General features: G+C 39.2%; 8 protein-coding genes across 8 annotated transcripts; 5 read left to right on the top strand and 3 right to left on the bottom strand.

Moving 5' to 3' along the window:
- Positions 1 to 6,997: 6,997 nt before the first annotated feature.
- atp1b1b (ATPase Na+/K+ transporting subunit beta 1b) lies at positions 6,998 to 14,663 on the top strand. The gene is made up of 6 exons (XM_062414396.1): positions 6,998 to 7,136; positions 10,369 to 10,497; positions 11,500 to 11,655; positions 11,972 to 12,156; positions 12,875 to 12,958; positions 13,076 to 14,663. The coding sequence occupies exons 1-6, from the start codon at positions 7,046 to 7,048 to the stop codon at positions 13,334 to 13,336; spliced, it is 906 nt and encodes a 301-aa protein (XP_062270380.1). The 5' UTR covers positions 6,998 to 7,045; the 3' UTR covers positions 13,337 to 14,663.
- Positions 14,664 to 32,447: 17,784 nt separating this feature from the next.
- LOC133976246 (cyclic nucleotide-gated channel cone photoreceptor subunit alpha-like) lies at positions 32,448 to 50,559 on the top strand. Its single transcript, XM_062414399.1, has 8 exons — positions 32,448 to 32,509; positions 45,691 to 45,741; positions 45,924 to 46,004; positions 47,186 to 47,242; positions 48,140 to 48,271; positions 48,821 to 48,922; positions 49,018 to 49,124; positions 49,202 to 50,559. The coding sequence occupies exons 1-8, from the start codon at positions 32,448 to 32,450 to the stop codon at positions 50,557 to 50,559; spliced, it is 1,950 nt and encodes a 649-aa protein (XP_062270383.1).
- Positions 50,560 to 56,828: 6,269 nt separating this feature from the next.
- On the bottom strand, positions 56,829 to 70,912 carry LOC134006611 (ubiquitin-protein ligase E3A). The gene is made up of 11 exons (XM_062445542.1): positions 70,636 to 70,912; positions 69,910 to 69,954; positions 68,984 to 69,288; positions 67,595 to 68,847; positions 67,344 to 67,488; positions 64,224 to 64,429; positions 63,896 to 64,060; positions 63,144 to 63,299; positions 62,978 to 63,051; positions 60,671 to 60,814; positions 56,829 to 59,473 (listed from the first exon to the last, which is right to left on the bottom strand). The coding sequence occupies exons 1-11, from the start codon at positions 70,710 to 70,712 to the stop codon at positions 59,353 to 59,355; spliced, it is 2,691 nt and encodes an 896-aa protein (XP_062301526.1). The 5' UTR covers positions 70,713 to 70,912; the 3' UTR covers positions 56,829 to 59,352.
- A 3,573-nt stretch (positions 70,913 to 74,485) lies between these two features.
- ddx4 (DEAD (Asp-Glu-Ala-Asp) box polypeptide 4) lies at positions 74,486 to 81,615 on the top strand. The gene is made up of 22 exons (XM_062414800.1): positions 74,486 to 74,503; positions 74,621 to 74,666; positions 74,863 to 74,910; positions 74,996 to 75,049; positions 76,951 to 76,965; positions 77,055 to 77,114; positions 77,737 to 77,781; positions 77,894 to 77,920; positions 78,053 to 78,094; positions 78,271 to 78,306; positions 78,381 to 78,416; positions 78,507 to 78,545; positions 78,650 to 78,792; positions 78,971 to 79,123; positions 79,550 to 79,704; positions 79,851 to 79,980; positions 80,095 to 80,261; positions 80,338 to 80,483; positions 80,746 to 80,845; positions 80,916 to 81,186; positions 81,329 to 81,436; positions 81,541 to 81,615. Exons 1-22 carry the CDS (start codon positions 74,486 to 74,488, stop codon positions 81,613 to 81,615), a joined length of 1,914 nt encoding a protein of 637 aa, XP_062270784.1.
- A 7,529-nt stretch (positions 81,616 to 89,144) lies between these two features.
- On the top strand, positions 89,145 to 98,511 carry ccdc14 (coiled-coil domain containing 14). The gene is made up of 11 exons (XM_062414671.1): positions 89,145 to 89,225; positions 90,359 to 90,414; positions 90,509 to 90,584; positions 92,101 to 92,173; positions 92,575 to 92,679; positions 94,364 to 95,002; positions 95,917 to 96,061; positions 96,572 to 96,657; positions 96,743 to 96,886; positions 97,457 to 97,559; positions 97,646 to 98,511. The coding sequence occupies exons 1-11, from the start codon at positions 89,202 to 89,204 to the stop codon at positions 98,148 to 98,150; spliced, it is 1,956 nt and encodes a 651-aa protein (XP_062270655.1). The 5' UTR covers positions 89,145 to 89,201; the 3' UTR covers positions 98,151 to 98,511.
- Positions 98,512 to 100,074: 1,563 nt separating this feature from the next.
- ankrd10a (ankyrin repeat domain 10a) lies at positions 100,075 to 113,936 on the bottom strand. Its single transcript, XM_062414398.1, has 6 exons — positions 113,663 to 113,936; positions 111,326 to 111,478; positions 110,612 to 110,703; positions 102,880 to 103,118; positions 101,578 to 101,652; positions 100,075 to 101,383 (listed from the first exon to the last, which is right to left on the bottom strand). Exons 1-6 carry the CDS (start codon positions 113,858 to 113,860, stop codon positions 100,992 to 100,994), a joined length of 1,149 nt encoding a protein of 382 aa, XP_062270382.1. The 5' UTR covers positions 113,861 to 113,936; the 3' UTR covers positions 100,075 to 100,991.
- A 443-nt stretch (positions 113,937 to 114,379) lies between these two features.
- On the top strand, positions 114,380 to 123,594 carry hsf2bp (heat shock transcription factor 2 binding protein). The gene is made up of 9 exons (XM_062414397.1): positions 114,380 to 114,430; positions 115,160 to 115,295; positions 115,953 to 116,056; positions 117,818 to 117,967; positions 118,080 to 118,224; positions 119,640 to 119,757; positions 120,787 to 120,890; positions 123,100 to 123,299; positions 123,541 to 123,594. Exons 1-9 carry the CDS (start codon positions 114,380 to 114,382, stop codon positions 123,592 to 123,594), a joined length of 1,062 nt encoding a protein of 353 aa, XP_062270381.1.
- An 11,498-nt stretch (positions 123,595 to 135,092) lies between these two features.
- On the bottom strand, positions 135,093 to 136,581 carry cryaa (crystallin, alpha A). The gene is made up of 3 exons (XM_062414686.1): positions 136,384 to 136,581; positions 135,777 to 135,899; positions 135,093 to 135,302 (listed from the first exon to the last, which is right to left on the bottom strand). Exons 1-3 carry the CDS (start codon positions 136,579 to 136,581, stop codon positions 135,093 to 135,095), a joined length of 531 nt encoding a protein of 176 aa, XP_062270670.1.
- Between the last annotated feature and the right edge of the window lie 7,598 nt (positions 136,582 to 144,179).

The raw sequence follows: 144,179 nt of genomic DNA, 5'->3' as shown, positions 1-144,179 counted from the left end.
ATTCTATATATCTATTGGCACTATTGGCACATCTACTATCTCTGGTTTGTTTGTGGTTTGAATTATGTTTGGTTACAGTTCTCATACCAGCAACATTTCACATGGTTAAATTAAACCCAGACAAATATTGTTGGTTGCGGCCTGTTCATCAATCAATCAATCAATCAATCAATCAATCAATCAATCAATCAATCAATCAATCAATCAATCAATCAATTCAACTTTATTTGTAAAGCACTTTTCATATATCATAATGTAACACAAAGTGCTTTACATAGTCAAAACAAACAAAAAAAATCATTAAAAATGGGAACTAAGGAAACACTATCATAACTCTCAAGAATCTGCAATGAGGAAACACCAGTAGTAGGATAAAAATGTAAGATTAAATAGAAAGGTAATAAAAGATTAATAAAAAAATATATATTTAAAAAACATATATAAAAGGAAAGAATAAAATAGAGTCATTATAGAATAAAGTGGGTAAAATGGGAAATGTTAGGAGTAAAAGTAATGAAGTAAAACCAGAAATAAAAAGTTGGTAATAAAGAAGAAAACAATAAAATAGAATTAACAGTATAGTCCAAGTAGTAAAACAGGCTAAAATAGAAAATAAAAGACAGATTTTTAAATAAATAAAATATAACTGAAAGACAGATTAAAAAGGTTGGTCTAAATGGTGGTGTTGCTTAGTGAAATTACAGTTACCGGGCGGATAAAAGCAAACATTTTTGTATGATGTTTTTTAAGGGTCTATTTTGTCATTTTAGCCTAGGAGCCCTAATAAAATAACTTTGTAACATGTCCTGTATCTTCCAAGATGAGCACTGTATTAACCACATATTCTACTACTATATAATAGCCCTGAATCGCTCTACCTAAGCAAGAAATAATCTGTAGGAGACCCAGGGGTCTGCAAGGGACATCTCCAGGGTTCAGCATTGTCTTTCTGGCAAATGATACATAGAGCCATGTTCTAGCCTCACAAACTGAAGTCATGCAAGCATAATAGAACAAACTAATCAAGAAAATATGACCTACAAAAAAACCTGTACTGCATTTTAACTCTTGCCTAGTGTCAAACACAAATATAATTTAATATGATGATACAGCCTACAGCCTTTAAAACAGCCTAATGCAAAAAGTATGATCAAGTTATGAATCCAGTAGTTAGGTATTTGAACAACCTAAAGTTGAAGTCAAAAAACAAAAAGGAAGACAGAGATCTCTTGAAATTAATTAACTTTTTGGTCCTTTCTTATAATGCCACCTGTATTGTGCAGGACTTATTGAAGTTATTCCAGATACTTCCAGGAGGTCTTTGACCCCTATTTTACACGTATCATTTGGAAGACATACTGGCCTGAGCACAAATTAAAATCAAATTAAGCTGATTCAGTGGCTTTAAAAGAACATAACCATCAGAGTTCTTCTTAAGAAAAAAAAAATGGATGTGGATATTGATTTTTGTGCTCTGCACAGAGATTTTCAAGATCTCACTTGGGCTCCTAGGCTAAAATCATTCAGGAGTTCCTAAGGGAGCTTCATGTCAGATTGTACGCTTTTATCCGCTCGGTAACGGTAACTCCAAATAGGTACATTAAGCAACACCACTATAAGTTTGCACTGATAACTCACAACGCAAATGTGTATGAATTTCACCATCAGTCAAATGTTCAAGGGATAATTCCCTCCATATCTGTTATCCACTACTGTTTTTCATGTATGTATTCCGTGAGATGGTTTGGTGGTTAGCACTGTTGCCTCACAGCAAGAAGGTCTTGGGTTGGATACCCTGCTGGGGCAGGGCCATTCTGTGTGGAGTTTGTATTTTCTCCCTGTACTTGCATGGGTTTCCTCCAGGTGCTCCGGTTTCCTCCCAGTGTAAAAAAAATAAAAATAAAAATAAAAATGTGATGGTGGTTAATTCTCCTGTCAGTGCCCGTGACGAAGGCACTAACATAGATGTGGAGTTGGCGCTGTACAATGGCTCCTAGTACTTAGGATGGGTTAAATGCAGAAACTGAATTTCTCTTTACAAGTGTATGTGTGACAAATAAAGTCCCTTTACATCGCTGTATTCATTTACATTCATTTATGGTTGCCAATGTTTTATATGGTAAACTATGTGAGAATGTTTCTACTTGGAAGATAGTAAAATTGAATAACTTAATTAACTACCTGTATTCAGGAGAGGCATTGGATTAACCTGCAGAATGGTACAGCCCAGATTGACTCTGGTGGAAGGGTCTATTTAAGCAGTTGCTTTTTGGCAACTTTTTTAGCTATTTCGTTAATTAGATCAGTTTTGTTCAGTTAACTGTTTAATTTTTAATTTATTTTTTGGTGTCAGTTGTTTTTGTAAATAAACCACCTATTACGGAACAAGATTTTGTGTGTCTGCCTCCTACCAAATACCTAGCCACTCTGGTCAGGCTTTACCACAAACCACAATACAGTCAAACTGTCACAACTTGTTAGTCTTTTTCTAGAAATGAGTGAAAGAGCAGGTAATTTCACAAAAAATATGAAACATAATTGTGGAAGATTTTGGAAACAAGTTGATTTTTACTGAAAACATGCTGAAATAGTGTCATTGATTTGTTTTTTTCCCCATAATAGAGGGCACTTCACTGACTTCATGATGTCATCAACTTCAACTGACTCTAAATATGTTACAAACTGAGGGCCAGAGAGGGGGTCAGAGTGTGTAATGAAAGACCCTATTGAGTTGCATTATGGGAGGAGTGGGATCAAGTGTTCTCTGAAGTACCATTTTAGAAAAAAGATACAATGACTCAATGGAAGACTACATTACTGTTTAATGTAACAATGCAGTGTGCTTGTTTGCTGTCAGAAAAAGATTAATCACATGCACCCCTAACCCAAGTAAGTACATTACCAAACATGTCTTTTGAGGGTACCACATGAATTCTTAGATATGGGTTAAATCATTAAAAAACTGGTATGATTTTTAAAAGTCCTCTCTCACAGGCAATTTCAGACTTCAAGGAGGGAGACATAGAGTTCTGGCACTGAGGTATATATGAATAGTTGGTATACTTCACGCAGGATGTTTATGAGGGAACAGCTACAACCCATTTTCATCTGTGTTACACACCCACATCATGTGTACAACTAAAGACCAACGTAGGTGAAAATGGTGAGTTAGATGTAGTAATATGTAAATGGTGGCATGCAACCTGTGCAGGCCTCAAACATGAAGACTTACTTTCACCTTGAGTGTACCCTCCCCCACATACCCCTACACAGTACCTGTTTATTGTGTACACAAGCTGACAAAAGGTGACAGTTGTCTGGGCGTGGTCCACGCAAAATGAACTAAAACTTATTATATGAAAAATGGCAGGCTTCATCTCACTGGCTGTGTGATTCCAGTTTGATGGTTACCTGTGTAAGAGCTCCTACATATAAACAGAGGAAATGAGCATTGTTGTTGTGCAAATTATGTGCAGTTTAGAAAAGGACACGTGTACAATAACAGCAATCATTGGAACTTGTCTCATCATGTGTGGAGCAGAAGACAGGTGGATCTTACCATACTGGCTGGCAGAAAGTTACAGTCATGAGAAAGAACTTAATGTCAGTGTGGCTTTAAATAAAGTCTTTTTTATTTTATATGTCATTTTAAGTGTTACTATTATAGTAATCTCAACTAACATTCTATAATGAGCAGGTTAACTATGAAGTCTCAATTGATCATTAGCTACTGATTGACAAATATGTAAATACCTAAAACTATTTTACATTAGTAAAATATATTTTGAGACATGTGTTACCACATGGATTTAATTTATGAATACATATTTTTTAATTTATGCCTGTCATTTGCACTTAAAAATTCCTTCCTTCAATATCCATTCACAGAAATGTGGTTAAAAGACAAGTCTGGCAATCCTAACCTATCCAGCAAATAGTGTCTGAATTCTGGTTTGATTGGTTCGTACTAAAAATTAAAATCTTTAAAAACAGGTCAAAAATATATTCTTAAAAAAAAAAAAAACTAAAACAGCTGGTATTAGCAAATGATCCTCAAACTGGATGAAATAGTGTTGAGACTCATTTCACTGTGGATGAATCCACATTTGGTACACTGCGGATAATTTCTGGCAGCAGGAAAGTGTGTATGTGGGATTAGGTCAAAATAATACAGTGAACATGTCACCCAGAGCAGTGGTGTGGCTTTGAATAAACACATGATACATCTGTTTATATAATCAATTCATTGTTTGTTCTGCACGTGTGATTAATCCATGACAAGAAAAATATACGTTATTACCAGATTTACCCTTTATATCCAGGGTATGTTTGAAAAAAAATTAACCTTTAAAAGCCTACTGTCATAAAAAGGGGTGAGCAATGATAATAATTTAGATGTGCCAATTTTCCTCAAAAATAAGGACTTCTCTGAACACATATGAAAACTGATGGAAATAGTTGTTTGTGGAATTCCTGTTGTCTCACCTCTGCATAAAGTTGACTTGTCTCTTGGGTTTTAGGTTTCAAAAGGTTTACAAAATTTGGCAGATGAAGCCCTCCCACTTGTGTTAGATGATCCAGCAACCACTTAGTTTGATAAAATGATAAGAAGATAAGACTTGATTGTGACCAGGGGGCCTTGGCTTTCATGATAGAGTCACAAAGATGGGACATTTGACTCCTCTTGTCCTTGAGATGATATTCTAAGGTCAAAACCCCCATGTGCATAGTGATGTGCCTGACCAATCACACCTACGCACGCATGTTTACATTTAAACAAATGTACACAGCTCAAGAAACTTCGATGGCAGCACATTGCTGAGCGATTTCACACATGTATGCATGAGCACACAAATTACACACAGCTCACACAGCCAGATAATAATGTGAAGTTGAATGATCTATACATGTCTATGTAGTCAGTATGTGTGTGTGAAATTAAATTCAGTCATTTGTTGTGGCACGGTCCTGTACCTCAAGGTAATGCAATGTAAATTAAAAGCCTTTTATTTGGAGCTCATATAGAAAATTGGGTCATCATGTGGGCCCTGGCACTAGCATTAGAAATGGCCTTTAGAGAGGCTTAGAGGTTATAGAAGGTTATAGAAGACAGGATATATATACAGGTTTCAACTATGTGTATACTTAGTAATGCTGCGTAACTAGAGCTTATTATCACTGTGGTGTAGGGGGGTAGATGTGGGGAGAGGTTCACTGCATACAACAACACAGGACACCCACCAAGTTGTGCTGGAAACAGATACGATTATGAGTTAAATGAAGTCCATGCTGTTAGTGTAGGGGATGAAATGATTGCATTGTTTGTGTCAAAATGACTGTTTAGAGGAGCCAGCTTCATTCAGAATTGTAGGTTGGTGCACTATAATCTGCCATCCTGTGTGTGTATCTAGTTGTAATTGTTGGCATGCAGTGACTAAACCTGAACAGTCATGCTGAATTACAAGTCTTTAGCTACACATGAAGATCCATTCGAACTGGAAAAGAGAAACCTACCACCCAGTTTCTACCACTGTGACACTGAAGTTCAATGTTAGATATAATGTATACAGTAGTGTTATTATAAAGTTGAAACCTCCCTGCTTCATTTCAGGGAACTGTCCCGGAAAAAATTGACAGACATCAGAATATAATTTAGAATAGATCTTTATTGTCATTGCAAGTATACAACGAAACTCTGTTTGAGCAGTTCAATACAGCATAAAAAAATAAAATAAGATATAAGATCAGGTTCCACAGGAAATGTTTTACTGGCTTATTGCCCCCTTGTGCCCTGTGACTTTTAAAAACCCAAGAGATCAATCAATCTTTATTTATATAGTGCCAAATCACAACAAAAGTAATCTCAAGGCACTTTACACATGGAGCAGGTCTAGACCACACTGTTTAATTTAAAGAGACCCAACATTCCCACATGAGCAAGTACTTGGCGACAGTGACAAGAAAAAATCCCTTTTAACGGGAAGAAACCTCAAGCAGAACCAGGCTCAAAGTGGGCAGCCATCTGCCTTGACCGGTTGGGGTTGAGAGGAGGGGGGGTTGGGTGGGGGTGGGGGGGTAAAGAGGAGAGAGAGAACGGATAGGAGAGAGACACATTGAAAATCAGCAAGGATGTATGTCCTGGATGGTGTCATTGTACTTATCTGCACTCAGTATTCATGTCAAGAGGCTGATAGGTCACTGCAATACTCCTATACCCACAGGTGCTGTTGGGGGATCGGGGATGAGGGATGGAGGTGTGGTGGCTCAATGGGAGTGGGGGAGTAAATGATTCTGGAGGCTCTGGGCTGTATAAATATTTACTGTGTGAGAGGGTGTTGAGTATTTTTGTCAGGGGGCCACAATTTCTAACTCCTGACTGACACACCAGATCCTTTAGATGTTATCAAATTGACCTATATCAGGTTAGATCAAGGCTGGATTATGAACTGGGCAAAGAAAGCAATTGTTCCAGACACCCCTCCAGACACCCCTCGGATTCATTTGTACATTTGTGTTGCCAATGCAGTTAATATGGTCTTGGGATTGATAGGTAGGTGGGTATGTAGGTAGATAGATGTATGTACATACACTATGTATATATGGATTATACACAACATATTTTGAGACAATTTAGAATACTGTTGATTATTTTAAAACTCTGGAGGTCAAGGGAGGACAGAGGTCTGGGCTCTTCCACAGTACCTGAGGACAATTAATAACTTTCTACCTACACAGACATATCTGCAAAGCTCAGCCCAGATACAGTATAGTGTTTAATGTCTTGTCTCTATAGGCAGTCTGTCAATCTTCCTGACGTCAGAGCAATGCATGGCTTGTCCTCTCTGTAATTGGCCCGTACTGTTCCGCCCTCCTGCAAGGTAACTTGTGGAGAGTTTCGGGCGGAGTCGACGAGAAACGGTTTATATTGGGCAGCATTCCTGCAGACCGAGCTGGGCGACTCTGCGATTGCTCAGGGTTTAATTACCTCACAGAGGAGAGCGCTGAATCACGTCTAACGGAGCAGCTTTACCGGGACTAAATCAAAATGCCTGCAAATAAAGAGGATGGCGGATGGAAGAAGCTTTTGTGGGATTCGGAGAAAGGAGAGGTGCTCGGTCGCACTGGAGGCAGCTGGTGTGAGTATTGGTCGTTTTCGTAGTAAAATGGTGATATGGTCAGCGTGCGCTCACGGTCGTATGAGAGCGCGCCGGTTCCTCGTGTTTCTTACCACCTGTTTGATTTGACTGCTGCATCCAGGAGCAAGCCGGCACGACTCAATATTGCGTCATTTCAAATATTAAATTGACCAAGTTTGACTCAATTTCTGTGGCCCCAACGTGGAATCTGAATCAAAAAATGTACAGCTTTCCACGAGAGTTGGGTTTAGTTTAAAAAATACCTTTGGGACGGTAAAACAAGGTCAGGCTGTGTGTGTTTGTTGATTCCAGTGACGGAATGCTAAATTATTGTTGTGCATTTCAGAGAGCGCAGACGCAGCGGTGCAGTGCAGGCAGCGAAAAGTGAGCAAAAGATTGGTCCTTAGATTTGGCCACATTGGCAGATGTGTGGAAAACGTCAAGTTGTAGTTTTTTTTAGCAGTTTATGAATGGGTACTCAAAGGGTTAAAAATGCATCATAGTCCAAGGTGAGTCAAGGTGATATGGCCTGCTCGGAAATGGAGAGAGGACTATCGATCCGTGTCGGGTTCCTGTGATCAGATGTCACTGTAATCTAACGAACAATACAACTGATTAACTTGTTCGACCTTTCCTCTCTTGTTTCTCGAGCAGCGGCTGTGCGCATGTCCTTGTGCCTCCTCTCAATGTCACACAGCTCTACAGTCTTGTTTAGACTCCAACACCTGGGTCGAAATACTGTTGCAGTAACATGATGTCTGCTGAGCTTAGGTCAGTGCTAAGGACACTGACAGAGAGCCCGGCTGCTGCAGGAGCTCCAGCGGAGTGAGGCTGATGTGTGCAGCTCAGGGGCTCATACTTGTCCTTCTGAGGTCATCTGAAAATGCTGATGCATTTGGGAGGTGTGCCATGCGCAGTACTGTGTTGAAGGTTGTGATGAAAGGACATCTGGGCTAACGGGGAACACATAACAAATGAGTTAAAACCACAAGAAAATCAGTTTTTTCCTAATTTCTATAGTTTTACTTGCCAGAATACCATGAGTGGATTTAAATTGTCCTTATGCTGTGGCTCATCTCCAGCTGAGATAAACTGCTCAATATCTAGGAATGTGAAGTCTACAATCACCAGAGGACACAAGCGTTAATCGTATGTCTTTGCATCTAACAAGCTCATTTATTTATGGTTTCAGGCTGTTGTGACCTTTTGACATTGCTACATGCAGCAAAAAGGACAGACATGATGAATGTATAGCTTTTTAGCTGCAAGGTTGATGCTAGACACGCTTTATATATTGCTTTGGGGTTCAGGTAATGGATTTTTAATGCTTGGTTACCTTTTTAATTCTACAATGCCTTCATGCTAGAAATTGATTACAGTTACGACCATACCGTGCCACCATGAATAATTACTAATTTGCACTGGCTTGACAGTTGAATTCCTGTAAATCTGTAAAGACAATAGTTGCCACTGTTGTATTTCATATATGAATGCTGGCTTTGTAGTTTCTGATGTCCTGTTAGCATTTGTGTCTCAGACATCCATAGAGCTGGATTGGCTGCAGGAAAAGCTGTTGAACAGACTTGAGGTGACATGGATGTCTTTTGTACTCAATAACATATTTTGTTAAAATGTAATTTTTGGTATTTATACCAGTATCAAAGGTTTGATCCATTAAAAGGCTGATGAATTAAATGTCCTTGGAGTCCATTTTGTGACATTGAACATGGATGTAATTAGGCCTTTATGACTGTTCTGGTTAACAGAAAAAGACAAGGAAAAATGCATGACTACAAACAAGTCGTTTATAGCATAAACGATATATATTAGGTATAAACCCACCAAAATGTCATATTTAGTAAAGGCTTCATTTGCGGCTGTTCTAACCTTGAAGATAGGTCTGTCAGCTTTACACACTTGAACAATGCAATTTCCCTCATTTGTCACTCCAGCTCTGTCGTTGTACATGAGGTCATGAGTCAGTGAACAATGTTTTTTTTTTCTGTAACAAATTCTGGATCGGATTCAGATCTGGACTGACTTGTTATTCCGTGGAAGCGGTTCTTGTGAAGCTTTGGCGTCATGCTTGGGTTAATACTGCAGGAGTACTTATTTCCTCCCAGGATTCATCCATGCATTATTCTGCCTTCTTTTGTCCCCTCCACCTCACGGAGCAATATTCCCATAGCATGATGCTGCCACCAGCATGCATCGCCCTGTGGATGGTGTGTTTCCCCTGATATGTGATATTTAGCATAGATGGATCAAAGCTCTAGCCTAATGGACAAAATTTAATATTTATGTAATATTTAATAATTTTATGGCCTCATGAGAATATAAAATGTTCGGTTACTTTCTCATACTTTCCTTCTGGCAAAAACTACCCATAATGTTGTGAGGTTTTCCTCCTTAGCAGTTGCTTTCTGCTGTTGCCACATAGCTCTGATGGTGAAGCACATGTGGAAGAGTACTTGTCTTACCTATCAGCCATGGAGTCCTCAAGCTCCTGTAGAGTGTCCACAGTCCTCTTTGGTGACCTCCCTAGTGCTGTACTTGCACAGACACTGGACTAAATGCGTATTTACTGTAGAATCAGCTGTCACACCTTAATTACAAACAGGTAATCTGCAACATTTTATGTTATTTTTGATAATATTTGTTTTCATTTGACATAAAGGATTGTCAGCAGTGTAAAAAATCTTAATGGCATCTGCTGTGATTTAATGTTTTACAACACAAAAAAAAAAAGAAGATAAAAGTCCAATGTGCTGACTGCGTTTTTATAGACGCTGTGTCACGTAACAGTTTTATGCCTCAGTCTTGCCCAACAGTAATGTTGGTCTTGTGAAGTTGGCCTGTTACTGTATGAATGTCTCCATCTTTGTTCTGTTGCAGAATCATTTTGACAGCTCCTGACACTGAAAACAAATGATCTACGCAGTGTACACTGTAGAGATTATATTAATGATGTTATTGCTTATCTACTTTTTAGTAGAATTGTATTTCATGGTATAATGATCACGTTGTCTTTATTGTTCTAATTATATCAAGTAAGTGAGACCAAAAAAGAACAAAGTGTTTGTACAGAGGAGTTTTGTTTGTTGCTATTCTCAACAGTGGAATCCACTTCATAGCATTTAAATGTCAATTAATTTTTGCATTTCAGCCATATGGCCCAGACTTGACCTTCCATCTCTGTTCAGCTGTAATGACCCTTTCTTTCTTTCTGCAGTCAAAATTATAGGATTCTACATCATTTTCTATGGTTGCCTGGCTGGGATCTTCATCGGCACCATCCAAGCCCTGCTGCTTACCCTCAGCAACTACAAGCCCACCTGGCAGGACAGAGTCGCACCCCCTGGTAAGAACTTTCACCCACTCCTGTCAGAATGCTGCATGTACATCTTCCTCTGAGTCTAAAGGTCAACCGTAGACACTCTGAACACAACAAAGACACTGATGAGTAATAGTCAAATAAATTATACAAATGTAGAAGTAGTAGTAGTAATAATAATATACCTTGTAATATACCTTAGTGCTTATTCTGTGGGTCTGTAGGGTCTGTGGGTCTGTAGCTGCCTTATCAGTTGCCTTGTTGACATGAGTCAGATTGTTTTGCATCACAGGCTTAGGATGGAGACATGTTTAAACTACTGTGGTGAAGCGACTTTATTATTATGTATGATTACATGTGTGACGGTGAGTTCCAAACAAGGCCTGTGGTGGAATGTTATACCTGTCTTTGGAAACAAACATACAATGTCAAAAAGTCATATTATGGCATACGATAAAAACAATTCAGCCATTACTCTACTATTAGAAAATGCAGACAAAAACCACATATAACCCTGGTTTCTTTTTTTTTTTAGTACGTGGTTGCTCCACCAATGCACCTGTCAAGTGTGTTCAGTTCAGAGATGCTTTAGGTCCAGATCATTATCGGCCAGGCTGTATTTTAGACATATATAATAATTGATATTAAAGGAATCATCTGAATCTGCACCCATTTGCAAAAAAGGCGTATTTCCTGCATTGAACATAGTGTTCCTGAATGTGTCGTAACTTTGAGACTCAAATGTCCCATTTTCAGTCTTTGGAAGTGTGTAATTCCTCTTCTCCTATTCAAGTTGTATTTATGACCATTTAAACTATTTTCTTCTTTTATTTCTTTTGACTGTATGCAGTTTTCACATCATTAATGATGATGATGAAGATGATCAAAGGCACTAAAATGTAAAACATGAGACTTGACAGGTAGGCAGTTGACACAGCTGCTCAGCAGGTGTGCTGAACTGTAACTGGACAGAGACCATGAATAATGAAGCATCACTGTTGATAACAAGTGACTGAACTGTCACTGCAGGCCTTTCACACACCCCACGAGTAGAGAAAGGGGAAGTGTCCTTCAACCTCAACGACATTGAGACCTTCCTGCCTTACACCAGAGCCTTGAAAGATTTCCTGACCATGTATGATGATGAAAACCAGCGGGACCAGATGAAATATGAGGACTGTGGAGGTAGGTTTCACTCTGATATTCCATTGGCTCTTCCTTCCTTTTGAAAGTTAAAGAGCTGAACAGCTGCTTCCAAATGGCGACAAGACTTCAACACTTCGCTGAAGTTGTATGATGCTACACAGAGTAAAACAATTAGCATTGTCGTAATGTTGCAAACATTTTGGCTGAGCTTGAATCTAAACCTGATATTAAAAGAATGCAATATAATGGACATAAGAACACTGGCCTACTGGCAAACATCACTGGTAACAAAGCTTCTATATGTGGCAGGTTTCAGACCTGACCCGCATTAACACACACTTCCCTCCCTTTCCAGAGGAACCTGCTGAGTACAAGAACAGGGGTGACTTGGAGAGCGATGTGGGCATCAGGAAGGCCTGCCGTTTCTCCAGGAACCTGTTGGGATCTTGCTCTGGCCTCACTGACCGCGAATTTGGTTTCAAGGACGGCAAACCCTGCATAATTGTAAAGCTCAACAGGATTGTCAACTTCTATCCAAGGGTAATTTATCATTATAGCATATCATGTGTTTTCCTGTTGCTTTGGTTTCTTTTCACACAGAAAGAAAATTCAAGCAAACCAAAATGCATCACTACAAGCCATGTGCGAATGTTCCCTCCGTTCTTTGTTGGATGTGTCTGGAGTGGAGCAAGATCATAAACACAGGAAGAAGGTCCCCTTGCCAAATGCAATGTACTTAGTTGTACTAGTCCAAGTCGGATCTCGATTCATTCTCTACTAGTTTTTAGCAACTGTTAGTTTCACTCATACACATCCCAGCCTGAAAAGCACATCTGGGCATGGGAGCCATTTAGCTCAAAAATAGAGGGAAGGGTCTTTTTAAAGGGCTCGCGTGTATGATTTAGTGGCATCAAGCGGTGAGGTTGTATAGCCCTCCCCTCACCCTCCCCTTCCATGGCCCTCTCTTGAGCCAATATTTGGTTTGTCTGTTCTGACCTATTGTAGATGGCGTTACAACACGGTGGCCTCAATTGAAGGCGACCCATGTAGATATGAAGGGCTCTTTCTTGGCTAACAAAAAACAATGGTTCTTATTTTCGTGAGATTATACAAAAATTAAAACATTTTGAGTATTATATTCCATTTCTGCCCCAAGTCCGTTCCACTAGATGCCACTAAATTCTACACACTGCATGTTTAAGGATTTGTGTTTAAATAAAGAGCCCGGTCCACCTCTTAACTTATCTTCTTTGTTCAGCCTCCTACCTCTAATGAAAGTATCCCTGAAGAGGCTCAACCCAAGGTGCAGCCCAATGTGATCCCCATCTTCTGCAGTAGCAAGGTACACGTTCTTTCAGTTTGGCACTCATAACAAAAATATTCTGCGTATATCAAACAACTGCTCAGATTTAAAAGTGAGTTTCATACTTGATACATTTGTCTCTCTACATTTGTGTAGAAAGAGGAGGATGCTGGTAAGATTGGTGAGATTAAGTACTTCGGCCTCGGTGGCGGCTTCCCCCTGCAGTACTACCCATACTATGGCAAGCTGCTCCACCCTCAGTACTTGCAGCCGCTGGTGGCGCTGCAATTTACCAACCTGACCCTGAACACTGAACTGCGCATCGAATGCAAAGTGTTTGGCGACAACATCGACTACAGTGAGAAGGACCGCTACCAGGGACGCTTTGACCTCAAGATCCAGGTTAACAGTTTATGACCATCATCAGGACTGTAGCACTTTTCCTGACCGGCCCTCCCCCGCTCTGCCCTCTTTGTCCTTAACAAAAAAACCAATATAATGTAGGCGATAAGTGAGGGGGTAGGCTTTAGCGGTTAAGTCAATCACAACTAGTCTTGAATGAATGAATAAATTAAACAAAAAACCTGATAGAGGACAGATCTGTCTGCTTTCATCACTAGCTTCTACACTTCTGTCTAGCGTTAGAATGTAATTTAGAGGAAAAGTAGCAATGGGCTTAATAATAATATTTATTCTGCTGTAAATGAGACTTTTCCACAAGCCATGGGACATTGTTCATTGATGACTGTAAAGTGTAATTCCATTTCGTGTGCAAGCTCTGTTGTCCCCTCTGCATATCGCTGCCTTGTGTGGTTGCAGTATATATTTTTGGAGTGAGCAGTAGTTGAAAAACCTGGTCCTTCCAAACCATGCTGTTCCTCATTTTCCAAGCTTTAGCAGTTGTAGGTGCATGTGTGTTGAGCATAAACACACACTCAGACTCACTGATTTGAAATAGTTTGACATAGTTACACTCTTCTGATCGGTGTAATAAAAAGGCTGCACTCCAGGGAACTTCTTTCCTCTTTTTTTTTGTCTTTTACATCTGATCATGGGAGACTTTACTTTTCCAGTTTTCTTTTTGTGCTTTGTTAAATCACTTAAATGTGTGAAGGGGTTTTATTACTTGGTTTCATGCCTTTTACTTTTGATTTTGCCTTGAATGTAGAGCTGTGCGTCCGGCCTGTTAGACACTTTGACCTTGTGTAAGGGGAACGGTGCTAACTCTTAAGTTTTTGTTTTTGTTTTTTTTGTTGGATTCATCACAGCATTGTGGTGTAACTCTCTGAATGTTTTTGCCATTAAACATGGTGGAAGAATTTTATATTTATGCAGTTGTACGTTTTCTTTGCAGAATATTGTAATGTATAAATGCAATACCAAAGTGACAAGCTGAAGAGAGTCTTTATCAGAAGCAATGCAGTACTTGTTTTTAGGATCTTATCATGTTAAGTGCTAAAGTCAATGTCTTGCCTTGGCAACCTTTTAATGGTTAACTTGATTTGTGTTTTGGCCATGAACGTAGTTAGGTTTAGAGTTAACCGGTAACAGGCAGTTGAATTCCACAATGACTTGATCTTCATGCATTTAAAAAAAAAAAAGATGAGTTCTCAGAGAGCTCAGTGGCTTTAGATAATTAATGATGTTGGCAATATTCCTTAGGATTTCATGTTGATGTAAAACACTCAACTTGAACTTAAACATACGTCAACCCACAATAAGTTCATCCACCGTTGTCATTTAATCAAAGATATAAACAAATAAAATCATAATGTACCTTTCCCTTGTGTTTTCTTTGTCTTTCATATTGTGAAATTTCACCATAACACACCTGAACTACAGTATGTATTATAAAATGTGTTTATCAAAGGCCATGCATGGATCATAGGCTGTGTCTGAAACCACTCACTATTTACTGTATAGTGCACTATAGTTACTGTCTGCAATTGTATTGAAGTGTAAATATATGCTCTACAAATTCAGTAGTTGGTGTATTTAGATCCTTTACTGAGGTAAAAGTACCAGTACAGCAATGTAAGAATACTCCATTACAAGTAAAAGTCCTGCATGAAAAATCATAATACAGTAAAAGTATTATGAGCTTGATGTAGTTAAAGTATTACAGTAAAAGTAGTGGTTTGGTCCATCTGACTGATATATTATTATATATGACATCATTAGATTATTAATACTGAAGCATCAGTGTTAGAGCAGCATGTTATGTTGTTGTAGCTGCTGGAGGTGGAACTAGTTTGAGCTACTACTATATACAGTTAGCTAGTTTAGTTCAGTGGTTCCCAACCTGGTGATCAGGCACCTCTAAAGGGTCACTAAATAAATGTGAGGGGTCATGAGATGATTAATGGGACAGGAATGAAGAAAAAACCCAGTTCTTATACACAAATCTTTTTTCAGTTTTTGGACTTTTTCTCTTATCTTTGATTTGAAATTTGAACATACATTGAAATGAAACCATGTGAGACGTTTAGAGGGGAAAATCACTACTTGGAGATGTTAACAACTCATAGACATCTGAAATGTGAGCCTGACTAGGCACTAATTTGTAATTAATGATCATAGACCCAACACCCAGTCACTTTCAGGTGAGATTGTTGGGCTTTCAGGGTGGTCAAGGCCATACATCCTGGCAGATTTCCATCCATTCCAGAGTTAACACAGACAGGCACTCTCTGTGTCACTCCTACACTAAAGGCAAGTTTCAGGCTGTATGCATTTGATTGGCAGAAGTTGTGCTGGTAGGCTGTCTAAATCAAGTGGGTATGGAAAAGACTAACCTCATCCAACAGCTTTGCAATGAACTGGAATGCTGACCATGAGTCAGACTTTATCACTTATCAACAGTGATAAACCTCAGTATTGCTCCAAACAAAAGAGTGGGGGGTCTTATAGAAACAGATTACTGCCTGTGGGATGGTATGGTTGCATGACACTTTCAACCATCACCTGGCTGCAATGTTTTGATGTCCATATATTAAAGGCCATATAGTGTTGATACATGCAGGGTAGTATAAGAGGATTTTGGGGTACTGACACTCATTTGATTCAGAGGACCTTTGCTGCATGTCATTCCCCTCTGTCTCTCCCCATTTCCTGTCATCCTCTATGCCATCTACTTTCAAATAAAGGCAAAAATGCCCAAAAGTATAATATAAAATAAAATAAAGTTAATCTGAAGCTAATATGAAGCTTCAGCCGTCCAAATGAGTCAAATCAAGTAGATATCTTTAAACGCTACAGTCTTGTTAGTACCAAAGTCACTCTTTTTGTTACTATACTTCCACCACAGTTCAACAGAGAAACACTGTCCGAGAAAACACAAGGAATGAATTTGATGCTAAAAAGACTGTAAATGTGTCAGATATCCACTTGATGTGACTAAGTCAGACTGCTGAAGCCTCATAGACCCCCTCACTCTCATCTTCACTTGATAGATTAATGAATGAGCTGTTGTTGGCTCAGGAGAAGGAACACCCCTCACCCTCATCTTCACTTGATAGATTAATGAATGAACTGTTGTTGGTTCAGGAGAAGGAACAGTGTGACTGCATGATTTCTGTTACCATTCACTCATTCAGTTCTCAGTCTGCAGGCCAGGAGGAAGCTGCTGGATACTTTGCAGAAGCATGGCTCTGTAATTACAGGAGGTAAAAAGTGTGTAGTAGCTAACAGAGGGATGTTGTTTCAGGCCACGCTGGATAAGCGATCCTATCATCAGAGAGCGGGTATTAAGTCACTACAGGGGCCAACAGAAGCAGCCAAGTAGGCAGAATGCAAGCCAGCTGCTTAATAAACCAGGTTCTGCGTATGACCGTTACCATGGAGGTTGTATTTTCATCCCTATTCTCTGTTTGTTGGGGTTTGTAAAATGTGGTTACATGCAGTGTAGATTCAACATTTACCTGCCATTCATCACCTGTCCACCAAATGCCCTCTGTTGCAATATGCCTGATCACTGGAAATGGCTTACATTTGCGGTTTTCAAGGTGTGAGGCAAACCTAATCTTGGGGGCAACACGTAACTAAAGGAGAGGAACAGTGTGAGAAAAAATAAACCAGACAAAATAACTGAAAACATCTGGTTAGGTACCTTCAGCTATGCATTGGGCAAAATGAATCGCTTTTAGTACCTTCAGTGAGAAAGGAGAAGCGAGCAGTAAACAGAATAAATATGACCATGATTATTTTAAGTTTGGATTATCATGGATTGGTCCTGATGATGCTCCATTGCCAAAATGTGTTATTATGGCCTTGGTCTGAGCCCCTTGAATTACCCTACTTTGAGACAATTTATTTGTCTTTACCCAGCCATGATACATTTAGATCCACACTGATGCCATGAAAAGATGAAATGCCTGTTCAAAAAGTTTCTTCCCGACACACAGTTGGCAGGAGGTATTGCTGGTGCATGATTATTATGAAATTATTTTTATAATTAAGTCCTGTCAGTGGAAACATTTAGGCATACATCTCACATACAAAACACTAGAACATATTATTAGATTATTTATTATATTATCTATAAAGATTTCTAAATGTGTATTTCATACTTTTTTATTACTATTTTATTCACTCTTCCTGAAGGTGATCTAATCATCCAGCAGTTTTCACAATTGCTGTCTTTAGGGGGCAAGACGGCCTCTTGACATAAGGGCAGTCAAACATACAGTGGCCGACCGGGGCCAACCACTTCATTTGGGGGAGAACAGCTGCAAGTACAGAAACGATGCAAACTCCAAAACACAAACAAAAGTCAAAACAAAAAAAAAAAAAAAAAATGCATAAACTTCAAACGCGCTGCAAATATGGAAATGATGCAAAGCTAGAAACGATGCAAATCAAGAAAACACCTGCAATAAGAGAAACGCTGCATAGAGAAAAAGCTCTGCATAGAGAAAAAGCACTGCATAAACCAGTCACTACAACGGAAGTACCGCAAATCTACAGGGGGCGCTCTAGGTTGTCTCGACTCAATGGGAGGCAGGTATAAGGAAGAGAGTGAGACGACTGAAGCTGTGTCTCAATTCAGGGGCTGCATCCTTCAAAGGACGCTTTTGAAGGCCGATTACGTCACAACGCCGCGCGAAGGCCTGTCCCAATTCGAAGACTCCTCAAACGCAGCCTTCAAATGCGTCCTTCTTTTCCCTCTTTTTGGAGGATGCACCGCTACTATCCTTCGCGGCCTCCCATATCCCAAGATCCTTTGTGCACCGCTGTTCAGTCCCATAGATATATATAGAACAATGTGTTCTATATGTTCAACACCTTGTGCATCATCCACTGGGTGGCAATGATAAATATCCGTTTCCTTTTCTTTTTTTAAAATAACTTTTCTTTTTTTTTCTTTTTTAAATGACATGAGTAGTATTTGAAATATTTTTTTATAATAATGAAATTATATAATACTATAATAACTAAAAAATAATAAAATACGTAACATCGTTTCTTCTGTCTGTGTTATTCTTCTGTGTGTCTTTCTCGTCTAATGGGCTTGTGACGCAGCTGGTGACGCAACCAGGAGATGCTTCGAAGGCTAGACCGTCCCATTTAACAACGGTTGATGCATCCATCGGAGGTTCCTCAGAAGGATGCAGCCCCTGAATTGAGACACAGCTTGAGGCTCAGTGCCATGCAGGCGGGGAGTTCTGGTCCTCTGAAATGGGGCCAACGAGGAAGTAACTTAAAACTGCATTCTATCAAAAGGCCACCAGGGGGCGACCATTTTGGTGTCAAAAGGACTTCCGTCTCTATACAAGTCAATGGAGAATTCACCAACTTCTCACTTGATTTCTAAACTCAGTAAACGTTTTCAAACTGTGTTTATGGTCTCAATCGCTAGTTTAAAGCCTTCTTCAATGCAGTATGATGTTCATTTGTGAAATTTTGGCCTCCCTGATTTTATGTTTGACGATAAAGCAGGGTATGCATTAGGGCGTGGCTACGTCGTGATTGACAGATTGATTGGTTCACAGGTTCAGTAGTGCGCTTCATGCTCCTCCTGATGCCCATATAAGTAGAATCCGTGTTTTTATTTTTCCTGGCATGCACCTGAAATTTTCAAGATGGCGCTGCTCAGATCCGATACTATTGGCTTCCGAGCAGCAGTCCACAAACCAATGGGTGACATCACGGATGTTACATCCATTTCTTATATACAGTCTATGGTGCCCTGCCCATGTCCTCTACCTTTGTTTCACTTAATTCAGAACTTTTTAATATATAATAATTCTTTAACAGTATTACCAAATCTATTGATGGGAGAATGTAATCTGACTGATAAAAAATGTAATAGTAAGTTTATTGGTAATGCTCTGAAATCCAGATTTCAGTTTCATGATTATTGCAGAGGGATCATTTGGCACAGTTCTAATTTGGTTAATTGAGCTACATTAAACAAAGCGTATTCTAAATGTATTAAATGGCCTATTTTGCCTAAAGTTAAAGAAACTCATTTCAAAATCATAAACAAAATGTATCCTGTAGGCACACTGTTTGTGAACAACTTCTACTGCAGCCCTGCCCTCTTTGAGGAACTGTCCAGACAAAACACCGGTGCATGTGGGACAATCAGGAAAAAAACCGAATTGGCTTTCCAAAAACCACACGCAACAACCTGCCTAAAAGCGCGAAAGGGGGAGAAATACGGTGGATACGGCAGAATAAATTATTATTTGCCAAATGGATGGACACAGGTGAAGTGGCTGTTTGCTCCACTGTCTTCAGAGCATTCAGTGGGAAGACTGTGACGAGGAGAGTGAAAGAGGCTGGTGTGTGGAAATGCAAGGACGTGTGGATCTTTCTGATGCCTTGATTGGCTACTACAGTGTGCATCACAAAACTATGAAATGGTACAAGACCTTCTATTATTTTACGGACATCACCGTGGTCAACAGTTACCTTCTCTATAAGGAACTGTACAAAAAGGATCCCACCATGCATAAGCCCCTCACCCAGAAGCGCTTCAGGGAGAAGCTTGATGCAGAGATGCTTGATTTTGCCAAAGCCTCAGCATCACACTCATCACCTCCATCACCAGCACCAGCACCAACCTCCTGCATGCCTGCGTACTATGGAGACGATGGCATCCAATCCAGGAGGTACTGCAAAAGGTGCCAGGATGCTGTGATCAAAAGGGTAAATACACCTGTATACTGCACGAGGTGCCAGGTCCCTCTGTGCTTCACCCCTAAAAGGAACTGCTTCAGGGATTGGCACAGCAAGTGAAACTGTTATTTCTATGTTCAACAAGATGTATACATATATATAATTTGCTGTTTATTGGTATAGACATTATGTTCAACAAGATGTATACATATATATAATTTGCTGTTTATTGGGTATAGACATTGTTATGTTCAACAAGACTCATCAAGAGATGAGTCTTTGCAGAGCCCTCTGGTCCTTCTTAGTGCAGCTGGTAAACCACGCTGTGATGCAGTATATGATGATACTCTCCACAGTGCATCGATAGAAGTTAACGAGCAGGTTCTGTGGCAGACTGGCTCTCATCAGCTTCTGCAGGAAGAAGAGACGCTGTTGAGCCTTCCCAATGATGGTGAATGTATGTAAGGCCCAGGAGAGGTCCTCAGTGATGGTTACCCCCAGAAACTGGAGACACTCTCCACTGCTTCACCGTTAATGAACACTGGTTTGTGATTTGTTCTCCTCTCTTTCCTGAAATCCACTACAATCTCCTTTGTCTTCTTATTATTCAGGAAGAGATTATTAGTGGAACACCAGACTGTCAGGTTTTACACCTCATCCCTGTATGCTGTCTCATCGTTGTTGGAGATCAGGCCCATGAATGTCGTGTCATCTGCGAACTTTATGATGGTGTTTGTTGCATGGACAGGCAGACAGTCATGTGTGAAGAGGGCATACAGGATAGGGCTCAGGACACACCCCTGAGGAACACCAGTGTTCAGGATGAGAGTGGAGGATGTTTGTTTTCCCAGCCTGACAATCTGAGGACGGTTGGTCAGGAACTCCAGGATCCAGTTGCAGATGGTTGTGTTCAGGCCCAATCAATGAAGTTTAGACACTAGGGTGTTAGGAATGACAGTGTTAAAGGCTGAACTTAAGTCCAAGAAGAGCATCCTGACATATGTGTCAGGACGTTCCAGGTGCTCCAGTTTAGTGTGGAGGGCAACACAGATTGCATCTTCTGTTGATCTGTTTGCCCGGTAGGCAAACTGGTGCTGTTCTGCAAGGATGGAACGTTTAATCTGGGCCAAAATTAATCTCTCAAAGCATTTGGCTATGACCGGGGTGATAGTCATTTAAACAACTAATGCTTTTTTGCTTGGGAATAGGCACAATGGTTGTTGCTTTAAGACATGTTGGGACAACAGTGTGGTTCAGGGAAAGGTTGAAGATGTTACTGAACACCTCTCCCAACTGATCTGCACATGCCTGAAGTAGCCGCCCTGTAACGCCAACTTGTCCAGCTGCCTTCCTTGTGTTGATGTTGCCCAGTGCCCTCCTGACGTCATTTGAGTCCAAAATGAGTGCCTGATGATCTCATGGCAGCCTGTCCATTACCCTGGTGTTGTTATCTGCATCAAAGTGGGCAAAGAAACCTGTTAAGGTCCTCTGCTAATGAGGGGATGCTGCTTTCAGTATGATTGTCATTCTTTTTGTAGTCTGTCATGACCCGTATGCCCTGCCACATACGTCTGGAATCGTTATTGGTGAAATTTTCCTCAATCCTGAGTCTGTAGCTGTTTTTTGCTTCCTTAATGCCATGTTTAAGATTTCTCCTTGCTAGGCTATAGGCTGTAGCATCTCTAAGCAGGTTCCTAACTTTGATGTTCAGCCAGGGTTTCTGGTTAGGAAACTCACAGATTTTCTTAGCAGTGGTGACATTTTCGGTACAAAAGTTGATGTATGATAGTACCGATGAGGTGTACTGATCAAGGTCTGCATCAACAAAAAGCCCCCCACCAGTGCTCTCAAAACAGTCTTGTAGTTGTGTTGTTGCATCATCAGGCCACAATCTAACTTCTCTGCTAGTTGGCTTAGCTCTGCTGATGAGTGGTTTGTAAGCTGGCAACATTAACAGAGAGAGGTGATCAGACTGTCCAAAGTGAGGGCATGACACAGTCTTGTATGCATTGATCATGTTTGTGTAGACATGATCTAATGTGTTAGTGCCGCTGGTTGGGCATTTAACATTTTGATAGAAACTGGGTAGGACTGACCTGAGATTAGTTTGATTACTCCTGCTACAATGAAGGCTCCTTCAGGGTGGGAGTTTTGTTGTTCATTGATAGCTGAGTGTAGCTGCTCCAGTGCAAGAAAATTGTATAAAAGGGCTTACATTTCACCAGAATATATTCCACGTCGGGTGTGCAGAGTCTTTTTATGACAGTAGAGTCTGTACACCAGGCATTGTTTACATACATACAGAGTCCACCACCTCTGTTCTTGCAGGAATCAGCTGTTCTGTCCCTGCGGTGCAATGGGTATCCCATTAGTTCAACAGCTGAGTCCGGGATATTGCTGTTTAGCCACGTCTCGGTTAGAGTTAAAATGCAACCATTTTTAATGCCTCGCTGTTAAATAATCCTCAGTCTTAGCTCATCCATCTTGTTGGAAAGGGATCGCATATTTGCGAGGAGAAGAGACGGGAGAAGTAGTTTATGTGGTGTAGCCTGTAGCTTAGCCTGAAGCCCGGATCGCTTCCCCAGCTTCTGACGTCACTCTCTTCTCCGCCGCCGGCGTCTCCCTGGGATGGTAGCCAGACTGAGCCCGGTGGTCTTGTGAGCCTGATCTCTCAGAAATAATTGACGGGGGCACGACTTCTTAACACTGAATATTGTGATGGGGACACGTAATGTGTCAAATTTACGTGTCCCCATCACGGAAACAATACCAATGTAAATCAGGGTCTTGTGATCTCCGCTGGTATTCGTGGATAGTCAACAGTGAGATGGTTGCATGAATTGCTGATACTTCATGCTAGTTCATGGTGGATGTAGGCAAGGTGTGCATTAACATTACACACCAAAATAAGCCATAAAAACAAAGATAAACACATATACGCTGATGCTTTCACTTCTGCAGACATCTCACAAGTGTTACCTTCATTATGATATCAAGATTATTCATATAGACCTTGTACATATACTATATTCATTTTGGGTTTGTCATTTTGGGGCAGCACCCTGTGCCAGAGGCCTAAGGCTTAAGAGGTTAGGTATCTCGGGTTCCTATTCACAGTGAGGGTATGATGGAACGGGAGATTGACAGGTGGATCAATGCAACATCAGCAGTGATGCGGGATTTGCACCGGAGTGCCTTGGTGAAGAAAGAGCTGAGCCAGGCGTGAGTGTGATGAGCGACCAGGTCCTGGATAGGCAGCATAAAATGGATGGATGGATGGATGGATGGATGTTATGTGTGGCTGTCTTGACTGTGGATGTACCTGCTGTAACCAATAATAAAGTATCAATAAAGTATTTCAGGAAGGCTGCTTTATGTACCCAGAATAGAGTAAGCTAGTTCTATCCCCAGATTGACCAATAAGTGAGTGAGTGAGTAAGATGACAATGTATTGCACTGCCATTGATGATGTTGAAGCTTCTTTCTAATAAGAGAAATGTCTTCCCTTCTGCCAATATGTAAATTATTATTTTGTGTAGTTGTTAAATACATATGTGAGAAGCAGCGCTATTAATAATGAACATATTTGCATCTTTATGTGACCTGATAATAACACTCATTTGCTAGCAGACATGAGTTGTCATTTTCATATTTCAGAAACTGAAAGGGGCCAAAGACCACGATACTAAACATACAGAGGGCAGTGGTAATGAAAGTTTTATCAGGGCAGAGAACAGCTTGGGTCCAGAAGGCTAGATGATCCACATCCGCTTAGTTTGCAGTCTGCTGTACCAGGTTCAACTGCTCAGGAGCCATTGTAGACACAGATAAGCAGGAGACATGACATTGCATAAAAATGTATCAATGACTCCACTGCTGTGTAAGACTTAGGGCTGAGTATCACACACACACACATTTACAAAACATATAAATGAGTTGCAACACTGAGGGACATATGCTCACTCTAATGACAACCACAGACACATTCTGCTGAAAGTCGCTGGTTACAGGGAAAAGTTAGCAAAGTAGCACACAAACCCTGCCCACTAGAGCATGCTAGAAGTGGTCGTTGTTTCAATAAAATTTGAGATTTTCACAAAAGATGAGTAATTAAGACTACTATCAGAAAAAAGTCTGTGCAATGCAGCTCCCAATGCAGGTATAATTTAACAGGATATGACAAGTGATGTTTTGAGCCTTCTGCTCTTCTTCACACTGGAGACTTGAGTATACCTGCATTGGGAGCTGCAGTGTGTAGCGATTTTCTGCTGTTACAGATTTAGTTGTTTGGTCCGCCACCTGCTTTTTTACTCAGATGTGCGCATCTACTACACAACTTTCTAATGAAGTCTACTGACCATTTATCTTACCTCAAGTAATGTTGTGTTGTGTGTCACTTCAGAAGATGTTGGCTTTGCAACACAGTGCAGTTCTCCACCCATATGTTTTCTCCATGTGTAAGCAAGTGTTTAATCATATTACCAGTGTTCCCGGTTTTTCCATATATGCTTTTACCCGGTGTAACAGGTATGTAGTGTAGCCACACTTTAGAGTGTTTAGATGGCATCTTGGCTGCTGAGCTGCTACTGTAAGTGCGCTAACTCAAATTCAAAGCAACTTCACCACCACAGACGTCATATTTTCTAGCTCTGGGTGCAAAAAGTATTGATTGGAGCTATCGTTTGACAGGAGACATCTCTTTGCATCTTGGTATTGATTGATTTCAGTCGATACCTTAAAGGTATTGAGTACCAATACCCAGCCCTAGTAAGAGGTGCTTGTCACACTCAAATCACATAGGCTACAAAATACAAATATTGTTATCCAGCTTATCTATTTTGCCAGCTGTATCAAACACCACTCTTTCAGCAGACATTGCATGAAAGCTGTTCACCACCTGTCAAACAACAAATATACCGATTCACACAGACCCTGAAAGTGAGTTAGCAGGTAACTGTAGTCTAGTATCACACTACAGACATCCTCAAATGAAGAGGAGGCACTATCAGAGTCATCACTAGCAATACAGATGACCGGTCTTGGTCTCGAGACCGGTCTCAAGACCACTTTTACGTGGTCTCGGTCTTGTCACAGTCTCGACCGTCTTTGGTCTTCGTCTTGTCTTGGTCTCGGATCCCTCGGTCTTGTCTTGGTCTCATTGTCTTAGTCTTGCGGTCTCAGGTCGACATAGTGGTCGGGAGATATGCAACAAATAATGTCCATGATACAAAACATAACATTCGATAATGCAGCATTAAATTATTTCACCTTTCACGCAATCTTCAAATGCAACCTTTCAAATGCAACCAATCAATGACATACATGTATTTTGTTGTGATTAAGAAACTGGCGCTCATCCAATCAAAAGACGCAAGTGTAGCCAGCGCGAAACGTTAGGTTTATGTCGTAGCTGTCAGTCTCAGTCAGACCTAGTAATAATAATGTCAGCGAATTCCGCCATCATTAAATTTGCATTCACGGAACATAAAGAAATTTGCAGTCCAGGGGCAAGAAAGAAGCTTTCTGCATTGTTCTGTCTGTAGTTGAAATAATACCTTCTTAAATTGAATTTAAACTGGGACTGAACCCCTTACCCCAGTATGCTGCTCTTATTCAATTGATGCAAGTTATGGTGTAATACTAGCTCACTAGCTGTTTTTTTCTCTTTTTTTTTGGTCTCGGTCTTGGTCTCGTCTCGGTCTCGTCTCGACTTTGTCTTGGTCTTGACTCAGTCTGTCTTGGCCTTGGTCTCGTCTTGGTCTCGGTCTTGATACCCTCTGGTCTTGGTAGTGTCTTGGTCTCGGTTTAGGCGGTCTTGACTACAAGTCTAGTCAGAAGTCAGTGGTTCTTCCGATACACTAAACAGGCTTATGAGGATTTTGAGGACTACAAAAGAGCATTGTGTTGTACAGCAGTTCACTGTGCTGTACAACACAATGCTTTTCTGTCTTTTCAATTTTCAGCTGTCAATAAGTGATAAAAAAATGTTTTTCAAAATTGAAGGAGAAATAATTAATACTCATAGACATAACATGAATAATTCATATTGCTGATTTATCAAGGGCACTTTTGTCTTTTGTGTTGAGAAATGTTAAAGATATCATTAAATGAAAACTACAGCATGATGAGGAAAATACTTCTGGGTAGGGGGTCATCTGGTACGCCCATGTAGGCCTACAGTTTATTGGGACTATTTACAGTGTTAAACATAAATGTTACCATTTGATGTTTTGTACCAAAATCAGCTTATATTTTCATCTGCAGTCCCTTTAGGTCAATATTAAAACATACACGGCACAATTACAAACAGCATAAAGCAAAAAACACACAGGACCCTAACCGTAACTCATCCAAAATACAAAGCTACACCCGACAGCACATCACATACAATGTGAAGTAAGAGGTTAAAGAGCTGAGAAGATTTTAGCAGACTTTTTCATATGCGCTGATGGAACTACAGCTCTTCATGTCATCAGCTAGAACAATCCACTGGGTAGTGGCTTTCTCGGATAAGTGCGGATGTAGTGCAATGAAATGGTATGGCACAATCCATAGACTTGAGTAGACTGTAGATGAAATTCAAATTAAGAAATAAAGAACAAATATAAAACCCTGTATTTAAGTGTTCAGTAATGTAGCGGTTACTGTTAAAAATCGAGTAACTTCTGTGCTCCTGAGTCCTGACAGACAAAAAAAGTGCTGCAGGCATGAAACCTACCTCCAATTTAAATACATTAGTTTGAAAGTTGTGCAGAGTGTCATGAAAAAGCAGTCATTTAGACATATCAGTGTCCCCAGCATAAGCAATGTGATTACACGTCAGTAACTGTGTGTTTATTTGATAGTATGTGTGTTCCTACAGGGTGCAGTTTATCATGTGCATGACATCAGAGTGTGACAAGAACAAGGCTATCAGAGCTCAGTAACAGAAGGACATCCCTGCAGTTTCTGCGGATGGAACGACCCGCATCTCTCCTTCTCCTGCCAACCAACCACAGAGCATGTGACTGTCACATGATGAAGTGTAATCAGTAAGGATGACCTTGTGATGGTTGACAGTGTGTAAGCTAGGGTCAGACTACTCTGTGGCTTCATCTGATCAGATTAGTGTGACTGTGATAGTGCTTTGAGGCTTCTTATATTGGTCACATCCTTTAAGAAGACCATATGTGGATGTGTAGTATGTGTGAATTTAATGAATACAACCCTTCAGTGTGCAACATTTTCAGACTTTTATGGTTTGTAAGACTTTCCTTTCCTTTTGTGCTCTTCTGTGTCAATAGTGGATTCTTTCTGCTCTTATCAGCACTGAAGCTGGGTAATTCCTGGCACTTGTATGTAGTATTGTAATGTATGTATTGCTAAACTTCCCAATAAGCTGTCTAAATTCCATCCATCCATCCATCCATCCATCCATCCATCCATCCATCCATCCATCCGTCTATCCATCCATCTTTAGATGGAGAGAGGTATTTGGTATAATCTTACATGGATTCAAGAGGGAATCTTCTCGGGTTCACTGAACTTGAGAAGAACAAGAACAACTCCCACCCTATGCGGGACACTCTAACCGCACTGGAGAATTCCTTCAGCAGCAGACTCCTTCACCCAAAGTGAGTGAAGGAGTGATATCGCAGGTCCTTCCACCCTGCAGCTGTCAGATTGTACAATCAGTACTGCTCCCAGTAAACCTCACACACCCCTAACCAGGACAATTGACAAACTGCACGTTTTAATGTATACTACTGTGCAATATCAATCATTTATGTATACTACTGCTTTCAGTTCACCTGTGCGATATATTGTTTTCATTTTACAACGTGCAATATCAATATCAGGCTCTGTATATTATCAATCTGACAACACCAATATTACTCTTGAACACAATGTTACTATTCTTTTATTATATTATATTTTACTACTGTTTTTATTGCTTGAGTACTTATTTATTTTTCTTTATTCTTTTTATCAATGCTCTTTCTATTTTTGCTATCCACTTGCTGCTGCAATACTGTAAATTTCCCCACCGTGGGACTAATAAAGGAATATCTTATCGTATCTTAATAAATGTAATGTAGAGAAAAACAATACTTAGGAATTCCACAAAGGTATGGCAAATATGATTAAAGGCATGTTACATTATGATGTGTTAGTACCACAGATGCCTTCGCTTCAAATAGATGAACTTGATTTTAAGGAGAAAAAATTACAAAATAAAATCAAAGCCGCAAGCGGCGATGGCGGGCCCTCGCTCACCCATGCCACTGCGGGGCCTGAGGCATGGCGGGGCTGTGGCGTGAAGCAGAAAGTGAGAAAAAACCTGGAAGGAGGCCAAAAATGCAATGTTTCATTCATCCAGTAGGGGGCAGTCACAGGTAGTTACACATATGGTCTGGTGTGGTCTGGTGTGTTCAGGGCGGCCACTCATCAGTCATGTGAAGTTTGGAGTGAATTGGACAAAGCATGAAGGAGTTATGAGAGGTTGATGGTTCATCCACCAGGGGGCAGTAGAGTGTAACAAAACACAAGCGGTTGCGTTCAGGGTGGGACAGTGATTACACATGTGAAGTTTTGTGGAAATCGCACAATGATGATGTAAAATATGGCACTTCCTGTTTCCACTAGGGGGCGACACGAGTGAGATCGCCTATGAGCGAATGGAGACGTTGAGGTCGGCACCCTGGACCTGTGTACCAATTTTCATGATGATACGAGTTCAATAAAGCCATCAAAAAGCCAAACGTATTTTTATGGCGAGGAATTGATGGTAGCCACGCCCCCACAGGGACGCCTTTACTCGTAGCTTCACAGTGTTCATAATGTAGCTTCACCAACTGGTTCTGAATGAAGTTGATGGGGCAAAGTATGTAATTTTAATGAATCTTAGTTAACTTCCTGTTACCACCGGGGGGCGCTATGAGTTACGTGGGAAGTTAATATATCGGGACGTTCAGGGCGGAGCCATCATCATGTCCAGCAAGTTTGAAGCTGATTGGATGAAGTATGTGGGCGTGAGAGCCACTCGTATGTACATGGCGAGCACGCCAAAGTTAGTTGAGCCCTGGCAGACACGCCCTTTGACCTACGGATGCGCAGAGCACAACTCAGCTAGGTCTGGAGATGTTGCGTACCTAATTTGAACTTGATCGGGCGAACGCTGTGGGAGGAGTTAATTTTAGGCAGGAAAAATCAAAACCAAAATGGCCGACTTCCTGTTGGGTTGAGGTCATGAGGTCAAGGTCATAAGGAATTATGTTTTAAAAGATTATCCTGAAGAGATTATAATCCAATTAAGAACCAGATAACTCTCCCTATATCAACAAAAGCCAAAGAAACTCAATTTGAAAAAGATAAATGGTATTTATATTTCCTATCGTTTCTGAGACAAAGATTCAATATCTTAAAGTTTTTGGGAAGCATTTCAAAAGTGAATATCTGAAAAGGTCTCTCAAATGCCCAAATTAGAATATAGTAATAATAATAATAATACTTGTTTCCTATCCTTTTTTATTTTAATTTAATTTCCAATGCTCCATATTAGACAAGAATAGGATGTGGAAGCTCAGTCTGTGATTGTTTGTACTTGTGTTATTAAGTGGTTATTGTATTGTTCAGTGTTTGTTCCATTAAGATATGATGTGGAATAAACATCCATGAATTTGAATAGTGCATGTTCATCCACCATCTTGGACAAACCATGGAACAATTAAAATTCACTCATCATTATCTGTTATTTGTCTTATCTGTCTCTGTCCTGTTTATTTCTTTACACTAGAAATATCACAAGTCGTGTACATTCCTGTCCTGCAATTGAATATTGAGGGTAACTTTTATTGATAATATGAAGAATTTTCTATTTTTATACAAAAAATTCAATGCAGATGCTATGCCAGCATTTTCTAATTATTTGGACAGAATTAAAACATTTGCTTATAATTGACAAATGGAGAGGAAAATGACTGTAGGCCACTGATAAAATTGAAATAAAGAAACAAAAACAAGAATAAAAAATGTGTGATTAAATGTTGTGTAATGTAGCAGGTGTAATGAAAAAAAATTAACAAATTAGAAAAAAACAATACTGTAACAGGAGTGGAGGGGATAGGACCAAATTGTAGCACAAAACCAGGAAATCAGTCCGTGAATAAGTGCTGGAAAGTACTAATACTTCATAGTCAAGCAGGAAGTCGGTAGCCAAGGCGGAACCTCTGCGGAAGTCTGGCAGGAGGCTGGCGGCGAAGGCAGAACCCTTCAGGAAGCCGGCGGCGAAGGCGGAACCCTTCAGGAAGCTGGGCACGAGGCCGGCTGCAAAGGCAGAACCCTTGAGGAGGCTGGGCAGGAGGCCAGCGGCAAAGGCGGAACCCTTCAGGAGGCTGGAGGCTGGGACGGAACCCTTCAGGGGGCTGGAGGCTAGGGCGGAATCCCTCAGGGGGCTCGGGGCTAGGGCGGAATCCCTCTGGGGGCTGGGGGCTAGGGCGGAATCCCTCTGGGGGCTGGGCAAGAGGTCTGTGGCAGAGCACTTCAGGAGGCCGGCAGCAAGGGCGGGACCCCTCTGGAGGATAGCAGCGGAGACAGAATCTGAGACGGGAACCCCCTTGTGGCCGGCGCCGGAGGGAGAATCTGAGACGGGAACCCCCTGGTGGCGGAGGCAGGGGGAGAATCTGTGATAGGACTGCTCTAGAAGCTGTCCTATCACATCTTCAGGTAACTGGTGCAGCCCAGTAGCCTGGGCCTGTCTTGGCGGCTCAGTGGTGTGAGGTTGTGCACTGGGTCCATGGCTGGCCAGATTGTACTGTAACGGGAATTGAGGGGGTAGGACCAAATTGCAGCACAACACCAGGGAGCAGTTTGAAGTGATCTTTATTGATACAGTAAGCATGGTAACGGAACAGGTATTTGGCAGAAGTCGTAAGGGGGCAGGCTGGGCTCAGGGACAAAGATGAAGCAGAGTCAGCGTCAGGCGAGCAGGCAGTGGAGCAGACAGACCAAGACTTAGCAGGTGCTGGAGGCCAGAGTAATGCCATCCGTAGTAGTTATATATACATTTATGGAGTGTTTCCGAATAATATTACCTAAAAGAAGCGTATATACATGCATAATGAATCCAGCCCTGTAGAAGAAATATTTGGACCCCTGAAGAAAGTTTGTATTACCTTTTACAGTGCCTATAAAAAGTATTCACTCCTTTGGATGTTTTCCCCTTTTATTGCTTTTATTATGTTTTTAAAAAAAAAGAATTTACAAAAAACAACTCTTTAATGTCAAAGTGAAAACAGATTTCTACAAAGTAATGTTAATTAATTAAAAATATATTGTAGCGACCAGAGGGGGGAGCGGTCACTCTGATTGGGTCAATTTGAGCTGTGTAGCACAAAGGCTCATGGGAATGTTTTAGTGATGTTGTGTGCATGTTTAATTGTGTTATGTGGGTTTCCAGGTTATATGGCCATAAATAGTGTTAAGTTTGATGTTAACTTTAATTAGCAGTGTAGCCACCGCAACTGAGTGTCCTGGTGTTTGATTACCTCTGGCCAGTATCCAGGTACAGTTGTTGTTACTTCTGATGTTAAATAAATAGCACCCCCTGCTGTCATGCAGTGTAAGGGACACAGGGGTTGTAGAAATCCGAAGTCTGTCTCACTTTGCATTCTTCCACCTGAGCTCGCCACAATATATTGTAAAATTAGTGATTGCATGAATATTCACCCCCTTTAAAATGACTGACTTAATTCAATAGAGGTCCAGCCGATTGGTGCTAGTATTCTCACAAATAGCCCTCTGAAATGGAGATCACCTGAGTGCAGTGAATGTGTCTCAAGTGATTGTATAAGACACCTGTGTCTGGAAGGTCCAGTCACTGGATCATCAGTATTCCTGCTACAATTACACCATGAAGACAAAAGAACATTCCAGGAAAATCCAAGAAAAGGTTATTGAAAAGTAGAAGTACAACCAACATTTTCCAAGTCACTGAACATCCTCTGGAGTTCAGTTAAATCCATCATTAAGAAATGGAAGGAGTATGGCACGTGTCAATCTGCCTAGAGCCGTCCTCACAAACTGACAAGACTGCAAGAAGGAGACTGGTGAGGGAGGACACCAAGACACCTATGACTAGTCTGAATGAGTTAAAAGCTTCAGCAGCTGAGGTGGGAGAGACTCTGCATTCAAAAACTGTTGCTTTATGGGAGAGTGGCAAAGAGAAAGCCACTGCTGAAGAAAGCTTTTATTAAATCTTGACTAGAGTACACCCAAAGGCATTTGGGAGACTCTAAGGTCAACTCGAAGAAGGTTCTTTGGTCTGATGAGACCAAATTGGAGCTTTTTGGCCATCAGACTAAATGCTATGTTTGGCGGACACTAAACACTGCACATCACCACAAACACACCATCCCCACCATGAGGCATGGTGGTGGCAGCATCATGCTGTGGGGAAGCTTCTCAGCAGCAGGCCCTGGAAGGTAGAAGGTAAAATGAATACAGCAAAATATAGAGGAATCTGAATCAATGACCTGAAGCATACAGCGAAAGCTACACAGAAATGGTTTAATTCACAAGATGAATGTTCTAGAGTGACCGATTCAAAGCCCAGACCTCAATCCAACAGATTTGTTGCTGGACTTGACAAACGCTGTTCACGCCTGATCTTCATGCAACCTGACAGAGTTTGAGCAGTTTTACAAGAAGAATGGAGTAAAATTGTAGTGTCCAGATGTGCAAGCTTGATTGAGACAAAATACTGACTTGAAGGGGGGGAATATTTATGCAATCACTTATATATTATATATTTTTAATTAATTGACAATACTTTGTAGAAATCTGTTTTCACTTTGACATTAAAGTGAAAACTTTTTTTTGTAAATTCTTTTTTTTTTAAAGTCAAATTATATTGACCATGATTCAATTTATAAAATCAATAAAAGGGGAAAACATCCAAGGGGGTTAATACTTTTTATAGGCACTGTATCTTCCTGCCCAGGGACTGCAGATAAAAAGCTAACTCTGTCCCAATGGTTGTGCTGTGCAGTTTTGATTTTTATAGTTTACATCAAACCCTTTACATATAAACACCATCTTGTAATTCCCAGTTATTGTAATAATGTTGTATCTAATACTGCCATCACAGGAGGAGAGGCATTAAAACAGCTCTTTTTGAACAGTCAGTGCTGAACTGAAGTCTAATAAACCTACCAAAGATTAAAGTTTAATGTGAATTCCACAACTTTAGCCAGTGCAACCATAACATATTTATTCTTCACAAACACAAATGACAAAAATGGTGTGTTGATGTCATCCCCCCACCCCCCTCAAATGCAATCATTAACAGTGTTATGTTATAAATCTATTCTTAAATGAATTAATAAATGAATAAAACAAATACACAAAACATACCACTGCACTGATTGACCCCCCAGTGAAAGAAAAAAACAAAACTAACAAAACAAAACAAAACCTGGCTCCTGGTTGAACATAATTAGTAAACCTTGCTGTACAGTGAAGATCAAACATTCAATTGTTAGAGTTAAAGGTTATCTGTCTATACTGACTTGAAAATCAAAAGGACTTTTAATCTATAATCTCAAAAAAAAAAAGTCTACACATAACTGTTCACAGAAGCATTGACCAGATTTGCTTAAACTTTTAGAGCTATTACATTTTGGCTTCAAATGTTTTTGATAATCTTCATGTCAGTCTCTGAATAAATGCGGCCTGTGTCTAATCTCTAAATTAACTCATTTTAAAGTGAAGATTAAACCTAAACTGTTCATTCAGCAGGCAAATTCTTCCCTTTACTACAGAGCACACCTTAACACAAGAGGGCAGGAGTGCTGCATCAGTGTACAAGCATCTACCTCTCCAGCTGGAAGTATTTTCCTTTAGGCAGTTATTAGTTACACATGCAATGTCAGTTGTATTTAAGACTGCAACTAACGATTAGCTTCATTATCAGTTAATGTGTTGATTATTTTCTCAATTACCATAAAAACCGGTAAATAAGTCGCACAGGTGTATAAGTCTGTTTTGGGGGTCCTCATGCGGGGGAAAATGCTTTTCTATTAAAGACTGGATTATTTGAATGCACCAGTAGTTATTCATATATAAACACATACGTTTATACTCCAAAACTTTTTCAATCTACTTTTATTAGAAACACAATCAAAACACACATATAACACCTGAAACAGTGTGTCGGTTTAATGGTTAATGGTCCGGTAATTAACTAAACTGGACCGGTATATTAACTCTGACCGGTTCGGGTTAGGCTATGAGTTTCAATTAAACCTTTTAAAAAAACACAGTAACTTGAAATAATTGTGTAGCTGTATAAATCTCTTCACCAGAGCTGAGCAGAGTGCGCAATAAAGAGTTGTCGCTATGCACAAATATTGCACCCAAGTCACTGTAAGGCTCACCAAGCACACTGTCAGCGTGACAGTGTGCTGAAGAGTCAAACAAAGCATTATCCTCTGTTCCATCCAGTTAAAAAACAGCAAAGTTAGAGAATATTTAAGGCTTCAGATCTCTGCTCCTTGTCAGTGTATCTGCACTGTAACGAATTACCTGTAGAATTAACAGTAAAAAGTTGCCAATAAAGTCCTGTAAAATTACTGTAAAAATAATTACAGTATATTACTGGATACAGGGGCGGCTGGTCAATGCGGGGCGCTGGGGCGCCGCCCCATCCAATAATCTAGAGAAAATCTACTTAAACATATTAAATATAAATTAATTAGATAATGCTAAATCATTATGAAATAAAAAGTATTTGCTTGTAAAATGCGCCTGTTAGTCTCTCAGCACCTGTCAGCATTCATTATAAATCGATTCCAAATTGTATTTTATTAATTTCTATATGTACTTCCTGTATGCGGGGCGCCGGACTAATGGGAGTTAATGCAAGCCCTCAAACTTTTGACAAGCACATGACCTGAGGCTGCTCTCTCATTGGCCTGCGTCACGTTTCCCACGGGGCGTAGCTCAGTGCGCCCCAGACACGCCCACTTTTATTGGCAGCGAATTGTTGTTGTTTCATGTTTTTTAATCTACTGTGATTGGACAGTTCTGGCTGTCATTCACGCCCTCCCGTCAGCTGCTGTCACCCAAACTCCTGCTGACGGTAGCTTCAGGAGACGACGTTAAAGTGGAGCCGCGGAAATTAAAGAAGATTATTTTGTAATTTCTCTACAAAAACAAAATTTCACAAGACTTTAACTAGAAGAGAGAAAGAGGATAAAGCAGCAGCAGGTGATGGAGGAGCTGAGAGTTTCTCCTGCTGATGTTATGATAAACGGAGCTAGCTAGCTGGATGCAGTGTGAGTTATTCCTTTTATTGCTTTATCTGTTTGCTGTTTCAAAGTGTCAGCACCGAAGCGTTGTGGACAACGACAGGGGAACGAGACCTAAAACATCTCTCTGAAAAAAATCAAACAGAAAGCTGCAGCCATCGAGACAATAGCATGGAGCTAAGTTGTTTTTAGCAGACTTAGCATTGCTGAGCTCTTTCTGCAGCTGTTTCACCACATCTGGCCACATGTAGACCTCTGCTATGCCAAGCTCCAGAAGAGGAACATAGATTCAATCAGTGGCTGCATCCAGCAGCTCCAACAGGACAGATCAGGTAGTAGCTGCATTGCTGTTATTAATATTGTAAAGTGTTAAAAAAAAATACTTTATAAAATACATAACTATGAAGTGTAAAAAACTAAAATGCATAAATGTAGGATAAGAAATGATGGAAGTAATTTTGACTATTACAGTTGATTTGGGGTACATTTCATTATTAATTTCAATACGTTAAATAAGTTATGCTTAATCACAGCAGTGTATAGTGCTTAATGCGCCATCTATTGTCATGTTTAGGTATTGCAACAACTAACAGATTACAGTGAAATCAGGACTGAAGACACAATAACTAAAATATAGGTGGTGCCTCTTTTTAAGCATATTACCTTATTGGTAACTCTGCTTTTACTGCTGGTATCTTTAGGTGATGTGAGTGAAATGGGCATTTTATCATGTCTGGTTATAATTTTTTTTTATTCCTCTCTCTGTGGGTCTGAGATACCATACTGGGACAAACCAGGGGACATTATAGTGTGTTGTGTTGTTTTTAGATTGGTTTTTCTTTTTTTGCTGCGGTATGAAGTGGTGCTACGGCTTATTTGACACTAACCCTAGGACCACCAACCATCAAACTACGCCCCCCAAACATTTTTGTCACCAGCCGCCACTGACTGGATACCTTTTTACAGTTTTTTGCTGTATATAAATTACAGCAATGTATTGTTTTTTTTAATATTAGAATTAACCATTAATTGTATTTTAGTTTACAACATTATCTTGTATTCCATTCAAATTACATGAGTTACCTGGCAACTAATGTTGCCAGTAAATAACTGTAATTTTTCATAATTCAATATCTTATTGTAAAATGTTTTTACAGTTAATCTTTGTTTGTCACATTTAGCAAATTAAGCACACTTTGATTGCTCATAATCCAAAATGTATCAACACTACATTAGATTATCGTCAGCTGTTAAATAAAACAAGAGTCAGTGCTGCAACAAAACAGAACATTTATTAATACTCAATACAGTTTAACGTGTAATAACTAACCAGATTTTTGGAACTTTGTTAGTGAAAAAAAGGGCCATTGTCCTGTCTTTTGTGACAGGATCAAAGCAATTCAAAGTCCATTTATTTTTTGAGGAGTGCAGAGACATGAAGGCTGACACCGCTGTTCCTCTTCTGCTGCACCTTCCCACTTCTTGGACTAGTCCACTTGTTCACCTTTGTGCCAATGATTGGGTTGATCCTGATGAGGCATCTGAAGTCACAAAATCAGAGAAAAAGACAATGAAATACATTGTTTACAGGAGACAGCAGAACCCACCAAGTTCTGGAGACAAGCTTATCAGTTTTCCAAATGTTCAAAACTGCAAAACAATGGAAATACAGGGAGTTGAATAAAAAGAACTCCCTGTTATTCATAATGGAAAATGTAACAAAATAATAATCCACTAGCTTCCCCTTCAAGCACATACGTTTTGTCAATTATAATGATGGTCTCCTGATACAGTGATTCTGAAAGTCACCGCAATTAAATTGTATCTATGATATGTTATGATGTGTGTAACAAGAGGAAAAATGTTCCTGATAAGGTGAAAAGTTTTTGGTCACAGTATTTATACAAAACTGTCAACTGACTTGAACCTGTTTATCAAAGTACACAGTGCACAGAACATTTAAGATGTTAACAAATCAATTTTACATCAAACATTTATAAAAAAATAAATAAATGAATGCAAAAAATACATACAGGTATACAGCATAAATAACATGTTTTGTGTAAAACAACAGACTGGGCAACTATGCACTATAGGCTTTCACTCCAACAGTTTTCTAACCTTGAGGGTTTTAGATAATTTGCTGGCATTCCCTGTCCTGCAGGTTACGGGGCTAATGCACGTAGCTAGCGTTAGCTTAACTTTTTTCGCTAGCTAACATGTGCAAAAACGGTACAGTCTGAGTCCCACACCCCATTTATTCCGTATAAAACACGACGAAGATATAAATAATACTAAGATAATAAAATGATGAAATACAGTCATTCACACAAAAATTACAGAGTAACTAAATATATCTAACTTAGTGGTATTTTAACATTTTAGTTTATAGACGAGCAAACCAGGCTGATGCACGGTCAAATTATATTGCATGAAGTTACTACTTGAATCACATTTTAATTTTGTAGGTTAATAACATCTTACTTACACTGAGTGGATGGATGTTCGCTCTCCTGCGTCCGCCATCAGCTGTGGTGTCCTGTTTCAAACCGCGCCTTCTACTAACAGTGTTTAACTGTAATGTATCGTTTACAGTCAGAACCAGTGAAAACACAACCATCCTGTACTTTTACAATTTGATACTGTGAAAAAATGCTTTAAATTACTGTAATTATTTTTAACCCATAATGCATTGCAATATACAGTTACACCTTGTAAAACGTTAGAACAAGAAGCTACTGTCATTTTTTACTGTAGAAATTACAGAAATTTGTTACAGTGCACATAAGCAAGCACTTTGCGACAGTGGCAAGAAAAAACTAACCCTAACCCTAACCCTAACCATTTTAACGGGAAAAAACCTCAGGCAGAACCAGTGGGCGGCCATCTGCCTCGACTGGTTGAGGTAGAGAGGAGAGAGAGAGGAAGGATAGGAGAGAGAAGCACATTGAAAATCCACATTGAAGCTAGTAGGTCCAGGACTGGAATCTGTCATCCCGACGTCTACAGGCCCAGATTACCTGTGAGACGAGAAAGCACAGACAACTCTGGGTAATTACCATTTATGGGCATAGAGTATTCGTGGTACTATCTGTGAAGGTGTTATTTACTGGTTTTTATGGCAATCAGTTATTTAGACCATAAAATGTCAGAAAACTGTGTAACATGTCGATAACAAAGCTCAAGGTAACCAGAAAATATTCACATTTGAGAAACTAACATCAGATTTTTTTCTTTTAAAAAAATACTCAAAATTATTGATTGATGATCAAAATTGTTGGCAAATAATTAACTAATTGTTGCAGCTCTAGTTGAATTAGGTCAATCTAAATAACACTGCCAGTGAACAATTCAAAATTCAATTCTTTATTGTTACTGAAAGGATTTTGCTTTCTCAGGACAGAACATGACCACACTGAAGACACAACACATGGAAAAAATATCAATATAGGATACCATATAGGAGGAAATTACTAAAACAGAATATTGGGCAGGAGTCCTGTACAGTCACTTTTCCCCGTAACCTGCTGGTGTAAATCTAAGAGTTGGTACAGTATCTCCTGGCTGACCATTTATGTGTACGGGTGAGCACTGCAGCCATGTAACTTGTTTGTTCCTATCAGCAGCCTGGACCTGTTAATCACAGATGTCATATCTAGTGTCACAACTTGTTCCAGCTTATATCCGATCTTTCCACAATTGTCAGCTGTTTGAGAGCATTAATAAGATTTTCTTTTCACTTTACAAGTCAATGATGATTATTTGAACACGGCATTATTTTGGTCTCTGTGAGGCTGAACTGTCTCATTGGTGGAGGTGAAGGGAGCTTAACCAGGACTGTCTGTTGTGTCTGAGGCTGAAGAGGAAAGAGAACTGGATGATGCAGGGTGCTCCTGTGGGGAAGCAGGCATCACTGGCACTGAGGCTATAATGAATTTAACTGGTGAGTCAGATCACTGCTGGCTGTCAGCAGCTTGTTAACACATCAGCAGCACTGGGAATTGATCGCTACAATTATGTACCAGTTTATCCACTGAAACTGAACCTCCAATAGATCCTGATTTTACACAAACGCTTGTTGTTGATTAATTTTCATGCAGTTCCCAAATGTAATTTATCTATATCCAGATGACAGCCATTCCGGTTTTATTTCAGTATTACATTCAAAGCATTACTGGTACTTGAAGATATGACACATTCATCATCATATAGGCACATTCATTATCAGCATATCCTACTTTTATTGCTTCCAAAAGGTTGCACTTTTCATGACAACCTACACTATGACTGTTTTGGTGTTATTCTACATAGAAAAGAGTTGTGCTATTAAACCCATGTTTTTTGAGGAGAAAAGCTTTTAGTGTCATGATATAAAGTGGTAAATTATTTTGTTAAATTGGCCCACTGATGCCCTGACAGCAGTGTGACTCAGTGAGCAGTGCAACCTGGGAGACACTGGAGACAAAAAGCTGAATCCAGAGCAGCTTAACAATTATAAATGCCCATGGGGCCAATGATTATCTATGGACGACCTACAGTGTTGTGAAATGAGTGATGCAGCCTAGAGACCAGCTCCAACAGACCTGATTACTGCAGGAGAGACTCACTGAGGCCTGTGTGCCAACTTGCATCACATACTGTGCGTGATAAAAGTATTGACTGAATTCAAGAAATGTGTTGTCTGTCATATAGTAACAGAAATTACTAACAGAAAGTCCTCTTTGACACATTACAATCAAAGACAATGGTAGACAAACTAACAACAGTTGACAGTAAAAACAGTAAAAAAAAAAAAAACTAAAAAAAACATAAGAATAAAATAAGTTATCAATAATGTTAAAGTACAAGTCATGAGTTAAATTTTAGAATGCAGGAATTAATCTGCACCTCTCACAATGTGATCTAAATACCACTGAAACTATTACAGAAATTGAATTAAAAGAACCACTAATAAAATGATATACACAACACTGTAATAATAGTCTAAAACAAACTGAACACTTAGCTTTCAATCATATAACATGATCTTCATCAGCAGATTGATGTATACATTGACGTCCAGTGCACTGAAAAAGAAGAACATGTTTTGGGTAAAACTCCATCAACTGTTGAAGATTATGCAATATGATTCTGAAATTATGTTTATAAAGGCCGGAATTGTTTTCCCACTTAGGCTACATTGTGTTAGTTCTCATGTCTCAAGTCACTCCAGAATTGTTCTGTATCAAACCTAATGCCTTAACCAAAGTTGAATAATGCTGTAACCAATCAAAACAGAGTGGGCTCATTGGGAGGGGGGCCTAAAGAGACAGAAACTAAAATGGCAGAGGCCTAACTGAGGGGCTGCATAAAGGGTTATTATAAGATAAATTTGAAATCTGAACGTGCAGGAAAGTGTCACCTTTAACCATAGTTGACAATATGTGATTTTATTTTCTGCCCAATGCCCACATTAAATCTGGACACAATCAAAATAGGGTATTTCTTGTCAATGATTTAATTTTCATGGCATTTAAACATCATCCTTTTGAGAATACCCTTAACATTACAACACAGCCTGACAGCGAAAGCTCATCTCTGCCATCAGGCTGGAAAGTTTTTGATGTACACCACTTGAAATCTCTTTGCTGGCCAGGCTGTAAAATATTTCCCTCCACACCAGCCACATCAACAAGCGTTCCTCACAGTGATCTATGATCCATCACTTTATTACTTCTCTGTCTGCTCTCCAACACGTATCAACAGATTAACTCTAATCTTATTTACAGCAGCTAATCTGACCAAATTAATAGCACACACTCAACATGAATTACACACACATACTGGATACACTAATGTTATCTATTTCCCGTTGTAACAATGGACTCTGGAGTTATTGATAGAAATCAGAAATCTGTTTGATAGAATAAGTAGAGATATGGGATAATTGAGTCATCCCTTTATTGGTTGGAGTGTAGTTGCATTCTTGCAGCATGATGCCACCATTGAATAAGCACTGTAAGTTCAAGAGTACAGTTCAGGTGAATGTGTTACTGTTAACATTAAACAGTAATGCATGCACTCATACTGCAGGAAAAAAGTTGTAGTTTCTGGCAGATCTGGCAATTCTTTATTCTATGGGTCTGTATTTAATCATTTCTAATTGCTGGAATGAACCATGCAATTTGGCATGTTCAGTTGGTACACGTCCAATGAATTTGTAGACATTAAAGATTTGGTATCATGGCCTTTTTGACTATTTAAAAAAAAAAAAAATACTGAGCCTATATGTGACATTTTATTCACCAGAAGTTGTTTAGATGTCTCTTCCTTACAGCTCAGATTCCCCTCTGTTCTCCAGCAGGCTGCTTAAAACCTTAAAAAGAAAGAGTTAAAAAATATTAATTTTACAGCACCATTATCTATCCCACAGATAATTTATTTTTGTTTTGCACAATACCAGTTTCTTAACTTTAGCTTCATTTTAGTCTGAGCATAGCAGGACAGCTAAACATGGAGAAATATCAAACAAACAGTTCAAACTATATGAGTAACAAAGTTTCCAATAATAAATAAATAAATAATATTTAGCTTTCAAGGACATAGTGTTTGCCCCATAATTAGAGTCAAATTATTGAGTTATTTACTAGTAAAATTCCTAGGAAGAGTGTTATCGTAACCTCAACCAAGCAATGTTTAAACAAACAAAACCTACATACTTGCACAGGTGTTTTTGGCTATTCTGATTGATGGGAGCTATGAGTGTAATTACTGCAACATCCAACCAAGCTGACAGGAGAAAACACTTTACTTATGTGGTTGAAGTAAGGGAGTACATGATTTAAACTGAAGTTGATATCCCACGTTACCAAAGATACCAATTTTTTCTGATTAAACTTGCTAGTACTGGAGTCAGGTGCCCACATGAATATTGAAACATGCTGTTCTTGCTATAATCATCCCTCCTCTTCATATTGATTATAACAAGATCCCTTCATAATTAACTTACAATGTAAGTGATAGGGGACAAAATCAACAGTCCTCATTCAATACAAAAATGCATTTAAACTGACTATTGTGAGCTGTACAACTCACTTTCACAGCAGTGCAGGTTCTCTGAGCTCAGAGTCTAGGTTAAAGCATTGGAGGCTGGGGGAAGCAGTTGAAGCAGATCTCAGATAAGCTGAGGCTGAGAAGGATTGTCCTGCTCCTCTCTGAGAGCTGGAGGTGGAGTCTGATGTCTCACTTTAGCTGTGCACACACTAAGAGGATTTACTAAGACTGGAAAGGGATATAAATAAATAAGTGGCTCCGACTCCAATCAGTTTTTGTTTATCATTTTAGTATATATTTATTAGTATATATGTATTTAGTGTACACACACACACACACACACACACACACACACACACACACACACACACACACACACACACACACACACACACACACAAACATTTACAAAACACATAAATGTGTTTCAACACTGAGGGACATAAGCTCTTAAAATATTGTGTTTGTGTTGCTAAATTGCCTCTTCTGCACTCATGCTAACAGGTTGGTCGTGAAAAATGCACTGTTTATAGCTGCATTGTTTTCTTCTACTTTTATGGTATGATATTATTTGGGAAATGACTTGATGAAATGAATCAAGTCAAGACTTACTGGTACAGCTTCCCTTTTCATCCTACAGAAACCATTCTGAATCACACATACCTTATATTATAGTGATAACTTAATCATTTTAATCATGACATGCTGTGGTGTTGTCATTTCAAATGTGCATTTTCTTAAAGTACAACAGTCCTATCAGTTAAAACATATAAACAGTTTTTAAACAGACAAAAAACAACAATTTCATACTTACACAAAATAATTTAAATGAATTACTATTAATAATCTGTTGCTAGTTTTCTTAGATTTATACACACAGAAAACTTGACAGAAGTGGTGTTGGACAGTGAAAAAAGCATATAAATCCAACAAAGGTAAGCTGTATCATGATTTCATACCCAAAATATGTCTTGATATTGAAAAGCTGTGTCTGGCTCATTCTCAGGTACTTAAGTTTAAAGACATAGAAAACAGTGTCTCCTTGCTCCTCCTCTTCCTCCTCCCCTCCCTTTGTCCCCTGTTGGGAGGTGGTGCAGAGTGGATGAAGAGAAGGAGCTCCTCTAAAGCAGGGAAAATTTCATCAATTGAAAGCATGACTGTTGTTTTCTCCTGTTAGGAGACAGATATTAACTGTTTCACAGAAGTATCCACATATGTGAGCAGATCTCCTGACAGTCTCATGTTTGATCTGAACGAGGGAGAACAGATAAGAAGCAGCATGGGATTAATGCACAGCTCACCTTGACTTCCCCTCACTGTCTGGACAGCTCATCATCATCATTGCTCATTTTCAGGTAAACTAAGTGTACAAGTAGATTCTTACTGGTGTTGTATTTCAGTGTGAAGAAAGAGAAGGAGAAACCAGACTACTCTGAGTATAGAGTTTAACAAGTCACACAGGGTTGAAATTTCTAATTTAAGCGAATGTAATCTGGGGGATAAGGATTTGAGTTAATATGCTGAGCTAATGGGACTAAACACAAACAAGAGCTGTTTTGAGTCACAGTCTGCTTCTCATAAAATCTGTGGGACTAATTTTCTTTTTTTGACTGTTAGGAAAGGTTCACAATTTTTCATGTTACGACTGACCATTAGAAGATGCACTTCTGTGTGTCCACACAGTCATTTAAAAGTAGATGTGAAGCTTATATGAGTTTTCAGCAGTCTGAGTTAGTCATATCAAGTGGATATCTGACACATTTACAGTCTTTTTAACATTAAATTCCCTTTTAGTGTTTCCCTGTTGAGCTGTGGTGGAAGTATAGTAACAAAAAGACTTTGCCACTAAAAACACTGCAACGTTGAAACATAGAAGACTTGATTTGACTCATTTGGATGGCTGAAGCTTCATATTAGCTTCAGATCAACTTTTAATTACAATGTGGATTTTTGTTAACTTTATTTGGAATTTCACTTGTTATAAATAAAGTTAAAAGTTATACATGTAGGAAGCTGCATTCAGACCAAAAGCGTCTGACGCGAATTGAGCAGCAAGTCTACATAGAAAATGAATGTAAATGGCGCGATTTTATATCAGGCGGCGCGAATGAAGCGTCTGAGGCGAATGAATGAATGAGTGAATGAATCAAGCGTCTGAAGCGGCGCGAATAAAGTTGGAAAATTTGAACTTTTCAGGCGGCATCCAAAGTGATGTTTCTTGCATGCTCCCGAGCGCCTTGCCTCTCTCCCGCCAACACCAACAAACAAAGGACCAGTGTGTAAAAAGTGGCTAGTGATGAGGTAGCAGATTGCAAGCAACTGAATATCCCTCCTCTTACCCTCTCCTTCCAAGAATGAAGGCAAACCTATGGTGGATGTGAAATTTGGAGAAAACCCCCCCACAATAGGCCCTCTTAGTGGCTGTGTTTTATTTGTCCATTCTGGGCCTCTGTGCAAGAGCACCCACTCCATGTGTAGATATGAAGGGCTCATTCTTAGGTAATGAAAACACAACCATTTTTATTTTCATGGGATGATACACTAAGTAAAACATACTTATGAATATTCTATTTAATTTCTGGCAAGTCCGTTCTGCTAGAAGCCACTATATTCTACACATTGCACCTTTAAATCTGTGTGTGAAAATCAAAACCAGTAGAGAGACAGACTCAATAACAAAGACTTGGGTGTTTGAATTGATGTCTTGGGCATGGTTGTTACTGAGCAGAGCAGCCCAGAAATCATTATTCAGTCACCTCCTGGGGATTCTCAATTGCACAAATTCCCAGGTGGAACAATGTGCAGTAAAACAAAAGTTTAGTTGACCTTACTTATAGCAGCCATTTTCACTTGTCAAACACAGGTATTACTGAAAACATTAAGTTTGAGTTTACCCTGTTTCACCAAAATAATGTATACAAACAGTGGCCATAGTAATGGTTAGAGTTAGTCTCCAGGAAATAAATGCAAGTCCATGTAACGTCCTCTTAAATGATGGAGAGAGAGAGAGAGAGAGAGAGAGAGAGAGAGAGAGAGAGAGAAAGAGAGAGAGAGAGAGAGAGAGCATTTTATGTCATTAGGAATCAGACAAACCAGCATGGCACTGATATTTAATGTGAGCACGGAGAATATTTCCCTCTTCAGTACATTAATGACAACACATTACATCTGCACATACATCATTCTGCACAGTGAGGAGAACAATCACAATCAGGGAACAAGAGGAAACACAGAGTTTTGAGTAGAGGGGGACTTGAACTGTATTTTGAGTTGCAGTAGGCAAACAAAACCATTGTGAGCTTATCCAACTGTCCTGTACTGTTTCTCCAGGATGGACGCCGAAGATCACACATCGTTAGCAAGGACAGGACTGTTATCCAGGTAAGTCTAACTTCCGACTCTATCAATGTCTCCAAATCTAATACAACCGACACTCTACCAACTGAACAAATACTTTATGTGTTATGGCAATCTTCTCCCTGATTACGTGTATCTACTGATAAACAGATATGGTCGTGTATCTACAGATAAACTAATATGGTTCATTTGACCTCTTTTCCCAGGATGTCCCATATGATGCACTCTGGGAGGAGCAGTGTTGGCCCTGCAGTGTCTGGCCTTAGCAGCCAGAGGACAAAGGACAGGTGAGCTGTAGACCTGCAACAACATTGATTTGACATGTATTACATGGAAACTGCTAGAGGACAATACTATGTGCAGATGAGGTGGCCCTGTGGTGGCCCTGAAGCTTATAGATACACAATCAGTCCTAATGATGAGTACGCTAGACTGTTAATCTGACTAAGCCTTCAGTGCTATTTTTCAGTTTTCAAACTGTTTTCTATAGTCATGCACAATTCATCACCCACATAAATATTACAGTGAATGTTATCAAATGAAATGTGTTTGACACATCAAGTGTCTTAAACATAAGTTAAATTCACTCGGGGAGAGTCAATTTTGCCAAACCTGGAAAGCCTGAACTAACCAATCTGTCATACCCTGAGATAACCAGAGCAAAGAACTCTATGTTAAAGTACTGTACCTGAGCTATGATTTGGTACAATTTCGTACAAAATGTATACCCTTTAATTTTAGTTACTAAATAAATGTGATGTGAGGAAAGAATAAAAAATTGAAGAAACCTTAGGAGAGATCATTAAAAGAGATCTCCTCTCCAGACAGCTAGGTGTGCAACGAGAACCATCCTTGGGAAGACAAGGTCTTTTCCTGCCTGATAAAGGCATTGTAGGTCGAAATGTTGAAAGTCATGAAGGTGCAGTTTGCAAAATTCAGTGTGCAGACTTGAATGTTGAAATTGAATGATTCGCTGACTTTCTTAGTGTCCAATGCTGTTCTTTACATCACTTCTAGTTCAAGCCAGGTATATGTAGTAGAGAGCAACAGACCCCACAGAGGCCAAACAGGGATTCTTTATACGGAGCTGTCTGCTTCAGTTTTCTCCCACAGATAAAAGCCATGTAGGTTAAGTGAACTTCAGACTCTAAATATCCCATACTCGTATGTGTAAATGATTTTGTCTGACTGTTGTTAACCTGACTTGGGTTAAGACAGTTAAAACATTTCAGCATTTTTTTAATCTACAGCCAATGTGATTTAATTTATTTATCTTTTATTTCATGTCATGACAGTGTGATGTAGGCCCATCTGACCACTAGCAAGCAAAAGACGATAATATTATTAATGACAGATAAACTTTACAAAGCCCTCAACAACCACCTGGATATAATATCACACAGAACTGCATGATAAAATGCTCATCTCTCTCTCTCTCTCTCTCTCTCTCTCTCTCTCTCTCTTCTAGTGATGGCCGGTGGTCCCTGGCTGCACAAAACATGAACAACTGCAACAACAACGATGGGTATGATATATGGATCATCTGTCAATGTTTTCCAACACATCTTTAATAACAAGACTTGATTACACTGAAGTCGAGATAGTGTACTATCTTAAATTCTTAATCCAGATTCAACCTAACTTCAGACCTAACTTTAGAGCCAGTGCATTCAATTTCAAATTGTCTAAAAATGCATTACTATTCAATTTTATTCACTATGTGAATGACAATTTAAACTCACTGATTAAACTAACTGATTTGAAGCTCAGTTAATTAATATAGATCCTCAAAATCTTCCAACTGTATGAATTTACAGTATTCGCTCTTGTATAGTATAGTATCTTGTATAATTCAGTTTCGTATATGATGTAATTAAATATTACAGATATGAAGATAATCTGTACAAGAACTCATGCTGTTTTGATCTGAGCAGGACATTTGAACCCAGACCCAATGTCTAGCCTCACAGAGCTACACACTCCACGTTCCTAATAAGTCAAAAGAGTTTGTCCCACAGTGAAATCACTAAAATGGGTGAATTTCTCATAATTCATAGTGCTTCTTTAATCAAAGCTATTCCTATTTTATAACATTAAACATTAAACAGTGCAATATTAAACTGCATATTTACTATTATCTTAACACTTTACTGGGAGAATAGAAGAGAAATAACTCTTTCTAGATGATGTACCAAGAAAAAGCTGTCCCATTCCTCATACAGCATGTTCCTGCACTCATTTATGCTGATCACACAGGTGACGTTAGTTGAAGTCAATGATTCAGTTGTCTGAGCATTAGAACCAGTCCACCTGCAGTATACAGTAAGATGTATCACACTGCCCCCTTCAGGCTCTCTACTACTACACTGTGTGTGACAAGATAAAACGTTTACCTCACCTGTCTGTTTATTGACATTTACAGTAAAAAAGATGAGAAGAAAGAGGAACCCAAGAAGGATGATAAGAAAGATGACAAAAAAGATGAACCCAAGAAGGATGATAAGAAAGATGACAAGAAAGACGACAAGAAGGATGACAAAAAGAAGGAAGAGCCGTAAGTACCTCATATAATATTTATGGTTGCAACTTGTGCATCATTTATGGCATGACAGATTTGGTATCTTAAAGAACAACATGAGTTTATGAAGTTGAGCCCACCAATGACAGCTGTGTTAAAAAGGTTGAGATGAAGATTGTATATCAAGAGCAAATATAAAGACATAATATCACATTTTGCATTAATGTTATCTGATGTTCATTATTCAATATACAGAATGTCAATACACATGTCAATAATATTGAATATAGAATATAAAAATTGAGCCATTTGGAAAATTGCTTCAGTAGCAGTATTAGTTGTAGTAACAGGGTTAGGGTTAGGGTTAGGGTTAGCAATAGTATTCTTGTTTGCTTATTTTCATTAGGAAAAACAAGGTATTCTAATCCTTGTCCGAAGGACTTTATCATTCACAAAGAGCAGTTTCCAGTAAAAGTAGGACTGAACATAGTTTGAAATTCTTCAGCACTGATGCCAACAACCTTTGCCATTACCTTACTTTATTGAGTTGGCACTTCAACAACAAAAACGTATTTTCTCATTCAGAAAGGAGGTGTGGATCATGGACCCAGCCACTGATACGTACTACTACTGGCTGTGCACAATATCTGTTCCAGTGTTCTACAATCTTATGTTGCTGGTGGCCAGGTCTGAATTAATTTATGGCATTTTTCACTTCCTGTTTGTCTTATGTTTTGTTGAGTTCTTTGATGGTCAGTCTTGTCTTCTTTGCTTCAATGTAGGGCTTGTTTTAATGAATTGCAGTATACAAATACAACACTGTGGCTGGTTTTGGACCACAGCTCAGATGTCCTCTACTACATTGACACCTTTGTGAGAGCTAGGACAGGTCAGTGAAGAGAAATTTATGATTACAGGACACTTTGACTATATGATAACGGTGATCTTATTCTTGTGTATCAACAGGTTTTCTGGAGCAAGGGCTGCTGGTAAAGGATGAGAAGGTCCTGAGAGAAAAATACATGAAAACACAACAGTTCAGAATGGACATTTTAAGTATCTTTCCAACTGATATTGTATTCCTCAAAATTGGAATTGACAACCCAGAATGGAGGTTCAATCGTCTTTTTAGGTTAGGGCGACTCTTTGAGTTCTTTGACCGGACTGAAACTCGAACCAATTTCCCTAACATCTTCCGAATTGGTAATCTTGTACTTTACATCATCATCATTATCCACTGGAATGCTTGCCTCTACTTTGCCATCTCCAAGGTGCTTGGCTTTGGCTCAGACACATGGGTATATCCAGGCATGAAGAATGTTGAGTTTGCTCGCCTGGCCAGACAATATATTTATTGCTTTTATTGGTCCACACTTACCCTGACCACTATTGGTGAGACACCACCCCCAGTTCGAGACATTGAATACTTTTTTGTTGTAGCTGATTTCCTCACTGGGGTTCTGATCTTTGCTACAATTGTTGGCAATGTTGGTGCCATGATTTCCAACATGAATGCTGCACGTGTAGAGTTCCAGGCAAAGATTGATTCCATCAAGCAATACATGCAATTTCGGAAGGTCACTAAAGACCTAGAGATAAGGGTGGTGAAGTGGTTTGACTACCTCTGGACAGAGGAGAAAACATGTGATGAAAAGCTGGTGCTGAAGAACCTTCCAGACAAACTAAAGGCTGAGATTGCCATCAATGTACATCTGGAGACCCTAAGAAAAGTGCGCATTTTTCAAGATTGTGAAGCAGGTTTGCTTGTTGAGTTGGTCCTCAAACTACAGCCACAAGTTTTCAGTCCTGGTGACTACATCTGTAAGAAGGGTGACATTGGCAGGGAAATGTACATCATCAAAGAAGGAAAGCTGGCTGTAGTAGCAGATGATGGGGTGACCCAGTTTGTGGTCCTCAGTGATGGGGCATACTTTGGAGAAATCAGTATTCTCGGTATCAAGGGCAGTAAGGCAGGTAACCGGAGAACAGCTAATATCCGAAGTGTGGGCTACTCTGATCTGTTTGCCTTGTCCAAGGACGATCTCATGGAGGCACTCATTGAGTATCCTGATGCTAAATATGCCCTGGAGGATAAGGGGAGGGCCATCCTGATGAAAGATAACCTCATAGATGAATCGCTGATCAATGTTACTGACGCCAAAGACTTGGAGAACAAAGTCAACCAGATTGAAGCCAGCTACGATGTTATGTCACTTAAATTTCGAAAGCTCACAGCACAGTATGAATCCTCCCAACGGAAACTCAAGCAACGTCTCAGTAATATGTCGAACCAGGTCCGAACCCTCAGAACAGATAATGAATAGAGCTTGCCTTTGCCAGTACAGCTGCCAGGCTTAGGGACTTTTCCACCAAAAGACTTCTCACAGTACTGAAGGACTGATTCTTTGTACACATTATTTTCCACCAAATGGGTTATACCCAGCAGCTGGACAGTGTTGTCATCATTTCTATAGACAGTAATATAGTATGATTGCCTTGAAAGTTGACAGTTTTCATAAACCATGCATAATTTAAAATAAAATAGATCTATTCTGAGCATCAAAAAGTATCATTTTGCCATTTTTACTATATCGCCTAGATCTTCCATAAAATGCAATTCCCTCCCAAGCCCGTCCAAATTAGAGTCTATACTTGTTTCACAAAAAGTAATTTACTATCCTTTTTCAATTATGCTTTTAGGGGAATCTCCAGCTAATTCCCCAGACATACAATGCTGCTTGAAAGTTTGTGAACCCTCCATACATGGTCATTGTTTTGTAAAAAAAAAAATTTAAAAAAAATACCCCAATTAGTGAAGGTGACCTTCCAAATAATAGACACTAGATTAAATGGATATATTTTAATAATTTATTGCACAAAAATGGTTCTCAGAAGAAAAAAACGCAAAATTTGACATGTGCAAAAGTATGTGAACCCTTTCAGTTATTAGCTCGCGGCACCTCCTTTTGCAGCCATTACTTCAACCAAACGTCTTCTGTAACCACTAACCAGTCTCTAACATCTGGTTTTGGGGATTTTTGCCCACTCCTCCTTGCAGAACAAAGCCAGTTGAGAGAGGTCATCTGGCATGTACTGCCCGCTTCAGGTCTTGCCACAACATTTCTATTGCATTTAGGTCCGGACTTTGACTAGGCCAGTCCAGAGTACGAATCTGCTTTCTCTTAAAACATTCCTTTGTCGTTTTGCTTGAATGCTTTGGGTCATTGTCCGGTTGCATAATCCATTTTCGACCCAGCTTCATCTCCCTGACAGATGGTATTAAGTTCTGATCAAGTATTTGTTGATAGGCCTGAGAATTCATGTGTCCCTGGATGATATGAAGCTGTCCATGTCAAAAGGCAGAAAAGCAAGCTCACACCTTCACATTTCCACCCCCATGCTTCACTGTTAGGAGGAGGTTCTTTTCTTGAAAGGCAGTGTTGACTTTCCTCCAAACATGGCAGTTTTGATTGTGACCAAATAATTCTATTTTGGACTCATCTGTCCAGAGAATGGACTTCCAGAAGGCCTCTGGATTGTCCAAGTTTTTTTTTCTTGAGAGCAGAGGCTTCTTTCTAGCAAATCTCCCATGAATGCCATATCTGTTCAATTTCCGTCTGTTGTACACATGTACCTTTACCCAAGATGCTGCCAGAGAGGTCTGCAACTCTCTAGATGTGATGTGTGGGTTGGCCTGTACCTGATTTATTATTCTTCTGGTGCTTCTTGTTGATCATTTTGATGGGCGTCCACTTCTAGGCAATGTTGCAGTGATGTTAAATGCCCTCCATTTGTAGATAATTTGTCTTACTGTTGACGGATGGAGCTGGAATCTTTCAGAGAGGGTCTTGTAGCTTTCCCCACACTGATGGCCTGTCACTACCCTCTTCCTTACATACTCAGATATCTCCTTTTCTCTCTGCATTGTTGATCTGTGTCAGTACTACAGTGGTTTGGTTGGTTTCCTCTCTCTTTTAAGCAGTGCTGTCCAAACCCTTTCCAATGGATGTCTCATTTGATTGGTCTGCTTAATTGGTTAAGTTAGCACCCAAATGTGTTTCACCTGAATCTATTTCCTACTTTACCATGCAGCTGGGGGTTCACTTACTTTTGCACATAGACTAATTCCATGTTTCATGATTTTTTTTGGGCCAATCACCCAATTCCCCCTAAACAAGTGCATGCAATTGATAAACATAAACCTGACATTACATATATAAAACTGTTGATAAAATAAGAAAATCATGATAAAACAACAGAAAACTCTAAACTGCTCAAGGGGTTCACATACTTTCAAGCAGCACTGTATATGTAATATTTTCTGTATCTACTGTTTGTTTTGAAAAGTAAATAGGCAAGAAGCTTTTTGAAATTATGGCATAATTCTGCTGAAATGCTCAGTTGTAAAATGATTTTAAAATGTTCCTAATAAAGGATGCATGTTTTTACTATGTCCATTAGAGTCTTATGACATCATTGGACAGTATGGAGTGTGTCTTGATTTGAGCATTTAACCACAAGGTATTGGTTACTTATTTTTATTCTTACTTTCAGGTTGGATGATAATCAATTAAAGTTAACACGTTTGTCTGCTTGTACCTTGACTATGATATTCTTTGTCTTCACTGTAGAGAATGATGTACAGTACATGCAGAGTGGTTTCACATTCATCTGCTGAGGAGGAATGTTTTTTTTCCTGAGCTCATACATACATGTGTATGAGCAATACACATGTCTGCATGTAAGCCCTTGTTGGTCCTTATGTTGCATCATTAAACATTTAAAAGTTTGAAAAGTTCAGTGTGCAGACTGCTTCTTTCTTTTGAATGCTGTGTTTATCCTGTACTTGTAACCAGCTGGAGTTAAATGTGTACTGGAAGAGCCACTTTCTTTGCTTTAATGTGTGAATAACACCAAACAGCCAGGTCAACCTTTGCTCACATTCAGGAGCATTTTCTTTAGTATTAATTTGTTTATTGGGACCATGTACAGTGTTAAACATGAATGTTACCATTTGATGCAATTTGAACCAAAGTGTTCAAGTGTTGGTCAGTCACATTAATAATTTGGTCCAGACTGAAGTATCTCAATATGAGGTGGACTGCTACAATATTTGGTACATGGGTCAATGACGTGACTTTGACATTTTCAGTCTAACTGCATTTTTTTCAGTTAGAAAAAGGTTTAAATTGATTTAAAAAAATACCATATATATGTAGTACCTTTCCTTTATATGTACTCACTTTAACTTTTCAAAAACCCCAAGTTATTAGTAATTTTTCTGTTATTTAAAGTGACAAAATATCATGTGGTGCGACCAATAATACCAATAACTGTATTAAATTCAGAGTAAAATATCACTTTTAATATTAATCACTGATACAGTACGCTTAACTGAATTGTTAAGCGTACTTGTATTTTTAAATTTTTTCAATCATTTTTAAGCAATTTACAGGAAAAATAAGTCTTACATACATTTAAGAAGGCAACTGTGACATTATAGAACATAAATATGAGATTATTATTTACAAAAACTTAAAAGACATGCAAATAATTTGTTTCGAAACACTTAAATTCATTTATTTTAAGATAGATCATGGTCGCACCACATGACTTTTTTAAGGTCAGTTCTAATTCATCGAGATGGAAAAACACATAAAACACCTAATTTACTATTTTCATATGTATTTATGTGTACTCAACCTTTCTTAATGTTTGAATTACTGCAATAGATATTCCCATATTTATTATTTTTAAATAAATCCTTATACGTCATTGACCCACATATATATTAAAAGGTCACCAGGGGACGAATTCTAATAATTTAAGTAATCCCCTGACTTTTCCTCTAATGTTGTCTATAGGCCAAAGTTTTCACATGTCCATTGTAGTATCTCAACATCTATGGGGTGGAAACATTTCTAAAGATATTTGTGGTTCACATAAGATGACGCCTACTGACTTTTCCTCTGATGCAACCAGCAGGTTGACATTTGTTTTCAACAACTGTTTGATAGATAGCTATGAAATATACAGGTTGATTGCCATGTCCTCCTCCAGATGAATCAAAATAGCACGTAATCCTGACTTTTAATCTGGTGCCATCAGGTCAAAATGTGGATTTGGTTTATGACCACATACCTACCAAAAGATTCACACCTATCATCAGCTGCACTTTGTGTTTAGTGTTTATCAGCAAATTGTCAGCTCATTAAATGCTCCTGATGTAAAAACTCAAATGTATTCAGAAGACAGAATTTAATGACAGATGAATGGAGACAATGAATAGTGTGAAAGGAAGGCTCTGTCAACTGTCTGGGATCACATAGAACCAGCCAAATTCATTGTCATGAACCAAAGGATTTCTGGACTGAAACAGGATTATAAAGACAATTAAAAAAAAGCAGGTTGGAAAAAGCAGTCATCTTTATTTAGCATGTTTCCACAACACTGAATACTTTTAGCCTTTCATCAGTTTGTATTTTTGAGCATGTAACTGTTGAGTCAAATCAATTGATGATAACCGCTTCCCTTTCCAAAATCAGCTTGACCTTCCATGTTTTACCTTCACTAGGCTCTAGAGCCCTTTCACATGTCCAGGTGAGCAGCATCTTCAGCATTGCAAAACAGAGGTTCAAAGTAATGTTACACAGCTGAAACCAGACCTGGGCTCAATAACAGTTGCAAGAAATCCTTTGTGTTAACCTAGACAGAGTTCAGTACAATTGATTTAGTGCAGTATGACAATGCCAGCTAAACTGTTAATCCCAGAAATGTACTGTTGGCCACATTCCGGTGTTTGTCCACATTTTCAGGCACTCTTGTGCTGTCTAAAGTGATTTCAATGAAGACAGGCCATGAAAGCTATTCTCAAACATAATGTTGCCCAGGTCTGGCTGAAACCATGAAGATGAGAAAATAAGAGCAACGAAACAGAATGAATGGTTCAGTGTTGTTGTGTACCATGGTAGTCTGAACATTGCAGTTTAGTGGCATGTTGTGGGCACCATCACACTCACAGGCTGAGCAGCGTTTCAATAAATCAGAGATTGTCCTCTTGGACCCACATGGCAAGGACAGCAGGAACCTCATGGTAAGACACCGGTGTCTGAGTGAGAAATCACAGGTCTGTCTACCAACAGCCCCCTTGAACTGCTCATGACAGTGTACTGAACACCCATCTGCTCCGAAGAGCCTGTACGTGATCAGCAGTTGTTCTATGTGACAAATTGTAGGTTTGAATATATCATTAAGAATAAACCTCTCTCACTATCACTACTGCCCTAGGCTGTTACTTCCAACAATGATATACAGTATAATGTCAATAGCCCTGGTTAAAGGATTTTCTGTTTTAATCTGGGTCTTCAAAAAAAAGAAAAAAAAGAACTGTGTCCACTATACCCCAGAGCTTATATAAGCTCTGAAAAAGTTAATAAATGGACCTTGAGTTGAGATAGTTTTATCTCACTTCATTGCTATTGGTTACAAAACAATTGAATGCCAAATGTGTAGTAAGGGAAACAGTAGACAGCTTTACAAAGAGTGCATGGTCATAGTCCACAGCTATCCAATTTTACCTAAATCATTTACTGTAAGAGAGTAAAGGTAAATTGCTCAAAGCCAATACCAGTGTGTTTGTAAAGCTTAGCTCCTAAACATCAGATAGTGTAAACCTGACATATTTGATCATTTTCAAATGCATGCTTTGTTTTTATTTTTCCTCACAGCTCAAGATAATGAAAATGTATAAGCTAGAGCTGCAACAAGTAGTCCGTCAAAAAAATCGTTATTTGGCATTTTTGCTTGAAAAATAATTTATGCTTCTCAAATGTGAGAATCTTTGTTATATGGTATGACAGATACAGTTGGAACACTGGACACTCGTCATTATTTAACATTTTTTAACTAAAAATTGAGAAAATTAAAATCGATAATGAAAATAATCATCAGTTGCAGCCCTATTGACAGAATCTTGTAGCCTGCTCAGTTTGTTTGATGCATCACATGATTTTTTTTGTCTTAAACTAATTATTTTCATGTAAAAATTGGCTTGAGAAGTCTGTACTATTCACTGTTCATTGTGATAATTCATATTAAAGTTTCTAACAGTTAATGGTTTAAACACTGTTTATCTGTGATGTATATGGGTCAATGACGTATAAGGATTTTCAACAACTCAATTTTAAATAATAAAAACAAGCATATCTAATGCAGTAGTTCAAACATTCAGAATGTTGTGTACCTGACAATTCATATTACAATTTGAAAGTGATTTTAGTGGGGTTTTTTCAAGATTAATTGGCACTGGCCTGAAAAAAAAGTCATTTGGTGCGACCATGATTCATCTTGAAATATCTTATATAAATAAAAGACCATCATTTACAAAGATTTAAAAAAAAAAAATGCAAATACTTTGTTTCCAAACACTTTATATTACTGAAAACTTGTAAAAAAAGATGTGAAGCGTCTTAAGTAAATTAATTTATTTCAAGATGAATCGTGGTCGCACCACATGACTCTTTTTAAGGCCAGTGCCAATTAATCTTGAAAACCCCACTAAAATCACTTAATTTCAAATGTATAATATGGAGCTTCAGGTACACAACATTCTGAATGTTTGAACTACTGCATTAGATATGCTTGTTTTTATTATTCTACAATTGAGTTGTTCTAAATCCTTATACGTCATTGACCCATATATAAGGATGTGAGCGTCAAAGTATATTCCAATCAAAAATGTGGCCACACTTTCTCATTCAAGTAAATGGGACAGCGTTTCCAGACTTTTGACTGGTATTGTATATACATTTGTTTATGGGCTATGACATGCAGAACCACTGAAACCATGCTCTTTCTTGGATCACCTTTGACCTCCCATACTTACCATGGTAAGTGCACATGGAGTTTACACTCTATTAGCTGCTGCAACTGACAGTTCTGCTAGGTCCATTTTGTTAGTGGTTTAAATAATTTCGTTAACTGCAGTTCTTTTGTAAAGCTGTGGCTGCGAGCATGCGACATTCTAAAATGTGACAACACAAAAAAAAAGTATAAAAACAAGACCCAGGTTGGTTTAAAAAAAATCATTTAAACCAGTAAATTGAGTGTGTGTAATCACATCAGGGAAACTTCACTCAAGTCCTTAACAATTATATTCAACTTAACAAATACAGAACTAATAAAACAAAAAATACAAAAGATCTGCCTGTTCTGTGGAGGATGATTTCACAGTTGATACTAATCAATGTTGTAAAACAGAAAAAGTTCATTTCCAAAGACAGTGGTTACACCTGTTTCCAGTCTCATCGAATGTCAAGATCCAGACATGAGTAGTATCACAGTGATGTGCTCACACAGTTTGGGAAATATGATTGTTTACTGTCTCCACTATGTCAAAGACAATCAACAGTAAAGTCCTGTCTGTTCAACCAGTACAGAGGTATGCAGGTCTGAAGGAGGGGAGAAACAGATAGCCTAGACTTTCTACATACACTTCCAATTAATAGACACAATGTGACAGATGTGGAGTTTTTGGTGCATCTTCTCTTCAAAGTAGAGTTTATTTTAATCTATCATGTGATAGTGGATAAAATAGCAAACTAGCACATTTCTCAAAGCCTCGCTGTTCCTTTAAATGCTTTGTGGGTCTAACAGCAATGGCAGGACTGGTAGGAAATGTATCAGAAATTTCTGATAGACCCTGGGTTGCAGATTGGCCATGACAATCAATTTGTCCAGATTGTACTTGAACTGCAACCAATTACAATGGCAGTCTGACCACATTGGGATCGGTTAAGTATTCAGACACTCATCTGGGAGCATGTGTTGTCAGAGAATACATGTTCAATCAAAGTAACAGGTGTAACCACAATCAGAGACTATGTTTGCTGGACTAACAGCTATAAAAGCTGTCAGTGACCATTAAAAGGTCTGTAGACACTAGTATACATTACCCTCTTGACTCTACATGTGGATAATAAACTGGGGTTATACTGTACAAAGCCTCTGCAGTGTGAGCTGTCTATTCATACAAGACTAAGTCAGAAATAGACAACACAAAGTGCTTACTGGGGTTTGACCAATAATCTGACTGTATTGGTTGGCACAAGAAGAGCTCTGTCACACTGTTGAGAACATCATCAGTGACTGATCTACATGTGTACATCCTCCAAAACGTGCACAATACGGTATTGTAGTTCCAACCGCAATGATATATAAATACTGTTTTTATTTAGAATCGTCAACACAGGAAGACATGGAAATAAAATGCTTCAAACAATCATGGCAACCTGTGGCCAAAAACAAACATTCTGAAAATGTCTAAGTGCACTTACACAGCTCTGACAAGATTTTAGTCTAACCTGCGGTGTGTGTGTCCCACCCCCAATGAAAAAAAGGCCCAAAAAGAAAAAGAAAAAGAGCTATTTCATAATGTGCCATTTTAACCAAATTAGTAACTTTCCAAATGCTTACCTTGATCAAAAATGGACTCGTTAGAAACAATAACCAATGGTTGTGAGTGGAATGGTCAGCGAGAGCTCTTTCTTCAGTGGGGCAAATACAATATTTTGTGGTAAAGACTACTCTAAAACTAGATTTTCTGAGTTCAGGGCTACTTAACGTGTTTTTTCAATAATAATATGGGGTTCATATTGACTTGTTAATGCATTGTCCCAAATTTACAGTTTAATATTAACCCTCCCCTTTTCCCCCCTAACCCTAACCCCGAGAGGCGAAACTATCACAACAGGCAGGCATGAAAAATAACCCATTTTAACCTTAAAATAAATAATAAGGAAAATGATCCTCTCTGTACATAGAAAAAGGAAGGGGAGGCTGCAGCACATTCACATAATATGAATGTGGGGGTGGGTACTTTGATCATGAGGTCTCTGTGCTTACACTGACTGATGTGGGATGATGCAGGCACAGTAGAAGGACTACTAGAGCGCTTAATTGGAACCCTTTTTTCCTCTGTCATTGTTAACTTGCTTTGAAACATACTCTGGTTCTGTCTTTTGTCACCTTTTAGATTGTGTCTGATAAAGGAAGGGCAGGGCAAGGTTTGATGGGCTTTCTGAGAAGGAGTCTGTTTGCAGTGTGTTTGGAGCAGGGGCTCAGAGCATGCCAAACCCTTTGGCATAGGTGATGGCTTTCAGAAGTCTCTCCCTCAGCTTCTCCTTGCTGCTGTACTCAGGCAGCAGCAGGACATTAAAGCAAGTGTGAGACGTCGGTAACCTGCCAAGAAGAAAAAACAAACCCAACAACACACAGTCAGTTCTACTCTGATTGGTTCAATGCTTACCAGCATCAAACAATCCTTATCATCCATAGTCTTAGCTGTCTTCTGAATTTCTTCAATGTCTTTGTCAATGTGAAACTCTTTGAAAGGAAAAAATCATGTTGAAAATCTAAATTTGAAAGAAAACTAACTTTAAAAACTGAACAGTCCAGTTTCTGATCGCACAAAGTCAGAAGGCAGTATAGAATTCAAACTGTTGCCACAAATGTCTATATAAAGAATAAGGGCATTTTCAAACCTATAGTTGGTTTGCTCAGGTCCGTATCCGGAGCAATTACATAAACACAGGCCCAAACATCAACAATGTACATAGATTGTTAATTCTCTGCCTAGCTGCTTGCTCCTCTGAATCCCAGCAAGCAAAATGCACCTGGCTACACAAGCCATTTAGCTTTAACCTCCAATGTACATCTTGTAATTGGGTCAGATGGAGGTCGAATCATGTTCCAGAATTTGTTTATGACCGAACTGAGACCACTTCCCCCACGGGGAATTTTTTTTGATCTGTGGTGAATTTCTTGATTTGAATCTGCAATATGACAAAGTGTACAAATACTTGGATTTTCTTTCAAACATTTACAGCATACCAGATTGGGTAGTATCTGTAAACATTTACCTTTAGCTTTTTAAATCTGTAGTCCACAGATTTTCAACTGGGACTGGAATCTAGGATTTGACAGGGCAGCATGATATGACGCCATTTAAACTTTAAGCATCAAAAACGTTTGATCAATTCAGTGTTTCGTTCACTGACCTTCTTCAGGTATCATCATCAGTATACTTTAAGCATCAGAAATGCATCATTGATGCATTGTAAAAAATGGACACATTCTTGGTGCTGTGGATTAGCTGGGGACACCCCTACTTTAACCAACAAAGAAAGTTACAAGGAACTTATCTTAAAGATAAGATAAAAAAAACCTTCCCATTAGTCACTTCAAAGAGCAGTAGACTGTTACTAACTTTGGTCAACAATTATAAATGTACAAGTTGAATCTTAAAATGTGTTAAGTGCTTCCAAATAGAGTTGATGTTGAACATTTTTCAGTAATAACTGGATTATTTTCCGAGACTGCACAGAAGTTAATTGCAGACAGAGCAAAGGTGTAGGATTACAGGAAGATGCAGCTCACCTGTCTGTGTCGGGGCCGTTCTTGGCAATGATCATCTTCAGCTTGCCCAGCCCACCCACAGGTGCTCTGTCAGTGCCAGTGGTGAACTGCAGGAAGAGGCGCTTCTGCTCCTCACCAAACGAGTGCAATGTCTCCCAAAACTCTCTACCCCAATGCAAACACACAGACCCAACAGTCAGAAAATGGTAAACGGACTCTACATATATAGTATATATACTCTGGATGGCATTACTTTGACCTCCAGCACCACTGTAAGGAACCTAGGATCTGTCCTTCAATTCCCATATAAAACACATTTCAAGGACTATTACAAAAATCAGACACATCCTGTCTCAAAATGATGCTGAGAAACGTGTCCACGCTTGTGTTACTTCTAAGCTGGATTATTGTAATTCATTATTATCAGGCTGTCCTAACAAGTCTCTAAAGATTCTCCAGCTGGTCCAGAATGCAGCTGCACGCGTTCTGACAAAAACTAAAAAGAGAGATCATATTACTCCCATTTTGGCTTCCCGTAAAATCTAGAATAGAATTTAAAATCCTTCTCCTTACTTTAAAGCTCTTAATGGTCAGGCTCCATCATATCTTAAAGAGCTCATGTACCTTATGTACCTACCAGAACTCTTCGCTCCCAGCATGCAGGCCTACTTGTGGTTCCTAGTATCTCTAAAAGTAGAATGGGAGGCAGAGCCGTCAGTTATCAGGCTCCTATCCTGTGGAACCATGTCCCAGATTTGGTCTGGGGGCAGACACCCTCTCTACATTTAAGAGTAGGCTTAAAACTTTCCTTTTTGATAAAGCTTATAGTTAAGGCCGACCCTGATTGTCCTGGACCAGCTGCTAGTTTATGCTGCTATAGACTTAGACTGCCGGGGGACTCCCATGATGCCCTGAGGTCCTCTCTCCTCCTCCATCTCTCTCTCTATCCATCCATCTATATCCATTAACATTCATGTACTACTAATGCATTCAATTAACCTAAACTTCTCTCCCGCAGTTGTCTGTGCTTCCCGTCTCACAGGTAATCCGGGGCTGCACAGAAGGACATATTAGCGTCAATGTTGATTTTCAATGTGCTTCTCTCTCCTATCCTTCCTCTCTCTCTCTACCTTAACCGGTCGAGGCAGATGTTCTCCCACTTTGAGCCTAGTTCTGACTGAGGTTTCTTCTCGTTAAAAGGGAGTTTTTTCTTTGCCACTTTGGTCAAGTGCTTGCTCATCTGGGAATGTTCGGTCTCTTTGAAATTAAACCTGACGAGTACGGTTTAAACCTGCTCTATGTGTACAGTGCCTTGAGATGACTTTTGTTGTGATTTGGCGTTATATAAATAACGATTGATTGATATTTAGCACTTTTCTAGTCTTTTTGACCACTCTAAGTGCTTTCACACACACCCACATATGACAGGGGCGATCACACAGGGTGCCAACCTGCTCATCAGGAGTCTAACCATTCAAACACAGTCATACACAGTTGTCACAGCAACGGGAGCCATTCGGGGTTAAGTATCTTGCCCAAGGACACATCGACATGTGGACTGGTGGAGCCGGGAATCAAACCTAAGACATAACTAAATGTAATTTAAGACCTAGTATGCAACATATGGACGAATTTAAGACTTTTTAAGGCCTACAATTGAGATTATTAAATTTAAGACTTTTTAAGACCCCATGGAAACCCTGCTGGTAAGTCCAGGTCAATAGAGTTTGCATTCAAACCACATTCATTATTTGTGGGTACATACTCAGGGCTTTCCACTAAGGCACAGACTAGCCAGCCATAATAAATAAGTAGCCGGCTGGGGGGTGGGGGGGCAGCTGTTGGTGGTTAGGGTTAGGTTACGCCATAGCGTAATACACTGGTCTTAAATGTAATAATAATAACACAATATTCATATTTATTTTCATTTATTGAAACTTGGTAGTAAAAACTAAAAAGATATATAAGAAGCCTTCCAGAGTCTGCTGATTTGTAGACAATTTTTTTTAGGTGGCATCTTTCCTTTCTCCACACCTATGCACATTCAAAGCAGGAGAACATTACTCCAAAGCCGTTCATATTATTATTATTAGCCTAAGTGTGCCTGCATAATAGGCAGGCTATATTAATTTCTCAGACATTTGCTCTATTATTATTATAATCACCATCAAAATCTACTCTATATATTATTATAATAGTCATTAAAGTAGCTGGCTGGACCTAATTGTGTAGTCGGCTATATGGCCGGCAACCGGCGCTTGTGGAAAGCCCTGCATACTGTACTTGCAGGCACACTCACTCACTGTCACATACACACACTTTTCTTACTTGATGATTCGAGAATCTCTGTTGTACCCTCCGTCATATTCTGTTGTTTCTTCAAGTGCTAGGAAGTCAAGGTTCTGCAGGATACAAAAAAGACAAAACATGGAAGGAAGTTAGGCAAATCAAAACCACTTATTAACATACTCATGTGTCTGTTACCAAATCTTACCCTGCTTCCACAGATCAAGAGCTCAATTTCCTCTGGTCTGAACAGGTATTTGAGTGGTGACTCATTGGTGACCATGTGAAAGCCTCTCCTGAACGCTTTGAACTGCTTCTCCACACTTTTGTTCAGCATGTATTCTGCATACTGAGCCACAAACTCCTGTGCAGACACACACAAACAAGGACAGTTACTATTTAATGTCAAAATTCTGATGCCTTTAAAACGGGGCCAGCTCATCCAAACTACTACAACACTTAGTGGTATCCAGCCATGCAGATCATTTAGGGTTATTTTGACACCTCTATACAACATAAATAAATTGAATTTCATTTGTGGTCCCAACAGATTTCAAAAACTTCCATCCTCCTGCACACAAGTAATTAATTCAAAGAATCCCCATGTCAGTGTGCTGAAAAGCACTTAAATCAATCAAATATTAACAACACCAAAAAAACCAAGAAACCAAAAATATTCACATTTAAGAAGTTGGAGAATTTGGAAATTTGTTTTAAATCAATTATCAAAATAGTATGATTAATTTAGTAGTTGGCAAACTACTTTAATCAACTAATTGTTGCAGCTTTAGCTTAATCCATCTGTGAATGCAAGTGGCTAGTTTCAGGCCAGAGTCCTGCTCCTGGCCAAACAAGACCTATGAGAAAGTCATATCTATTGAACATGTAGGTTAATATATTTCATGACAGTGAGAATTCAATGACAGTTTAAAAAGGCTTCATGCTTTCCATTTGGCTCACCTTTCTGTTTTCATTTGTGACTGGAATCTTATCGCCGTTTTCCCTTAAATCGTACATGAGGGGGTTCCCAAACAGGTCTGTCTGAGAAATCTGGAAAGTGATCATCATGTCCTCCTCCACGCTGCCCTCGTACTCAAGTAGCTCCTTCAGACTCTGGTGCAGAACCTTTCCAACACAGTCAGGCAACATGAAATCTCAGAATTACCACTACTCAAAACTGAAAAATATGAGTATTCCTAAAAGTAAATTTCCATCCCCAAAAAACAAATTTGTGGGCTACATGAACTACACAGCTACAGAGCAAAACATTTGCTGAGGTAGATCTTACTGGGTTAGCATCCGCCAGGTCCCTAAAAGTTCCTTTCTTTCCCATCAGCTTCCTGTAGACCACCATAGGGAAGTGTACATCCAGGATACAGTTGTTATAGATGGCCAGACCAAGAACAATGCCGATCAGAGTGTACTGGCCATCATTTTCAAATGATGACGCATTGAACCAAAACAGTTTGGTGCGCTCATCATATGTGAACATGCCTGCAGGAGTAAAAAAAGAAGGTGAAAAAATGATACATAGTAGTAAAAATAATAGCCAGAGCCCTGGCACATGGACTATAGAATGGAATATAAAAGGTTTCTTTCCTGAACTGGCTTCACCACAAAAGTGATTCTGGAAAACCAGTCACACAAAGCTCGCTATCATGACAAAACTAAATTTAACTATAACATGTAAATGACTACACCAATATTATTTTGGATGGATCCATTGCTAATCCAATTGTTTTCCCATTTGTTTTAGCTTAGACATACTTAAATGTCAACAATCTCTCTGCCAGAAGAAAATGCAGCAGTGCCATCCAAACAAGTTAAATATAAATATCAGATTTATCATTCAACCGCCTTAGCCAACATCTCCTGAGGTTAGTGTTTGTAAGCCATGCTCAGCCATTTATCACCAGCCCTAATTAAGCAATTAATTGCCAGTTTATAGGATAGGATATGATAGGGTAGGTTAGGTTAGAATAGGGTAACTATTGATCCCCTAGGGGGAAATTCAAAATTGACATAACAGTATTTCCAAGTAATATCCATAGCAATAAAACTAGAGATGCAATTTGTAGGTTTTTAGTATACTTCTAACAACTTACATAGAAAACATCAAATCATTATTATCAAATGATTAAAAATTAGAAAACTAATTTGTTTATTTCTCACTTGACTCCAGGCTAGTTATAGGAAAATCAATGACAAATGTATCCATCCCTAAAATCAGAGATACAGTTTTAACTTTACAAATGCCTACAGACTGACAATGGTCGCAATCAGACCAGTTAACAACCAGCAACTTGTGCCCATGAAGCAGTCAAGGACTACTTTCTTCTTCCTTATGGCAACTGAAAACTTAAGTTTGGAGTGAAATTGGAAGTTTGCATATATTTTCAGAAACATCTTCAACCAAATATACTGCAGTGTTCTTATCAAATTTTGCTAAGAATAAGGTAAATTCATGTTTCTCATACAGCAGAGAAGTGGGCCATGGAGTTAGAGGGTTAGTGAGTTATAGTTTCTTGTCCTACTGTCATGGTTTGCTAATGCACCAAGTATTTGCTAATGCCTGGTAAGTGAAAGGATAATGTCCCGCCCACAACATTACAAAATATCACTGGCTAAGATAACTGTCAAAATCAAATTCATACCCACGTTGACTTCAATTACACAGGCATTAGTTACAGCTACTGAAGGTCCTGGAAGGAGGGAGTCCAGATACCATTGAATTACATTTTTTGATTGGTCCTTTACCCATTTTGTTATATTAACCCATTGTTTTCGAAAGTATATTAGTTATAACTTTTAAAAACTTAGTCTTGTCTCAATTTACCAGACTCCAAACCTCATTTTAATGTAAATACAGACAGTGATCAGCAAGGAGTGCAGAGCAGCATGACCTCTCCCTCGTTTCTGAAAAAATGTGTGTCGTAGAGGGTAGGGATGGGCATTTGAATACATTTTCTTGATCGATCATCGGGAAAATTAACGATCAATTATCGATTAATCATTATTTTTTATCTTAAAAATGCCATGATACGGGACGCTTGTAAAAGCAGCTTAGCCCGAAGCTCCGAGCCAAACCTCTTCACATATCAATCAATACAGCGCTCTTAAACACAATTGAGCCTCTTTTAGAAACACTTCCAAAAAAACAATCAAATCTAATAACAACTTAATAAAAAAAACAGAATATTACGCCGGACAGACAGTTTTTGCCAAAATATAACGTTAAGGGACTCCAAAATGCACCCAGTCGAGCCGAGAGAGAAAGAGGGAGAGTGGGTGACAGAGATAGTGTTACTTCACAATTATGCCTATTTAACTCATAAAACAACAAGAGTGACTCACCTAAAGGCTACAGTGGTGACTGTCCACTGCTAACAAAGTAAAGTAACTCCAGCCTACTGATTCTTGTTGATTAGCATGTTAGCATTTTAGCATGCTCAGGGATCAGTGAGCGAAACCTGGTGACAGTCAGTCCAGCAGCTGAAAAGCTCTGACGGAACCGAAGTAGCCGGGATGCAGAGGCATTGTCGCGCTATCCTGGGTAGCCTGGCCAAGGTGCAGGACTTACAATGAACTCCGTCATTTTTAGTTTGAAAAGGTCCCACGCCAAACTTCGCCTTGACCTCTTCATGTTTACGTTTGATATCTACGGCAGCTGGTAGGTAGCTGAGCCGTTTTCTGTCAAATATCGCCCCCCGTTGGTAAGATGTCTCATTGCTGCCACATAGTGGAATTCATTGCATTGCTCACACTATGCAACACAACTTCTATTTGAAACCAGCGTTTGATCAATAAAAATTTCATGTGATCGACAACATTTTTAACAATCAATTATCGATCATCAATTAATCATGCCCATCCCTAGTAGAGGGTATTCAGGTACTGAAAACAGCCCCCACACAGGTATACGTGGATCCATGATATATGATTTAGGAGAAAATCCATTTTGATCAACAGATCCATGAGTTTGAAGGCTTATCAAATGCTAAATTACTGCACAGTGGTTTGAGAGACAGGATTTAAGTTGAGCAACGTTCAATTTTTTACCAGGCAAACAAGCTGGGTTTTTCTTGTCTGACAACAGCCTAAACTAATTACTTTACATGGAGGCTGTTATAGGAGTTGCCGCTCTGCAGGTGTGTGAGGATATATATATATATATATATATATATATATATATATATATATATGAGCATGAGCCCATACTGGTGTATTAAATTAGACTTTAAACTAGTACAATAATGTAAACCATTCAATAATAATGAATAAACCAATAATAGTGAATACATTATTCTAGCCACCTGCTTTTGGTGTCTTTAAATCATCAAATCTTCAAAAGGAGGGTCCTACTTATGCAGTTACCTCTCCAATATGATTCCAGTATGTTTTCTCTTACCAATATCTGGGTTAAAGATCTCCTCCACCACCAGCTGAAAGAATTCTTTGGAAACACCTCCTTCATCCACACCTTGCTCTCCCTCAAACTCCACATACAGCTGCTTCTTCAAGTCTGCAGGATTCTCCATTGCGATCATTTCCAGCTACAGAGACACAGATTGCTTCATTAATGACTGTGTTGTATCCCAAAATGACTAAAGAAAGGGACATGAAATTGTATATATTGAATAGATTGTTGGTCACACATACCCTGACCAGAGCATCATCGATGATGTGGTCTCGGCGCACTTTCAGTCTCAGGTAGGGGTTAAGCTGCTGACCCTGAACCAAGCTGTAGAGCACAGTAATACGTCGCTCGCTGTACATGCGAATGCGGTTATCGTAGTACAGACCGAGGTTCTTGGTGACAGCATTAAGGATGAAAGGGCAGGTCATAAAGGAAAACTTGTTCTCAGTTTCAACTTTAAAGAAAGTGTAGTCCTTGTCCATCTCAAGCACCTCGTTCAGAGGCTCATTGACAAATTCCTCAAAGGGAATGAGAGGCCGCCGACAATCGTTGGTGCGGATCCCTAACTCTGTCTCCAGCGGGTCCACCCGAGGGCCCTTTTTGTTTCGCCGCTCCTCACCCAGCAGCTCCTGCAGGGTGAGCTCACTGGACTCTGGAATGGGCTCCTCGTCCTCCTCCTCATTGTGCTCCATATCGAGGTCGCCACCCAGCACGTTTGCATAGTAGACGATCTTCAAGCACTTCGTGGCTGCCACCACTGCGTCATCATCGTTGACCAAATTGCGGCTGTTGAACTCGTTACTTATCACCTTGTAGGTAATGAGCTGCTGGAAGGTCTCTACCATGCGCCGGATCTGCTCAGCACTGTAGTATGACCACAGACGGGCCAGTTTGGCCTGAGCTGCCAACGGGAGTTTGCTCATGGCCTTGCAGAACTGCGGGAGGGCAATCTCCAGGTACTCTGGGCTGTGGAGGTTGCTGTTTTCCATCACTATAACAAACAGGTTTAGGTAGTTTTGGTCTCGTGAATACACATTATGGTACGTCAGGTCACACTCTACATTGGGTGAGAGGTAGACCAGTGCATTCAGGAAGGCGGCTTCTATCTTCTCATTGGAAAGCAGGCGCTCATAAACCCGCCGTACAGCTTCAATGTCCACTGACACCTCATCAGGGGCCAGTTTTTGGACATCATTTTCCCCTGAGGAGCCTTCTCCGAGTCGTGATGATGAAGAGGAGGCGGGGGAGTCCTCCTCCATAGCTGTAGCAGAGCAGGCAGCTGCCTCCTTCTCATCTTCATCTTTGTCCTCATCCTTACCTTGGAGAGACTTCAGCTCCTCCTTCGTGTGAGGTTTGGACCTCCGGAAACTTTGAACCAGACCCTCAGCGCTGGAGAATACCCGCCCTATTACTCTGATGAGAGGTGAGTAATCCTCCTTCTCTCCACAGATGTCCAGGATCTCATACACTTTCTCCTCTGTTAGGTAACATACATCTACACACAGAATCAGACATTATATGGTTAAAAAATGTATGTAAAGCAAAACTGATTAAACTAACAGATCATATATATGTATAATCGACTGTGGGGAACTAAGAATGTGTGAACTCTATGTCTGGCATCAAATCACCTTTGAAATTGTCTCGTACAGAGTGGACATCTTTATGGTTCATCTTCCTATTGCTGCAGGCTGAGTTGCTGTGAGGGCTGCTCTCTAGATAGGCTGAGGCAGTGCCCTTCTTCGAGGGGTGGGGGTCACATAGCTTGGCATTGACCTTGTAGAGCTCCAGAGCTTTGACCGCCGCTGCATTGTTATCCATGCGGTTGAAGCCGACTGATGAGGCACACCATGAGTTGGAGCACGACTCATTCCCACAGCCCTCGGTTAACTGGTGGTAATAGCGCTCTATTAGATGTTTGGCAGCTGCTCGCTTCCTGCATTCAGAAGTAAGGCACAACAGGTTCTTAGTGCATGAATCCAATTTATTTTTCATATTTAATTGATTTATCATAACAGCAATTGTTGCCAATGCTCACATCTCCTGCAATGGATTGTACAATTCCCATGTTTAAGAGTGTTCATGTCAATTATATGACTGCAGAGATGGTCGAATGAAGGTTGAAACTGTGCATTTAAAATGCCACTATGTCCATTAAATTTGCATTGAATGATGACTGACTGAAACATCCGTAACTGATTGCATTTCAGGGGACTTCCATTAAGTGCAAAGTTTGTCCAAAAAAAATATGCAATTTTGATGCTAGTTTGAACATTACAGGCTCTCTGAGGAGGACCATTTTTTTTATTAAGGAACTATGACCAAGACAGGCATTAAGCATACATTTTACAGTGGAAAAATAAACTTATTTGGTGCAAAAACTATGTGTACACTGTATCACTGTTGTGACAACCACAATTATGGCAATAAAGGGATGAAAAGAAAAAAAGAAGTGAGAAAAGACAGAAACAAGAGTCTGACCTACTGGTGTGGATGCACAGCTTTTATCACATGCTAAAAAACATGTATCTGCTAGTATGTTGTGAGTTTGACTTACATTCGGCTTGCTTCTGGGTTTTCTATTTCAGGCTCCTCGTATTCTCTAATTGAACAACAAACAATAACTTTAAGATGAGAATAAGCAGAGGTCATAATGTGCTGCATTGACATGAGAATTACAACCAACACTGTATGCTCTGGTGTTGTTTCCCATTAGGAACTCAGGTAAGATTAAAATATAATTTAATTCAACGTTAGACACTGTACGAGCTTTACATGATGAAGGTACATGACATGCTGGCTAACAAGCAACATCAGAGCTGGTGTCTTGTAAGATGCAATCACGTTAACGATACAGTTATTAGGGTCACAGTCAGTGCACTCCGCTAAACGTGTAGCCACGGTTAATAATAATGATAATAATTATTATCATTATTATTAATAACGTTTATAATAAACTTCAAATAAAATCTTACACCTCTATCTTACAGGGGAAACAAGGCCAGACGGCATGAGAAATGTCAGGGACATGCAGATCCTGACGCTAGCAAGTGTAAATGCTAGCTCACCCACCGGCCTTTTTTTAATTCTTATTTTTGGAGAAGTTGCGTTTCCAAAGTAGATTTAGTAGCAATTTTTGATTTTTTTAACATCGAATGCTGGCCGAGAATATGAACCTACAATATATTAATACAAGCAAAGGAGCAATAGCATCCAGCAGCTATCAGTACGAGCTAACCAGCTACTCCTCTCATCCCCGACTCTCTCCTGTGAGCAGGCCTACCTGAAGGCTCCTCCGGCGGGGCGAGGCTCGGCCTGTGACGGCGCACACTCACGGTCCTCCTTCTCGTCGGGATTCATACGAGACTTTATCCTCAGTTGTTTGTTATTCTATTGCTGTTTGTGAATGTATCGAGTCCTCCACAGTTTGATTACAACTTGAGCAGCACGGTCATTTAAGTCTAAACAGGCAACGACGAAGGATTTTCTGTTAAAAACTTCATTCACGGCCTTCCGACTGTAGGCTCTTCCCTCTGCCGGAGGTCTGCGGCCATCTTGACTTCACCATCAGCCCACATCCCCACAATGCACTGCGATGTAGCTCAAAGTGCTGCCGGAGTGGATAATAATGAAACTGGACCTGGATTCATCCTCCACATTACACCGTGCATGTGTCACCCCAGCTGTCATACTGTACTGTACTCTGAGGAACGTTTACAAAGTTTAGATCACATTGATTATGTTTTCTTATATATCTTCTCTGCAAGATCTTTATATTCACTCCAGTTATACAAAAAAGTACAATCGTGAATTGTGTGAATTACTTAGGCTGATATGCTCCATTGCTGTAAAAGCAGTAAATAAATATATGTAAAAATGCATATTAAGTATAATAACAACATATAACATATACTTTTTGGAAAGTACATAGGCCTATATTTAGACAAAATATATAAATCATTGAATTTAAAGCCTCTAGAATACAGATGTTGTATATGGCAAAAAAGGTTGAAAAGAACAAAAAGGTGGCATGTTTAATCATTGGTCTGATATATTGCACAGATGTTAGATTGCACTTTGTCTGTATATGAAAATGTGGTTTCTCATGGGCTACTTTTGGGCACACATTTCAGACTCAGGACCACTTAATTGGGGATGGCATGTCCAACTGGGGGCAAAAATTGTGTCTCCAACTGGGAAAAAACCCTAAACCTTAGGGTAAGGTTAAGTTTAGGCAAGTAGTGGTGATGGGTTAGGGCAAGTCTCCAGGAAATTAATGTAAGTCTATGTCATTTCTCCAAAAGTAACCATAGTCTTTCTGTATGCATTATTTATTTAGTAGTATTGACTGGGAGAAAAAACTGTTCCTCAGTCTGCTGCAGTGTGTTTCTGGCAAGAGAACATTTATAGTAATTCAGCTCTTGTTACCCACATGTCTGCTCCACTGTATCTACTGCCTCACAAACATAGCGTGGCCATCAAAGTCAAAAGTCAAAGTCACTTCATTGTCAATTCTAACTACATGTACCGGACAAATGTAGTGGACATTGTGTTATTCTCTGACCCACGGTGAGGTAGACAACAATGAAACAACAACTATAGTGCAACTGTACATACTTCCCTTGTGAAATACAATTTAGAGTACAAAAATGCCAAGCATATATTTGAGGTTATTTAAAAATAGTGTAGCTGTTTGTCCAGCAGAGACCACTACAGGCAAATATAAAACACCGATGCACAAGTTTGAATCACAACTGAACAGCCACTTATAGCTGAAAAATATCGAAAATTAGAAATATCTAATTGTCTAACAATATCAATAATGACAAAGTCTTAATCAGGAGTTAGGAAGGTTTAGGGGTATGTGTCACTTGAATTCCTAGTAGAGTATCAGAAATTGGAAAGGAACAGAAGTATGTGGGAGCTGAATAGAGGATTTACAGGAAAAGGTGATTATTACCACTTTCGTAACAGACAAAATATAAAATATTGAGACAGAACAAAACTAAAAAAGACAGAATAAAGAGCAAAGCCATTGTTTATTGCAAAGAAAAAGTATAAAATAGAGTAAGCTATATGATACAGTACAAAAGAACTAGTAGTGTAGTAAGATGGTTGGTGAAGTAGGCAAAAAAGACATACTGTAGAAAGTATGTGTTTGCACTTAATTTGAAGTGGAGCTAAATCTAATGGACTTTTTGAATGGGACGACTATCCAGGTTAAGATCAAATTTATGCTGGGTATAATGGAAAAGTGGACACCACAGAAAGAATAAAAAATCCTATATTGTATGAAGTAGAAATTTAGGGTCCATTGTAGGGATTTAAATTTTCAGCTGAGAATGAAAACAGATGATGTACCATTAACAATTATATGGGGATTTTTTGTGTCTGTTTGTTGGTTTTCCAGTGAGGGGTTTATGATAATCAGAAACAACATTGGTAGATTTAAATCCAAGCAACATAGAACAATAAAAAATATTGATTTATGAAAAGCATATGAAGTTGTTTTCCATTTTGATGGCCAATGAATCACTAAAACAACAGGTAGGTAAAATACTTTGAAGTCCTCATGACCTTAAGAATTCAGCAGGTGAATAACTCTAACCCTGTTGTTCACGTTCAAAATTAAAAAGGTAAAATTGAAGAAAATGCAGATGATGCTTACTTTTCAAGTCAGAATTTAAGAACATAATCTGAATAGTAGGCTACTTCAAAAGTGGCAACAATGTTAATAAGATTCTGAAACTCTTTAACATGATAGCATGCAGAAAACTATGCAAAGTTTTTGGCTTTTTTTTTTTTTTGGCTTTCCATAGAAAACAGGCATGGAGACTATGTTGACTGAGCTAGAGGTCAGTTAGCAAAGGACAAATGATCAGTTGTGATTTGATAGAGATAAAACAAATGCACAAGGTTGTTTGATTTTTTCTTCAACAAAGGAGATGGAGCAAATCTAACCATGGAAATTTAGATAATCCAGATGATGTCAGTAAAGCACCTGTACAAAATCTGAGCGCAAGTAATTAACATTTTTACCAATAAACTGATAGATCTCATGATCAATATTAATTTTCAACACTTGTGACTCACTGCAAAACACACCTTAACCTCTGGGCTAAGTTTATTGTTTTTTTTAAAAATTATTCAACCTTACATTTTATTTTCAAAGCAGTCTAGTTTGGCGGGAAACACTCGGAAGTGGCAACCCTGCAGCTCGGAGTGCAAAGTGTGCATACGGCAGCAGACGGATTCGTGACCAGACGGAGAACAACGATTTCTGCTGAGAAGCTTTTGATAAGTATGGGTTTGTTTAAGTTATCCAGTCATTGTGACCACCACCGGTTGCAACATTTTATTTATGAATAAAACTGATGCTTTGCCGATATTGCATATTTTAGTTTGCCATTAATGTCGAGTTGGCGTTAACTTTAGCTAATTTTCGCTAGCTTTCACAGCATGCGTCTCGCGCTAACAGGGGTCCAGTTACGCACGTGTCCGTAACCTTGAACATCCAGGATATTACTTCTATTGTATTACCGAATAAGATTATATGACTAATGTCGATTTTATTGGTCATTGTGATAGGGAGTGCATCTAATTGGGGTAACATCCCCGCTCTCCGGTAGTAATGCAGGCCCGAAGTCTTAACTGAGTTGGCACATTTAATGCTAGCTAGCAAAGGGCAGCAGTTTTATTCGTCGGAAATATCCTAATAAACTGAATAAAATAGTTTATTAAGGGCCCAGAACAAATCCTACTGTATTTCAAGTACCAACCAACAACTGAATGCTTATATTACTCGATATTTGTTAGTTGCTACTTTGACAATTTAATTTGATCATTTAGCTAACCTACCAATTGTCTTGCTAGCAGTTTTATATCCCACGCGGTACGTTACACTGCAAAATACTGCTCATTAATGTGTTCAGCGGATAGAGAGGGAAGGGATATTAGGAAATACTTATTAAAGTTTTTAAATCACGTAGTAGATGTCTTTTGTGAGCACATTTGAGTTACATACTACCAATTAGTTTTTTTTTATATCAGATTTTTAATTTATTTGGCAACACAAATAAAACCTGGCTAGTATCTGAAGGTTTACTTTTTTTGTTTGATTCAGGTGAACAAAAATGGATGAGTGGGAAGAGGTAAGCTACTTTACTGTCAGTGCCAGCAAAAACGAATCATCTGCTAAAGTTAATCAAATCCAGCTCTGCTGTTTTTGACATGGAGCAAGCCACTTAACTGTTCATTTGAATTTACAGGGAACCGTTAGTACTATTCCATTAACCAGCTACACCTCGAATGAAGGTATGTTTACAGTTATGTCTTTATTATCCAGTGAAATGTGATAATTTTCTACTACATTATGAGCTTCAGTAGTGATTGTACATCCATGTTTGACATGAAAATAAATTGTCCTGTCCATCAACGCCTGCTGAAATCACCTCTTTTAACAGGTACAGGCAATGAGAACTATATATTATTTGGAAATTTGTGTTTTTAGGCACACAAGGAGACTCCTGGAACACTGATGCTGGTGAATGTGCAAGGGGTAAGTGTAGAAAAGTTGAACGGGGATTACAGGCACAGTATGCCTCATAGTCGATCAGTGAAGAATGTTATCTGTTTCTCTCTAGGTCGCGGTGGAAGAGGCAGAGGGAGAGGAGGATTTAAAAGCTCACACTTTTCAGGTGCATTTTCTGAGTTTGTCATTCAACATGTAAAATTACTACTACTACTACTAATTCATCGACATCGTTTAGCCTCTAATAAATTGTAATGTGTGACACCTAAAAGATTAAAGAGTAACTAAATAACTGAAAATTGTCAAATTGTAAAATAATAAAGTTAAAGGCAGCTGCACAAACAATATGCTATGATAACAGGGATTAAAGTTCTCCAACGCTATGATGGATTTCCGTCAATTGGACTGCCGAAAGGCCATATATGAGATCATTGCAGATCCGATGACAATTACAAAGGTATGATAATATATATAACTTGATACTTTACATTCCTGCATCTAAATGACTGAGTGAAGTTGTCAGAACTCTCCACCGCTGTGTCTGACTCTGCTGCACAGAGGTTGATTTTTGTTTTAAGATACAAAATGTTATATTTAAAATGTTCTTATTCCTGGTCAAATGGGGATGAGAAGAACTTTTAAAATGGTTTGATTTTCTTTTCATATGTAGAATAATAAAAGATATCACTGGCAGACAAACAAAAAATGACCCGTTTTCTCATACTCTGAGACTGGATGTTGTCATCAAGGCAAGACAGCAATAAATATTAAAAGATAAATAAAAATCCTCTCCGTGTCACTGCAAAGATCTGATGGATGTTTGAGTTTTTATAATAATTATTTTCTGAAGCCCATAAGGTGCTAAATAAAATACAATGATTTCTGAACATTTATACCTCCGACCCCCATTGTGGTTATGCAGACGGAAGTATGCCTTATTATTGCCTGTAAGCTTTTCCATTTAATTTAGAAAAGAGCAGCAATGGTTAGTGGGTGAAATATAATCTTGTTCAGCAGGAGAACAATTTGCCATTTTCTCAGCTGTTTCCACCTTGTTTTACCTTAAATCCTAGGAAGAGACCGTAAAAGGGTTTCTATGAAAAGGTAGATGGTGAACAGCTTATGACTTGGTCAGAAACATTTTTCAGTCTGTAGATTTTGTTTTTTTCTTTAATCCCTGTAATAAGTATGCTAAAATGAATGTATCAGTTGTAAGATGACCAAACTGCATTTAGTCTTCTTTATCATTTCATGCTGCGACTTCTAGCAAAGTAAAATCAGCAGGCATGTGTGGGTAGGATGTGGTGTAGTGTAAATATATGTTAGTAGTGATATGACCAAAATCTCATATCGATATAGGGAATTTTATGTCCCGATGACGATATATATCCTAATATAGCACATTTTAATTGAATGAATAGTTTCTGTGTCCCTCCAACCTCCACCTATTGTCTGTTCATCCTTAAGGCGGATTAAATTGAATTACTTTTCTTGTTTTATTTAACTCTGGTAGCTTTTATTGCACTAACAGAAACATAAGTGCAATTATCATCACCTCCAGTTCTTCACCTGGTTCACTGTCTCTGAGTGTGTAGCACACACTGAGGGCTCAGCGCCGCCTTTGGTGATTCACATGGCTCTTTAATACAGAGATACTCTAGCTCGCTCGACTACAGCTGTTAAAACAACAGTGTCAGACCATCCAGCTCTGTGACTACCTCTGTAGCAACTTATTGGCGGAGTGACTCTGTCCCCCCATTCCGTGTTTGGACTTTTTAATACAGAGCAGCATCCCTGCCTTGAACATACTCTTGAGGGCAGTATGACCATAATTGACAGCAAACTGCAGCAGAGATTAGCTGCTCCTCTTGTCCACGCTTCTATTTCTCAGCAGGGGCAGGGCTGAACCCTCTTTGTGTGCAGCTCTCGTTATGCAATACATATCGTCATATTGTACAGCTTATATAAGACCCCACAATAGGAGTTCAAAGCAATGTTTAGATGGGATCAATCTTTACTCAGCGAGAATAGGATCTCACCTTTGCCCCTTGACCTTTTGTGTTGCAGGTGGAGATGGGAATGGTAAGAACTGGCACGTTAAGTGGTTTACATTAACTTGACTCTTTTAACAGTTGTTCAGTGCTACTAAACTTGATATTTGTTCTTAATAGATGGGGACAAATGGAACAATGCAGGAGAAAGAGGTGGTTTCAGAGGTAGAGGCGGCCAAGGTGAGACATAGACTTTGACCCCCGCAGATAGAAAAATGTGTAGTCCCACTTCAATGTGACGCTGTCAGTGTGTGAGTTTTGATAGCCCATTGCAAAATCAATATACAATAAATAAATAAAAATTCACCCAAGCAAAATATTAAATCCAGTGGACCAACAACTTAATCCACTGGAACAACAATTTACCCATAGTAAATGTTGAAATAGTTTTAAAGATATTGATCATGGTAAAGCTTTGATTCTATTTATGTTTTTAGAGTTGAAGAAATACTATCCTGTAAGCTTAAAAGGTGACTCTGAAAGTTTATAGTTTGCTTCTTGGAGGGGGTAGGCATCTGTAGTCAGCTTGCAGTTACAAAGGGTTCAAGAACTTAGTCTCACAGAGGTGAAACAAATCAAAATGTTTAAAACAATATTTGCTCATAACATCCTGAGTGACACAAAGGTAGATAGATGATTGTATTGCTATGACTAGCTTGGCCCATTAAACCCTCTTACCAATGTTTAGAGCAAATATTGTATCTTGACAGGTTATGGTTATGGTCATTTATTGCATTTATAATTAAACTGAATGTTTTGAACTGCATTTATTAAATCTGATGTCATATGTTTATTCCATCAGGGCGTGGCAGAGGATTTGCCAGAACAGATCACAGCGAATTCAATGGTGATTAAGTTTTCCTGTTTTGTTTCTGAGACCTGGAGTCAGGTCTTTTCTCGGTGCAGTTTACCTGAAACAGATTTCAACTGACTTAAAATGAACTGCCTTGACATTGCAGGAGACGACGGTGGAGTGTGTGAAAATGGTATGTAAGCACACATTATAAATTATTATAGGTGTTAGTTGTAGTTTGTCTCTTTTTAAACATGAATTTACAATTTTCCACAAAAGAAAAACTTTATCTGTGTGTGAATTCAATACTGAATGTTCTGAGCAGGGTTTCGAGGAGGGAGAGGGGGAAGAGGAAGTTTCAGTCAAAGTAAGTCTGTCAAGTTAGTGAAGCAGGATAATTGGAATTTTTTTTTTGTATTTAAAAAAAAAAAAAGTATTAAAAGGTTGTTTTTTCTCGAATGTAAAGAAATGTTTTGTTGATGTAATCCAATCTTGCTTTGAAATGAGAAGGGCAGACCAGTAAAGATTTACCTTTTGTTGAAGGTCGGGACCTGGGTGGCAGAGGAGGCTTTGGAGGAGGTAAATGAACTATTATTTGCAAACCTTTTTGAAAGCCATTGTTTCATCTTAACAATGGTGGTTTGTCATTGCAGGTTATCGTGGAAAAGATGAGGAGATCTTTGCTCAAGGTTGTATGATAGTTTATTTTTTGAATCATGAAGTAATATGATTCATTTGTAATATGTCACTGATGTAATTGACATTTGTATCTGATACAGGGGAAAATAAAGATCAAGAAAAGAAGGATGATAGTGACAGTAGGTTACTAAACTATGCTTTGTAAATATATTGATCAGTCCTACAGTAGGATCAAGCTTGTTCCTCTCCAGCACCACAAAAGTAATTTCTCTTTGACCTACAGGACCAAAGGTCACGTATGTGCCCCCCACCCTCCCTGAAGATGAAGACTCCATTTTTTCCCATTATGAGAGGGGGATCAACTTTGATAAGTATGATGACATCATGGTGGATGTAAGTGGAACCAATCCACCACAAGCCATAATGGTAAGAATTGCTGAAATAAGTTGATTCATCAGTTAGTTTTGATGAATAGTTAATGCTTAGTCTTTTAGATTTGAAGATTTGCTTTTCTCATGTACGTAGTAGCTTGAAGCTGGAATGAATTGTCGGTTTAAATGATGATTGTATCCTCAATTCGTAATTACAAACTTTTCTCCTTCAGACTTTTGATGAGGCGGAATTGTGCGAGTCCCTTAAAAAAAATGTCAGCAAGTCTGGTTATGTGAAGCCGACCCCAGTGCAGAAACATGGCATTCCAATCATCTCTGCTGGCAGAGATCTCATGGCCTGTGCCCAGACCGGATCTGGTAAAACGGTGAGATGAGCATCAATCTGGGTTTCAGCAGGCTTTAGAATGAAGTTGAATCCTTCATAAAAATCTTTTTAAATACCACATAGATCACAATTTATAGCTCTTAAATGGTCATACAGGCCACGATATCAAAGTGTGATGGAAAACCAGTTGGGACGGTATAGTCCAGAATTATTTTATTTTTGCTCATTAGTAATTATTAACTAATTTGGTGCATAACAATTAACAAGCAGCAGAACATGGATAGATAGATTAACCTATGTAAAATGAATGCCTACATCAAGACTTCTGTAAATTGGGAGGCCAAACCACCCTCGAGGAAACTAATTAAAATATTGTCCCAGATTTTTGAAGTCCTGTAAATAACCAGTGATCCCCTATTCTGTGACTTTTTCTTGTGAATAGTCTACATATATCTTCTTCCCCTAGGCTGCATTCCTGCTCCCTATTCTGCAGCAGCTGATGGCAGATGGTGTTGCAGCCAGTCGCTTCAGTGAGCAGCAGGAGCCTGAAGCAATTATTGTGGCCCCAACAAGGGAGCTCATCAACCAGATTTACCTGGAGGCTAGGAAGTTTGCCTTTGGGTATGTTTAGACTGGATTGGACAAATAATCATTGAACATCTTGATTACACAATGAAATGTTAAATACACCCTACAAATGAAAGATGTCATGTTTAAAGTTGCGTATTGTGCTGGCCTCTAATCTTTATTTCCTCTGATTGTTACAGGACATGTGTGCGTCCGGTGGTGGTTTATGGTGGAGTCAGCACTGGACACCAAATAAGAGATATTGAAAGGGGATGCAATGTAGTGTGTGGAACACCAGGCAGACTATTGGATATGATTGGTAGAGGAAAGGTAAGCTAATTCTAAAATTAACTTACTAACTTTTTAGTCACTTGATAATTACATCAAAGTTACAGTGTGTTGGTAAAGACTTCAGCATGAAATTGTGTGGTCTATGGGCTGCAGGTTGGGCTGAGTAAACTGCGGTACCTAGTCCTAGATGAGGCTGACCGGATGTTGGATATGGGATTTGAGCCTGATATGCGCCGTTTGGTGGGCTCACCTGGAATGCCATCCAAAGAGAATCGTCAGACTCTTATGTTCAGTGCTACGTATCCTGAGGATATACAGAGGTAAACTCCATTGTCATCCCAAGTTTTTACTTTTAGTGCTAGAAGTTAGTTTGAGTGTGGATGCTTGTTTGTACAGGATGGCTGCTGACTTCCTGAAGACTGACTATTTGTTCCTGGCTGTGGGTGTGGTGGGTGGAGCCTGCAGTGATGTGGAGCAGACATTTATCCAAGTCACCAAGTTCTCCAAGAGAGAGCAGCTCCTTGACCTCCTGAAGACCACTGGTAAAAAGAAAGAAAGAAAATAGAAGCAATGTTTAAGTATGTTATAGTGTTGTATTTCATGTGTATTTGTCTTGTCAGAGTAATTATAACCCTGACGGCTAAGAACAGACACCAAAAACAGGTTTTCTGATGACCACACAGCTCTTGTAGGACCTTGTATCAGCTGGACATTGAGCTGAATATGGAACAACAAACATCTCAACAGTGGAGCACGAGTCAGTGTTTGTCTTAAAGTTTTGATATTGAAGACTGGTTGTTGCAGGAATTGAGCGCACCATGGTGTTTGTGGAGACCAAGAGACAAGCTGATTTTATCGCCACGTTCTTGTGCCAGGAGAAAGTTCCTACCACTAGCATTCATGGGTATGTGATGTTTCTGGGCACATTTACAGTTTTATTGTAATGCAGATAGTGATGAGTTGTTGTCCGGTAGTGATCGAGAGCAGCGGGAGCGAGAGCAAGCTCTGGCAGACTTCCGCTCTGGTAAATGTCCAGTCATGGTGGCAACCTCTGTAGCTGCCCGTGGTCTGGATATTCCAGATGTACAGCATGTGGTGAACTTCGACCTCCCCAACAACATTGATGAATATGTTCACCGTATTGGGAGAACTGGCCGCTGCGGTAACACTGGAAGGGCAGTGTCTTTCTATGACCCTGATGCTGATAGCCAACTGGCTAGCTCCTTGGTCACAGTCCTGTCCAAGGTAAGAGCTATCTGCTTTGGATAGCACCAAACATACGTGTGTGTGTTTGTGTGTATATATATGTACGCTGTGTATCACTTGGAAGGATTTTAGTGCAGTTGGTGTCGGCTTTCATTGTTTCCTTGTTGATTGGGATTCACAGGCCCAGCAGGAAGTGCCGTCATGGTTAGAAGAGTCTGCGTTCAGCGGACCTGCTTCCACTAGCTTCAATCCACCCAGGAAGAACTTTGCCTCCACAGACTCCAGGAAGGTAATTGGGATTGTCTTTTCTATTAAATACTTGGCTCAAGGTTTTTTCTCTCGAAGCTTTTGATTTCAGAGTGGCTGTCCATCCTCACTGTCCTCTGTCTACAGGGAGGATCTTTCCAAGACAACAGTGTGCAGCAGGCTGTTCAGCCTCCTGCCGATGATGATGAAGAATGGGAATAGAAGAACAGCACACCCACACAGCATTGACCTGAGTTACTTTTATTTTCAGGTGTTCAGCTTATTGTAGTTTTATCACAGTGTTTTTGTTGGAATATAAATAATAGTTTCTTATTGTCAGACAAAGTTTAAAATGCTAAGTGAGAGAATGTAAATGGCGAAACCAGTTTTTTTGTTTTTTTATGATCTGTCATCTCCATTCTTCACTGACTGGCACTTTGTGAACATTTTCTTTTTCTTTTTTATTGTTTTAATCATCACTTACATTTAAAGTGTTTAAAAAAGTAAACAATGTGTCTGATGGCAAAAAGCAAAACTTGAAATGTCATATTTTGTTTTCTACTCGGATAAAGATAAATAAATATTTGTTCTAAGCAAATCCCACACTGAATGTCAAATATGTTCACAACAAACAGTTCATACTTGGTTAATGATGTTTCAAAGCCATTTGATAATTTGAAGTAAGATGCAACATGTATGAAGTGTCATCAACCCTTGTGCCTCACTTCAAAAATGTTCCTTAGGGACAAAAATGTCCACGTAAAAGGATTGCCATAACAATATTATAAATGACTATTTTCTACTTTAAATGAATTAGTTTTTTTAACCAACATCAGTCCTTATAATAAATATCAGATTAGATTACCTGTAGTAGCTTTATTGTCATACTGATGGTCAGACAACAATATAACGAAATTTAGGGGCAAAAAAGTAGCAATTCTCATTGTAACAGTAGGCCACAATCAGTGGGATGAGGGGATCAGGTCGTGTCCATTAGATTAACAGTTTGGGGGAAGAAGCTGTTTTTCAGTCTTGTAGTGTGTGACTGAATTGTCCTGTATCGCCTGCCAGATGGAAGTAGTTGAAAGTGGTGGTGGCCAGGATGTGTTTTGGGTCATGAATTATAGTCATGACCCAACTCATATTCACACTAACTTTCAGGATTTTAACCCTTTAAATGCCAGTTTGTTTACATATAACGCCAATTTCTTCCAAAAAGGACAGAATTTTCTATATATTAAATGCAAAGTGAATTATTTGGGGTGGGATTATCAGTCTAGAATATGTCAATGATTAGCAACAACATTGATTCTGATGCATTATTATTATTATCTGGCGAAAAATGTCAATCGCACTAAAAAGTCTGAGCCATACCTATCCAAATTCAGTCTGTCATCTACAAACCTTGTGGATGAAAAGATATTAACTGTGACTTTTCCACATTCTTAAGGGGGTGTGGCAGGGCAGGGAATTTCGATGATTTGCCATGAAAAATGAGATGGCCATAAATCCAACATACATGATCCTATGAGGCCCGAACTTTCTGTGCATGACAAAAGTCCCGCCCTGAACAGATCCATGTTTCAATACTGGATCTGAGTCATAGCGCCACCTACTGGCAACAGGAAGTTACATGTTTTACACTTTGATCAGAGCCACCTCAAATTATGTCAGCAAAGCCTTAAGACCTTGGAGATTGTATATTATAAAGTTGGTGACTCTGTCAAAAGGTGTTGCCGTGACGACGCAGCACTTTTCGATGTCTGGCCATGATATTTCAAAGCCTTATAACTTGACTCCACATGCTCTAATCTTAACCAAATGTCATGCTTGTTCAGAACCCCGGTCTGAAGACATACATTTGTATTTATCTTTTATTTGAATAGGGACAGTGCGCAATAAAACATTAACCCTGTATAAAACAAGGAGAGATGCATTGCACCCGGTTTTAGCAAGTTGCTATTTTCCACCCGTAGTCCCTGGGCAGGTTGATGGAACATACTTAATTTTTTTTATTTTTTAGATTTTGTTGGCATAGACGCCTTTATTTAGCAGTAGACCGACAGGAAACATGGGAGAGAGAGGGGTGTGACATGCAGCAAAGGACCCCCGATCGGGATTCGAACCGGGGTCGGTTGTGTATATGGCATGCGCTCTAACCACTCAATCACCGGCGCGCCCGGAACATAATTAACTTAATACATGTACAGCCTGATATTTAATGACAGACATAGTGCCAGTAGCGACAGGAAGTGACATGCGTCATTGCATGGGGATGTTGCGACCGCCAAAAATGCGATTTAAAATGTATAATAATAATAATAAGCTCTGTTAGATTGACCATCAGCGGCTGGACGATGCAGTAAAAGAGCAGTCGAAAGCGATGGTACGGTGCACCAAATCATGGGTGTTTATTCACCAAAAACCAAAATAACAAATACATACAGTGGTACGGTACAGGCATGGCAGCATTACCGATGAGAGACCTGACCAGCAACAAGGACGGATGGAAACTGGCGCCTTTTATACCCCATCACTGGTCTACTTAATTGGATGCTTCCACTCACAGGTTTATTAACAAAATATATTATCTCACGGCTAATCGCCCACAGACAATATCACCAGCCTATCCTTTCATAATATTTCCCTACTGCTGTACTGCTATTTACTCCTCCCCAGAATAAACACAAACCCACTACAATAAATATACATATATACACCAACTACCAAACCCCCCTCTTCCTATCCTAACACTTGCTCTCTCCCGGAACCTTTAAATTGGTGTTCGTACGCCTGGGTACTCTTTTGGCCGAACACCCTGAATGAGACACCAAAAGGACAGGTAAGAATCCACACAATCCACACAAACAACTCAAACACAGGCAGCAACTTTAACACACTTTCACATTGCAATATTAAAGCACATTTATGTTGTGTCTGATGAGACAAAGCTCAACATTTCCACTGTTTATCAATTATAAATACTGGAGGTACACACACAGTATTATATAATCTAACTCCCTCTCTCCCTCAGGTGAAGCCGATTATCGCACCTGGCAGAAGACAACACAAATCAATCACAACTCATCATTTCCCCAATGGTTTAAACTGTTCACCCACATGCTTCACACATTCAATAAAGATCAATGTGCAAATATGCAATGTGCAAACTGCTAATAAAGTGCAACTATCACAATGAAAGTGCCATGTGCCATTATTAAAGTGCCTAATTAAGTTGTTTGTTTAAAAGTGACATTAATACACAGACCCAGTTGTGCCATATTTACAAGGCCAAAGCCATGAGTCACTAGTAACGAAGTGCTCTTCGTTACAAGCTCAGAAACAATAGGGTCTTGCGCTGATTTGTCAGCGCTCGGGCCCTAATAATGCATCAGAATCAGTGTTGTTGCTAATCATTGACATATCCTAGACTGTGATAATCCCACCCCAAATAATTCACTTTGCATTTAATATATAGAAAATTCTTTATTCCTTTTTTTTCATTTAAAGAAATGTGCGTTATATGTAAACAACTGGCATTTAAAGGGTTAAAATCCTGAAAATGAGTTATTTGATATTATAAGGACTTTAAATAAATTTGAAAAACAAATTCATTTAAAGTTGAAAATAATATTAGCCTAATTTACAATATTTTTATGGAAATCCTTTTACAGACATTTTTGTCCATAAGGAACTTTTTTTTTTGGTCAATTTCCTGTCCTTATATTTTAACGAACATTTTTAAATTGTCCGTTGCCAAATTCAGTCAGTGTCATCTTAAGACCTTTGTGATGAAAAGTTATTAAAAGCTAAAGTCTGCATCAAACGCCCTTACTGTGACGCCATGCAAAAGTCAGCTCATTTGTTATGAAGCAGGAAGCTGCTGTAACTTTAACAGACATGTTTCAATCATTTGTGGTCTTAGTGTGCCGTCTAGTGGAGATTCTAGTGGAGCATACCTGATAAGGAACAGGTGCCTCAGTTTTCGGTTTGTAGTTCTAGTTATTGTCTGTATTAATATTATGTTTTTAGACCACACTCCAACTAACAACTTATAAAGCCACCACACTAATGCTATCATCATCTACACGCTACAAGTGTTAATTACATGTACATCCACATATAATTTCATCCTTACATTTTCTCAATCATACACATTTATGTCACATTTATTTACACACAACATCCTTACACAACACCCTAAACATAACATAGACATACACATTATTACAAGTTACATTAAGGCCAATTGCCACAATTTTTCCACAACATTTGGGCAATTTTCATACCAGCTACATGATTAGAAACATGGTTTACATCTCAAAACACACTTTGAAGCAAATAAATCCATGCATAAATACCCTGCATCTTCCTCAGTGTCAAACTAAACACCTTTATCACATCATATTCATGACTGCTGTGATTTTCATCTGCATTCCTTTATGATTAGTGGCTGTGTGTGTTACTTTGTGGCTGTTTTCTAGCTCCACATAGTGAACACAGGAAGTGATATTTCACTAATTCATGCAACGTCCAATAAAAGCCTGTGTATGAAGACGTCTACGTGCGCGCGCCCATCAACAGCGCCAAAGCCCGACGTGCGTGGTGCGCGAAGAATATAGTTATAATTAGGGATGCTCGAAATTGACTTTTCTGCCGATATCCGATATTCCGATTTTCCCCTACTCTTAATTTCCGATACCGATATCACCCGATACCGATATATGCAGGCTTTTTACACCAAAACTGTTAGGTAACAACATAACATATCTCCTACTGTTGAATTAACACATTATGCCTAATTTTATTGTGATGCCCAACTGGATGCATGCATAAATGCAACATGGCTTTCCAAATGTAATCACTGTCTGTGCAAAATAAGACAACAGCTTCAACTTAAGTTATGGAAAAAAGTGCCAATATGGCACTGCCATATTTATTATGCTGCTTTGCAGTAATTGCAAATTACAAAATTTACTATCCGTAGGACACACTTGGAAATAGTTCCAAACCACAGACATAAGCCCCGTTTCTGGAGGCGGGACCTTTTATAGGAACGTCCTCTCACTCGGCCCTCTCAGCGGTTGTGTTTACATAGCAGAGTAGTAAGACCCAGATAGGACCCAGATAGGACCCAACGGACTCTGACGGTGACGTCACAGAGGCGACTCGCCGAAAGCATAACAGAGAAAATGACAACGAGGGTAAACCTCGTTTCTGTTTGTGTGTTCGTGTACATGGCGGTGGATGCTATGAACTTGTTAGCCACGGTTAGCAACCCACGAGTCTAGCGTGTTGTTGTTGTTATACGTCATCAAGCGCGCGCCGGTAAACGTCCCATGCTGCGTTCATGTAGACTCGGAAATGCTGAAGCGTACAGAACAAACATCGGTTATAAAAACCTGATACCGATACTTCCCGATATTAGATTTTTAAGTAAATATTGGCCGATAATATCGGAGGGTTGATAATATCGGACATCCCTAGTTATAATAGTCTCTCCTCCTCTCTCTCTCTCTATCCATCCATCTATATCCAATAACATTCATGTACTATTAATGCATTCAGTAACCTACACTTCTTCCCCGGAGTTGTCTGTGCTTTCTCATCTCACAGGCAATCTGGGTCTGTAGACGTCCAGATGACAGATTCCAGTCCCGGACCTTCTAGCTTCAATGTTTATTTTCAATGTGCTACTCTCTCTCTCTCCTATTCTTCCTCTCTCTCCCCTCTACCCCAACCGGTCGAGGCAGATGGCCGCCCACTTTGAGCCTGGTTCTGCCTTAGGTTTCTTCCTGTTAAAAGGGAGTTTTTTCTTGCCATTGTCGCTAAATGCTTGCTCATGTGGGAATGTTGGGTCTCTTTAAAATTAAAACCTGAAGAGTTCGGTTTAGAACCTGCTCTATGTGTAAAGTGCCTTGAGATAACTTTGTTGTGATTTGGCGCTATACAAATAAAGATTGATTGATTGATTGATTGATAATGGGTTTCAATGGGGACACTTTTGTTCCTAAAGAGCCCAGAGGAACAATTTTGTTTATACGGTGTATTATAGACCTATTATAAGTGATTGATTAAAATAAAAAAATATATATATTAAAAGGAATGTCCTTCGAGAATTTGATGCCACAAGCATGGACACAGCCCAAATAAAGATAAAGATAAAGATACATTTATTGATCCCACATGGGAAAATGTATTGCTACAGCAGCTCAAAAAATAGTGATATAGAAAAAACTATAAAATTAAAAACTAAATAAAACGACCCTAAAATGAATCAAGAAAATAAAAAATTAAAAGCCAAACATGTTATCACAAATTTAAATAAATTAGATGTTGATGGATGAATAATGTCAGATTAGAAAGATATTGAATTCTTGGATATAGAGGACTGTACGTATTTATCTTTAGTATATTCAAGTTAATAAGACATGCAAATGCAAGCAAAGTTCAAAGTTTCTCCAACGCATAAAACTTTTTTATTTGTCTGAAAATATCTCAGCAGGGATCCTCTACTATCAGTCAATGATGCAAAAAAACGTTTTGACAAATGAAAGATGAAAATATGAAGTTTAAAAGAGTCTCACGCTGATTTTTTTTCTCAGCGTGAGAAATGTCAAGTGTGGGTCTATTAACTATTTATCACCTTTTTTCATTTTCCCTTTTTTATCATTTTAACATATCTGTGCAAATACAAACTCCAAAGTATGAAAACACACTCTACACAGCTGTTATTCTCCCACCCGCATTCAGTGAAGACCTCAATGTGTCTGTTAGGGATGTCCCGATCCGATATTTGGATCGGATCGGCCGCCGATATTAGCAAAAAAATGCATATCAATATCGGATCGGCCTGCACGGGAAAATCCTGATCCGGACTCCCGATCCAGTTTGTTTTCAAAACTCCGGTCCGTGTTTTCCAGCGCACCGATGTAGGTAATCCATTCCAGTTTTTTTCAGCTTTTCCCCCCAAATCCGGTCCGCGTTTTTCAGCACACCTAGCGACCTGTCCAGCATCCCACTATTTATTTTCTACTCAGCTTTTTTGTGTGTTTTGCTTTTTTAATACAGTTTACAATATTGTTTGCACTGATGGCTTTTTAAGCCTTGGTTTACACTCTTGTTGTTCAAGAGCAGAGCACTGATGCCAATTCAGTTTGTGTGGTTAATTGACTATTTATTATTTTGTCTATTTTGTGTTTATTTAACCCTGTTAAGAATAAACAGGTCAGCTTCTCATTACCAACTATTGTGGATTATTCAAACTAACCTAATTAAGTTGGCTAGTTGTTCTTAAGAGTAAAACCCTTTTCAACATGAGTATAACAACAAAATAAGTAAATATCTTTAATCTTTAATACATGCTTGGATCGGCCGGTATCGGTATCGGCCTATGCTAAAAGCTACAATATCGGTATCGGATTGGAAGTGCAAAAAGCTGGATCGGGACATCCCTAGTGTCTGTGATTGGTTTTACTCGTTGCCTTCGTTGGATAGGTTTAGGCAATAGGCATGATAATTATATTGACTGGTGGCGGGTCTCTGTCTTCTCGGGAAGAAAATAGTTTACCAACAACGACCACGTGGTACTGATCCGCCGCGTCATTGTGACAGAAGCAATTTGATTGGCCATCCAGTTGTTTCCCATTTCAAACTTTTGTTTCAACCGGAAGCTGCAGCGCAACACGTATTTCATGAAAAAACGTTTCAAACCTGAACAGTGACTCCCATAGATACACACAGTCACCACTGTCACTGTATAGCAGACGCACTTCAGCTTAGTACGGTTGATAAAGTTGTCGTAAACCATGAAAGGAACGACTAAACGCAAGGTAAGAGCAGCTAACATTCAAGCTTGACGTAGTACGTCTCCTAACTTACATGTCATTGTCTTTTGAATTGTAAAGGTTGCTGATCAGACAGCAGGAGAGATGTTTGTTGCTGTCAGTGGTAAAGATGGTTATTTATACTCGCCTGGGGATACAGGAGTCATCAGCAGCTACAGTGACATTTCTCTATATGGTTGTTCCAACTCCAATACGTAATGTTAGATTAGGTCTAATTATATTATTTCATAACCTTACATTACACTGATAATACTAAATCTATTGAAAAAACTAACGCCTAAACTAATGTAGAAGTTAGTGTCAAATTAGTCACATGAAAGTAAGCGTAAGACGCTTAAAAGATTGAATTATCGGAGTCACAGTAGCCATTTTACCATACATATTTATACTATATCTGCTTTTATTGTATACGTGAAACTGAAGGAGCACACCTCTATAGGGCTGCAACTAAGGATCACTTTCAAATTTTCAATCTTCATTTTCTCAACTAATTGATTAATAGTTTTAGCAACATAATATCAGTTAAGTAGAGCTCAAAGAGGTGTCTTCAAATGCCTTTTGTCCAACCAACTGTCCAAAATCCAAAGATATCCAGTTTAATGTCATATATGACAGGAAAGTATGAAATCTTGATGACAAATGAAAAAAGGATATTCAAATTTAAGATGCTGCAATCAGCACATTTTGAGATTTTTGCTTAAAAAATTACTAAAGCAATTATTTGATTATTAAAATAGTTGGTGATTAATCGTCTTTGTCAATTGACTAATTGCAGCTCTAATTCTCTGTATACTGTATTGTATATGGAGAGAATGACAATACATTGCACCTTGACCTTGATCTAAAGTTGAATTGTTTGTGGTGAAAGACTGAAGATCCAAACACACAGATCTGATCAGTAACAACTTCATAAACATTAAATGCATGTAGGTCTGGTATAATTAAATGCATCATTGGTCATATTATTGTACTTTCCAAAACTCTGATGTAGAGAGGAGGGCATGGTAGCCAGGTACAACAAGCCAGGTACAACACACAGTGACAGAGAGGTGGAGAGTGCTGTCTTGCAGACACAATTCAGAAGGTCCTTTTTTAAATACCAGGCTTGTGACTGACAGGTGGTGACATCAGGGAGGCTGACAGGAGGCGTAAAAGTGCAGCCTACCCAGAGAAGGTAAGCCCACCAGCCTTCTACTTGTGTAATGTTTGCTCTTTACATACACTATTCCTGTTAGCGCTCCCGTAACTCCTGAATATTTTGTTGTTAGAGTGACTCCAAACCCCGGGCCGGCTGCCTGCCCTGAGCCAGCCCACTCTCTGTACTCCACAGACTCTGAAGACCAGGTAATGAACTGAGCTGATTTACAACCATTGCAAAAGACATGAGACATTTTGGGCAGCATAATGCAGATCAACACAGCAGCTGACATTACAGATGGTAAGCATTCTCTCACCATGATTCATTTTGCTACTGTGTGAAGAAAAACAGCACACTGATATTGCAGTGTGATACAGGAAATGTTGTTTTCAAAAAAGGTGCTCAAAAATATTCCATTCCTCTCATCACATTGCAATAAAGTAGAGAACATATGATCTGCATTATGTTGTTTGTTTCCAGCCTCAATACGACAACATTTCATGGCAGATTCATGGTTCACATACATACATGATATCATTCACTTAGTATTCAAAACTAGTGGAACCTTCAGGTGGCAGCATCCTTGACCAAAGTCTCTGTTCATCCACAACCACCACATACCTCAAAAAACCAGCAGAATCCTTCTCAACTAAGGGATGGTTCTGGGTTGTCCATAATTTCTATCAATATTAATCTAATAATATCCTGTCCAGCAAAAATGGCTGCAAAACGCATAGAAGAACTCGAGAACAAGTGTCCGCTTTAGACACAAGGACATAAGGATTAATTACATTATTGTCACTGGACTGCACATCAAACCACTCATCCTCGTGGCTGAGTGAAAAAAGGGAGACAAGCTGTAAATGTGCATGTGCATGAACAACTGATGATGTGTGCCATACCACTGATCAACATCTCAGGTCATAATTTGAGTGTTCACCTTTGTTTTTTCTTCCAAATAAATGTTTCTCAAATGGAGATTTGTTTCCAAGCTGTCTGAAAGTGTTTCCAGATCTGAACTGTGTAGTTAACTTTTGAGACAAAAGCCACAGCAGTGTCACTGTGTATGGACCCTGCTGTTGTATTTGAAGAAAAGTCTGTATAGCTCGGCTCATCCCTGTTACTATCATCGCAGTCTGCAAAGAATCATAGCATTATACTAGATGACCGTGGAGATTCACTTAGCTCACCATCAGGAGGATTATGCTGTACCTGTCTGAGCATGGAGTACAACTCCTAGTCCAAGCGCTGGTCATCTCATGACTGGACTACTGCAGCTCACTCCTGGTTTGACTATCAGCATGTGCTGTTAAACTTCTGCAGATGATTCAGAATGCAGCCTGGTGTTCAAATGACCTAGCTTGACCCTGACAAGCTCATGCCACACTTTAGTTTATCTTCCCCAACTGGCTTCCAGCAGCAGCTTACATCAAGTTTAAAGCTTTGATGCTTGCCTTCAAGGCCAATGGAATGTATCCCTACTACATCTTCAGGCCATACGGGTCCTCCCATCTGCTCTGGTAATACCTTCACCACCTGGGGTGAAATCTATTGTCAATTCAGTTGTGGTTCTACAATGTTTTATAGAGCTATCCAGTTCCATAGTCTGCTCACTCCCATGGTGTAAAAATTCCGCTTACCACTTGATCATCTTTGAAAACATGACTACATCTAGGAACTGAAGCTGTGATTGTTGCTAATGGCTGTTTTCTCTCCTCTTAGGTCACCACTCTGCATAAGGGACTAGACCGCTGTGCTGCCTTACTCAGTGGTATCCTGCAGGCTGAGAAAGCAGGTCAGATGGGTTTCTTGACATAATGACCTTTTTAGAGAGCTGCTAATAGTGTTCCAGTTGATTATTGGATATCATTATTATTATTATTATTATTATTATTATTATTATTATTATTATTATTATTATTATATATTATTGCACAATAATCTTTTAGTACACCCTCTATCAACCCATTTCTGTTTATGTTAATGTTACTCATTCTATGTCTTCAGCTTTTCATTGTGAGGATATGCTGATATTCTCTTTTATATCACTGTGAACTGAATATCTTTGAGTTCACAAGCAGTTTTGCAGACTAATCATTTTACAGAGTAAATGATTAATTTAAAAATAGTGACTGCTTTGTCTAATTGATGTTTTAGTCCTGTTGCGCACACTCCTGTGTGTCTATGTGTGTTTAGAGCCCTCACCAGGCTCTCTCAGAGCAGTGAAGGGTGGAGCAGCCAAATCAAGATCATCCACCTCACTGAGAAAGAAGACCATCAAGAAAACACCTTCAAAGACAGGTGTGTGTGTGTGTGTGTGTATGTGTGTGTGTGCGCGTGCATGTGTGTGAGAAAGGGGTTTAGTTCATGAGTCAGTGTGAGAAGGACGAAAGTGAATCACACGAAGCTACAAAGTGTGAGACTTATTTCTTGATGTAGAGAGTGAAGGTGACATCATAAGAGCTTCTAAGAATATCTGATTTATCATAAATACAAATTCATTCATGTCAAACAATATACAATCTATTACAAAGTTCAGCTGTTTACAATTGTGGTAGTTAGTTATTATTTCAATTTCCTGGTACCTCAGACACTAAATGAGTAGCTATGCATGTTGGCAGCTGTAGTGGTTCCCCCAGCCCTGTGATTATGGTCTTGGGGATCATCAGGCTCTGTTGTTCTAAATATTAGCTGTGGTGTTGAACTGTAGTTTACCAACATAAGCTCTGTGAGTCAAACCCAACACAACTTTTTGTCAGAGATGTAGCATAGTGTCTTCCCCAGACCTTCAAACCATGGACAAAATGAGTCAGAACCAGACAGTTTGAGGTCCAGAAGGATCTACAGCAGATGTGAGTGACATGGGCTCTGTTTTCAAACTGTAGGTGTGTATGGATGGTCACACTGTAATTTATGGTCACACTGCTTCCATATTGTGTCAGCTGCCTCAGCCATCCAATGAGAGGACTGGAAAGATCAATATAATCAATAATAATATTAACAAATATCTCTTATTTTTTTTTAAGTTTTTCTTGGGATACAGGGTCTTTTTCTCACCCCTTTTGGAGTCTGTGTTATAATTTATAGGTGGCCTAGTGATCATTAGCACATAGCAGTCTTATTTCTAGCTTGTATTATATGATGTATTTGTTTTTACCACTGATCAGATATAGCACTTATTGATCAAGTGAAATTATGCCTTTTAATTATATTGTTTATCTATTGTTGTATTTTTTCTAATCTTTCTGATTCTCATATACTATACTTGTCTGACAGGTTCATCAGTTATTCAGACTGATCTTTCCAGTCCTCTCATTGGATTGAGTCAGCCCTTGTGTGTATATAATGGAAGTGTTGTGATGCTGCCCATGATATGCCTGTTGACGGATAGACCGAAATGTTGCAGAAACTTAATAAAACAAGCAGCAGTGAGGGAGGCAGTGTGCAGGAGCTTTTTTCATTTCAAAACAAAACATCATACACACATTATTGTTCCAAGTATTTGTATATGTCTTAATACATGTGTGGAAATGCAATGGAACATTTTGTTGGAAAATTAACTACTTTTGCCTGCTACCCATGGTGCATCAGTGGCCCCTTTGATTCTTGACAAATGGCCACTACAACAGCCTATAATTGTCTATAAAGTTATATCCTTATTATTCAGCTGTTTTGCTGAATCAAGTGGTTTTTTCCTTCCTGAGTGGATGGACAACTCTGGTTTAGACAACTTTCATTTTGGTTTAGGTGCTTAAAGGTGCCATATTAACACTAGTATCAAAATATTCAAATGATATATGCTAAAGAAGTATGTTGCGGAGAGTTTCAGTCCAGGGTAGAGATTGTAGGTGTGTTAAATTGCATTGTGGGAGCAGGCGAATGTAGTTGCAGCACAAATAGCAGCGGGAACCGACAGGTAATATTTCAGAGTCCTATTGTGTGTGTGTATAATGTTGCCCCAGCTTCCCTTCATGTCTACCTCCAGATCAAAAGAGCTCGCAGTCGGTTCATCGTGGACCAGGTAGCACAACACCAAGAACTCCACATCTGTTCTGTAGTCCAGCTGCACACTCAGGAGTGACACTCCATCCACCTCAGAAACAAACTCACACACTTCTGCAGTCTCACATATCTCCATCACAGAGTCAAACATGTAAGCTCCCCTACCCCACTCCCTCAGAGCCCCAGCCCTCCATTCGTCCCCTTCTGCACAAGTCCTCCATCCTCCTCTCTGTATCACAGTCCAACTCTCAGTCCAACCAGCCTGACTGCCTGTCTGGTTTGCACACACTTTGTAAAGAGAGAAGCTGCTGCAGCCCAGATTCTGATCGTGTGTCTGGTCCTCATGAGGCCTCCTGTGATAGAGAACAGGAGGATTTTGTGCCTGTGAGAGACGTCAATATCCAAAGTTCTACTACAGATCCACATACTGGTGTCAGTAATGCACACTCTCACATACATACCTGCACCATGAGGATGTCTAAGCTGCAGCTGGAACATGGACAGGTTGAGGAGTTCCCTCAGGATATACACAGTGGGGAGGACAGCAGTGCAGAGAAAGAAGTGAAGCTGAGGACGATTCAGTATCTGCTGGCAGAACTCAAGGCTCTGATCGCCGGACAAGGTGACCTGTCTGTCTGTTTCATTGATTAGTCTGTCAATTATTATTATTGGGAAACTGTGATGTCATGTATTTCTGTGCACCAATCACAGTTTGGAAACATTTGAATTAAACATGATGGCAGTTGTGTAGTTGTTGGCTTATGTTGACTGGCCACTGTCAATCAAATCTGATCTAAGCACTCCTTCATTTTTTAAGTGTTACAATCTTAAAAAATAAGAATTGAAGATGTTTTAATTGTAATGTATATTTCATGTTATAAAGAAATAATAAGGGGCTTTAAATATGGTTTAATAAAACATTGGTCTCTAGCTCTGCTTCACAGGGCTGTTAAGGATCATTCTGGTTTATTTCAACTATTATTGTTTTGTCCATCATTCTAATAGTAATGATGGATCATTGCTGAGATCAAGGAACATGGTTACATTATTAAGAAAGAAATCAAAAACAGCAAGAAGCATGAGCAGTCAAACAATGTGTAAACTATGATGGATGCTTACAAAGGACACATTTGTTATAAAGTTATTGTTCACTTTTGTTCTCTCTTTCAAACATGTATTTACCTCATAGTGTGACAGCTCGTGTTTGTAGACCTGCCAGACTTCTGTTTAGTGATGATGTTGTGTTTCCAGATATTATAACTGTAAGAAATGATCACAGAGTTGTCATTAAAAAAGGACACTGGTTTCTGGGTCAAATGTGGGCAGGGCCATTTCTGTCTTCTGTGTTAAGTGTTCATTAACACAGAAATGTTACAACTGTTCACAATTAGTGTTTTGCCATTGACATTAAAAGCAGCTTCTGTTGTACACTGCTGCTTTCACCTGGTGTTGTGAAATGTTGAAGTGATGTATAATCTTACTTGTAGTTAACCATATCAATCATGTGTGTGTGTGTGTGTGTGTGTGTGTGTGTAGGCAGTGTAGCAGAAAGGCTGTTCAGCCATCTGGAGCAGACTGTGTCATCATCACTGTTGAATGTCAGTAGTTCAAACACTCCAGAGTGTGCAGCAGACCTCCAGTCACTACTCACCCAGAACACCCAGCTGGTAATCCAGCTCAGGTAACACACACACACACACACACACACACACACACACACACACACACACACACACACACACACACACACACACACAGTGATGATAGAGAGATCAAATATGAATGCATGCCAATCTGCTGTCAAGGAAATCATTCAAAAAAACTCTTCAATTGTAACATTTATTATGACGGACTAAATGTTGCATTATTGCTCACACAGTGAAGCAGCAGATAATCCCACTAGCTAAAGGTGTAGAATGTGACTAAAGTCTAAAAGGGGTATCTCTCTGGCTGCTGAGGAGTCTCACTGGACACTACAGGAGGTTGGACCAATGTCTGGTTCAGAAGTAGTTCAGTTGAGAGTCAGAGTTGGAGCAGTGCGATATGTGCCTGTTTCCATCAGTTATGTATTCAGGTCATTTAGAGACAAGACTGTAAAGTTTACAGTTTATCATGCTGTCACCCTTTGTTACTCCTTGTATAATGGCACAGCTAAAGTGTGTGTGTGTGTGTGTCTCTATGTGTGTGCTAGGCATGTGAAGATTCTGAACCAGCAGTTAAAGGAGCGAGAGAAGGCAGAGAAGCAACGGAACATGGAGACACTCTGTGACTCACAAGGTAAAGTAAATATGAGTGTGTTGCTTCCTGTGTTGTTCACATTTAACACTAAAGGCATGTTAAGTGTTTACTCATCTCTCCTCAGTGTTGACTCTGCAGGAGGAGCTCACCTCTGCTCAGTCCCGTCTGCAGGAACTCCAAGATGACCTTGCAGAACTACGGAAAGCCCTGCAGGACACACAGAGCCAGCTTAGAGACAAAGAGGCAGAGCATGCACCCATGAAGACAGGTTGACAATGCATCACATGCTTTACTGACTATTCCTCACAGCTTCCAAGACCAACAGCAAACACAAGGATTCTGACTTCAAATTATTTATCACTCTGACTGACTTAACTTAAACCTATAGTTACCTGTTAACAACCTATAAATATAGGTTCAAAACAGGAGAAAAATAGCTCAAACAAAAATGCTAACAACTATGCTTGAAATGAGTATAAATATCAAATATATATTCATACAAACAAAACAAAAGATGTTGTTCAGATAAGACAAAGTCAAATGCATAAAAATGCTGCCCATAAAATAATAGAACTATAATAAAGCATTCAGAACTATAGTTAGCATGAAAGATCATCCTTTTTGTGGTGTTCTGTTATTTATAAACTGTTATAATGTCAGAGTTCCAAAACTTGAGGTTAATGTATATAGAAATGCTCACTGTACATGTACAGATGTGTCTGAGAAGATCATGTCAGATGGGCAGTGATGACATTTGTAGATTTATCTACAATATGTGTATATGTTTTTGTAGTGATATCATTCATTTGTATGTATGTATGTATGTATGTGTTTGTAGACTTGGAGGCCACCACATACAAGTTGGTGCAGAGTGAGAGAGAGAAAAGTGAGTTGATCTCACTCGCCCAGCAAAGACTGGAAGAGATAGAAAACCTCAACAGGTACAGTGGCAGCTGAATGAAAAGATTTATGACTAAAACAGACTGTAGCAGAGAGGTCTCTTCTATGTCTCTTCTCTCTGTTTCAGGATTCTTCAGTGTCACGACTTATCCGATCGTCACACACTTGTTAACAGCTCAGTGTCGGATGCTCCAACAACAAAGCAACATCGCAACAAACGCCAGCAGAGACAGGATCAAGCAGAGCTCCCCACAGCCCGCATCACTCAGTACCTGATGTCTTTGGATCAGCTGGAGCCCACACACATAGACGACAATGTGTGTGTGGCTGCAGAGAGGGAAGAAGAGGAAAAGAAACTGAGAGAAACATCATCACATTCATACATGAGGTCACACTGCTTCAGCTCAGATGAAGTCCAGTTATGTGGCCAGCAGCTGGGGAAGGAACGCAGGCGGTTGTTTGACTCGACACTCTCCCAGTGTGATGTGGAGACTGTCACATCTGAGTGGAGCTTGAGGTCAGGGTCGACCTTTGACACCAGAGATGAAGCAGCGTTCAGAGATGGTCTGGCAGCTCTGGATGCTAGCATAGCCAGTCTGCAGAATACTATTAAACTGGATTTGGGGAGATGATATTCACTCACTTGACAGCTTCATTTTAAATGAGCTACTCTTGCTGTCGTGTTTTAATGTGATATAGTGTGATGTAATGTGATATTTAAGATTGGAAATAAAGGATTGTTTTGATTTAGTCCGTTTAATTTTAATGGTTTTGATGAAGACACAGTCTGCTTTGTTTCAGCTGCTCCTGTGCAGTGGTGGGAATAACACCGTTATATTACTATATTACTTTTTTCAGTAACGAGTAATCAAATTAATTACTGTTTCCCCTGTTACAATGCCGTTACTGTTACTGCCAAAAAGCGACCTCACTGAAGCGGTTTTCGCCCGAACAGGCACTTGTCTCTCTCTCTCTCTCTGTCTCCCTGCCAAAGACTGGCTGCACTTAGGGGAATAACCAAAGACAGAGTAGTGCGCAAATGAGACACAATCTCCCGGAATCTGGAGCGAGCGAGCAAGAGTGCGCTTTAGAGAGTGACTGCGTGTGTGTGTGTTTATTTATCTATGCAGTGCGTGTGAGAGCAAAGCATCTCGCCCTCACCGGACCTTTTTATTTATTTATTCATTTCCAGTACAATTTTTCATTGTTATATTAAGAAAAGTTTTTATTGTTATTGCTTTTTGAGGAATAAAATTCAATTGCTGCACATCTGCTACTTGTACAATTTTATTATTTACTTCTTTTTAGTACATTTCTTAAGCATAATTCACAATGAACGTGATTTGGGCCAGTTGTTGTTAATTGGGGCAGCAAGTAATTTGACATATTTGAACAATTTTTAAAAAAGTAACGTAATAGTTACTTTTCCTGGTGATTAATTACTTTGACATTGATGTAACTCAGTTACTTTTTGGGAGAAGTAAGTACTGTAACACTGCTCCTGCGTGTCTGTCTTGCATGGGTGTAGTCACTAAAAATATGGTAAATTAGTTTTTCTGATTCAGTATAACTTGTGCATTTCTGTGTAAAAGTTTAAAAAAAAATGCATGATTACTTTTTCTTCTCAGCGTTTTGGGGGAATTGTGACGTAAACATGTTTTTCTTGTTTTTACAGTTTGATATTTGAGTTCTCTGTGCAGAATGATGTATGTGTTTGTTTTCACATTCATCTGCTGAAAGTGGAAAGTTTGTCTGAGCTCACTGAAAATCTACTTTTAATAGGCGAGCCTGATCTGTAACATCACAACCAGTTTGGAGCCAATCCTGGTCGGATATTCATATATATCATATAAATGTGATGTGGAAGTTTGAAGTCTTCAGTGCACATACACTGAGAATTAGACTTACAGTGAAGGAGGAGGCATCTTGTGTCCAGTAGGCCCCAAACAAGTTTTGATATCATAAATGATCCTTATACTTAAAGTGATTACTGAAAAAAACGTTCCTCCTTCAGCAGATCAGTGTGAAAACAAACTGCACATCATAGTAAGGGAACAAGAAAGGTTTTTGAGCTGATGGAAATCAATGTTATTATTTATTTGAATTAATTATCACTTCTTGACCTTGGCAGCAGTTGACAAATAAAATCTCACCTCAAGATCTGACCATCTGCTGAGGAAGCTCATGTGATATGATTTAAAGCAGGATTTTGTGTCTGATATATATACAGTATGCTTGTTGGAAAACTTTGTTGGCTGATTTCTTCCTCTCACCAGCTGATGTCCTTTTAGACTTCCAGTCAGATTGTAAACGTTGAGCTGCCGGGGTTATCTGCTACACTGTGTGGACAATACTGGCATGCAGAACCAGCTTTTGGACCACACTTCACACAGTTCACGAATGTAACAAAACTTTGGAAACAGTTTCATTTGACCAAAACTTTAACATCTATATTGATAACAATCCTTCACAACATTACAAAATCAAAGACTCTGTATATTGTAGCATTTTTATGAAACTGCAAAATGTGTTTAATAGGAAAAGAGGCAAATCCAGAACATGGTATAGTATACAATCAGTGGTCAGATGCAGCAGTGCCTGGTGTGAATGAGTTTTTGGCACAAAGTGCACATTCCCAAAAAGCTGACAGTGTTTAGAAAAAAGATTGCTTGTTTTCAGCTTACTGTACAAAGATTTCCTAAAAAGTCTACAGTATACTTTATAAAATTACAGTACAGCTCGGACTAATAACGTTCATCTTCTCTAACACATAAATAACATGATTTTGATTGAGAAAGCAACAAAAACAAATCAATCATATTCCCTTTGGTAGATCAAGGCTAGCAAGGAGTTTTCAGTTTTCTTGTTCCTCCCTGCTGAAGGACGGGAGATCAGTGCACGACACACATCACCAACTACACAACACAAGCACACGCCTCACAGCCCTTATAGTACAAATCAGCCAACAGTAGCGGTAAATGAACAAAGATAAATGTAAATACAGAAATACTTAATAATAAATGTACGTGTGATATTAAATTTAAAAAAAGAAAAAAAGGCTTCAAGGGAGCAGTCTGACATGTTGAGAGTGGGACAAGAAGGTCAATATTGGTCCCATTTTGATTTCAGGGGGAAATCATTTGAATTTTGAGGATTTATATTTTTGTCCTAAAGTGAAGTTAAGATACAACATGGAATATGGGGTAGTGATCTTAATGACGGTCTTTTTTCAGATACCAGCTAACTATCTGCTTATGGAGATCATTAGATATTACTGAAAGCTCAAAAAGCTAGTAAATGGACTTTGATTTGAGATTATTTAGTCAAACAAGGATGAACATGTCCTGGATCTCTGTAGTAGTGACTCTAGATCTGACAGCAAATGTCAAACTGCTCCTTTAAAAGCAACATGCAGGTGGACAGTCTTCTTGCATGTGTCAATGAGGCTGGCTGTGATGATGAATCCTCACTCTTTACGAGCCATCGTAGAGGTGGATGCTGCTTGCCACTGCCTGGTTGTATTTCTGCTCTGCCTGAATGCTGCTCTTGTACTCGAGGCGGCTGCTGTCAGTCAGCTCCTCAGCGGTGTCTCCAAAGCCGTGGTAATGTCCATAATGCTGGAAGTCCCCACAATCGGCCCCCATCAGCCCCCACCAGGCCGGCCGGTGGGACACACAGCTGCTGGGACTCCCGGTCAGATGGAGGGAGCCACACATGTCAGCTGAAGCGCGCTGACTGGATCTGGCTACTGTCTGCTGATTGGCTGGAAGGCAGGACTCCTTGTTACATGTGGAGGTTTGCATTGGTGCACTGTGATCCTGGTCAGCAGCTGGCAGTGTGCTGGTGATGGCTTTGGTTACAACATCTGCTGGTTTAAAAAGTTTCAACGTAAATCTCATCATGTACACAACAGTGATGTTGGATAACTGGTGCCCTTTTTGTGTGGTCTGACACAGCTTGCCTGAACAGAAATGTGCGTCATATGGAACACAACACAACAAACTTTGTTTACTTATCAAAAAAAGTGAATCCTAAAATCACACAAGCATCCAGTCTCACCTGAGCTGAGCTCCTGTGCAGACTCCATGTTAATGCTGTCCAGCTCCTCACCTGCATTGTTCTGCATCAACCAATCTGCAACACAAACCATGGTAATGGAAAAAATGTATGAAGAAAGGTGCATTGAAATGACATCATACAGGTGTGATGATGATTATAACTGTAGTTGAGTGGTTAATTACTTTAGGTTTTTAAAAAGAAAGGGATCATTTATTTGTGGGGGCAATCTGTTGTTTATGGCCACAAGTCAGAAAGTTCTAATCGACATAATTTGATTATTTTAAGGTAATTAGTTTAGTTTTTTCACGTTGATTGGACAGCAAAGAAGATTGACTAGATAGTAAAGAAGCAGACAGTAAACAAGAGAAGAGAAACAGAGCTATGACATGCAACAAAACTCCCATCTGGAATCAAACCAGCAGTGTTGCAGTTACAGTGTTCATTCCTTCATTTTTTATTATCTAAATCTTCACAGTGTGTTATTATTATACACATTTAATTTGGTTATCATTAGCATGGAAAGTTTCTCTTTGCCCATCTTAAATCAGAGTTAAAGGCCTATACCTGTCAACATGATTTGTCTTTTGACTTTTCAACTAGTTTCGACCCAATCCTAGTCATACACTAAGAATGGACTTTACATTGAAGCAGGACATCTGGCGTCCAGCAGTCCAACCACTTTTGAAATGAACTTTTTGCATTTTCATAGATTCTGGAATTTTTAAAGAGGGATGAATAGATGCCATTTTAAGGACTTTTAACATGGTAACTGAATATTCTCTGAGGAAAAAACGTCAGAGACAATTTGTACTTCATACTTCCACGGGTAGTTCAAAACCACTGTGTCTCATATGTTCTGAGAGTATGATGATTGTGAAGTATCACTACACACAAAGCACAAATCTTTGGAGCAAACATACCTGCTCTAATCTGAACTGAACACACAGAAAATAGGAACGACTGAAGAGCCCAATAAAATCGATCTACTTTATTTTAGGATGCAGATTGTTTTATTTTTAAATGCAGACCTTTTATTTGAAATGAGAAGAGAACATGCATTTTACTACACTTCTAAAAAAATGACGGGAACACTTAATCATCACAGTATAACACCAAGTCAGTTAAACATCAGGGAGATCAATCTGTCCATTTAGGATCACAAGTGATTGTGAATCAATTTCACCTGCAGTGGTTCAAATGAAAATGACCAGGGGCAAAAACAAGACAAGGGAATATTTAGGCATGTGGTGGCCACAGACAATTAAATTGTTGACCAAAGTTAAACAAACTGCTCGTTATTACCGCTTTTGGCCTTCTTCATATAACCAGCCTCAGTGGCAGTCAGCAACCTCTTCCTGCTGGCTGCTGTGCTGAGCAGGCTCTGACCACAAGAGGCGCTGTTTCCATTCTGCACTCCGTTCACATGGAGTCCACTCAGCTGCAGTAGGTGCTTCTGGGCATTGGAGATGAGGCGGGAGCAGTCGTGGAAGCCATGAGTTTGTGCCAGGTCTGCTGCTGTCTGCCCATTGGCATTCCTTAAACTGAAGAGGGAGGAGTGAGCACATGCTTTCTTGTTCCACTTCCACAATGTATCATCTCTAACAGCATGACTCTATCTTAACCTGCACTAATGACTGCCTGAAGGGTTACACTCACTCTCATTTTTTTATATTGCAATGGGAGATAATCATGATGCATCAAATCAAAAGAGTTTTGTTTGTTGTCAAAATGTACAGTTCTCATTATGACAATCTCCCCCTGCAACACATTCTAACATTGCTCAAGCTAAATGAATACATCTTACATCTTACTGTGCTCTTACTTTGATAGTGATAACAGAACAAATTGAATGTAGGCTTCGTATTGATTACATTAGAAAATATCAGTACAATTAATTTGAAATTTAAAAATATTTTCAAAAATTCAACATTTTGTGTCATTTGTTATGAATAAAAGCTAAAAATGCATTAAACACAATTAATGAAATTAATATGCAATTTATAGATCACAGTCGTGTTATGATGAATTTAACTCAGATATCAGTTAAGCTCCCTGTACATTCACATAGTATCTGACATAAAATGAAATGTCTCCTAACAGGTTCTGAATGGATACGTCTATATTAATTGTCCTCCTAAATACAACACAATATAAGACAACTGAATATATTGTATTTTATTGCAGGCCAACAATGTCGTATACTGTAAGTTTTAGTCACTCATTTATATGCTGAGTTTAAAAAGAACAGTGTGTATGTTCATGGTGACGAAGGACCATGTTACACAGTACAACAGTGTGACTCACTAATGTGTTTCTAAAATTTTCTAGACAACAATGGAAAAATTGTTAAGACCGGGGGAAAATTACAAGTATTAGTATTTCGTGGTGGTGGATTGTAACCAGGTTGTAAGTAGAGCTTCAAAATGCAAAAAGAAGAAACAGGAGCAAGAAACAAAAAACATAAAGTGGGCAATTTATTGAAAACTGCATTTAAACTCAAACAGGCTGTTCATCAGCTGATCAAAAGTTTAAGACCATAGCCTTAAAAAGTCCCAACATCAGACATTCACACAGTCACGACCTCCTGATGACAAAGGCAAAAAGGCTTTCTGTCTTTGAACGTGGCAGGACACAAGAGGTTGGCCCACCGCAGGTGAACGTTTTTTGGGTCTACCACTTTTTTGTCCCATAACCCTCATGGGTCCCATAACCCTCAGGATCTTTTAAGAAATTGACTCTCTTACTGCATCCAATCTCGCCAGCGATGGTGCGTTGCGAGAGGCCTTGCTTGTGCAGCTCAACAATCCTGCCACGTTCAAAGACAGAAAGCCTTTTTTGCCTTTGTCACCAGGAGGTCATGATGGTGAATGCCTGACAGAAAATTACATGAAAGGCAGATTTTAGCACAGATTCGGACTTTTTAGGGCTATGGTCTTAAACTTTTGATCAGCTGACGAACAGCCTATTCGAGTTTAAATGCAGTTTTCAATGAACTGCCTACTTTATGTTTTTTGTCTTCTTTTTGCATTTTGAAGCTCTACTTACAACCTGGTTAAGATCCTTGTAATTTTACCCCGGTCTTAAGATTTTGTTCAGGAGTGTAGATCAGGCTCTGGTTTGGGTCTTAATGTGGGATTTGATGGTAAGGGCAAAAAAATGGAATTTCAGACTTCATTAAACAACTTGGTATTTTTCCCAGAGTTTTCAACTGCATCTCACAGTTGTCATGGAGATGGCTCAGAAGATGCTGTACTTGTTTTAAAGCATTTATTTATTCTAACAGAAGAGGGCCTCACTGAGATTAAATAAACTTTGACAGGGTGTCCTGGCCAAGATAGCTGCACCACATACTCTTTGTGTGCGTGTCCTTATGCCAAAACAAGTAGCGATAGCTCTGTGGCAACAAATTTAGGTCCCCATGAGAATTTCCTGCTGACTACTTTAACTACAAGGGTTGGCATTCCATTGTCCTGGTAACTGTGGTGGATGGCAAGGGACTGTTCTGGGATGTGTCAGCTGGATCCCTGGGCAGTGTTCATGATGCCAGAGTCTTAAGACAGTCTCACATTTGGCAGTGTGGCACTAATGGACACTTCACACCACATCTGAAAAGGACCACAAGTGGGCAAATCATCAAATCATACAGTACTACCTACTTGGAGATGGTGCATATTCTTTGCAAACAGGGCTCCTCAAACTACTTGCAGATAAGTTCAAGATGCTTGATAGCTGAACAACAAACCTCCAACTACAAAGTCAGCAAGACAAGGTATGTGTTGGAGGATGTCCTTGGAAGGCTGAAAGGAATGTGGTGTTGTTTGATGACAAAAAAATGACTGCCAATTAGATTATGACATGAATGACCATTACCTGTTGTACTCTGCACAATTAGTATGAGACATCCAGAGAAATATTGAGACAGGAATGGCACTGCCAACCTTCCCTTGAGTACATGCAACAAGCCCATCGGGTTGTGGCAGCACATATAACTGATGTTAGAAATGCCCTAATGCAACATTTTATGTCATTACAATAAGTGACGTCTCATTTGTATGTCACTTGCTGCTGACAATAAAGAATAAAGAAAACTGACCACCATTCCATGTACTCTTTATTTAAATACACAACTGTGAGATTACCATGTCTGCTCCAAAAATGGCTGCATTATCATAGAAATAAAGGAAAGCAAGATCTGTTTCAGACAGCCTGATATTAATGTGTAAGAGAGGTAATTCAAACAATTAAACATTATCATTCTCTCTGGGATGTTTGTATTATTATATATCTGATGACCACTTCCATTTATTTACTTAACATATTGATGGTGGACAATTCCAGAGGGAAAGCAGGGAACCCTTTTTAAACTCATCACATTAAAATGTGTGTGAGTTAAAACAGAACAATACTATACTGTGTGCCCTTGTTTGAGTAATCCGCCTCATCCACTGCAGTGTTTGCATATTATATGCAAATCACATATATAAAATGTATACTGCATGCCTAAAGAGCCTGCTTTGCTTGAGTCATAAACATGGCCACAGTTCTGTGCCAATGGAAAAAGGCCAATAGAACATAGAACATGAAGTTTCAAGTTTCTTCCTGTTAAAAGGGTGTTTTCTCTTGCCGCTGTCACCAAGTGTTTGCTCATGTGGGAATGTTGGGTCTCTTTAAATTAAATTACAAAGACCTTCTATGTGAAAAGGGCTTTGAGATGACTTTTATTAGCATTTTGAGTTTTGCTTTTCAAATGCAAAGTGCTTTATAAATAAAATGCATTATTATTATTTTTATTTGGTACTATATGAATAAAACTGAATTGAAATAAAATGAATTGGAGGTCCAAATAAGGTCTCTTTGTCTGACAGTCCACTGAGTCCTGGCTGACTTTGACTATAATACAGGGGTTAACATTTCACATTATTTACTGTATTTCATTCACTTATTTGATTGTATTTGTATTGTAGAATTTTATTTTCCCTCATCCATTTTATTTAAATCTATTGACTTAATTTTTAAATAAATGTTATTTTATTATGTTTTCTTTTTTTGTTTTTTGTTGTTGTGTGTATTAGTCTCAATCTTCTTCACTGTCTATGTCTTATTATCTGTCTTATAATCAGATTGTCAGTCATCTGTAAAGCACCTTGAATTGCACTAACCTGTATGAAAGGTGCTATACAAATACAATTTGACTGAGGCTGATGGATTGACAGTTAAGTCATGTGACAACACCAGAGCCAGCTTCATTCACCATTCACTGTGAGAAGCAGATAAAAGCTCCTGAAAAAGCAAGTAAGTGGACCTTTGAGTTAGATCATACAACTATTCTGGGGTCAAAATCAACATCCACGCTCAGTTCTCCTCTACAGGGAGTAGAGGAAAACCTACCTACACAGTTTCATTTGATATTTATGTGATATGATATGAACATGCTAACACTTAACAATATCTAACCCTGTGAATTACCATTATAAAGATTGTCAGTTAAATCCTGCCATTCAGTGAAGAACCTGTTAAAGGAAGCATTTCATCTTATTCAGCTCCTGACATGCTTTGATTATTTCACCCTTTACTACAGCAGAATAACCTTCCAGCTGAGACTGAGCTTTCTGTGATTTCTACAGTAGTTCCTGATGCAGCTTATAGTTAGCTAGCACAGTGTTTCAATGACAGCAGAATAACAGTTAGTTGTAAGCTAAGCATGCAGGTCTACATATGACTATCATCATCAGTGCTTTCTTTGCATGGAAACCAATCACTGCAGGAAATACCTCGCCAGTTTGCCAGTTGCAGAAACTGTAGGAAGCGATAGTGAACACTCATTGCCACAACTGTAAGATGCTCGCTGATGCACGTGTGGCAGATTCTGCAGTGCTTATTTGGACTGCTCCCCCTTTCCGGGATTACTCAAGAAAAGTCATGTTTATATTCAATAGCTGTAAAACATCAGAACGTGCAGGGGGTTTGTCTCTGCCAGCACAGTGGTTATCCTTTCTTTACATCAAAGCCACGATCCAACAGCAAATGTGAATATGTACTTCAAAACTGTAAGTGTAACACAGGACCAATTAAACAATGTCAAATTTAAAGTAACAGGTACTATACGTTTATACACATCCTCTTTACTGTCTCTCACTGAAACACCCTGAGGCTGAAAAGCTGATGTGGACAACACAAACTGACTCAAACACCACTCATTTGATTTCTCTTCAAGTGAGATCCAAAACCAACTGCACTCAAGTGACATTAATGTAACAAAAAAAAGAAAGAAAAAAGAAGAGATATCAGTGTAGTTAAATATTAAAACTGCATTCATTTTTTAACAACATGAGAGCAGCAGAAAAAGCAAAACTCTAAATTCTCTAACTAACAGAAAAAACTTGTTTTTGTGTCAAACTGCATATTAGCATGTTAGGTTGTTTCAGTTATTTCCTAAAAGTAGCTGCTGTGTAACTGTTTATTAATTTATTAACAATTTGCAGATTATCAGGTCTACATGAACCCAGATATAATCAGCAGCTACTTACAAACTACATCAACATAACAGCTTTTTTATATAATGTGTGTCAAATTGCACCATCCTCTCTGTAAAAATTAAACATTACAAACCTGCAAATTAGTATAAAATTAAGGGACCTGTAAAATAAAGTACTACCCCCATTTTTGTAATTTGGCAAAATAACAAATACATTAATGTTTAACTTAAAACAAGAACTTTAACTAAATAAATACAGTCTAAAATGATTTTGCTGAGCAGCAGTGTCTCAATTTCAAGAGAAATCAAAATGGTTTTCTCGAGCCAGGAACCTAACACACTTTAAATACAACTAACATGAATGCATTCAACTTTTACATTTAAAAAGACAGTGTAACAGTACTTACAGTTCATATATAAACCTCAAACACTGGCACAGCCTATCATTTCAAACAATGACAATGTCAGTGTTTGAGGTGTTTGAGATTAAAAATGAGAAGAAACAGTAGTTATTTACACAATTACAGACTTTAGATAATTAGAGAGTGTACATATATTTTTAAGTTACAATTTCTCTGTAATGTGAAATTCTGGAATTTCAAATGAGCTTGTCAGTGTGCCACAAGACAACAGAAACACATGAGCTTTTCTGCCTTTGCATATTGTCTACACTCTCATACCTGTATCACATAACATATCAGTGAATACAATATTTTACCTGTGAAGCTGTTAAATAAAGAGACAATATGAACAAATAACAGTCCAACTAAACTACAATTTAATGTCACTGTATAAAATATGACTTTACTGTATGAATCCATTTTCAGTCAGCAGGTTTGGAAGGGAACTGGTAATGTCGTAACTTGTTGTGGCAGTGGACTTTTACACACTGAATTTGTATACTGACGTATCAGATTTAAGAGCTTGTTTCAGGACTTCTCTAAAAATAATGTCAGTACAGTGAAACAAGACAAAATGTGTGAAATTGCTGCACTACATTCAAAAAAACTAAATCTGGAAGAACATTTTTAAGAATAACTATATTGTTTCATGGTTAACAGCCTACATTAGCACACACCAGATATTATTGTACTTCTATCATTAGGGCTATGAGAGAGATGAAACTTAGCTATCCTGTTCCCTTCCAAACAGCTGATATGACATTAAGTGAGACATAATGAAGAAAAAAACACACCACAGCAGCAGAGCTACACATGTTTCTGCATTTAACAATATTTAACAATATTGCTATATTTTTTACATTATATTTTGTTGTGTCAGTACATTGGTACATTTGGAATTCATTTTCAGAAAATATAAAATCTCCTACCATTGCTATACCTCCCACTGAATCCATGTAATATTAACTCCCTCCTAAATTGTATTGAGGATGTAAAATGCTGGATGGCACAAAGCTTCCTCCAGCTTAACTAGAATAAAACTAATCTTTGGCCCCCAGGGACAACTCTGGAACCACATTCAATGCCTCAGGCCTGTAAATCAATGTGAGGTTACTTGAAAGAAATCTAGATGATATTTTTATTCTGGTTTAAAATTTGTTACTAATGACTAATGGCTTCTTCCATCTCATATCACTTGCAAACTTCCTGTCCGTTCATTCCTGTCAGTATATGATCTGGAGACCATAGTTCACATTTTTATTTCCTATTACAAATCTGTCTATGTAGGAAGCGTCAGTCAGCCCTACCTCACCTGCAGCTGGTTCAAAATGCACCAGTACCAAGAAGAGAGACCATATCTCCCCTGTACAGGCCTCTCTTCACCAGTGAGGGATAGAAGTGATTTTAAGATTATTTTATTTGTTTTTAAAGCATTACATGGACTGGCATCCCCCATTCCACCTCCAGATCCTTCTGCTGACCAATCACTGCTCTCCATCCCACGACACCCAGTTACAAACCAGAGGTGATCAAGCTTTTTCAGCTGTTGGCTGTAAATTGTAGACTAGTCTGCCAAACTAGTCTCCCTCCTTTGATATCTTTAAAACCCATCTATAGACACATCTCCTTAGCCTCTCAGTTATTTTCATGAAGTCATGCCTGACCACACTCTGGTTTGTATTTACTTGTTGTGTGTGCACTGCGGTTTGTGTTGTAATTGTATCTGATTTCCCATCTTATTCATGACTGTGTTGTTATTTTTGATCCTGTGGTTTTGTGATTGTAACCATCTATCACATTTTGTTGATGTTTTTAAAATGTGCTCTATGAATAAAATTGACTTGCCTTATATTTAGATGATCTTAATTTTACCTTGATAAAACTGAAATATTGTGCATGCTGCCATTAAAAATACTGTATCTACTTCTGAATATTTTATTTTGGATTAATTCAGTGTGAACAGTTCAAACTAAAATGAAGCAAACTGTGATTATTCTCCATCAAACCTGGTGAACAGATTGAAGCAGAGTGACTGAATGGAGGTGGCTGGATGGAAGCTGGATGTGTATTTGGAGCTGCAGCTGAGGAGCTCTGTTGCTGTGGTTCACACTCAACATGTTAATGTTGCTGCTCAGAGGTCAGACTGCAGGATACTTACTGTGGTTTAGCACCTGCTATCAGCAGGACCTGGATACACTCCAAGCTACCTGACCTGGCAGCCTTGTGTATGGGAGCCTCTCCGACAAAGTCCTGAAAACAACATGTAAATACGTTACATGTATGTTATACACATAAGATTTAAGGCCATTGGCACACAGGTGGTTGAGTGGTTAGAGCGCATGCCATGTGCGCAGCCGACCCCGGTTCGAATCCCGGCCGGAGGTCCTTTGCTTTCTTTGATCAGAACTTCACAGGCTGTTAAGAAGTTAAAACCCCCATAGCCGCGGAGCGCTGTCATTACAGCGATGCCGTCTCGTTTCGCACTTGCGGCATCGATGAGCGGGACTGTCAAATATCAGTTTATCCTCATCGAAAGTACATACTGTGACATACAAAATTCAAATTGTGCCTAGAGGGAATATTTTGACCGGAGGGGTTTAAAATTACCGGACATCAGCAGATTTTACCAGTCAAAGTCCGGTAATTACCGGATAACGGAAATCGAGATATACACACACACACATATATATATATAGACACACACACATATATATATATAGACACACACACATATATATACACACACACACACACACACACACACACACACACACACACACACACACACACACACACACACACACACACACACACACACACACACACACACACACACACCTAGTGTAATTCCACAATAAAACATCTGACTGACCTGCTTGTTGACGTCAGCTCCAGCCTGAGTCAGCCATACGACACAGTTAGGATGTCCTCCAAACGCTGCAGTGTGTGTTGGTGTCTGGTTAAAGCGGCTGGTCACCGTGTTCACCTCACAGCCCATCTGCACGAGGTGCACCACACACTCCAGCTGTGTGTATAGAAACACAGATGTTAGTGTTAGCAAATAAACAATCTCAATCAACAGTAAGGTCAGATTAGTGAACCGTTAAAGAGTACTGACAGGAGATTCCTGGTGTGCACTGATTCATGTTTATTGTAAGAAATCGCTCTACAACCCTGTTTGAATATCAAGTGACACTATATGAGGTTGACCCTGAAGGTGAGAGACACTGGTGTACATGAAGCACAAGAAGGTTTTGGTGTTGTAAAGTCGAACATGTTAGTTAGGTTCATGACCTTTCATGTCTCACAGCAAAAGTCACACGCCCATATGCTAGGAAAGAGTTATTGATCACTGTCATTTCTCTTGTTCATTTTGACTGCTTTACTGATGTCTCTTTAAAAAAGCAAGTCTATGGCAAAAAGTATTTTTTGGGCCCAATAGCATTATGTGACATTGAAATTTTTGGCCACTATGTCAAACTAGCTTCCAACCCTGCATTCTTCCTGAGGGCTGTCTCCAGAGTGTGGACTTTTGTGTTGCGGTTTCAGAACCGTGCACCTGTAAAACTGACCATGGAGAGATCCCTGCATAACACAGCTGCAACATCAGAGATGCCTTGTTCCATTCAAAAATGCATTTTAAAGTTCAGATAAGGTCAGTATAAATTGTTATCAGTCACACTTCGGATATCTTCCAAAGTTACTCAGCAAGGAAACATCTCACAATTCAACTATAAAGACTTTTACTTTGGAAGACAAGACACGTACTGGATTTTCCTCACTTCAGAATGTATTTACACAAATTGAGGACCGCCATCACTTTCATTGTGGCACCCAGGTTACAAGCAGAGCAATAGGCATAAACGGCAATTTAACAACCAATTGATATAGTAAAAAAACTGATTAAAAACACATAATTCATGGCAATAAATAATCTTTCCAAAATATATGAAAATAATGCACTTATTTTTCATTAAAATAAGATTTGAAGAACATTCAGTAACTTTGATAAGGTCGATTTTAGATACAAGGAACTTTATTTTCTTTACAGAATGTCATGCATGTCAAATGTGAGCTTCTCTAAAGACCAGATTAAAAAAGACACCCCAGTGTCCAGACGTGATTGTGGATTTTCCCTCATCTTCAGGGTTGATTTGATTGAACTGGGAGATATTAAACTGCTAATAACTACTAATTTCTAATGTTTGTATAGCCTATATCAGGGGTCAGCAATCATGTTAAACCATGGTCCAGTTTTTGCTGGATTGTTCATTGTGAGGCCTTTAACCAGTGCAGTGGAAACGCAGGCCTATATGTTTTGTTTATATCTTTTAAATAATTTAAAAATGAAATTGATTTTTAACACCAATAATGGCTGTATCTGAGGGGGGGGGGGGGGGAAATAGTAACAACACTCAAACCAGTGAAGGTCACATAAGCCAAAGTTGTAGAATGTACCATACAAACAAAGGATGCACTACTCTGATTCCAACTTAGACTGCTGAGGCCGCATATACACTTGAGATCAAGCTTTAAAAGCACAGAATGACTGTGTGGACGGACACACGGTGGATCCCCCCCCCCCCCCCCCCCCCCATCAAGCAAGTCTGGAGGGGATCTTTTCAATAGTACACGTGAAAAATGGTGAACCTATCCTTTTGGTTGTTTACTTAAGTTTCGTGAACTGAAGCTAATAAAAGTTACCGTATGGTTTTTCCTGTTTTACAGATCTGTTTTGGCGCTTGAATGACTATTGGCTCCACTGGAACCAATGAAGAAGCTGCAATCCGTTACTTTATTTATTTAATTTTTTCAGTCCAAAATAAACTTTATTTAGCAGAAACAGCCACGACATTTTTTACAGCCGCTAAACATCAACGCAGCCTCATAACACTCAGACTCAGTGCTGAAGACGACTTCTTCGCTAATAACACTGCATTTACATCAAATGTCAACGTTTTGAAAAGGTTCACAATCGTCGCAACCGTCCACCATTGCCATTGTTGAAAACTCTTGACAACAATTAGCGAAGCCATGATTCAAGTTGCGGTTAAATGAAAACCTGTAACGTTATAAAGTAATGTTTTGCATGCAAGCAGACTGTAAAAACAATATAGAAAACACCCAAAAATGAATTTGACCCTTTATAAAGACTATTTTCCGACAGGCAAAGCTCTTAATCTATCTACGTTAGTAACTTAATCCCTACCTGTCCATAGTGAGCTGCCCAGTGAATGGGGGTCCATCCATAACAAGAGTCCTCAGCGGTGAGAGGAGCCCGGTGTGAGAGCTGTTGTAACAGTGAAGCCAAAGCGCCAACATCTCCGTCCCGACAGGCGCGGTGGATGGGAAACATGCTGGTAAACACCTCATCACCAAACAAGTCTGTTTCTAGTCCCACAGACATGAGTAAACTGTGAAGGCCGGAGACACAAAGGTTTCTCTCAGGTGTTCCCGGTCCCACAGAGCAGACGACACACTGTTCAAACCATAGTTCAAACACAAAGGAAGAGGAGGCCGGTCCTGGCCAGCCGGCGAAGCACAAAACCCTGACTGGAGTTTAGCTGGCGGCAGTCACATCCACATCGAGGTGTAGCAGGCGTTTAGATGGTTGTGGCTAAAACCCGGTCAGGAGTACTATCATCGCTCTTCTCTATCACCCCCTACTGGAAAACCACTTAGAAGTAAGAAAAATAATTTTTTTTATCTTTGGAAATATTATTTTTACTGGGCTCGAGGCTCATTTCCTGTGTGGAACATTTAGCATGATGCACTTATTGCTGGGGCATGTTAGAACATTTAAACACAGGAACACGTTGGGATTATACAATGAATTGATGCTACTGGTGATGCTAACGTTACATTACCCATACCTCAACCTCACAGGAAAAGTAGAATCAACAGCAGGAGACACACAGACCATAAGATGTCAGCTTCATTAGGCGGGAAATCGCTAAATCTGTGTCATGGACCAAAGGTAAAAGCGACAACACAACCTGTGGTTGATCTATGTATTTATAATATACTGCTGTAAAGGGCCAACTCATGGTACAAGCAAGCAGTTACATATTTTCAATTGTTTTTGGCTGTACTTAAAGATCCCCTACAGACATGTTTTAAAACATAAAATAATACTTGGAGTAAGAATTTGCGCATGATATGGTATAAACATTGTTGAAATGACATCTACTCGATGTCCCTCACAAAAAAACCAGAACCCATGAATATGAAAATGTTTTTATTTTCAAAAGTTTAAGTGCTTGACACAAAATGTCTGTTTCACTTAAAAGTTTAGTACGTCCACTGGAGACTTCAAGTTTCCACATGACATCACATCACACGACATCACACTTGTAAGAACTTTGTAAGCTACTGGACCTTTACTTTTTGGACAGTACGGAGAAACTTTTCTTCTTCAGCAGATGACTGTGAAAACTGTTTTGCTGGTGTGTTTATAGGTCCAGTGTTATCCTGAATATGTACTGTTTAAAAAAAAATCCAGTACACATTCAAGTTGCTGTGGTTTTGATAGTTCTTGAACACTTTCCACTATAGTAAAAAGATTACTGAACACTTGAAAAACCTTCAAATAACATGTTGTACCAGCTTGTTCACCCTGTGTTGTGTGCAGATCAGTTATCCAGTAGGTTGATTGCAGTCATACCTTTTAAAAGTTTATTTCAAGTTTGTCTGTTTTTTCTTCCAGGATGGTTTTGTTACAGTGAGGAAAAGAGATTTAGAGAAGCTAACCACAGAAGTCATGCAGCTGAGGGAGTTCCTGCCTAGAGTTCTGAATGGGAATCTGATTGAAATGCTGCGCAAAGCTCAAGCAGCACAGACACGTACGCATATATAAAGCTAAACCATGAAACGGGAAATAAGGTGGTTTCAGAGAGCTGTAAGTGTGATACTGTCCACTGAGTTTAGCAGTGGAACCTCTGAACTTTAACAGCTACCAAGGATTCATTCCTCTCACCTGACTCGTGACCATGTGGTGACATAGAAAGCTGGGTTAGCAGTCAGTACAGATGATGTTGATCATCATGTCATGTATGTACTTCTGACTCCAGAAAGCACTGCTTTGAAACTATTTAGATTTTTTAAAACTGTAAATTACCCACAGAGATGTTGTGTGATGTTATCAATGTCTCCAAACTGGTTGTAATATCACAAATCGTGCTTGTAGATATACACCTTAAAGTCAGATTTAGTGCAAGGCTGAAAAAAATGTCCTCTCTGGCAGATTAATGTAAAAAAACCCGCAGGTATATCATTCTGCACAGAGGAGTTCAAACATCACAATGAAGCAACAATAAGGAAAACACATTTTTGATTGGTGGGAGTTGTATTAGTTTATATTAATAATCCACTAATTAACATGATATTTGCATAGTCTGTTGTCACTGTTATTTTTTAAGTCTGTTAGAGTCAATGGCAGGTCATTATAAGTGTATGTAGAAATGCAGGAGAAAGTTAAGTGTGTGTGTGTTTGTGTGCAGTGAAGGAACATCTTGCACAGGAACAGGAACAGCTGCGACAGGAGTGTCTTCATCTACAGTCCCGACTAGATGCAGTGCAGACTGAATGTCAGAAAGAGAGAGAGGTGAGAGAGAGAGCTCATATGTTAGTATTATCCAGCTTTAAAGGATAGGTTCACAATTTTTCAAGTCTGTCTTAGAATAACAGTCAGTTGCCCAAATGAAATGAAACAGGCTTTTCTTGCTGTAATCATCCCTTTATAATGCACTTACAATGGAAGTCCACAGTCCTCCTTCTGTGTAAACATGTATTTAAAAGTTTATCTGGACGCGCAGGTGGTTGAGAGGTTAGAGCGCATGCCACATACGCAGGCAACCCCGGTTCCTTTGCTGCATGTCACACCCCCCCTCTCTCTCGCCCATGTTTCCTGCCTGTCTACTGCTGAATAAAGATTTCTATTCTGAAAAAAATCAAAAAAAAAAAAAAAAAAAGTTAATCTGATGCTAATATGAAGCTTCAGTCTTCCAAATGAGTCAAATCGAGTAGATATGTTTCAACGTTACAGTGTTTTTAGTGCCAAAGTTCCTCTTTTTGTTACTATACTTCCACCACAGCTCAACAGGGAAACACTAAGAGAGAATTTGATGCTAAAATGACAGTAAATGTGTCAGATATCACTTGATATAACTAACTCAGACTGCTGAAGCTGAATAGAAGCTTTAGATCTACTTTTAAATGACTGGTGTGTAGGATTCATTGACATCTAGCACTGAGGTTGCAGTTTGCAACCAACTGAATACCCCTCCCCTTTTAAGTGTGTAGGAGAAAGGCCCTCTTTAGAGCCAGAGTTTGGTTTGTCTGTCCTGGGCTACTGTTGAAACATGGCGGGCTCCGTGGAAGAAGACCTGCTGTCTGTAGATATAAAGGGCTCATTTTAAGGTGACAAAAACACGATTCTTATTTTCAGCCAGTGTTGGGTGTAACACGTTTATCTATAACACAGTAATGTAACACATTACAGTGTCTGCATTCAGTAATCACATTACAGTTACTAAACAAACAAATATTACATCAGTTCTTTAATTATTATGTATAAATTGGGAGGATAAAAAAATAATCAAAGGTACGTTTCATGCATGCTTGCCCAACAATTGCCTAGTGTGTCTGTGGAGAGTCTTTTCAGCCTGGTCAGTCTTGTGCTGACTCTGAGAAGAAACAGGTTGTCTATATATTATTTGTACTACATGGTGTTATGATGGTCAGGACCCATATTATTTTATCTGTTGATATATTATTTTTACACAACATCGCCAGCGTTGTAAAGGAGTAATGCAAAAGTAATTTAATGAGTAATTTAAAAAAAAGTAATGCATTACTTTAAAAAAAAAAGTGTCGAGTAATACATTACATTTTTTGAGTAGCAACCCCAACACTGTTTTCAGCTGATTATACATTAATTAAAACATTCTTGTGAATATTATATTCCCTTTGTGCCAAGTCTATTCTGCTAGATACCACTAAATTCTATACACTGGTCCTTTAAATTGACTCAGCACCTTTGAAGAGGATCTTTTAAAGGCCAGGATGAACAGGAGGAAAACTTCTTTCACTGTTGATGTGGACACCTGACTGTAGTTTAAGACACATCTTAAGCTGACAAGGAAACACAGCTCTTATTATTATTCTATTGCTACAGTTGTGCAGATAGCCTTTCCTTTTTAAATAAACATTATGATAAAAATATAAGGTATAGAATATATATTTGGCTTCACCTCTTACATGATTTGATCATATTAGGACACCTTTTCATGCTTTACCAGTGTATGTGTATGTGTGTTTGTGTGTGTGTGTGTGTGTGTGTGTGTGTGTGTGTGTGTGTGTGTAGGAGAAGCTGCTGTTGCGTGAGCAGCTATGGCAGAGTGGAGCAGAGCTGCAGCAGCAGGCAGACTTCTGTTCTGGTCTGGGATCTGCAGCCTGCAGCCTGCTGTGGAGTTGCTCTGCCCGGATGGACACAGTCACTAACTGGCTGGCTGATGTGAGCTGTGTAAACAGTAGAATTTGATTTGTGACAGCTGTGACAACTTGGAGTTTTATGGCCTGATGTGTGTGTGTGTGTGTGTGTGTGGATGGATGGATGAATGGTGCAGGGGAAGTTGCAGTCCTTCTTGACTGTAGCTGCTCAGACTCTGGAGAGCTTTGTCAGGTCTCTGGATGAAGAGGTGAAAACACAAACTGAAGACCACAACTCTCAGGAGCACCAGTTTGTGTTGGCTCTGGCTGGAACAATTACTAGTGAGTTCACAACTTCTGTTTTGCAATACATTGGTGTATTCACACATAGATTCATGTTGCATCACTTTTCTATTGATCATCAAAATACATACTTTATACCAGTAGGTTTAATACTGCTGAGCCTTGCCTGGATCTACTGAGCTCATATGATTTGGATGTGGGTCTCACTTATATGTATGCAGATCAATGATGTCAGTCATTCTTCATACATGACCTGAGAGCAACATAAATGAATGTGAAATGTGTACATAGTTCACAGCAACACCAAAAAAGGGGCCTGTATTACGAAGCAGGATTTGGGGTTAGTGAGAAAACTTCAGGTTTAACTCTGGGTTTTCAGTCCTATGACGGTGGTTCATTTCTAACCAGGGTACATCACCATGGTCATTTATGCTGAACAGTTAATCCGCTCCAGAGCAGGTTAACTTCATAGGATTGGACCCCAACCTGTCAACACACCGACCATTGACCAATCAGATCACCGGGAAAAAAAGTCACCATTCCTACTGGATCCCAACAAGGACAAACGCCCTTACTGTACAATAAAGTGACAAGTGAAAAGGAGAAATATATATTTTTTATTGGCCAGTAGAAACCTCTTATTGTTCAAGGCTTCTATTTCCACTCTGGATTTAAAATAGCTAACAGAAAGAGAGTTTGTTTATGACACTAAACACATGATGATGATTTGAGCAGCATTTTAATTCTGCAAAGTTGATTTTATCCCTGGAGTGACAGCTGATAATGTGGATGATTTTACATTCTGACTCCATCACTGCAGTCAGAATAACTCGAGACAACTGTGTGATCATTATGATATAATTTATAATAACCGTACATAAAAACAAAAGATTGTCTTTTATTGAAAAAATAATGCACAGTTAATTGGCTCTAACGGTAACCACTTTTCCAGAAACATTCCGACATTACTTAAGTTAAGTTTTTTATGTGACATATTCACACGTTTTCTTCATCATCCAACTCAATAGCAAACAATACTCTATATTTAAGTCATATATAATAATACCCACATGTATTTGAAGCACTAGTGTACTTCTAATACGTGGAAATGGTTTGTGGTGTTTCTACCAACCATGCATACATGTTGCACGATTAACTCTGTCGTTCATGTCACGTAGAATACTACTTTTTGTTGTCATTAAAACAGACCTTTCCCACATGTAGCTCACTATCTCATGATATATTATTTGTAGGCCTACTTCATTCATGGTTGTGATGATGTGGCTTGTAGTTAATAGCCCCACCTCTTTCACATGAACGCGTTAACAGCTGGACAGGAAAACCCGGAGTTCACTGAGGTTGATAGCCTGCTTTGTGGTACAGGTTATCTGGACAGAAAACGTTAGGCTCAGTGACCCAATCACCTGTGTTGTCTTTGTTTTGCTGTCAATCAGACATAGCGGCAGTAACATGTGGCAGAGACTTCCTGACCAGCTCGGCTCACATTCTGCTGGACACTCTGATGAGGCTGCTGGAGCTGATGAAGCCTGGTGTCTTCCCCAAACTTAAAGTGTACGAAGAACTGTGGTAGAATAAATATTAGATAACTCTGGTAGATTCATTGTTGACAGTAGTCCTTAGGCAATAAGCACTCATTTGAACAGATCTGCCCTTAAATGGGATGAAGAGTGGTTTAAGAGAATTTGTTGCATTCAATAATTTTCTTGTACTTCGAACTCTCTGTGAGGTATGAATGAAATTCATGGGTGGTGCAGACCTTTCTAAACACTCTTTTGATCTTAAATCATAATGCCTTAATATGAATTAATTTGGCTTGAAGCTCTGTACTGTCAAATTCTTGTTTGACAAATAAGCTACTCGTTTTGAACAGATGTCATCCATCTGGCTGAAAGAAGTGAAGGATGTTTGGTAAATCTCACTTGGAACACTCATGCAAGCAAACCCCACAGAAAAAAACATCTGCATATGTCTACGTAATGTTCCAAAAAATAAAATAAATCAATTGTCACCCTCAAGCAGACAAGTTGCTTTAATTACAGACTCACAAATTTCATTGAGTTTCTCTCAATCTTGGAAACCACAGTTTAGAAACAATCATATAATACATTTACACTAGCAACTGTTGTGGAGCTTTCAATCATACCACACAATTCCTTTAGCAGGTGGGAAATGTACTGAGAGTAAATGGAAATTTGGACATCTTTAATAATATGACAACTAGGTAAACTTCAGCCTCTGATGAAGATTATGTGATATGGTTGAAAGCTTGAGATCAACTTTGATAGGGTGGAATGTGGACACTGACTGATAGAAAAGCAGAGAAAAGGCTAGTTAGGACAAATAATATAAATTGTCCAGTTTTTGGGAACAAAACAAGTGCATAATTAGAATTTGTTACCTGAAAGAATGGACAAATTGCTTTAAAGCCTTTAATCAGCTGATAAATAATGTAAATCGTATTATCAAGCATTTTAGATTCAATTTGGCATGTTAGTGTCTGGATGTGGACAGTAGATGTCAGTACTGTCCTTCTGCAGTACACACAACATAGTAAAGCTGACTGCTGGTGTTTTTCTACAGGTTGATGCTCATGGCTTTGTATAACGTCAGCATCAGTGTTAAAGGGCTGAAGTACATCAGTGAGAACCCAGGACTGCTGCCTCTCATCTGGACCCTGCTGGATGGTAAGGAGACCAGTAGGAAAACTAAACTACATGTCACACACACACACACACACGCACACACGCACGCACACGCACACACACACACACACACACACACACACACACACACACACACACACACACACACACACACACACACACACACACACACACACACATACACATTAAGGTTTGTGAAAAGCTTTTACCTTCTGCTTCCACAATATAGGTCCCAACTTCCCTCACCTTATCAAGGTCATTAACTGTCTGTTTATTTTGTGTATTTACACAAAAAGCACCACTGATGAATAGTGTTGAGCATGTACGTTCTTGTTATGTTTAATTTATTTGATTTGTGATGCATATGCTCCAAGAACACACACCGCCTCTTAAGGTGACTAAACAAAGTGTTGACATTCACAACACCCTCCATGGCGAGAAGATTGTCAGATTTTTGCAAGCTGTTAAAACATTTTTATCATAATTTTATGCCGACACACTTTTTCCATATAATATGACAAAAGGACAATGAAATGTACTTTATACTGTTACGGCTTTTTCTGACTTAAGACAATCTTTCCTCAATATGGACGCATGTTTGATGGAAATGTTCAAGTGTGCCTTGGGATTGAGGATGATTTGGTCAGAGTGAGGTCACGAATACTGACATAAAATCGTAACCTTGGTCTGTTATTCCCCCATCTGGCGGGTTGGAGAGCAACATAAAAGTTAAAAGGTCATTCCCTCCCTAATGGCATGGGTCACACTGGCACAGAGTGCACTCAAGCTGAAAGGCATCATTGGAAACTCATCTACTTCTAGCAGTGGGGAAAAGTATATACAGAGGAGAGGAGAGGCACATGGTTCACCAGAACAATGCATGAAAGTGGACTTGGCAAAGAAGCTGCAATTCCCCCCAGTCATCCAAATGTCCCTGAGGCCAGATGTGGTCATCTGGTCACAGCAGGGGAGGAAGAAAAAACACCAAGTATCTGGTCTAGGAGTGCAGGGACAACCGGTAGCAGGCGGGCTATTCCCTGTCCAGGCCGGATGCATAGGATTCTCATAGTGGACGACCTTCTACCTCCTGAGCCACAGTCACCCCCAGGTTTAAATATTTAAAATGAATGATTGCTAAAGCCAATTTAGCTGCTGGGAAACTTAGTTAGAACAGAGCTATTGCTAATGTGATTACTAACACCTTTGCTTTTCCTAATATTAGGTGGGCAATGGATGAGGCTGTGTGAAAATTTGCCTGCAGTAACAGCAGAGATCAAAACCAAATACAGCTATTGGGTCCACAGTTTTTTGGAAATATTCTGCCAGATTCACTCTCTACTTCCTCCCTCTGTTAGTCAGTAAGCTGTGTGCTTTAACCACTCCCAGCTGCCATACTGGGAGGAAACCAAGTTCCTTCTCCACATCTAAAAGCACCAGCCCAAGCCTCATGAACATATATTTATATGCTAATTTTATGGCTGTATGTTTTATACCTGGCCTAGGACAGGAAATGGTTAAATGCTCCAGGTTCCTGTTGCTGGGGAAAGCTTATTGTTTGTGTAAGGCTGCTCAGCCCTAATAAACATTACAAAGCCAGCAAGTCTTCCAAATCAATCAATCAATCAATCAATCAATCAATCAATCAATCAATCAATCAATCAACCAATCAATCTTTATTTATATAGTGCCAAATCACAACAAAAGCTCAAGGCACTTTTCACAAACAGAAGGTCTAGACCGTATTCTTTAATTTAAATTAAAGAGACCCAGCACTCCTCCATGAGCAAGAACTTGGTGACAGTGGCAAATAAAAACTCCCCTCTCCAAATTAAAGTACAAAATATGCTGTTTGTGCCTTCCAAAACTGTTACAAACCACTGTTGAAAAATACATCTTTTATGATGTGACAGCACTATGCTTAAGTGTTGGGCAGAAAAACATTGGAGATGGGACACAAACAACAATCTCTAAAATCTGATGTCTTCTTGACATCAGATCCACTCCACAGATGTCCTCCATACATGGACTTTGTCGCTCTATATTAGCACCTGTTTCCTCCTTTGCTCTTGTCATAATTACTACAGCAGATAAAGGGTGCTGATTACTTAATGTAAGTATGTGTTGTTTTGGGGCATCTGCTGGATTTTGTCTTCTTTTTTTTTCAGATAAGAGTGTCCAGCTGTCAGCTTCCACACTGCATAGCTCTGATCTCTGTTTGTCTGTTTGACAGATGGAGACTGGGAGGTATGTCTGCACTCTCTGCGTCTCCTGCAGTCAGTATTATTGGAGGAGGAGGTGCTGCTCCTGCTGGGTTCCTCTTTGCTGGATCCAGATTTCCAGGCTCGTGTCAGCCTGCTCACCTCCAGTGTGCAGCCCAGCCTGAGACTAGCTGCCCAGCAGACCCTAGAAGACCTGCAAGCACTCCAACAGGTACTATGGTCAGAGGACAGAAGTCCAAGCACAGAAATGCTTTTTTTGAGAGTAGTGTCAAAGTAAATGTGTTTAAACAAATATAAATTAACTTTCACATAACTTATTTCTATGCTCATTCTGTTAATGTTCAGCGGTGGACTAACCGTTTTTTTCATAGATTGGTTTATCAGTGGAACTGTGTTTTAACTTTTGTAACCATCTTTTTTGTAGGTTAATTTTTTGGAATTTTATTTGACAGTTGAAAGTGCAGAGAGAGACAGAAAACATGGGGAGAGTGGTGTTTGACATGTAAAGAAGATCGGGTAACACTTTACTTGAAGGTATCGTCATAAGAATGACATGACACTGTCATAACTGTTACATGACACAGCCATGAACGTGTCATAAACATTATGTCAATGTCATAAACGTTTATGACTGTTGTCATTAAGTGTCATTCGGTTTTTGTAATGACAAGTTGACATTGTTTGGGTTGTCTTGATTATGACATTTTGACATTAATCAAAGTGACATGACCAGAAGTTGTCTTTGTCATGACAACTTGACATTAAATTTGTTTGGGATGTCCTTATTATGACAACTTGACATTAATCAAAGTGGCATTACCAGAAAATATCTTGGTCATGACATCTTGACATTAACAAAATATTCACCTATTTTTGTGTTTATGGCTAGTTGACATAATGATTATTATAATTAGATGTGCAAGGTTACAGACCAATTCTAGCACTTGGTCATAAATGTTTGACAGGATACCCAAAACTGACTGTCATGACACCATTATGACTATGATAAATTCTTTGACCTCAAGTGAAGTGGTAGCATTTTGATTTGTCATTAACATATCATGACGGAGTCAAGTTGTCATAAAAAGGACATCCCAAACAAATTTAATGTCAAGTTGTCATGACAAAGACAACTTCTGGTCATGTCACTTTGATTAATGTCAAGTTGTCATAATCAAGATAACCCAAACAATGTCAACTTGTCATTACAAAAACCGAATGACACTTAATGACAACAGTCATAAACGTTTATGACAATTGACATAATGTTTATGACACGTTCATGACTGTGTCATGTAACAGTTATGACAGTGTCATGTCACTCTTATGATGATACTTTCAAGTAAAGTGTTACCGAAGATCCTTGGCCAGAATAGAACTGTGGAAGTGCAGTTTTGGTATTACTATGGCAGAAGAGCCAATAGCAGAGGATCTAGGTGTTTTATTAATGAAAAGCTGAATGACAACACAGTTTGTTTATTGCTTACATTTTGGTAGTCACTGGTACTTGCTACATTATAAACTGTGTCACTGATAAAACACAAGGTACTATATTGGCTATGACTCCCTTCTCATGTACCAGATTGGGGGATGTTGCAAATTGGAGATCCACCATGTGACAGCTTATTTAGGCCATGTTGAGGAAAGGCACCAAGCTGCAGCAACATGGCAGACTTCATAGATCATGTGGGAGGTCAACCACAATGGTAATCCGTACACACTTATCACACGTTGTCACATGACGACATGTGGTGGAAGTGGTCCTACTTCACAATATTCGTTAAATTCTGTGGTACATAGGCTTAAAAGAAAGACAGGAACCTTGAAGGTATGATGGTGAATGAATGCATGTTGGAGTGTCTATGCTTTATTCCACTGCAATTGGATTAATGTAAATTGTAATGTGAAAGAGAGATCAACGTCCTAGGCACATGTTTTTTATTGAATCTATTTTTTATGTCTTGTTATTTATCTGTTATCAGATAACATTAAAGATATTAAAGACTGAAACCAGTGTAGTGAAGTGTTTAGTTTTTTCAAGTAAGTACATTCTGTTTCAATGGCTTGAAATCTGTTTTTAACTGGCAAAAATGTAATATAATTCATATAAGTAGAGTGCAGGGCAAATGAAAAGAATTGTGTGTCTGTGTTTCCAGCGTCGGGTGTGTTAACAGAGCAACCTCTGATGTGGATTCAGCTTCTTCAGTCCAGTCCTCCTCCTGTGTTACCTTCCTTACATCTGTAAGTGTGCTGTTATTGGTACATGTTGTTTGTCATTTCATGTGCAAAGGTAACAGAAAATAAACTGTTGAGATGAAAGTTTTCATCAATGTAGGAAGAGCATCACTGGTATTTCTGAACTTTTTTAACAGTTTTACTTGCACTGTTCAATGTGGAGCACATTTGCTCATGTCGTTGTGTCTTGGTTGTTACCCACTTAGTGTGAATTTAATACAAAAAAGTTTGTACAACAAAATTAAAGATGACGTTTTCACACTTTCAGAGCACTATCATTCTATTTCATAGGAAATAATGAGGAGACTCTTAATTTAAGAGCCCCAACTTCAAAGGTAGGTAGAATGAAACTGAAAAATAAGAATGTGAATGATCATCCTCATCTCAGCAAAGATACAGTTGGTTTAGCAAAGTTCCTCAGCTAGAAAAAACTTTCTGAGCAAGTATTAAGTAGATGCGGAATAGAAATCAAAGTTTTACTTCACCTTAGAGCTGGCTGGGCCAGAAATAAGGACGTCTGTTAAATCAGCAGTAAGCTTTAAAAAATTATCACATTTTTGATTGATTTAAGCAATCGTATAATAGACATGTTTGTGATTTACAGTATTTAATTGAGTAATATCTGCATAACAGTGATAGGAGACACCTTAGTTATAATCCTTAAAATGTAATTCCTGGTTCATTTGGTAACACCTTTGGTTACTGTTTTCATGATAAGTGGAATTTCATAGTACAGGTCCAAGAATTCAGGAGTAGTAAACTCTTCTTGAGCAGCTTTTTTTTAAAGAATATTTTATTTAAGGTTTTTCCAGTATAACATATAAAAAAAAGGAGATTTTCTAAGTTGGTGATAACAGGCTGCCATATTTTATGGAAAGTATGTATTCTGTTCCCTAGTGAGTATGATATCTTCTCCAAAGGTATACAATTGATGATTTCTGAGAACCACAGTCCAAGAGGCAATGGGTGGTGAGACTTCCACTTCAATGCAACACATTTCTTAGCTATTGCCAATAGAGTCTCTGTCAGTTTAATAGAGTGTTTGTGTGTAAGATTAGATTCTGAAAGGTGGGAAAGTGACTCCAAGTATTTTGGATAAGAAATCACACACACCCTGCCAAAAGTCCTGTAGTTTGCTGCATTGCCAAGTGGAGTGGAGAAAAGTACCCTCCGCTGAGCCACACCTGAAACAGAGGGGTGAGATGCTGGGGTTGAACCCGTGCAGCTTGGAGGGAGTTAGGTATGTCTGGTGTAAAAAGTTGAACTGAATTAATCTATATCTTGAATTTAAAGTGCAAGTGACACCGTTTTCACACAGGTCACTCCATAGACTGGGATCAATCTCTATGCCCAAATCCTTCTCCCATTTTAATCTGGATCTTTCTGATTTGGGAGTTGACAAGGCGGATAACAGGACTGCATAAGCCTTAGAAATTGTTTTCACCATAGGTTGGCTCTGATGAAAAATTAATTCAATAGGGGATAGCTGGAGAGTTTCCCATTGGTTCTTTAAGTTGACTCTTACAAAGTCTCTTATTTGTAAGTACTTAAAAAAGTCCTTATGAGGTAGTAGATATTTCTGTCTCAGCTGATCAAAAGACATAAAGGTTCCTTTTGCAAAGAGATGCTCCAAACGAACAATGCCCTTTTGAGGCCACAATTCAAAGTGCTTATTTTGGTGTAGAATGGGGATCAGTCTGTTTCCCCATAGGGAAGATTTAAGAGATAGAAAACCATTTCGCCCCAACATCTTATGTATTTTAAACCAAGTTTGGACAGAATGAACGATGAAAGGGTTGCGAGTCGTTCTTTTAATTGACTTTTCATCCCATTTATATACAATATAAGACGGAATGGGCTCATTCATTTCAAACATCTCAATGTCTAACCAGGAGGGTGGGCTGTTGTCATCAAAAAGCTGAGCCAGAAATATTGATTGTGCTGCCATGTAGTACAACCTAAAATTAGGAAGTTTCAAGCCTCCTCTTGCATAGTCAAGGGTGAGGTGGTTTAGGGAGACCCTTGGAGATTTATTTCTCCAGATAAATCGTCTCGTTAATTTTTCCAACGAAGAGAAAAAAACAGAGGGGATGTGAATTGGGAGGGATTGAAATATATATAAAAATGTAGGTAAGACGTTCATTTTTACGACGCTGATGCGGCCTAGTAATGTAAGGGGCAGATTCATCCAATTGTTTAAGTCATCCTCCACTTTTTTTTAACAAATTCAATAGGTTCAGTCTATATAAATTCTGTAGATCCTTATCAATGATTATACCCAGGTATTTAAACCCTTTTGGTGACTCTTTAAAGGGGAATTTGTGTTGAATCGAATTGTAACAAAGATTTGACAGAGGTAAAACTTCACTTTTATCGAGATTGATTTTGTAACCAGAAAATGAACTGTAAACTTCTAAAATATTTAGTAATTGTGAAAGGGAGTTTTCCACTTTAGTCAAAAAAAGAATGATATCATCCGCAAAAAGGGATAATTTATGAATATGGGGACCAATTTTGAAGCCACTTATCCCGGGGTCAGCTCTGATGGCCTCAGCCAGTGGTTCTATGGCAATTGTGAAGAGAGCTGGGCTGAGGGGGCTACCCTGCCTATTGCCCCTAAAAATAGGGAAGCAATCCGAACTAATCCCATTAACTGAAATTTTAGCCTGTGGGGACCTATACAGAGATTTAATTAAATCAATAAAATGATTGCCAAAACCGAATTTATCTAGAACCTTAAAAAGATAGGGCCATTCAAGCCTATCAAAGGCCTTTTCGGCATCCAGGGAGAGTGCAATGCTGGGCATGTTGTGTTCTTGAGCAAAATGGATTATGTTATTAGAGGAGAGTCTATTAACTATAAACCTTGAGCAGCTTTTTTGTCACAAATACAACAGATGAGCTACTGGTTTATCTGTTTTCGGAGCAGCCAAACAAACTCACACTGTTAATAGAGAGGTCAGTCAATAATAGGTGGAACCACGATCAGTTTTATTTATTTGATAGGTAACATTGTTGAGGGGTTGGAAATGTGCAGCCTGTCACCTGCACCTCTTCACCTAACAGCGGCTGTCCCTCACTGTTCCATGACTTCCTTGAAAAAATAAAGAAAAAGAAAAAAGACGAAAAATGGAGGTAAACGCTTTTATGGAACTTTCCTCCCATTTATGAAAAGAATTAGCATCAGACACCTATTCTGTCTATCTGCAGTTATGTTAAACAGCTCCTCAAAACGCAACAGTGAAGGTCATCCACCTGTTACTCCTACGAAAACGCCCTCCTCGACAAAAAGGAAAAATGGAACAAGAAACGACAGACAACATCGTAGCTACACTTAAGCTAGCTATCGAGCAGCAAGGCTCTTCAATTGGAAGTTGGAATCTTCTATCAACTTTCTCTCTACTGACATGCAACAAAGCCAAAGAAAAGATTCAGTCTTGAGAGTACAGTTTTGGAGTTAGCGCGCTACAAGAGAAGGTAGAATTTGCGCTTACGCGATCTGCCTGAAGAAGAGGGGAGGCGGTGAGATTGAAGGTGATCGATATCTGTCAAAACATAGCTCTGAGCTATAAAGAGAAGTTTCTGGCAGTAATCGATTCAGTTCACAGGCTTGGCAGAAAACGCCCAGCCAAAGAACAAGCATGCAATGTCACCCTTCAGTTCTGAGACGTTTTCGTGACATGGTTTGGAAGATGTCTAAACACTCAGAATACCTGAAGCTTCAAGGAGGATCGTGAAAAACGTAGCAGAGTGTGGCCTATAATACAGCAAGCCCGTCATGAAAAAAAGATCTTCCCTGCTTTGCTTCTCACGTCTCGTCCTGTCTTGTTATATACTTTGGAGCCTCTCTCCGCTTTGCTCTCTAAATCTGAAATTATGGAATTGGTCAGCTGGTCTCTCAACGCAATTGACAGAATCTTCTCGACGAGAAGCTCGGGTTCGGGGGAACTTGTCTGCCCTGACGGAACGTTCGCCGCTGGCTACACGATGGACTCGTGGGAGAAGTGGAGGGTCGTGTGCCTGGCGATTCTTTCCGTTGAGGACATCGAGGATCTATACATATTCGGAACCATGATAACCGGCTATCTGCTGATTGGATTAGGCATTGCCCTGGTGTATCGTAAAATTCGGGGGTCGGTGACAGCAGTGCAAAACCCCATGATGCTGCCCGACATGATTGATGGAGTGGGCAAAGCTGTCAGCACTCAGACTGTGATTTTGAGCTGCAACATGGAAAACATGGACAGAGCTGTTGGTGCTCAGACTGCGGTCATAAATCGCAATATGGGAATTATCTTGGAGAAGCTTACGGCTTTGCACGGGCGAATCGATCAATTTGAAGACCAGAGTGGACACCAGAGTAAGTCGTGTCTATTGAAATGCGACTACTCGCCTTAACCCAAACAATCATAATCTAATCTGCATTCCGGCCCTCCGCAGCATCAGCCTTGGCCAAGGCCGCTGCTGAAACAACTCCCCCATGAGATCGCTGCAGTGAGATGCCCTGTATTCTTCTCCCTCCCTCCCTTCTTCACGGACACCTGTTGATTGTTGACTCGGCCTGGGACACGACCAGGGACGTCTCCATGGCAACTTGCTGCGTTATCACGATGACATCCTATGAACTGAGGCACTGATTGTGAAGCTAGACGAAGCAACTCTCCGGGCTCATGTACACACACGCATCCATGGACATTTACACACATATACTACACCTCCCTTGATTGATTGATTGAGATCACCTTCTTCGTTGGAGAGAGAGCATTTGTGGATAACAAGGAGATACACTTGTCATAATGCCTTGAATTTAGACCCGACAAATGCAGGACACTGACTCAGATAGTTCTTCCCAACCCAGGTTTATTTCTGGGCACAGAGGTCAGATGCAGAGGGAATCCGGAGCGGAGGAAGCCAGGTAGATGAATTGGATATTGTCCAGTAGAGGTTCAGAGCTGAATTTCAGGGGGGTCCGTGGAGGCCACTGAGAGCAGGGGGAGATGTGCTGGAGAACTAGGGCGGAGCACAGTTCAGGGATCCAGGTGTGAGACAGGATGGTGGCTGAAGCCCGGGATTCTGCACACAGAGAAACGGGTAAGCAAATGGAAGGAAACAGCAAAAAACTTCTAGAAGTAGAAGGATACCAATATCCTTCCACAATACCACATAGGTAAACTGACGATCTGGCGAGGAATGGAGTCCGATCCTTAAATACTGTGAGTGGTGGCTTGATTGCTGATAGAAGGCAGGTGTGCAGATGCTGAGGAGAACTCCGACTCCGCCCAGCTCGAGGCCAACCTCCACTGGGGTCCAGGAAACAAAACAAAAAACACTCCCACAAAAGGGGAGGAAAAAGAGGGAACAAAAGGAAAAAACACAGGGATCCTGACAACACTGACTGTTCTGATGTCTGCACCTGGATTCTACTAGGAGGATAAGTTCTATTTGCTGTGCATAACCAACTTTTAGGTTATAGTTTTCGTTGCTCTGTTGAAAGATTTCTTCTTTAAAGTTATTTTGTATTAATACTCGAGGTTTGAGAGATATTACTAAACGAAAGGCATTATTTCCTCATTCAACTAATTCTATTGATGAAGATAATCATTTTTGGAAATCGCAGTGGGGAGAGGACCTATGGATGTCGCATGGAAATCAACGCTCTGCAGGAACATTAACTCTTAAACACACATTTAATGGAAGGATCATCTTCAGTCAAGCTGACTACATTTTTATGGTTTTCTCTTACAAAAAACATTTTTTTCTACTTGGTAACATTTATGGCTATAACAATGCTAAGGTAAATAAGGCCTTACCTGATATGAAAATGATATTGGGTGGGGGTTTCAACATTACTGTAAATTATAATATTGATAGATGGCTTCATAGACATAAAGAAAACTCCATTATGATTGATTTTATGAATGGGACAGGCCTTATTGATATATGGAGAATCAGCAATCCAAACACAAAAGAATTCACCTGGAAAAACAATTCATGCTCTTTACAGTCAAGAATAGATTTTTGGTTAATATCGGAATCTTTACCATACTCACTCTGTAAAGCTGAAATGATTCCAACACCTCTAACAGACCATAAAGCCATCCTTTTGATTTGAAATATGTCATCAGATAAGGTAAATAGGAGGACTCCTGCTTATTGGAAGCTCAACAGTTCACTCTTACGTAATGAGTCTCTAAATGAAGTTATTAAAAACAAGATAACTGAGTACCTGAACATGGCAGAAAGTGAAGGGACTTATGGAAAATACTGGGAGCTTTTTAAATCTGAGTTAAGAAAACTTTTGATGGAAACAGGTGCAAATATTAGGAAAGATAAGAAAAAAAAGAAAACTGCTTGATGGCTGAATACATTTTATCCTTTACCTTTTATAAACTGTTCTCAGCAGAGCTTGCCTCCTTTTTGCTTAATGTTTCTATTGAAAGTACTAATAATAAAGCACTTCCACCCTCACTATCCCAAGGTTTAATTACGTTAATCCCAAAGCCCCAGAAAGATATCTTAATGCTGGATAATTGGTGTCCCATCTCATTGCTAAACAATGATTATACAATTATTGCAATGTGTTTAGCTAATAAAATAAAGTCCTGAATGACATCATTGATGAATCACAAAACGGCTTCATGTCAGGCAGATATATCAATTATAATATAAGATTCATCCTTGATATATTAGACTATTCAGATTTAGTATTAGATAACAGCTTTATTCTTTTTCTAGATTTTTGTAAAGCCTTTGACTCTATATAACATCAGTTTATGTTTAAAGCTCTTGATTTATTTGGTTTTGGAGATCACTTTAAGAAATCAATATGCACCTTATATGCCTTTGGGAAAAGTTCAATTAAATTACCTCATGGAACTACCAAAAGATTTGGAATGGACAGGGGGATCCGTCTCCACTTACTTATTTTTAATTCCTATGCAAATCTTAGCCAACTATATTAAAAACAGTAGTTTAAAAGGTTTCTCAATAGCATGCAAGGTCATCTCTCTGAGTCAGCTAGCGGATGATAAAACTCTGTTTCTACAACATAGATCTCAAATTGATACTGCTATAAAATTAGATTACATTTTCAGCAGCGTCTGGGCTCAAGCTTAATTTTTCTAAATGTGAGTTGCTTCCTATCAAGGCCTGCAATGACCGAGAAATCTCAGGAATTCCTGTAAAATCTAAAGTTAAATACATTGCTGTTAACATTGTTAATGACCAAGTTATAAGAATGAATGAAAACTTGAATCCACTAATTACTTCACTACAGCAGAGATTTAATTTATGGATTCAAAGATACTTAACTATAACTGGTCAAGTCCTGCTTTCTAAAGCAGAGGGCTTAGCTAGACTTGTTTATGCGAGCTCAGCTCTTGAGGTCTCAAATGATATGTCTACAAAAATAGACAAGACCTTGTTTGATTTTATCTGGAAAAAGAAATCTTGTCTCATTCAAAAATATGTTATGTATAACAAGCTTAGTAATAGTGGATTCAATGTTTTAGATTTTCATACCCTACACTCCACCTTTAAAATTAAATGGATCAAAAGGTACTTATTAATCCAAATTCATTATGGAACTATATCTCAACATATATTTTTGAGGCTTAGGAGGTTTTAATTTCTTATTAAGGTGTAATTACAAGGTAGAAAAACTTCCTGTAAAACTCTCCAACTTTCATAGACAGTTACTCTTAAGCTGGTCCTTGGTATACAAGCATAATTTTTCTCCTCACAAATACTTTATATGGAATAACCAGGATATATGTTTCAAACGTAAATTATTATTTTTAAAGAAATGGGTTGATAATGGCATACTACTTGTTTATCAGTTGTTTAACAAGGAGGGTCAATTGTTTACTTAAAATGAATTCTTATCAGAGTATAAAATTCCTGTGCTCCCTAGAGAATTTGCCATTGTCTTTGATGCTATTCCATCAGGTATTAAAACTTTTCTTCTACAACCAGACTATCACCAATTATTACTCTTCAAACTTCTCAAACAGACTTATACATTGGGAATTCAGATCCTTTTTTGAGTATTAAAACTAATAATAAATGTATAAGGGAACTAATCCAGAGGGATATAATTAGTAAACCTGCTTCTGTATTTGTTTGGAATAACTTGTACTTTGACATAGACTGGGAAAAAGCATTGTTATTACCCAGGAAATGTTTTGTTTCATATAAGGTGCGAGAGGTGTCTCTGAAAAAATTACACAGTTAAATGTTGACCCTCTCTGTTCCTTTTGTCACAATACAGATGAAACATTAAGTCATCTTTTTTGGGATTGTTCCTTTAGTCAAACCTTTTGATGTGACCTCAACATTCTTTTAAACAGAAAATTAAATATTCATTTAAAAGTGACAATTAAATGTATTTTATTTGATCTTTTTGATAAGGGCATGCCTACAAAAAAAAAGTTTATTATCAATCTTCTTTATTAGCAAATTCCATATACATACCAGCACATTTTCAAAACAGAAACCCAAGCTATCTGTGTTCATGTCCTGCTTAAAATCAAATCTGGACACACTAAACACTGCACAAACTCTAAAGCTGTGAAAACTAGAGCCTTATGTAATGACTTTGATTTATGAATTATTGTAATTTTTTCCTGATACCACTACCTCAAGCATTCCTTGTTATTGTTGAAACTTTAACTTGTACAAACCTTTGTGTAAATAAAGTTTTGGAAAAAACGAACTGCGTCACAATAAAAGCCACCCCATTTTTTGGGGATGCCATTAGCAGTAACTTTATTTCAGCTCTGATTTGGCTCTAGGGGAGTGAACAGTAAACAGTGATGTCAAGTTACAAAGAGTAAAGATGGGTTACATGCTGCAAAATGAATCCCTCATTCTTAGTCAATCTCAATGTAGAGGAGGAATGGTGAACTCTGTCAGTGAAACTACATTATAGAGATATAATTATGGACTGTAAGCACATTTATTGGCTATTGCTGAAAAAATGCCGACTATAAACAGTATCAAAAACAGGGTTTGATTTCATGAAAATATTAAAGAATCAAACTAAATCTATGTGCCTAAGGGGAAGCATGTTCACAATGCACCACAAAAGGTTGAGAAACACTATAATAGTTACCCAGATAAGTTGCACTAAACCACATTGATTGAACTGAAACCTGTTATGAAGAGTAAAGAATACATCCACACAGAAGTTGCTTTTTGTTAATTGTACAGCTTTATTATGTGTTTCTTTAGTATGGACTTCTCAGTAATGAGCAGGTTTCCATTCAACAAGGTCTACACTAGACAGGATATATTCAAGACAAGAGAGGAGAGGGTTCAAAGAGTCAGCACAAGAATGGAAGCAGCCAGGGGCTCAGAAAACTGTACTGATGGAATATCTGGGACAAGACGTGTGACATTTACCTCCAAAGCCCAACCATCAGCACTGTCAGAGGGCTCACTCTGAAACAGACCAACAACAATCAGCAGAATGAAGGGTCACGTCATGTGAATGTCTCGTCCTTACATGAGTTTTTTCTTGAAAAACTCCAGCCACCCCTTACTTAACCATCCTCATGGGGAGATTTTTTGTTAAACTCAAAACAATGATAGCTATAATACTATAAAAGTGTGCTAAGAATAATCTGCAGAGGAGAAAATGAAGCAAGTACACAGATATCCTCTAAGGGAAAGGGGGAAGAAGAAGAGGATACAGATTCTGTAGTCATCCATCCCAGTTGGTCGATGCATGTTGTACACGGGCAGAGCCCATTCAACACCCACTAGTCCTCTAGGAGGACGCAGCAGCGTTGGGCTTGTCGTCACGGGTGACAGGGATGTTGCGCTCGCTGCGGCTGGATTCACTCCCCCCAGGGACCTTTGGCCCAATCAGAGTCAGCAAACCATCAACTGACAGGGAGCAGGTGATTGATGATTGGTCTACATTGGAGGGGAGGCGGTAGCGGCGGTGAAACTCACGAGAAATGTAACCATGGTCATCCTGAAAAACAGCAGGGTTAAAGTCATGATTGCGTATTGATTCACAGTTCACTCCAAGAATGAATTTCTGTCATTTGAGTTAGAAACAAAACACCCATCAAACTTGACTTGAAGATAATCTTGCTGATTTTGTTGTAGCTTTCCTTACTCTACGTCTTGTTCCCACTCGCAATACAAAATAAAATGTTCAAGGTAATTTAGTCCATGTGGGTAAAGATCTGACCTTTTCAATACCAAGACATTTTATTGTCATCATTTACACCATTTACATCTTGCGATGTAAATAATTTTGGTGTAACGGTGCAGCTACGCTCAGTTAGACAAACTTCAGTTGTTATAGCTGAGACTACATGTCCTCATTTCAGTTGTATTTATATCAATGTTAGTGAATGAAAATATGAATTCTCTGTCTGCTGTGTAAATTCACCCAATGCCTTATTAAATACACACATCCTTTTGTGTGTGTGAGACTCACCTGTCTTTCTCCATGCTTGCCCTGGATCTCCACATATTCATCATTGATCTTAACACAGAGCTCATCAGGAGAGAAGTGCTTGACATCCAGGAAGACTGCAAACTTATCCCTGTCAGACCTCACCTGAGGGACACACACAAGCACAGAGTCCATTATATCATAATAACGTCAATATAAATTTTCCTTGAACTTTTGAAAATGCTATATCTTCACTTTCGATTATGTCAAGCACATTGGATGTCATGTAGATACAGAGCAACTGAACTCAGGATTGTCACAAAAAAAGATCAAAAGTACAAAGAAACATAATCAGCTTAGGCAAGTACAAAATACAATGCTATAAACAGAAAAAAAATAATTTTAGGGGAGTAACAATGAGCTTTGGCATCCTCTTAACATCAGTAAAAATACTTTCTTGTTTGTCCTGAGAGAAGAACAATCCCTCTGTCTAAACTTCCCTTTGCTTTTTAATGAAGTGAAGTAAAAAAGTTAAAACCTTTTCTCCAATAAATATAGAAGTTTGTCTACATATTTATCCAAAGTGCTAATGCAGTCAGTCATGATGTACTTCCTAACATGAGGTAGCCTGTGTCTGGTCTTTTTTTACCTCCGACATGCCGGAGTTGGAAGAATCCAAAAAGTTGCGGAACAGCGACTGTCTGTAATAGGGGCTGATGGTTGAGGCGGTGTAGGGGAAAAGGTCGTAGTCAAACATGCCCTCTCCAAAAAACTGGTCGAAGAGACGGGCAGGGTAGACAGAGCCCATGGCACGTCTGAACCAGGGGTGCTGGATGGCAATATCCATAGTGACTGGAGACAGTTTAGTCTTTGCACAGCTTGGCTTGGCTCAGGTTAGCAGGTACCTCCTCAGCAGTCCAGCAGGTGGAGAGGAAGGTGAGGTGAGATAGAGAGAACAGACTGATGATGCAAAGCAGTGAGTGAATAATGTTTCCAGAGTGTTTGTCCTCTACTCCACAACTCCCTCCTCTTTATATACCTGAGAGCCAGAAAGAGAGGCTTTAGCCACGATCCCTCTGGAATGGCATTATCTCATGGTGGGTTGGGCCTTGTCAGCAGAATCTGGCCTGAGGATGGGGGGGCACCCATTCGCCGCCAGACGGGTTCAGACCCTGGTGCAACTCAGTGCCATCCACACATCAGACACCAAGGGCTGCCAAAACAAACCCTGCTGGATGAGGAGGAGGGCATGACAGAGACAATAAGGTCAGGAAGCGAACTATGGATACAGAGCGCGTGATACCTGTGTGATAATACATCTAACATACAGACAATCTATTTAGTTAGTCAGTCTGTGACATAATGCTGCTGTATTGTTCTGCTTCTGTGGCTGGACGAAGGGCAGATTTAGAGACAATGCTGTCCAGGGGAGAACAAGGGTCAACAGAGCAACAACAGAGTTGAGGACACATGGTTTGGGGTGCAAATGTAATACTGATATTTAACTAATACAGATTACTCAAATCAAAACAACTGAAGCATCTGAAAAATTGTCATTGATGGTTTTGAATAGAAATGATGATTAAGTGATTTACTTATGGGCTCAATTTAAGGGAGCCAATACAACTGTGTGGAGGGAAGCAGGCACTTTTTTCCCTCTTATATTTATTTCACTAATTTATTTGAACTGTGTTGATGGATCTGGACTTTAACCACACAACAACAGTGACACAGCTCTTGTTAGGGTCTTGAACAACATTTAGGGTACATATTTTATCTGCAATCTAATTATTTCAGCAATTATCCAAATCATGGCCTTAGGGAAGGGTTAGAACCAGTAAACTGAGAGCTTTCCCTTCCCACCTCGTCGCAACTGTTCTATGCAGAGTCCACATTACTATTAAAGTAGCACCAATTCACCTTGGCCTCATATTCCATGTAACCCTCATCTGTGAACAAGACTCTTAACCTGGAGGAGAAATCCACTGTTGGATTCTTGCAGAATACCATGGCCTCAGACTGGTAGCTACTGACTCATCCCTGCTGCCTCACACTCACACTGGAAGCCATCCCAGTGTGCATAAGAGGTTATGATCTGATGAGGCCAACAACACCAGGTCAATCTGGAAAGACACAAGCTGACATGAATTTAAAAGCTTTATGTGACAGTCTTTGGCGTTGACCCTTTTATTAAATGGATACATAGGGATGGAGCCCTGTGAATAGCAACTGATGGTGGAAGTGTGAAGCAGCAATGTGACAAAACTTGAGGCCTCCATCTTGGACATTCTTCTCACTTCTACAGATTTTGTCCATAAATATCACAACAGAATACATTACAAGGCTCTGACAGAGCCAAACATCATACCATGCACTAATATTAAATTCTGCTCATGTGCACCATCCAAAAACAAATAGACAAAAAAACTCTGGCTCTGGTTGCACTGGGCTTAGCCTTGGATCTGGTCAATTCCTAGATCCGCCCCTGTATTGGTGCATATCCAGGTTTCTCAAAACCAGAATCAGGCCACATCCACATTTCTAAAACCAGGATAAGGTGTTTACATTTGCAAAACATAACCAGCAAACACAATTTGCACTAGTATCCTTGTTATGATAGTTTTTTGTAGTATCCTGGTTATGTTTGTGCATGTAAACACCTGATCCTGGTTTCAGAATCCTAGATAAAGCCAAGTTTATATAATGTGCTCTAAGTGGATTTCTTGGACACTGAAACTGTTGAGTTACAGAGAGCTGTCTGGACTCACATGGAAAGAACCTGATTCATTTGGAATCTATCCGGTCACCTGTTGATGTTGTGTAATTTGTGAATGAGTGTGCATGAGGTCTAGCTTCTTGCTTGTGAGAATTTCTTCATTTTTGTGCATTTCTAAGCAGTGCTGTATATTGAGTAATAAGCTTAAAATAAGTAGAATAATAACACTGTTAAAATGTCAGCTTTGTAGGCTATTTTTTGTATGTTGTGCATATAGATAAGAGTAAGCCATGTATTTGATAAATGAATGAATACTTTTTGATGTGAGCCTGCACTTTTAAAACTGTGTGTTCAGCATTGAGTGGTACCTGTATCAGATTACAAGCTTTGTGGTACTTAATATATTTCTATATACTAAGAAAAATGCTTTGGAAGCACATGTAAATCATGTTTTTGATGAGAGAATAAATCTCTTTTGAGAACATACATTTTGTGTTGACTTTATTGGTAAGATGACACATTCTGAACCACTCTAGGGATCAAATGAGCGCTTAGTTCAAGATAATACACCTGTCCCCACACTGACCCTGTGGTTTAAATGGGCACCAACTGCATTTCACCATGGGAAGGAGAGTCTATCCCCTATCTAGGAGTTTGCTCCACAGTCCAACTACATCCAGTTGGTACTGCTCCCCCTCCTTCACAAAATCCAGATTCTTCCCCCACTCCCACTAGAAAGGTGTTGTTCCACATAGCCTCCTGCATCTGCCTGCCCAACGGCTCATGATGTATCTATTTCCTTTGGGCTTATCTCACAGGCCTGGTTCTGGGGAGTCCCGTCAGTCTTCTTTATCCAGCAGCACTAGCTTGCTTCTGAAGCTGCTGTTCCATAAAGGTTCTGGGTTCACCTTGTCTCAAGACCTCGTAAATCACTTCGAATTTCTTAGTTGTTGATAGGTGCTATACGTTTAAGGAAATGCAAACATGTTTAATGTATCATTGGAAGTTAAAGCATACATCTTTGTGGAAAATAAGAATGAGAAATCAGAATAGATGATTTTGAGTGTTTTCATTATTTTGACCACCAACAGTGTAGTTAGTGACCTGCTGATGAATTTTGAACTAATGTAATAGAAGCTTTCTGCAGGACTGATGGAACCTACATGAAATGGATACAGCACCATTGTACAATCTAATACAATTACATGAACAAAAACTATCAATGTGAAGCTTCTGCTATTTTGAGACTGTGTCAAAGAATTGTTGATCCATGTTTATAGTAATGTTAAAGCCATAGTTTGTATTTAAGAGTGAATTATCATGTAAAGATATTGGAGGGGTCACTTCCCATGCATGACTGTTGTTTCACCAGCACTGGCTTCCCGCCGCCTGCATTAGTCTAATCCAGCAGGGCTTTGGCCAGCCAGCACAGGGGCTTAGCAGCTCCATGGCCCCACAGGCCAAGAGCAACTGGGCCCGGCAGCCGGGGCTGGGGCTGTTTTGGGGGCAGTTGGTGGAGGTTGTTGGGGTTCGGGGTCGGCTAGCTGCTGCAGACCGGACGTAGATGCGGTTAGACTGGCCACAGTTCAGCAGAGTCAGCATTCTGTGTTTTTATCAATGACAGAGACAATGCCTGTGTGCTCTGTGTTTCCGCAGTTCTGAAAGGCTGTTTTGGCCGACCTCTGGCAGGATGGAAATGCTCATATTCATTCACTGATTTTTCCTCTCTATTATGAGGTAATTAAGTACATGATGACTGTCACGTAGGTAGGCAACAAATGTCATGCCAAACTTTTCTAGAAAATCTGACCTTAAACTCATCTTAGCAGTATAGTACACAGCATTAGTAGACATAAAAAGCTTTTTCCTATACCATCTATTTACCTATTTCAACACATATGTCAAGGTATTTTCTATTACATATACAAACCATGATGCAATTTATTTATGGCTGCAGATTACACCAAAAGAAAAAAAAGAGATGGGAGACAAATTAAAGTGAAACACAACATAAAGTGTGTTGGTAAGGTACTTCAATACACCTCTCATAAATTTTCAAGTATGTACAACTGTTCTGGAGGGATGAACACCAGTCTTCAAAAAGATCTGCCTTTATTAGTTTTAATTCTGCTGGTGGAGAGTGCTATCGAACACTGCTCCAAGTCTCCCATCGATGTTCAGTGTAATTCAGTGGGCACTCGTAACGTATGGAAGCATCTTTTATCTATTACAAAAAATGAAATATCTTTGTCCTCTGTCTTACATTTTATAGACTTTTCCTCCAAATTAATCTCCAAGTTTGAGTTTGCAAAGATGTACGGGTGGATCAGGCAATTCCAGATATCATTTTTATTCTTTCTTCAGCTTTTCTAGTGATGCAACAAGAACATTCAGAACTGTTCCTTCTTGGTATCCATGTGTTGGGAAAAAAAAAGTGTGATGGAAAATGACCAATTTCAATCCCATCAACAGGGATATATCAGGTTTAGGTATAGTGGCGATCAGATTGTTCTCAGATAATCAGAGAGGCTGAGCTCTGCTGCTCCCTGCTGGACTGATCTTACTTTATGAATACCACAATACAACTAGTATATTTCCATTTGATGGAATGGTACAGTCATAAAAATGATAAATAAAGAGCTGGAGCAAGATGATACAGAATATAAATGATGGGGATTTTTATCTTTAAGCTACTTAGGAGGGAAAAGTGGGAAGATTGTATGTCTTGATCAGGTAAACTGAACTATGTATGACCCCTCTATTTTATCTTGTTTAACTTGTCATTATATCATTGCTTACTATTGTAGATTTTCTTAAATGGTTTCATTTGTACTTTGTCTGGTTAATGCTGACTTCATCCAAGAAGGGGTATATACATTGGCCGAGCACACCTGCTTATTCTTGCTATTATCCAGTCAGCCAATCATGTGGCAGCAGTGCACTGCAGTTGATGTTCACGTCAAACAGCCTGGTTCAAGTATTTCTGAAACAGTTGATCTGTGATTTTCAAACCAACAGTCTCTAGGGTTTGGTAAGATGTGAGCGGTAGTTCTGAGGATGGAAACGTTTGTTGATAAGAGAGATCAGAAGAGAATGGGCAGACTGTTGGTGCTGAGAGAAAACCATCTCAGAATGCAAAACATGTGGAACCTTGAGGCAGGTGGGCTACAACAGCTGAAGATCACAGTAGGTTCCACTCCTGTCATCCAAGAACAGAAATCCGAAGCCATAGTGTGCACCATAAATGGACAGCTGAAGACTGGAAAAATGAAGCCTGATCTGATATATCTCCAATTTTTCTAAGGCATGCAGATGGTAGTCTCAGAATTTGGCATCAACAGCATTAATCCGTGTACACAACCTGCCTTGTGTCAAAATCCAGGCTGGCATTATAATGGTGTGGGGAATTTTTTCTTAGGTACTTTGATACCAGCAAATGATTTGAGTACTGTAGCCTATCCAAGTATGTTGTTGACCACGTGACTCCTTTTAGGGCCACAATTTGCCATCTTCTAATGGCTGCTTCCAGCATAGTAATACACTATGTCAAGAAGCAAAAGCAGTCTTAAACTGGTTTCATGAATATGTGTTCAGTGTACTTCAGTGGCCTTGCCAGTCACCAGATCTGAGTCCAATATAACACCTTTCGGATGTAGAAGTAGAATGGGAGATAGGCAGCATGAATGTGCAGCTGACAAATCTGCAGAAATGATGTGATGTAATCATGTAAACATGGACCAAACTCTCAGAGGAATGTTCAAACATTTGAAGAATTGAAGCTGTTTTGAGAGCAAAGAGAGGCTCCACCCAGTATTATGGTATTCCTCTTAAGTGCTTCATTAGTGTATAATATAGTCAAGGTGACTGATAGTACTAACTCAACTTAATCCATATGGGGGCATAAAAACTAATTTAAGTCAATCCTGAGTTAACTAAAACCCTAGCAAAACTGAACGGTGTCAATGTGGACAGCATTTGCACCTGCAGCTTCAGTTCTGCTTTTGACCTTAGTTTTGCTTAAATGATGATGATTAGTTTTGTACAACTGTGCTATTTTTTTCCTTTCAGTATTTTCTAATATGGACAATATGAATCTGTTAACATATGGACAAGCATGCCTCATCCAGAACGTATTACTAAAGAGCTAACCACTTCCAGGAAACAGATGCTTACATAAAGGGTAGCTCTACTGAATTGATGCTTAACATCCTGCAATTGCATTATACTCTACGGATGGTTGTAAATTGGCACTTATAGAATGTGGTGTTGAATAAAAATGGGACCCCGGTTATGGAAACATAGCTGACACACACACACACACACACACACACACACACACACACACACACACACACACACACACACACACACACACACGCACGACACACACACACACACACACACACACACACACACACACACACACACACACACGCACGCACACACACACACACACACACACACACACACACACACACACACACACAAAAACACACACAGACAAACTAAAAACAACACACAAAAAAACCTATTTAATTAAATTGACAACACCTAATGTCTGCCCTGGTTTGAATGGAGCTATGTTCCAATAGTCACTTACAGGTTGTAAAAATTGGTAATTTGCATGGTTCAATACTGGGTCTACAAACTCGACACTAGTCAACTTTTGCATTGTTTTCACACAAAAAGCATTCAGTGACTACAAATTTCCGTAATACTTGTCTCACTCAAACACAATAGAAAATTGTGTAAAGATAGATCTATATTCAACCAAAAAACAAGACAGTAATAACGCCCACTGCTGCATTTCTATGACTCATTTCTGTAGAATAAACTGTAGTAAATTCTATGGAGCTACACATATGACCATATTTACACAATAGACACATTTCTGACACTATCAACCATTAAACAACATATTAAAATTAAAACAACATATAAACAAAAAAAAAAGATCATCACATCCTGCTTGTTAGTGTTTTTACATCAGTGTGTTCAGATTGACACAAGTGTTGATATCTGCTATAGGGATTTGCTTGTGTTTGTATAATGATCTGCTGTGTCCAGCACAGTGATGGTAGAGTTAACTGAAGAGTTTTGAAGGTGTGAACTATTCAACCACGCAGATAACCAATTGTAAACATTTTTACAATTGGTTACAATATGCCCCTGTATGCCCCACCTCCATCAAACGTGTTGTTCAAACATGTGTGGGAGTAATAGGTCAATGTTTGAGGAAGACAACTAAATCAAATGTACTCTCAGCTCCATTGCATTTTAAATTGCACGTTCTAGAAGAGATACAGTAACAGAAGTTGAAACAGAAGTTGAAACGAGTTTTTATGAGTTAACCAAACTGTTTGACTCTGGTTACTTGCTGAAATCATATTCTGTGATGTTTCTGTTTCTGCACTGTGGTTTAGCCCCACCAACTCAGAGAAGAGCTGTGGGAGGATTCCCTGGTGGTCCTGTATATGCTGAATAGACACTGTTTTTTAGACAGCAGATATGTAGGGTTGTACACCTCAGACTTTATTGTATAAGATTTTGTGAACTATGTAATGCATCAGCTGGTAGAGTGGGTGGAATGTGGTGTTGGTTCACACTTGAATATCTGACTGAGAAATAATAGACTTCAGTGGACAGTAGAGACCAGATCAAGCTGCATGTCAAACCATTTTTCAGGATTGTCTGCTGATTAGTGAACTCTTATGTTCATTTTGTGTAAA

Source organism: Scomber scombrus, chromosome 24 (assembly GCF_963691925.1).
Source record: "Scomber scombrus chromosome 24, fScoSco1.1, whole genome shotgun sequence".
Taxonomy (NCBI): domain Eukaryota; kingdom Metazoa; phylum Chordata; class Actinopteri; order Scombriformes; family Scombridae; genus Scomber; species Scomber scombrus.
The sequence above is the reverse complement of the archived record's forward strand: the minus strand, read 5'-3'. Positions and strand labels throughout refer to the sequence as shown.

What these genes read in the sequence shown, in the direction of transcription:
- ankrd10a (XM_062414398.1), bottom strand. Translation starts at nt 113,860, where the DNA reads ATGTCTGTGGGACTAGAAACAGACTTGTTTGGTGATGAGGTGTTTACC. An exon ending in GAGCTGACGTCAACAAGCAG is followed by an intron (nt 110,704 to 111,325) that starts GTCAGTCAGATG and finishes TGTTGTTTTCAG; the next exon opens with GACTTTGTCGGAGAGGCTCC. An exon ending in TATGAAGAAGGCCAAAAGCG is followed by an intron (nt 101,653 to 102,879) that starts GTAATAACGAGC and finishes TTTGTGTTGCAG; the next exon opens with ATTGGTTGATGCAGAACAAT.
- cryaa (XM_062414686.1), bottom strand. Translation starts at nt 136,581, where the DNA reads ATGGATATTGCCATCCAGCACCCCTGGTTCAGACGTGCCATGGGCTCT. An exon ending in CCAACTCCGGCATGTCGGAG is followed by an intron (nt 135,900 to 136,383) that starts GTAAAAAAAGAC and finishes TGTGTCCCTCAG; the next exon opens with GTGAGGTCTGACAGGGATAA. An exon ending in GCAAGCATGGAGAAAGACAG is followed by an intron (nt 135,303 to 135,776) that starts GTGAGTCTCACA and finishes GCTGTTTTTCAG; the next exon opens with GATGACCATGGTTACATTTC.
- hsf2bp (XM_062414397.1), top strand. Translation starts at nt 114,380, where the DNA reads ATGTCAGCTTCATTAGGCGGGAAATCGCTAAATCTGTGTCATGGACCA. An exon ending in AATGTCAGAAAGAGAGAGAG is followed by an intron (nt 116,057 to 117,817) that starts GTGAGAGAGAGA and finishes GTGTGTGTGTAG; the next exon opens with GAGAAGCTGCTGTTGCGTGA. An exon ending in TCTGGCTGGAACAATTACTA is followed by an intron (nt 118,225 to 119,639) that starts GTGAGTTCACAA and finishes GCTGTCAATCAG; the next exon opens with ACATAGCGGCAGTAACATGT.
- atp1b1b (XM_062414396.1), top strand. Translation starts at nt 7,046, where the DNA reads ATGCCTGCAAATAAAGAGGATGGCGGATGGAAGAAGCTTTTGTGGGAT. An exon ending in TTGTCAACTTCTATCCAAGG is followed by an intron (nt 12,157 to 12,874) that starts GTAATTTATCAT and finishes TTCTTTGTTCAG; the next exon opens with CCTCCTACCTCTAATGAAAG. An exon ending in CCATCTTCTGCAGTAGCAAG is followed by an intron (nt 12,959 to 13,075) that starts GTACACGTTCTT and finishes ACATTTGTGTAG; the next exon opens with AAAGAGGAGGATGCTGGTAA.
- ccdc14 (XM_062414671.1), top strand. Translation starts at nt 89,202, where the DNA reads ATGAAAGGAACGACTAAACGCAAG. An exon ending in AAGGAACGACTAAACGCAAG is followed by an intron (nt 89,226 to 90,358) that starts GTAAGAGCAGCT and finishes TGTGACTGACAG; the next exon opens with GTGGTGACATCAGGGAGGCT. An exon ending in GCATGCACCCATGAAGACAG is followed by an intron (nt 96,887 to 97,456) that starts GTTGACAATGCA and finishes ATGTGTTTGTAG; the next exon opens with ACTTGGAGGCCACCACATAC.
- ddx4 (XM_062414800.1), top strand. An exon ending in TGACCTCCTGAAGACCACTG is followed by an intron (nt 80,484 to 80,745) that starts GTAAAAAGAAAG and finishes TGGTTGTTGCAG; the next exon opens with GAATTGAGCGCACCATGGTG. An exon ending in TGGTCACAGTCCTGTCCAAG is followed by an intron (nt 81,187 to 81,328) that starts GTAAGAGCTATC and finishes TGGGATTCACAG; the next exon opens with GCCCAGCAGGAAGTGCCGTC.
- LOC133976246 (XM_062414399.1), top strand. Translation starts at nt 32,448, where the DNA reads ATGGTGGTGGCAGCATCATGCTGTGGGGAAGCTTCTCAGCAGCAGGCC. An exon ending in CAGGCCCTGGAAGGTAGAAG is followed by an intron (nt 32,510 to 45,690) that starts GTAAAATGAATA and finishes CTGTTTCTCCAG; the next exon opens with GATGGACGCCGAAGATCACA. An exon ending in AACTGCAACAACAACGATGG is followed by an intron (nt 47,243 to 48,139) that starts GTATGATATATG and finishes TGACATTTACAG; the next exon opens with TAAAAAAGATGAGAAGAAAG.
- LOC134006611 (XM_062445542.1), bottom strand. Translation starts at nt 70,712, where the DNA reads ATGAATCCCGACGAGAAGGAGGACCGTGAGTGTGCGCCGTCACAGGCC. An exon ending in CCCGCCGGAGGAGCCTTCAG is followed by an intron (nt 69,955 to 70,635) that starts GTAGGCCTGCTC and finishes TTGTTCAATTAG; the next exon opens with AGAATACGAGGAGCCTGAAA. An exon ending in AGAGATTCTCGAATCATCAA is followed by an intron (nt 60,815 to 62,977) that starts GTAAGAAAAGTG and finishes GCATTGGGGTAG; the next exon opens with AGAGTTTTGGGAGACATTGC.